The 122,744-nt window shown below is 49.2% G+C and overlaps 3 protein-coding genes across 4 annotated transcripts; all 3 read left to right on the top strand.

The window, feature by feature from the left end:
• Positions 1-4,016: 4,016 nt before the first annotated feature.
• LOC137311339 (E3 ubiquitin/ISG15 ligase TRIM25-like) lies at positions 4,017-77,867 on the top strand. 2 transcript variants are annotated; one of them, XM_067978620.1, is made up of 7 exons: positions 4,017-4,986; positions 12,402-12,494; positions 13,571-13,798; positions 14,892-14,914; positions 15,870-16,003; positions 73,669-73,803; positions 74,793-77,867. In XM_067978620.1, exons 1-7 carry the CDS (start codon positions 4,426-4,428, stop codon positions 75,311-75,313), a joined length of 1,695 nt encoding a protein of 564 aa, XP_067834721.1. In that variant the 5' UTR covers positions 4,017-4,425; the 3' UTR covers positions 75,314-77,867. The 2 variants fall into 2 exon arrangements, with proteins under 2 accessions (XP_067834721.1, XP_067834722.1); XM_067978621.1 differs by lacking the exons at positions 73,669-73,803; positions 74,793-77,867 and adding an exon at positions 25,616-26,704.
• Positions 53,189-73,464, top strand: LOC137311334 (E3 ubiquitin/ISG15 ligase TRIM25-like). Its single transcript, XM_067978614.1, has 5 exons — positions 53,189-53,257; positions 59,273-59,984; positions 60,802-60,897; positions 61,587-61,906; positions 72,978-73,464. The coding sequence occupies exons 2-5, from the start codon at positions 59,424-59,426 to the stop codon at positions 73,462-73,464; spliced, it is 1,464 nt and encodes a 487-aa protein (XP_067834715.1). The 5' UTR covers positions 53,189-53,257; positions 59,273-59,423.
• Positions 77,868-101,205: 23,338 nt separating the features above from the next.
• LOC137311340 (E3 ubiquitin-protein ligase TRIM39-like) lies at positions 101,206-113,354 on the top strand. Its single transcript, XM_067978622.1, has 3 exons — positions 101,206-101,343; positions 109,307-109,441; positions 110,278-113,354. The coding sequence occupies exons 1-3, from the start codon at positions 101,328-101,330 to the stop codon at positions 110,796-110,798; spliced, it is 672 nt and encodes a 223-aa protein (XP_067834723.1). The 5' UTR covers positions 101,206-101,327; the 3' UTR covers positions 110,799-113,354.
• The last annotated feature ends 9,390 nt before the right edge of the window (positions 113,355-122,744 follow it).

The following is a 122,744-nucleotide window of genomic DNA, read 5'->3' as shown; positions in this document are numbered from 1 at the left end:
TTACACTCTCTCTCTCTCTCTCTCTCCATTCCCTCCCCCTACACTCTCTCTCTCTCCATTCCCTCCCCCTACACTCTCTCTCACTCTCCATTCCCTCCCCCTACACTCTCTCTCTCCCCATTCCCTCCCCCTACACTCTCTCTCTCTCTCTCCATTCCCTCCCCCTACACTCTCTCTCTCTCCATTCCCTCCCCCTCACTCTCTCTCTCTCCATTCCCTCCCCCTACACTCTCTCTCTCCCATTCCCTCCCCCTACACTCTCTCTCTCTCTCCATTCCCTCCCCCTACTCTCTCTCTCTCTCCATTCCCTCCCCCTACACTCTCTCTCTCTCCATTCCCTCCCCCTACACTCTCTCTCTCTCCATTCCCTCCCCCTACACTCTCACTCTCTCCATTCCCTCCCCCTACACTCTCTCTCTCTCCATCCCTCCCCCACACTCTCTCTCTCCATTCCCTCCCCCTACACTCTCTCTCTCTCCATTCCCTCCCCTACACTCTCTCTCTCTCCATTCCCTCCCCCTACACTCTCTCTCTCTCCATCCCTCCCCCTACACTCTCTCTCTCTCCAATCCCTCCCCCTACACTCTCTCTCTCTCCATTCCCTCCCCTACACTCTCTCTCTCCATTCCTCCCCTACACTCTCTCTCTCTCCATTCCCTCCCCCTACACTCTCTCTCTCTCCATTCCCTCCCCCTACACTCTCTCTCTCTCCATTCCCTCCCCCTACACTCTCTCTCTCTCCATTCCCTCCCCCTACACTCTCTCTCTCTCCATTCCCTCCCCCTACACTCTCTCTCTCTCCATTCCCTCCCCCTACACTCTCTCTCTCTCCATTCCCTCCCCCTACACTCTCTCTCTCTCCATTCCCTCCCCCTACACTCTCTCTCTCTCCATTCCCTCCCCCTACACTCTCTCTCTCTCCATTCCCTCCCCCTACACTCTCTCTCTCTCCATTCCCTCCCCCTACACTCTCTCTCTCCATTCCCTCCCCTACACTCTCTCTCTCTCCATTCCCTCCCCCTACACTCTCTCTCTCTCCATTCCCTCCCCCTACACTCTCTCTCTCTCCATTCCCTCCCCCTACACTCTCTCTCTCTCCATTCCCTCCCCTACACTCTCTCTCTCCATTCCCTCCCCTACACTCTCTCTCTCTCCATTCCCTCCCCCTACACTCTCTCTCTCTCCATTCCCTCCCCCTACACTCTCTCTCTCTCTCCATTCCCTCCCCCTACACTCTCTCTCTCTCCATTCCCTCCCCCTACACTCTCTCTCTCTCCATTCCCTCCCCCTACACTCTCTCTCTCTCCATTCCTCCCCCTACACTCTCTCTCTCTCCATTCCCTCCCCCTACACTCTCTCTCTCTCCATTCCCTCCCCTACACTCTCTCTCTCTCTCCATTCCCTCCCCCTACACTCTCTCTCTCTCCATTCCCTCCCCCTACACTCTCTCTCTCTCCATTCCTCCCCTACACTCTCTCTCTCTCCATTCCCTCCCCCTATCTCTCTCTCTCTCCATTCCCTCCCCTACACTCTCTCTCTCTCCATTCCCTCCCCCTACACTCTCTCTCTCTCCATTCCCTCCCCCTACACTCTCTCTCTCTCCATTCCCTCCCCCTACACTCTCTCTCTCTCTCCATTCCCTCCCCTACACTCTCTCTCTCTCCATTCCTCCCCCTACACTCTCTCTCTCTCCATTCCCTCCCCCTACACTCTCTCTCTCTCCATTCCCTCCCCCTACACTCTCTCTCTCTCTCCATTCCCTCCCCCTACACTCTCTCTCTCTCCATTCCCTCCCCCTACACTCTCTCTCTCCATTCCCTCCCCCTACACTCTCTCTCTCTCTCTCCATTCCCTCCCCTACACTCTCTCTCTCTCCATTCCCTCCCCCTACACTCTCTCTCTCTCCATTCCCTCCCCTACACTCTCTCTCTCTCCATTCCCTCCCCCTACACTCTCTCTCTCTCCATTCCCTCCCCCTACACTCTCTCTCTCTCCATTCCCTCCCCCTACACTCTCTCTCTCTCTCCATTCCCTCTCCCTACACTCTCTCTCTCTCCATTCCCTCCCCCTACACTCTCTCTCTCTCCATTCCCTCCCCCTACACTCTCTCTCTCTCTCCATTCCCTCCCCCTACACTCTCTCTCTCTCCATTCCCTCCCCCTACACTCTCTCTCTCTCCATTCCTCCCCTACACTCTCTCTCTCTCCATTCCCTCCCTCCACTCTCTCTCTCTCTCCATTCCCTCCCCCTACACTCTCTCTCTCTCCATTCCTCCCCCTACACTCTCTCTCTCCATTCCCTCCCCCTACACTCTCTCTCTCTCCATTCCCTCCCCCTACACTCTCTCTCTCTCCATTCCCTCCCCCTACACTCTCTCTCTCTCTCCATTCCCTCCCCCTACACTCTCTCTCTCTCCATTCCCTCCCCCTACACTCTCTCTCTCTCTCCATTCGCTCCCCCGACACTCTCTCTCTCTCCATTCCCTCCCCCTACACTCTCTCTCTCTCCATTCCCTCCCCCTATCTCTCTCTCTCTCTCCATTCCCTCCCCCTACACTCTCTCTCTCTCCATTCCCTCCCCTACACTCTCTCTCTCCATTCCCTCCCCCTACACTCTCTCTCTCTCCATTCCCTCCCCCTACTCTCTCTCTCTCTCCATTCCCTCCCCCTACTCTCTCTCTCTCTCCATTCCCTCCCCCTACACTCTCTCTCTCTCCATTCCCTCCCCCTACACTCTCTCTCTCTCTCCATTCCCTCCCCCTACACTCTCTCTCTCTCCATTCCCTCCCCCTACTCTCTCTCTCTCTCCATTCCCTCCCCCTACACTCTCTCTCTCTCCATTCCCTCCCCTACACTCTCTCTCTCTCTCCATTCCCTCCCCCTACACTCTCTCTCTCTCCATTCCCTCCCCCTACACTCTCTCTCTCTCCATTCCCTCCCCCTACACTCTCTCTCTCTCCATTCCCTCCCCCTACACTCTCTCTCTCTCTCCATTCCCTCCCCCTACACACTCTCTCTCTCCATTCCCTCCCCCTACACTCTCTCTCTCTCCATTCCCTCCCCCTACACTCTCTCTCTCTCCATTCCCTCCCCCTACACTCTCTCTCTCTCTCCATTCCCTCCCCCTACACTCTCTCTCTCTCCATTCCCTCCCCCTACACTCTCTCTCTCTCTCCATTCCCTCCCCCTACACTCTCTCTCTCTCTCCATTCCCTCCCCCTACACTCTCTCTCTCTCTCTCCATTCCCTCCCCCTACACTCTCTCTCCATTCCCTCCCCTACACTCTCTCTCTCTCTCCATTCCCTCCCCCTACACTCTCTCTCTCTCTCTCCATTCCCTCCCCCTACACTCTCTCTCCATTCCCTCCCCCTACACTCTCTCTCTCCCATTCTCTCCCTACACTCTCTCTCTCTCCATTCCCTCCCCTACACTCTCTCTCTCTCCATTCCCTCCCCCTACACACTCTCTCTCTCCATTCCCTCCCCCTACACTCTCTCTCTCTCCATTCCCTCCCCCTACACTCTCTCTCTCTCTCCATTCCCTCCCCCTACACTCTCTCTCTCTCCATTCCCTCCCCCTACACTCTCTCTCTCTCTCCATTCCCTCCCCCTACACTCTCTCTCTCCATTCCCTCCCCCTACACTCTCTCTCCATTCCCTCCCCCTACACTCTCTCTCCATTCCCTCCCCCTACACTCTCTCTCTCTCTCCATTCCCTCCCCCTACACTCTCTCTCTCTCTCCATTCCCTCCCCCTACACTCTCTCTCTCTCCATTCCCTCCCCCTACACTCTCTCTCTCTCCATTCCCTCCCTGTTCTGGGCTCTAACCCACTCCCCACCATTTCCAGTGGAGATTATTGTGCCGAAAGCTGCTGTCCAATTCCACAGTCCCGCAGCTCCTGCTCTCATCAGCCCGCTCACAGGGAGATGACTCCCCGCTCAGCCCAAAGGCCGAGTCCGAGCAGCGCCGCTGTAGTTTGCGGCTCTGTGTGGAGAGGCCGCAGTGTCCGGTCCGGGCCTGTTGGTGCTGGAAGAGCCCCAGGTTCCCCCGGGGGGTGGAGCCGCCTCTCCAGGCTCCACATTGCCCGTCCCTCCCTCGCTCTGCTCCGGCCCGGGCCCAGTGCCCCCGGGGGGGGGGGGAGCCCCGCGCAGGCGCGTCAGGCAGAGAGGCGGTTCCCGGGTTTATTTTCCACCTTCCTCTCTGCAGGGTTTGGAAAGGGGATTTTTTCCTCTTTATCTCCGGTTTAATTTGTTTCTTGTCCCATTCTGGGTCTGTTCTGAGCTGATTATTTTCGGTTTGTGTTCACTGGGCCCAGTTTGCTGCCCCGTCACTCCCGGCACCGAGTGTTTATAAGAATTTCACTTCCTGCTCTGGTTCCTCGCTCTCTCTTGTTCTGTGTGAAAGCTGCTTCAGGAGCTGGAGGAATGGAGCCCGGAGCTTTCGAGGATGAATTAACCTGTGCTGTGTGTCTCCAGGTGTACCAGGACCCGGTGGTGTTGTCCTGTCAGCACAGTTTCTGTTTGAAATGTATTGAGGGACTTTGGGCCCAGACACCAGGCCCAGAAGGGTTTGAGTGTCCTCAGTGTCACCGGAAATTCAACCCCAGGCCCAGTCTGGAGAGAAACTTCACGCTGTGTAATATTGTGGAAAAATACAAGCGGCCACAGCCTGCTGCTGATTCAGCCCGTGTCGTCTGCGATTACTGTGTCGAGAATCCATCCCCAGCTGTGAAGACGTGTCTGAAATGTGAAATATCTCTTTGCTCCCATCATTTAAAACCACATCTGCTGAACAAGGCCTTCAGTGGACACACCCTCATCGAGCCTGTAGCTGACCTTGAAGACAGGCAGTGCGTTGACCATAAGAAGATCCTTGAATACTACTGTGAAGATGATGCAGAGTGTGTGTGTGTTTCTTGTGTAATAATAGGGAAACATAAATCCCACACACTGCTGAGCCTGGATCAGGCACAAGCTGTTATTCAGGTGAGTGACACAATTCCTGATATTAAATACAGTGAGGGAGAGTTTTCCTATTCATGACCAACATTAATTAGAACTGATTACAGACAGTGCTGATTTAGCCCAGTGTTTTCTTGCTGCCCCGGGTCTGGGTTTACAGCTGTTTGACAGTCAGATTTTCTCCCTCTCCTTTCTCTTACAGTCTGTCTGAGAGAACAGGGTGGGCTCTGGGAGGGTGTGAGAGTGGCCCAGGGTAACTGCCCCTCACCCACACTCAGCCCCTCCTGGTGAGGGCACTGTAGAGCTCAGTAATTCACTGTGTGGGCACCTGTGAGAACTGGCCCTCCATGGCATAGGGCTGTCGAGCAGAGCATGTTGTCGCCCTTTGTAACGCTGGGGTATTCTGCCATCTGACCAGCAGGGAGAGGACCATCACCGGTGGGGGGAGTGATTCAGGGGCTGGGGGGAGAAACTGTTTCTCACAACAAGAGGGAATTGGTGTTTGAGAAATGCTGGTGTGACTGAGTCTGTCTCCCTGACTGATTCCTGGAAATGGAGGAGCTGAGTCCGTGTGAAAATTTGTTTTTTATTTGTTCATGGGATGTGGGCGTCACTGGCGAGGCCAGCATTTATTGCCCATCCCTAATTGCCCTTGGGAAGGTGGTGGTGAGCTGCCTTCTTGAACCGTTGCAGTCCGTGTGGTGAAGGTTCTCACACAGTGCTGTCAGGTAGGGAGTTCCAGGATTTAGATCCAACGATGATGAAGGAACGGCGATATATTTCCAAGTCAGGATGGTGTGAGACTTGGAGGGGAACGTGCAGGTGGTGGTGTTCCCATGTGCCTGCTGCTCTTGTCCTTCCAGGTGATAGAGATTGGGGGTTTGGGAGGTGTCGAAGAAGCCTTGGCGAGTTGCTGCAGTGCATTCTGTGGATGGTACACACTGCAGCCATGGTGCGCCGGTGGTGAAGGGTGTATGGGGTGCCAATCAAGCGGGCTGCATTGTCCTGGATGGTGTCGAGCTTTTTGAGTGTTGTTGGAGCTGCACTCATCCAGGCAAGTGGAGAGTATTTCATCACACCCCTGACTTGTGTCTTGTCGATGATGGAAAGGCTTTGGGAGTCAGGAGGTGAGTCAATCGCTGCAGAATACCCAGCCTCTGACCTGCTCTTGTAGCCACAGTATTTATATGGCTGGTCCAGTTAAATTTCTGTTCAATGATGACCCCCAGGATGTTGATGGTGGGGGATTTGATGATGGTAATGCCATTGAATGTAAAGTGGAGGTGGTCATTGCCTGGCACTTATCTGGTGCGAATGTTACTTTCGAGTTATCAGCCCAAGCCTGGATGTTGTGCAGGTCTTGCTGCATGCAGGCACGGACTGTTTCATTATTTGAGGGGTTGCGAATGGAACTGAACACTGTGCAATCATCAGCAAACATCCCCATTTCTGACCTTATAATGGAGGGAAGGTCATTGATGAAGCAGCTAAGATGGTGGGCCTAGGACACTGCCCTGAGGAACTCCTGCAGCAATGTCCTGGGGCTGAGATGATTGGCCTCCAACAACCACTACCATCTTCCTTTGTGCAAGGTATGACTCCAGCCACTGGAGAGTTTTCCTCCTGATTCCCATTGACTTCAATTTTACTCGGGCTCTTGGTGCCACACTCGATGAAATGCTGCCTTGATGTCAAGGGCAGTCACTCTCACCTCACCTCTGGAATTCAGCTCTTTTGTCCATGTTTGGACCAAGGCTGTAACGAGGTCTGGAGCTGAGTGGTCCCGGCAGAACCCAAACTGAGCATTGGTGAGCAGGTTATTGGTGAGTAAGTGCCGCTTGATAGCACTGTCGACGACACCTTCCATCACTTTGGTGATGATAGAGAGTAGACTGATGGGGCGGTAATTGGCCGGATTGGATTTGTCCTCCTTTTTGTGGACAGGACATACCTGGGCAATTTTCCACATTGTCGGGTAGATGCCAGTGTTGTAGCTGTACTGGAACAGTTTGGCGAGAGGCGCGGCTAGTTCTGGAGCGCACGTCTTTCGCACTACAGCCGGGATGTTGTCGGGGCCCAAAGCCTTTGTTGTATCCAGTGCACTCAGCCATTTCTTGATATCACGTGGAGTGAATCGAATTGGCCGAAGACTGGCTTTTGTGATGGTGGGGATATCGGGAGGAGGCCGAGATGGATCATCCACTCGGCACTTGTGGCTGAAGATGTTTGCAACGCCTCAGCCTCTTCTTTTGCACTCACATGCTGGACTCTGCTATCATTGAGGATGGGGATGTTTACAGAGCCTCCCCCTCCCATTAGTTGTTTAATTTTCCACCACCATTCAGACTGGATGTGGCAGGACTGCAGAGCTTTGATCTGATCCATTGGTTGTGGAATTGCTTAGCTCTGTCTCTAGCATGTTGCTTCTGCTGTTTCGCATGCATGTAGTCCTGAGTTGTAGCTTCACCAGGTCGGCATCTCATTTTTAGGTACGCCTGGTGGTGCTCCTGACATGCTCTTCTACACTCCTCAGTGAACCAGGGTTGATCCCCTGGCTTGTTGGTAATGGTAGAGTGAGGAATTTGCCGGGCCATGAGGTTACAGATTGTGCTGGAATACAATTCTGCTGCTGCTGATGGCCCACAGCGCCTCATGGATGCCCAGTTTTGAGCTGCTCGATCTGTTCTGAATCTATCCCATTTAGCACGGTGATCGTGCCACACAACATGTTGGATGGTGTCCTCAGTGCGAAGACGGGACTTCGTCTCCACGAGGACTGTGCGGTGGTCACTCCTACCAATACTGTCATGGACAGATGCACCTGCGACAGGTAGATTGGTGAGAACGAGGTCAAGTAGGTTTTTCCCTCATGTTGGCCTGCTCACCACCTGCCACAGGCCCAGTCTGGCAGCACATGGTGAGTCAGTGTGAAAAGAAGCCGGTGTGTGTGGTTACTCAGTTTATACAGGGCAGGGAGCGCCTCTTTACTGAGAGCCACAGAAGGGAATATTTCTGCTCGGGGCCCAGACACTGAGTCCGTTATTTGAGGGGAGGGAGTACCTCAATGGAATTGGTTTACTCAGCGGGGGATTGTGAGATCACACCCGGGAGTGTGAGATTACGGGGGATGAAATGGCGGGGGGACAGAGACCACCAGGGGCTGTGAGATCAGCGGGGGTTTGGCCAATTGTTGGGAGGGAGGCAGATAGCGAAGTGTGTAGCCCGATCGTGGGGGTGGGGGAGAGATGGCGGCAGGATTGCTTGAAGGTCCGGGGGAGAGCTCGCTCCTGCTCCTCCTGGCCCACAAGCAGTGCTGGAAAAGCACTTACCTGCTGGATCCGGCAGCTCCCGCTTCCCTTCAGCTGCCAGGTTTCCCGAGTCCTGGAAATCCCGTCCCACAGCCATTAAATCCAGATGGCAGCTAAAATCTGAGGCTGGCAACCTGATTAAAATATTAGAATTCCTGATCCACCTCTCGAGAGACCATCCTTGGTCCTTTGGTCAACAAGGGGCCATAAATATCAGACTGTCACTAATAAATCCAAGAGGGAATTAAGGAGAAACTTCTTTACCAGAGAGTAGTTTGAATGTGGAACGTGTTACCACAAGGAGTAGTTGAGGCGAATATCATAGATACCATTTACAGGGAGGCTGATAAACACATGAGGGAGAAAGGAATAGAAGGATAAGTTGATGGTGTTAGATGAAGTAAAATGGGAGGAGGCTCGTGTGGAGCATAAACACTGGCATACACCTGTTGGGCCGAATGGCCTGTTCCTGTGCTGTCCATTCTATGTGATCCGTTCAGCTGCCTCCGCCTCTTCTGTCCCTTCCCCTAGCCCACCAAACCAAACTTCCCCCAAGATTCCCCCCGCCCGAGCCCTGAACTCACATCGCGCTCTCATTTATCTCCTATCTCTCCTCATGCCCTCTCCATGCTCACCTTGTTCATGAGACCCACCTCCTGCTCTCTCGACCCTATTCCCAGTAAATTACTGACCACCCAACTTCCCCAAATGGTGTGTTAGCCTTTATTGCAAGGGGGTTGGAGTATACGAGTAAGGAGGTCTTGCTGCAATGATATAAGGCTCTGGTGAGACCACACCTGGAGTGCTGTGTCCAGTTTCAATCTCCTTATCTAAGGAAGGATATACTTGCCTTTGAGGGGGTGCAAAGAAGATTCACTAGATTGGTTCCTGGGATGAGAGGGTTGTCCTCTGAGGAGAGATTGAGTAGAATGGGCCTGTATTCTCTCTGGTATTGAGTCGAATGAAAGATGATCGCATTGAAACATATCACGTTCTTAGAGGGCTTGACAGGGTAGATGCTGAGAGACTGTTTCCCCTGGCTGGAGAGTCTAGAACTCGGAGTCCTAGTCGGCCATTTCGGACCGAGATGAGGAAACATTTCTTCACTGAGTGTTGTGAATCTTTGGAATTCTCTATCCCAGAGAGCTATGGATGCTCAGTCATTGAGTATATTCAAGACTGAGATGGTTAGATTTTTGGACACGAAGGGAATCAAGGGATGTGGGGATAGGGCGGGCAAGTGGAGTTGAGGCCGAAGATCAGCCATGATGTTATTGAATGGCGGAGCAGGCTCGAGGGGCCGTATGGCCTACTCCTGCTCCTATTTCTTATGTTCTTATGTCCTTCCTGGCCCCGATGCTAGCTGATATTGTAAATAGTTCCCTCTCTTCAGGTACTGTCCCACTCCCTTTCAAATCTGCTGTCATCACCTCCCTCCTCAAAAAACTCACCCTTGACCCCTCTGTCCTTGCAGACTACCACCTCATCTCCAATCTCCCTTTCCTCTCAAGTCCTTGTACGTGTTGTCACCTCCCAAATCTGTGCCAATCTTTCCCGCAACTCCATGTTTGAACCTCTCCAATCAGGATTCCACCTCTGCCACTGTACTTAAACGGCCCGACTAAAAAGTCACAAATGAGATCCTTTGTGACTGTGGCCGTGGTGAACTATCCCTCCTCATCCTTCTCCACCTGTCTGCAGCCTTTGACATGGTTGACCACACCATCGTCCTCCAACGCCTGTGCTTTTGTCCAGCTGAGTGGGACTGCCCTCGCCCGGTTCCATTCCGATCTATCCAGTCGTAGCCAAAGAATCTCCGACAATGGCTTCTCTCCCCACCCCCCCGATACCTCTGGAGTCCCCCATGGATCTATCCTTGGCCTCCTCCTATTTCTCATCTGCATGCTGCCCCACGGCGGCATCATCTGAAAACACATTGTGAGGTTTTGATCTCCATACTTAAGAAAAGACATACTTGCTCTCGAGGCAGTACAAAGAAGGTTCACTCGGTTAATCCCGGGGATGAGGGGGCGGACATATGAGGAGAGGTTGAGTAGATTGGGACTCTGCTCATTGGAGTTCAGAAGAATGAGAGGCGATCTTATTGAAACATATAAGATTGTGAAGGGTCTTGATCGGGTGGATGCAGTAAGGATGTTCCCAAAGATGGGTGAAACTAGAACTAGGGGGCATAATCTTAGAATAAGGGGCTGCTCTTTCAAAACTGAGATGAGGAGAAACTTCTTCACTCAGAGGGTGGTAGGTCTGTGGAATTTGCTGCCCCAGGAAGCTGTGGAAGCTACATCATTAGATAAATTTAAAACAGAAATAGACAGTTTCCTCGAAGTAAAGGGAATTAGGGGTTATGGGGAGCGGGCAGGAAATTGGACATGAAGCTGAGTTCGGATCGGTCAATGCCCTGTGGGTGGCGGAGAGGGCCCAGGGGCTATGTGGCCGGGTCCTGCTCCGACTTCTTGTGTTCTTTAGATTTGTGGTTGGGATCAGATCAGCCATGATCTTATTGAATGGCGGAGCAGGCTCGAGGGGCCGATTGGCCTACTCCTGCTCCAATTTCTTATGTTCTTATGTTCCACACTTAGACTGATGACACCCAGCTCTACCTCAGCACTACCTCACTCGACCCCTCCACTGCCTCTGATTTCTCACACTGATGGTCCGACATCAAGTCCTGGATGAGTCGAAATTTCCTCCAATTAATTGGGAAGACTGAAGCCATTGTCTGAGACACCCCCCCCTGCCCCCGGCCACAAACTCCGTTCCCTAGCCACCTATTCCATCCCCCTCCCTTTCCACTGTCTCAGGCTAAACCAGACTTATCGCAATCTCAGCGTCCTATTTGACCCTGAGCTGAGCTTCCGACCCCATATCCTCTCCATCACTAAGACCACCTACTTCCACCTCCGGAATATCGACTGTGTCCACCCCTGCCTCAGCCCATCAGCCACTGAAACCCTCATGCATGCTTTTGTTATCTCCAGACTTGACTATTCCAATGCTTTCCTGGCCGACCTCCCTTCTTAAATATGAGCTCATCCAAAACTCTGCTGCCCATATCCTAACTTGTACCAAGTCCCGTTCACCCATCACCCATGTGCTCGCTGACCTGTATTGGCTCCCAGTCCGGCAACTCCTCAATTATAAAATTCAAATCCCTCCATGGCCTCACCCTTCCTATCTCTGTAACCTACTCCATCCTACAACCCTCCGAGAACTCTGCGTTCCTCCAACTCTGGCCTATTGTGCATGCCCAAATTCCTTTGCCCCACTATTGGCGGCCGTGCCTTCAGCAGTCTCGGCCTTAAGCTCTGGATTTCCCTCCCCAAACCTCTCCGTCTCTCCACCTCTCCCTCTCCTCCTCTAAGACTCTCCTTAAAACCTACCTCTTTAACCAAGCATTTTGTCACCTGTGCTAAAGTCTCCTTCTTTGGCTCGGTGTCAATTTTTGTGTGATGACTCTCCTGTGAAGAGCCTTGGGAGGTTTTACGACGTTAAAAGCGTGATATAAATGCAGGTTGTTGTTATAAGAACATAAGGAATAGGAGCATACGGCCCCTCGAGCCTGCTCCGCCATACAAAAGATCATGGCTGATCTTCGACCTCAACTCCACTTTCCCGCCAGATCCCCATACCCCTTCATTCAGTTAGAGTCTAAAAATCTATAGATCTCAGTCTCGAACATACTCAACGACTGAGCATCCACAGCCCTCTGGGGTAGAGAATTCCAACCCTCTGAGTGAAGAAAGTTCTCCTCATCTCAGTCCTAATTGGCCGACCTCTTATCCTGAGACTATGCCACCAAATTCTAGACTGTCCGGTCAGGGGAAACAACCTCTCAGCATCTACCCTGTCAAGCCCTCTCAGAATCTTACATGTTTCAATGAGATCACCGATCAATCTTCTAAACTCCAGAGAGTATTGGCCCATTGTACTCAATCTCTCCTCATAGGACAACCCTCTCATCCCAGGAATCAATCCAGTGAATCTTCGTGAAACTGCCTCGAAGGCAAGTATATCCTTCCTTAGGTAAGGAGACCAAAACTGTACACGGTACTCCAGGTGTAGTCTCACCAAAGCCCTGTTATTTTAAAGACTTCCTAATTGCCTTTACAGGAAGAATTGGAGAGAGAAATCGAGAAGCTTCGAGTCCAGCAGAAGGGTTCCAGCAAACAGCGAGACTTGGAGAGATCAGAAGCTGAAATAAAGGTGGGTAAAGTGGGACTGGATTTAGAAAGGGTTTCTCTCCCCGCTGAGTCAATGAGCACATCAGAAACAGGCCTTCCAAACCAGACTGGTTGTGTTGGGGCCGAGTCACTGATTACACTGAGTTCCCCGTGTGTTTGATGTGAGGGGGAGCTGCTTAACTCTCCCTGCACCTCCCAGGGAATATTATTACATCACTTGGGCACTGGATTTCCTGAAACAGACACAGTCAGAGGCTGGGAGTTGGAGACTTGCCCTGAAGCCTGTGTCAGATGAACATAGAAAGGAAGAGGAAGAAAAGACCATTAGCCCCAGCGAGCCTGCCCCATGCAGACAGGGTTCAATCACACACACCACTGATCCACCCCGAACCATGTACTCACCTGGGAAAGGCAAACAGAAGAGAGAAAAAACACCTGCAGACAATTCAGGACAAACTCTGGGAAATTCCTCCCCAGCTCCCTTTTAAAGAGTGGGAGTGACTCCATACCCCCGACATGTTGAGGGAGTCTGTTCCAGAGATCGAGGACTCTGGGGTCTAACCTAACTCTGTGCCTATGGATTTTATACACAGGCCCTCTAGTCCCACCATCCCGATCCATCTCAAGTACCTCACCCAACGAGTGAGTCCAATAATCCCTCGATCATTTTAAAAACCTCAATCATGTCCCTCTCGGCCTGCCTTTCTGTAAATCACCCTCCCTCTTGGAGCCGATCCTCAGAACTAAAATCCATCAGACTACGTGTCATTCTGGCCACCGTCCTCTCCAGAGTCTCAATCTCCTTCACCAGGTGTGGGCACCAAAACTGGACCCATCACTCCAGGTGTGGATGGACCAGGTGGCAGTGCCATACACAGTCTAAATACAGTGCTCTTTCTATTAAACTCAAGGCTCAAGGCAACACTCGTTAAACTCTGTTTTCTCTCCCAGTAGACCCTCCCCCCACTGCTTGTCCATCTTTAACGGGTGATCGAGTAGTGATCAAAACAAACTGTCCCGTCCCTGGAAAGTGCCGTGTGCTCAGGGTAAGAGCTGTGTGGAAGGGCCGTTTGTAATGAGAGTTGGTTTGGGTTTCAGACACGAATCAATGAGTTGAAAGGAAAGCTATCGAAGAGCTTCTCTGAATGGAGGAGAGAGCTGGAAGAAGATGAAGAATACGCACTGAAACTGATCGATGAGGAGGGGCTCCGAGCTCTCTCACAGATTAGAAGCTGTTCTGAAGCATTAAATGGGATGGAACAGATTCAATTAATGGATAGAGAAACCCAGAGTCTGGTACAGAGGGACCCTCTCTCCTTTATTCAGGTACATCTTCAATATAAACAGGGCCATGTCTGGGGAATGGGGCGTTTCTGTGAGGCTGGTGAGAGGGCTGAATTGTTTGAAGATTGTTGGTGGGTCCAGCATTGGCGCTGCCCCCTCAGCCCTGCCCTGGGAGTGTTGGCGCTGCCCCCTCAGCCCTGCCCTGGGAGTGTTGGCGCTGCCCCCTCAGCCCTGCCCTGGGAGTGTTGGCGCTGCCCCCTCAGCCCTGCCCTGGGAGTGTTGGCGCTGCCCCCTCAGCCCTGCCCTGGGAGTGTTGGCGCTGCCCCCTCAGCCCTGCCCTGGGAGTGTTGGCGCTGCCCCCTCAGCCCTGCCCTGGGAGTGTTGGCGCTGCCCCCTCAGCCCTGCCCTGGGAGTGTTGGCGCTGCCCCCTCAGCCCTGCCCTGGGAGTGTTGGCGCTGCCCCCTCAGCCCTGCCCTGGGAGTGTTGGCGCTGCCCCCTCAGCCCTGCCCTGGGAGTGTTGGCGCTGCCCCCTCAGCCCTGCCCTGGGAGTGTTGGCGCTGCCCCCTCAGCCCTGCCCTGGGAGTGTTGGCGCTGCCCCCTCAGCCCTGCCCTGGGAGTGTTGGCGCTGCCCCCTCAGCCCTGCCCTGGGAGTGTTGGCGCTGCCCCCTCAGCCCTGCCCTGGGAGTGTTGGCGCTGCCCCCTCAGCCCTGCCCTGGGAGTGTTGGCGCTGCCCCCTCAGCCCTGCCCTGGGAGTGTTGGCGCTGCCCCCTCAGCCCTGCCCTGGGAGTGTTGGCGCTGCCCCCTCAGCCCTGCCCTCCGAGTGTTGGCGCTGCCCCCTCAGCCCTGCCCTCCGAGTGTTGGCGCTGCACCCTCAGCCCTGCCCTGGGAGTGTTGGCGCTGCACCCTCAGCCCTGCCCTGGGAGTGTTGGCGCTGCCCCCTCAGCCCTGCCCTGGGAGTGTTGGCGCTGCCCCAGGATGGAGTGCAGTGAAATGTGGGATTATTGCCCATTCCTGTGACTGGCCCCACCTACTGTTATACACTGAACTCTTTACTCTCAATCCCAAATTCACTCTTTGGTTCCATTGGGTGTTGATTTGTTCGTTGACTGATTTGATCTCCTCTCTTTATTCACAGAACTCGAAGCAGCTCCTTTCCAGGTAAGTTCCTCTCAGTCATACAGTACCTGCTGCTGATAGGGAACCTTCCCCTGTATCTGGGAGAAGAGTGAAAGTAGAATCACCGCTTGGAAACCTTCCCAGATAAGGTGCTTTCAAATGGTGGGAATATTGAGTGATGTTTAACTGTGGTTTGAGGGGTTATTGGCTCAGGCAGCCTGTCGGAAATGGGAGTGACCTGTGCTGTTCCATCGGTGTGTCGAGCTTCTCAGGAACCTGTTAGACAGGAAGTGAGAGAGAGAGAAACCTGCAGTGACCTGTATCTAACCGAGGCTTCCGAAAGGCTCCATGTGTGTCAGTGACAGCTTTATTCCATTGGGTCAGGAAGTGCTGTGTGATTGGCTTGTTCCATCAACCAGCCCATGGAGAAATGAGGAGAGGGGCAGGTCCCAGTGTCAGAGTGACAGTAAAATGTGTTGTGATTGGCTCATTCTATCCACTAACAGAGAAATGAGTCAGTGCTGAGATTTCCCAGTAATGTCACTGTGATTGGACCCTCTGTGAGGGAATCCCACTGATCCCAGGTCCCTGGGAGGCTGTTCCTTCTCCTCTCCTCACTTCAAATGATTGTGGAGAGTGTGATCCTGCAGAGAGGGGGGAGCACAGACTGGAGACCCTCGGGATAATAATAATTATTAATAATGGAAAGATGAGGGCTCCAGTCCAGAAAAACTGGACTGAACACAGACGGCTTTGAAAATCACAAATTGAGCTGAAGTGGCAGCAAACCAGGATCCCACTGCACGTGTGGAGATCAGTGTGAATGCAGGGAGACTGCAAATCCCGGGATTCTGCCATTTTCAGGATGGGTTGCTGCGGGGTCTCAGTACGAGCGTTAGAAGGGGTGCAGGTTGTTGCACTGATCACTCGTTCCCCTTTGGGTTTCTGATCTGAAATGTCCCCACTGATAAAAACATTCTCTCCTCTTTCATTCCAGAGTGACTGAGACTCAGAGAGTCACAGACCCAGATGTTCCAGCGCTCACCCTGAACCTGTCCAATATATCTCAACTTATCCAGAAGAGGCTGAATGGATCGGAAAAGTATCACTCAGACATACTGGGAATCATTGGTAAGAACATGCAGCTTTTCTCCAATATAAGGGACTGAGAGCAGGTCGGGTTAGTTGTGTTCAGACAGTTGGGAATATCCCCGAACTTTAATATCAGGTCCCCGTGTGTGTGGATCAGGAGCCTGAGATTAATCCTCAGTCCCCAGTCACACCTGCTTTAAACATTCCTCACTGTAATGGGCCAGAGCTTCACCCCCCATGGGTCAGGGAGGGGCGGGTTAGACGAACGATGTTCTTACTGATCAGTTCCTGCTCAATATAATGGGGTCGACAGTATTACAGTGGGTTGACAACGGATCTGGCCCGGGTAAATTGGAATCAAAGATTTGCAGGCAAAACTGTAATTGATCAATGGGCGGCCTTTAAAGAGGAGATAGTTTGGGTACAGTCTGGGTACATTCCCATGAGGGGGAATGGCAGGGCAACTAAAGCCAGAGCTCCCTGAATGACGAAAGAGATGGAGAGTAAGATGACGCAGAAAAAGCAGGTGTGTGACAGATGTCAGGTTGATAATACAAGTGAGAACCAGTCTGAAAATAGAAAATACAGAGGGGAAGTGAAAAAGGAAATAAGAGGGGCAAAGAGAGAGTGTGAGAATAGACTGGCAGCTAAGAGAAAAGGGAATCCAAAAGTCTTCTGTAGGCATATAAACAGTAAACGGGGGGTAAGGGGAGGGGTGGGGCCAATTAAGGACGTAAAAGGAGACCTACGCATGGAGGCAGAGGGCATGGCCGAGGTACTAAATGAATACTTTGCATCTGTCTTTACCAAGGAAGAAGATGCTGCCAAAGTCACAATAAAAGGGGAGGTTGAGATAATGGATGGGGTGAAATTTGATAAAGAGGAGGTACTCGAAAGGTTGGCTATACTTAAAGTAGATAAGTCACACGGTCCGGATGGGATGCATCCTAGGTTGCTGAGGTAAATAAGGGTGGAAATTGCGGAGGTACTGGCCCTAATCTTCCAATCCTCATTAGATCAGGGGGTGGTGCCAGAGGACTGGAGAATTGCAAATTCAACTGCAAATTTTTGAACAAGGGTTTAAGGAAACATCCGGAAACTCCAGGCCAGTCAGTTTAACGTCGATGGTGGGGAATCTTTTAGAAACGATAATCCGGGACAAAATTACCAGTCGGTTCTCATAGAATCCTCGAAAGGTTCCAGCACGGAAGGAGGCCATTCGACGCATCGAGTCAGTGCCTGCTCTATGCAAGAGCAATCCAGCTAGTCCCACTCCCCCGCCCTTTCCCCGTAACCCTGCAAATTTTTTGCTTTCAAGTACTTATCCAGTTCCCTTTTGAAGGCCATGGTTGAATCTGCCTCCACCACCCCCTCGGGCAGTGCATTCCAAATCCTGACCACTTGTGTGAAAATGTTTTTCCTCATGTCACCTTTGGTTCTTTGGCCAATCACCTTAAATCTATGTCCTCTGGTTCTTGACCCTTCCCCCACTGGGACCAGTTTCTCCATATCTACTCCGTCTAGACCCTTCATGATTTTGAAAACCTCGATCAAATCTCCTCACAACTCTTCTCTGTTCCAAGGAGAACAACCACAGCTTTTCCAGTCTATCCACGTAACTGAAGTCCCTCATCCCTGGAATCATTCGAGTAAATCTCTTCTGCACCCTCGCTAAGGTCTTCACATCTTTCCTGAAGTGCAGGGCCAGAGCTGGACACAATACTCCAGTTGTGGCCGAACCAGTGTTTAATAAAGCTTCATCATGACTTCCGTACTTTTGTACTCTATGCCTCCATTTATAAAGCCAAGGATCCCGTATGCTTTATTAACCGTGTTCTCAACCTGCTCTGCAAATTTCAACGAATTGTGCACATATACCACCAGATCTCTCGTTCCTGTACCCTTTATGAGTTGTGCCATCTAGTTTATATTGCCTCTCGTTCTTCGTACTGAAATGTATCACTTTACATTTTTCTGCATTAAATTTCATCTGCCACATGTCCGCCCATGCCACCAGCCTGTCTATATCCTCTTGAAGTCTATCACTATCCTCCTCACTGTTCACTACCCTTCAAGTTTTGTGTCAACTGCAAATTTTGAAATTGTGCCCTGTACACCCAAGTCATTAATATATATCAACAAAAGCAGTGGTCCCAGCACCGACCCCTGGGGAACACCACTGTACACCTCCCTCCAGTCCGAAAAACAACCGTTCACCACTGCTGTTTGTTTCCTGTCACTTAGCCAATTCTGTATCCATGTTGCCACTGCCCCTTTTATTCCACGGGCCGCAATCTTGATGATAAGCCTACCATGTGGCACTTTATCAAATGCCTTTTGAAAGTCCATATACACCACATCCACTGCATTGCCCTCATCTACCCTCTCTGTTACCTCGTCAAAAATCTCTATCAGGTTAGTTAAACATGATTTGCCTTTAACAGATCCGTGCTGGCTTTCCCTAATCAATCCACACTCATCCAACTGATTGTTAATTCTGTCCTGGATTATAGTTTCTAAAAGTTTCCGCATCATTGAGATTAAACTGGCTGGTCTATAGTTGCTGGGTTTATCCTTACACCCTTTTTTGAACAAGGGTGTAACATTTGCAATTCTCCAGACCTCTGGCACCACCCCTGTATCTATGGTTGTTTGGAAGATTATGGCCAGTACCTCCACAATTTCCACCCTTACTTCCCTCAGCATCCAAGGATGCATCCCATTCAGAGTGGGTGACTTATCTACTTTAAGTCAGCGAGCTTTTCAAGTACCTCTTCTTTATCAATTTTTAGCCCATCCAGTGTCTCAACTTTATCTTCCTTTACTGAGACTCTGGCAGCATCTTCTTCCTTGGTAAAGATCGATGCAATGTACTCATTCAGTACCTTGGCCATGCCCTCATTTTTTCTCTTCGTTCATGGGATGTGGGCGTCGCTGGCAAGGCCAACATTTATTGCCCATCCCTAATTGCCCTTGAGAAGGTGGTGATGAGCCACCTTCTTGAACCGCTGCAGTCCGTGTGGTGAAGGTTCTCCAACAGTGCTGTTAGGTAGGGAGTTCCAGGATTTTGACCCAGTGACGATGAAGGAACGGTGATATATTTCCAAGTCGGGATGGTGTGTGACTTGGAGGGGAACGTGCAGGTGGTGTTGTTCCCATGTGCCTGCTGCTCTTGTCCTTCTAGGTGGTAGAGGTCGCAGGTTTGGGAGGTGCTGTCGAAGAAGCCTTGGCGAGTTGCTGCAGTGCACCCTGTGGATGGTACACACTGCAGCGACTGTGCGCTGGTGGTGAAGGGTGTGAATGTTTAGGGTGGTTGAAGGGGTGCCAATCAAGCGGGCTGCTTTGTCCTGGATGGTGTCGAGCTTTTTGAGTGTTTTTGGAGCTGCACTCATCCAGGTAAGTGGAGAGTATTCCATCACACTCCTGACTTGTGACTTGTAGATGGTGGAAAGACTTTGAGGAGTCAGGAGGTGAGTCACTCTCCACATTATACCCAGCCTCTGACCTGCTCTTGTAGCCATAGTATTTATATGGCTGGTCCAGTTAAGTTTCTAGTGAATGGTGACCCCCAGGATGTTGATGGTGGGGGATTCGGTGATGGTAATGCCGTTGAATGTCAAGGGGATGTGGTTAGACTCTCTCTTTTTGGAGACGGTAATTGCCTGGCACTTGTCTGGCGCGAATGTTACTTGCCACTTATGAGCCCAAGCCTGGATGTTATCCAGGTCTTGCTGCTTGCAGGCACGGACAGCTTCATTATCTGAGGGGTTGCGAATGGAACTGAACACTGTGCAATCACCAGCGAACATCCCCATTTCTGACCTTATGATGGAGGGAAGGTCATTGATGAAGCAGCTGAAGATGGTTGGGCCTTGGACACAGCCCTGAGGAACTCCTGCAGCAATGCCCTGGGGCTGAGATGATTGGCCTCCAACAACCACTACCATCTTCCTTTGTGCTCGGTATGACTCCAGCGACTGGAGAGTTTTCCCCCTGATTCCCATTGACTTCAATTTTACTCGGGCTCCTTGGTGCCACACTCAGTCAAATGCTGCCTTGATGTCAAGGGCAGTCACTCTCACCTCACCTCTGGAATTCAGCTCTTTTGTCCATGTTTGGACCAAGAGGCCTGGAGCCGAATGGTCTTGGGGGAACCCAAACTGAGCATCGGTGAGCAGGTTATTGGTGAGTAAGTGCCGCTTGATAGCACTGTTGACGACACCTTTCATCACTTTGCTGATGATTGAGAGTAGACTGATGGGGCGGTAATTGGCCGGATTGGATTTGTCCTCCTTTTTGTGGACAGGACATACCTGGGCAATTTTCCACATTGTCGGGTAGATGCCAGTGTTATAGCTGTGCTGGAACAGTTTGGATAGAGGCACGGCGAGTTCTGGAGCACAAGTTTTCAGCATTACAGCCGGGTTGTTGTCAGGGCCCGTAGCCTTTGCTGTATCCAGTGCACTCAACCGTTTCTTGATATCACGTGGAATGAATCGAATTGGTTGAAGACTGGCTTTTGTGATGGTGGGGATATCGGGCGGAGGCCAAGATGGATCATCCACTCGGCACTTCTGGCTGAAGATGGTTGCAAACGCTTCAGCCTTGTCTTTTGCACTCACGTGCTGGACTCTGCCATCATTGAGGATGGGGATGTTCAGAGAGCCTCTTCCTCCCATTAGTTGTTTAATTTTCCATCACCGTTCACGACTGGATGTGGCAGGACTGCAGAGCTTTGATCTGATCTATTGGTTGTGGAATCGCTTAGCTCTGTCTATAGCATGTTGCTTCCGCTGTTTAGCATGCATGTAGTCCTGTGTTGTAGCTTCACCAGGTTGGCACCTCATTTTTAGGTATGCCCGGTACTGCTCCTGGCAAGCTCTTCTGCACTCCTCATTGAAACAGGGTTGATCGCCTGGCTTGTTGGTAATGGTAGAGTGAGGAATATGCCGGGCCATGAGGTTACAGATTGTGCTGGAATACAATTCTGCTGCTGCTGATGGCCCACAGCGCCTCGTGGATGCCCAGTTTTGAGCTGCTAGTTCTGTTCTGAATCTATCCCATTTAGCACGGTGGTAGTGCACATAACACGATGCTTGGTGTCCTCAGTGTGAAGACGAGACTTCATCTCCACAAGGACTGTGCGGTGGTCACTCCCACCAATACTGTCATGGACAGGTAGATTGGTGAGGACGAGGTCAAGTAGGTTTTTCCCTCATGTTGGTTCGCTCACCGCCTGCCGCAGGCCCAGTCTAGCAGCTATGTCCTTCAGGACTCGGCCAGTTCAGTCAGTAGTGGTGCTACCGAGCCATTCTTGGTGATGGACATTGAAGTCCCCCACCCAGAATACATTCTGTGCCCTTGCTACTCTCAGTGCTTCCTCCAAATGGTGCTCAACATGGAGGAGGACTGATTCATCAGCTGAGGGAGGGCGGTAGGTGGTAATCAGCAGGAGGTTTCCTTGCCCATGTTTGACCTGATGCCATGAGATTTCATGGGGTCCAGAGTCAATGTTGAGGACTCCCAGGGCCACTCCCTCCTTGCTGTATATCACTGTACCGCCACCTCTGGTCGGTCTGTCCTGCCGGTGGGACAGGACATACCCAGGGATGGTGATGGAAGAGTTTGGGATGTTGGCTGAAGGGATTATTCTGAGTGTATGGCTTTGTCAGGTTGTTGCTTGACTCGTCCGTGGGACAGCTCTCCCAATTTTGGCACAAGTCCCCAGATGTTAGTGAGGAAGACTTTGCAAGGTCAACTGGGCTTGGTTTGCCTTTGTCGTGTCCGGTGCCTCGTGGTCCAATGCCGGGTGGTCTGTTCAGTTTTATGACTCCATTTTTTTTTGGCCGGTCTATTCTCATACTCTGGCTTTGCCCCTCTTATTTCCTTTTTCACTTGCCCTCTGAACTTTCTGTATTCTGCCTGGTTCTCACTTGACATCTGCCATACGCCCCTTTTTTCCATTTCAACTTACTCTCCATCTCTTTTGTCATCCAGGGTGCTCTGGCTTTAGTTGCCCTACCTTTCTCCCTCGTGGGAACGTACCTAGACTGTACCCGAACCATCTCCTCCTTAAAAGCTGCCCACTGTTCAATTACTGTTTTGCCTGCCAATCTTTGATTCCAGTTTACCTGGGCCAGATCTGTTCTCATCTGACTGAAATTGGCCCTCCTCCAATTGAGTATTTTTACTTTAGAGTGGTGCATGCCCTTTTCCATAGCTATTCTAAACCTTATGATATTATGATTGCTGTTCCCTAAATGCTCCCCCACTGACACTTGCTCCACTTGGCCCGCCTCATTCCCTAGAACCAAGTCCAGCAATGTCACCTTCCTCATTGAGCTGGATACGTACTGATCAAGAAAGTTCTCCTGAACACATTTCAAAAATTGCTCCCCCTCTTTGCCCCTTATATTATTATTATCCTGGACTATATTGGGATAGTTGAAGTCCCCCATTATCACTACTCTCTAGCTTTTGCACCGCTCTGTAATTTCCTTGCAAATTTGCTCCTCTATATTGTTCCCACTAGTTGGTGGCCTATAGAATACTCCCAGTAGTGTAATGGCACCTCTATTGTTTCTTAACTAACCAAATAGATTCTGTCCTTGCCCCCTCCAGGACATCCTCTCTCCAGCATTGCATTATTCACCTTAATCAATACTGCCTCCCCCCCCCCATTCCTTTCTTTCCTTCCCTCTCTTCCACTGATGACCTTGTAACCAGGAATATTTAGTATCCAATCCTGCCCTTTTTGAGCCAGGTCTCTGTTATCGCCATGACATCATATTCTAATTGTGACTATTTGTGCCTGCAGTTCACTGACCTTGTTTACCACACTTCATGTGATTACACACATACACTGCAAACCAGTCTTAGACTTTCTTCTACTCTCTCCTTGTCTGATCCCACCTAATACTGTACTATTTCTTGCTCTATTGCTGTCCGTCTCTCCCAATCCTTTGTGCCCCTTGTTTCTCTTTTCTAATGCTACATCCTGGTGCCCATCCCCCTGCCAAATTAATTTAAACCCACCGCCCCCCACAGCACTCGTGTACCTCCCCGCGAGGACATTGGTCCCAGCTCCATTGAGGTGCAACCCCTCTGGCCTGTACAGGTCCCACCTCCCCTAACACGAGTCCCAATGCCCCAGGTATCTAAAGCCCTCCCTCCTGCACCATCTCTCCAGCCACACATTCATCTGCTCTATTTTCCTATTTCTATACTCACTGGCGCATGACACTGGGAGTAATCCGGAGATTACTACCTTTGATGTCCTGCTTCTTAATCTCTTTCCTAACTCCTTAAAATCTGCCTGCAGGACCTCATCCCTCTTTCTACCTATGTCGTCGATACTGATATGGACTACGACTTCTGGAAGTTCACCCTCCCCCTCCAGAATGGTCTGCAGACGCTCAGTGACATCCTTGACCATGGTGCCATGGAGGCCACATACCATCCTGGACTCGCGTCCGTGGCTGCAGAAATGCCTGCCTGTTCCCATAACTGTAGAATCCCCTATCACTGTTGCTCTCCTGACCTTCTCCCCCCGCCCCCCCCCCCCCTGTACAGCCGAGTCACCCATGGCGCTATGGTCCTGGCTCTGGTCCCTCTCAGGTCTGCCGCCGCTCTGTTCTCGGGTCTTGGGTCGCCCCTCCTTTTATCCCCGCTCTCGGGTCTCTCACCTCGGGGTCCGCTCCGCTCTGGTCAGTGACTTAATAGTCACGTGGACAAGAGGAGATTGGATAGAAGTGTTTCAAATCATGACGGGTTTAGATAAAGTAAATAAAGAGACACTGTTCCCATTGGTGGAAGGGTCGAGAACCAGAGGACACAGATTTAAGGTGATTGGCAAAAGAACCAATGGCGACGAGAGGTTGGGATCTGGAATACACTGCCAGGGGGTGGTGGAGGCAGATTCAATCGTGGCCTTCAAAACGGAATTTGATCAATATTTGAAGAGAAAAAATTTGCAGGGCTACAGGGAGAGACCGGGGAATGGGACTAACTGGATTGTCCTGACAAAGAGCCAGCACAGGCTCGATGGGCCGATTGGCCTCCTCCTGTGCTGTAATGATTCTATGATACGGGTGGATACTCACAGGTTTATTAAGCATATGATAACTATTATTGACAATAATTAAACACACACAACAACAGCACTCAGGAGTTTTTAACCCGGAGAATCCACACGTTAACAGTGAAATGGTCGGCTGGTCAGGCCCCATCAGATTCTGAGCTCTCTCTTCCCACTATGACTGTTTATCGTTTTTCCCAATCCTGTTATGTTTTAGTATTACCTCTTGTTCCTTTCATGTCCCCTGTCAATGATTTCCACATCCTGATTGATCTGTCAATCAAATCCTTAGGATGAGGTCAGTTACAGAACCATCAAAGACATTCTAACCCTCCAGTGCACGTGTTGCTGTTCCTCACACTGGGCCGTATTCCTTTCGACAGGGGTCTCCTTCCAGGGGGGCCTTTACAGACAGCTGTTTATGTATCAATACAACCAGCTTCAACATTACAGACAACGAACCACCATTCCCACCTCTCTCATGTCCCTGTGAAGTTCAAAGACGAAGAGTTTACAAGATGCCGTTCCACTCGCACCGACACGCCTCCTAAGGTCTTGTTACAGGGTCTGTCCATATCAAAGGGAGAATCAAACTGCTGGTCAGATCAGTTCCAATTGAAAAGTTACTGAACACAGTTACATTAATATAAAGAGGAATCAATAACAGTCCCATTTGATTCACCCTTCGCTAACATCGGAGTTACACACAGCCAATCAGTGTGTCTCTTAAAGGGACACCGTCCCTCACAGGGCTGTCAGTATCTGTGCTCTGGGGAGGAGGCAGAATCAGCTCAACAGGGGCAGCCCCTGTCCCAGGGATCGTCATCGAGCAGGGGACTGGGATCAGGGGGAGAGCGGGAATATTCCAAGGTGTGTTTATAATCTTAAACGGGGATCATTAATTTCTATTTGACCCTTTATTTGATGATTTGACCCTTTATTTGTTGATTTGACCCTTTATTTGTTGATTTGACCCTTTATTTCCCGGTGCTGTTTCTTCAGTGCGAGGGATTCGAGGGTCGAGTTCCTGCTCCTGTTCCCTCCTCACAGCTCGGAATTGGTCCGAGTCTCAGACCCGGGTCCAGAGGGAGTGTTGGTGAATTCAGAGTGAACAGGGAGCAACAGTTTAATGTACAGAAGGGAGATCAGATTCCCCTCAATTCCCCACTGAATCCTCCCTCCTGTGAGCTGTGTGTTCCCAGTACAGCCGGTGCTGAGATTGTGGGGCTGGAACTGTGAGTCTGTGGGATGTGTTGTGTGCCGGTGAATCCCCTCCATTGTGTCTGGGAGAACGTGAGCACAGTGCCAGGGGCTTGTGTGATTAAACTGACTGCTACTGTGTGTCTCCACTGCAGTGTTTGCACTGAGTGTCCAGCACTGGGACCCACACACTGCTATTTAACAGGGATTCTGATTGAAGGCCATTGATTTAACATGGGATGAATCCAGTGTAAGAGGTAATATGGGGCTGACACTGTCTGGGAAATACTGACACTCCCACCCTGCAGCTGTCAATCATTGATCTGAGTGGAATAACCCTGTCTGACCAATCTCTTCTCTTCTCTCCTCTCCAGGGCAAAGGTCACCGATGAGCCTGGATCCAAAGACAGTAAACTGGAACTTGGTTCTGTCTGATGATCTGAGATCAGTAACATGGACTGAATGGGAACAGCCCAAACCACCTCACCCAGAGAGGTTTAAAGACTGTCCCCAAGTCCTCTGCTCCCAGAGTTTCTCCTCAGGATCCCATTCCTGGGATGTGGAGACTGATGGGAAAGACTGGGGAATAGGGATTGTGTGTGGGAGTGTAGAGAGGGAGGGGGACGAGTCTAATCTTCGGCTCAGCAGGAAATCCTGGTGTTTGGATTTTTATGATGATTCTCCTCTCAGAGCCTATCACAATTCCGAGTTCACTGTCCTCCCATTGAACTGGTCAATCAGCAGGATCCGAGTTCAGTTAGACTACGAGGCCGGGACTCTGTCATTTCACCGGGTCACTGACTCACTGAGACATTTACACACATTTCAAACCACATTCACTGAACCCGTGTTTCCAGCATTTTATTGTGGGAACAAATCCCTAAAACTGTTAAATTAATCTGAGATTCTGTTGACATCACTCCCGGGTCTGCCACTCGAAAGAAGTTATTTCTGGGTTGCTGGATGTGATTGTATCACTCCCGGGTCAGCCCTCGGATGATGTCACTCCCGGGTCAGCCCTCGGATGATGTCACTCCCGGGTCAGCCCTCGGATGATGTCAGGAGCTCAGAAGCTTTGCTGTTTTTAAGGATCCGTGGGGTCTTTGTGCTTTTCTTTGTGCGGGTCTGTCACTAACACTAAAAATAGTAACTTTAGGTGAGTTTGCTTGTAATTCGTGGTGTTACAATTGATTGTCCACTTCAGTTGTAGAATTTTACTACTTTAGTTCCATAATTGTCGTGGTATTAATCTCAGTAATGAATCATAGAAATGTCAGGTGTGACAGTGTTAATCTCAGTAGTGAGTGATAGTAGTGACAGGTGTGACTATTAATCTCAGTAGTGAATGATAGTAGTGACAGGTCACGTTCCCTTTAAAGAGCTGCTCTGAAAATCTGATGTGGAGATGCCGGTGATGGACTGGGGTGGACAAATGTAAGGAATCTTACAACACCAGGTTATAGTCCAACAGTTTTATTTGAAAATCACAAGCTTTCGGAGGCTTTCTCCTCCGTCAGGTGAGTGTGACGATCTCACCTGACGAAGGAGAAAGCCTCCGAAAGCTTGTGATTTTCAAATAAAACTGTTGGACTATAACCTGGTGTAGTAAGATTCCTGACATCTGAAAATCTGAGGCTGGGGTTGAAATTGTTCTTTGGCCGTAGCTCAAAACAGCGATGGTGAATCGACAGCCCGAGTTACACTGACTTCAGTGGAAAGGAAAATCGTGCGGGGTGTAAAATGGGCTGTCCATTCACTATCGCCCGTGTTGCACTAACACCAGAGACTAATTCCACCCCCGGGGTCTCCTGGGCATCGCTGAGAGCTTCTGGGACTGCCCAGGGGTGTAACACATCTGTCCTAAACTAAGTCAATGTATTGATAGATTGGACCAGACTGGGAACTTTTAATCTATGGTTTATGGGGTAATGATTTTTAGTTTATTGGACAGTAAGGTTCCTCCAGTGCTCCCGACCAACATGAAATGGTAATATTATGGGATGTTTAACTGAATTAGACACGAGGGAGTGACTGAGTGTGTGAGGTATAAACAGGAAAATTGCCCCACCAATTGGGGTCTACAATCAGTGTCCCAGGTGATCGTGGGTGATAATGGCCCCCAGGATCCCACAAAGGAGGGGGAGGGAGGGGCTGTTGAAGATTGAGACTGAGAAGTAAGAAGGGAAAGCACTTTCTTCGATTACTTCTGTAGTTTAAAACCCCTAATATTGATAGACTGACAGTGCACATGAAACAACGTAATGCTGAGATTGAAAAGGGGACCCTTGGGAATCATGAATGGTGGGAGGTCGTCTATAATGTGGGACAGCATCCTTGGGTGAAAATCATGTCTATACTTTTTGTTATTATACAGCTTGTTATGATTGGAACACTTTTCTTTCATTTGTTGTATTTGAAAGAACTTTTGTGTCGATGTCACGGTGATTAAACTTCTTGTAACAACAATTCTTAACCTTATCTGTGGTGAGTGCAATTCAGATTCATTGAATGATTTAAAGTCAGTTGTTCGATCGCTCACACTCACTGAAGGATTTTGGACTTTTCAATCCCAGTTATTAATTACCTGCTAAAGGAGCTGAGTTTGGTTAAAAGTATTAATTCAACAAAGGAACTGTTAAACTGACTGTTCAAGGCAGCATGCTGGGAAGGTTGGTCACATTGGAAAAGTCTTATTCAGCAGACTGTCTAGACGGTTAAAGATAAGACAGCGGTGAGGCCTTGAAAGTCTGTGAGAAGCTGTTGTAAACATCAGATGATGTCGTATCAACTTGTTTTAAACCATGGGAAAGAGAGAGAGTGGGAAAAGGAACAACAATGTGTTTTGAGCAGCAAGAAGGGTCTAAAACCAGCCATTTTAGTGAGATGGAAGGAGACAGTCCACGAGAGAGACCAGAGACAGACCAGAAGATCACAGCACAGGATGGTGATGGAGAATTAACCTCTCTGTCTCCCGAAGCAGAAGAATTGGCCATTCTGAGTTTCGAGTTGTGCTTCTAATTAAGCTTGTATCAATCTCTATCTGTAAAACTGGTATTTTAATGTTCATAAAACCAATTGGTTAGAAAAGTTTAAAGCCTTGTTTGATCTTACCTCTGATTACCCTAAAGAGTAAAGAGAGTAAATTAAAAACCCTACAGTCACTCTGTCCCTAATAACAGATTCTAGTAACTTCCCCACAACAGACGTTAGACTAATGGGCCTAATTCTCCTGCAAGAAATGAAGGTGTTTGGAGAATGTGGCTGTCATGGTGGAATAGCTGAGTGTGTGTGAGATGTGAGTTGTGGGTAAGTGAAGTTTGTGACAGTGCTGAGTGTGTGAGGATGGGGAGAAGGATGTTCAGTGAAGTGTGGTGCAGTGATTATATGGAATTACATCGAGTCCACAGCACAGAAACAGGCCATTCGGCCCAACTGGTCTGTGCTTGCATTTATTAATTAGGAATTAAAGGAAATTAGTATTCGTAAAAAAAGAAGTGCTGGAGAAATTAATGGTACTGAAAGTCGATAAATCCCCAGGGCCTGATAATCTGCATCCCAGAGTAATAAAAGAGGTAGCCATGGAAATAGTGGATGCATTAATTGTCATCTTCCAAAATTCTATAGATTATGGAACAGTTCCTGCAGATTGGAGGATGGCAAATGTAATCCCACTATTTTAAAAAAGGGAGAGAGAAAACAGGGACCGACAGACCCGGTTAGCCTAACATCAGTCGTAGGGAAAATGCTGGAGTCTATTATAAAGGAGGGTCATTCTTTATCCGCGGGTGGGAGTAGCGATAGGACAAGAGGCCCTCCAGACATATGCTCAAAAGGCAGTGGGAGGCAGCGGGGGACGAAGTCAATGCCAGGCTCACAGCACCATGAACATGGATGCAGTGCAGGAAGAAGTTCAATGCTTTGCCCTGAGTGGTCAAGATGAGTGAGGTCAATTGTCCTTGGCATCTCCGACCAACTGCTCCACCCACTACACCCCCATCACCCACATACCAACAAACTCTATCCATCAGTACTCATCTCTTACAATCAGATGCTTCCTCTCACCCTCACACATCACCACTGTTGCAAGCCGCACACCCACAACTCATAGGACACACACTGGTAGCTATTCAACCATGACAGGCACATCACCCAGACACACTTCTCGCTTCCTTGCAGGAAACGGTGGAGCATTACAGGAGGCAGCAAGTGGCCGTGGCATTTAGTCCCTCGAGCCTGTTCCACCATTCAATAAGATCATGGTCGACCTGTGACCTAACTCCATATACCCGCCTTAGCCCCACATCCCATAATACCCTTGGTTCACAGAAACCTATCAATCTCAGATTTAAAATTCACAATTGAGCGAGCATCAACTGCCATTTACAGAAGAGTGTTCCAAACCTCTCCCACCCTTTGCGTGGAGAAGAGTTTCTGAACTTCACTCCTGCACATCCTGGCTCTAAATGTTAGACTATGTCCCCTCATCCCAGTATTCAAATATAGGAGACCTCCAAAAACAGTTACAAATGCATCAGCAGCCAGAAGCAATAATCCAGCAACTAACCTGTAAATCCTGCACGGTCCCTTTAAATAGCACTGGTGGGGGGTCCTCCAGGCCGTCCAAGACGTGTTCAGCTGGTCGTGGTTAAGACAGTGCATTGAGTGGAGCGTTAAATGCCAAAATGGTGTCTGTCCCTCGAATTCAGCGTTGCACACTGATCAAATGCATATTCTCCCCACTTTACATGATGCCGGCACTCGTTATTTGCGCAGGCGCGAAACCCTTTACCAAGATGGCGTCCGGCGCACGTCACGCTGGAAGCATACGAGCACATCCCGGACACCATCTTGGACATTCGGAAAGCCACGTAGCGCCGAAACAACGGGTGCTGCACGGCCCAATTTAGCGCTCATCGAGTCCACAGCACAGAAACAGGCCATTCGGCCCAACTGGTCTATGCCGGTGTTTATGCTCCACACGAGCCTCCTCCCTCCCCACATCATCGAACCCGATCAGCATATCCTTCTATTCCTTTCTCCCTGGTTTGCTTATCGACTTCCCTTAAATGTATCTGTACTATTCACCTCATGACTTGCCAAAAAACAACACTGTGACTATCGCCAGGGATTGAGTGTTTCCTCTTCCAATGACGCCCATGTGCGGGACGTCAATCTGGCCGACCGTGCTCATTGTATGTCACCGACTGCCCTCGCTGCCGGTCAGTAAAAGCGCGGACTGGAGGACGAGCACCAAAAATGCAGCCGATGCAGGTCGTCATGAGGGGGGAGGGGAGCAGAATCAGCGGGGGAGGAGCAGAAACAGGGGGCAGGGAGGGAACCTCCCCATTAGACCTCGATCTCACTCTCCTCCTCCCCCCATTAGACCTCGATCTCACTCTCCTCCTCCCCCCATTAGACCTCGATCTCACTCTCCTCCCCCCATTAGACCTCGATCTCACTCTCCTCCTCCCCCCCATTAGACCTCGATCTCACTCTCCTCCCCCCCCATTAGACCTCGATGTCGCTCTTGACCATGAACGTCAGCGAGCCAATCCATGGCCCACACACGATGCCCCATCACTCTCCCCAGCTCTCTCCCACAGTGTTTAGTTTGACGGACTGATTAGTGACAGTCTGGGGATTTCCAGTATTTGATCGGCCAGTGACATCACTTCCAATGATGTCACCCTCACCCGTTCTCGGTGAATGAAATGCGCCCTCACTAAACCAACCTTGCAGCTCAGATTATGTCAAATAGTCAGTGCTGTAGATTTGTCAAATTCAGCCTCAGAGATACGGTTACAGCCCCCCCACCCCGTGATCTTGCAGTGCCCGTTCATGGGGCCGAATATTCGAAGGGGCCCACAGGTCAATTGCTGGGTTGGCCTGGAGTGGAGTGTTTTCAGAGTCAAAGTGAGGTGGGAGGCTGCTCAATGTGGAGGCCTCACACCCCCAGCAGACAGGGGAGTTTTACAGATCAGGCTGATACTGTGCCATGTGTGATGCCAGGTTCACAATGACTGGCATAAATTGGTGCCATGCAGCTCTCCATAGAGTGGGGTCTGGCTCGCCAGTGGAAATAATCTTTCACTATTTACCCACAGTAAGGTCCCCAGGTCTCACTCACCCCTTTACCAGCTGCTCCTCTCTCGCCATCGCTCCCACTCACCATGTTTTTGCTGCTGCTCCCGACTCTGCCCGACTTATCCCGCCCCGACCATCTCCCCCACCCCCATTCCCCAGTCTCCCTCTTATCAGGTCGCATCTAAGTCTACGCTGCTCTAAAGTAAATAGATCCAGCTCTTTAAGCCTATCTGAGTAACTAAGGTTCTTTAAGCTCGGAATTATTCTTGTAGCTCTTCTTTGAACCTTTTCCAAAGCCACTAAAACACTCACCGTGTGAGGGGACCAAAACTGGGTGCAGTACTCCAGATGTGGTCCATCCAGCGACCTGTATAATAACAGAAGGGGGTCCTTTAGCAACAGCTTCTCTACATATATTGGCCTTGGAGGGCGAGCAGCCCATATTCACCAGAATGATAGCGGGGTTTAATGGGTCAAATTATGAGGACAGGTTGCACCAACTAGGTTTGTATTCCCTCAAGTACAGAAGATTAAGGGGAGATCTAGTTGAGGTGTTTAAGATGAGTAAAGACTTTGATAGGGTCGATCAAGAGAAACTATTTCCTCTGGTGGGGGTGTCCAGAACAAGGGGGCAAAACCTTAAAATGAGAGCTGGGCCATTGAGGGGTGATGTTCAGCTCGAGGGGATCAATGGCCTCCTCCTGTTCCTATGTTCCTCAGTTTATCAATGGAATCAAAGACAGGTAAGTTTTTTTTTATTCGTTCATGGGATGTGGGCGTCGCTGGCGAGGCCGGCATTTATTGCCCATCCCTATTGCCCTTGAGAAGGTGGTGGTGAGCCGCCTTCTTGAACCGCTGCAGTCCGTGTGGTGAAGGTTCTCCCACAGTGCTGTTAGGTAGGGAGTTCCAGGATTTTGACCCAGAAACAATGAAGGAACGGCGATATATTTCCATGATGTGGAGATGCCGGTGATGGACTGGGAGCAGCCTCCCATCTCACTTTGACTCTTTTGTTCTGGCCATTTGTATATTCGGTGGTCCTGTATGTAATGTCTCTCTGTCTGAACACTTTGATTGCCTTGACAACGGGCAGTTGGAAAGATTATCTGTAATCACCAGGCATTGTTCTCTGACTATAAATGCAGTAACATTCAAGGAATCCCACACTTCACCTGACGAAGGAGAAAGCCTCCGAAAGCTTGTGATTTTCAAATAAAACTGTTGGACTATAACCTGGTGTTGTAAGATTCCTTACATATATTTCCAAGTTGGGATGGTGTGTGACTTGGAGGGGAACGTGCAGGTGGTGTTGTTCCCATGTGCCTGCTGCCCTTGTCCTTCTAGGTGGTAAAGGTCGCGGGTTTGGGAGGTGCTGTTGAAGAAGCCTTGGCGAGTTGCTGCAGTGCATCCTGTGGATGGGACACACTGCAGCCACAGTGCGCTGGTGGTGAAGGGAGTGAATGTTTAGGGTGGTGGATGGGGTGCCAATCAAGCGGGCTGCTTTGTCCTGGATGGTGTCGAGCTTCTTGATTGTTGTTGGAGCTGCACTCATCCAGGCAAGTGGAGAGTATTCCATCACACTCCTGACTTGAAGATGGTGGAAAGGCTTTGGGGAGTCAGGAGGTGAGTCACTCGCCACAGAATACCCAGCTTCTGACCTGCTCTTGTTAAGTTTCTGGTGAATGGTGACCCCCAGGATGTTGATGGTGGGGGATTCAGCAATGGTAATGCCCGTTGAATGTCAAGGGGTGGTGGTTAGATTCTCTCTTGTTGGAGATGGTCATTGCCTGGCACTTGTCTGGCGTGAACGTTACTTGCCACTTATCAGCCCAAGCCTGGATGTTGTCCAGGTGCTGCTGCATGCGGGCTCGGACAGCTTCACTATCTGAGGGGTTGCGAATGGAACTGAACACTGTGCAATCATCAGCGAACATCCCCATTTCTGACTTTATGATGGAGGGAAGGTCATTGATGAAGCAGCTGAAGATGGTTGGGCCTAGGACACTGCCCTGAGGAACTCCTGCAGCAATGTCCTGGGGCTGAGATGATTGGCCTCCAACAACCACTCCCATCTTCCTTTGTGCTCGGTATGACTCCAGTCACTGGAGAGTTTTCCCCCGATTCCCATTGACTTCAATTTTACTCGGGCTCCTTGGTGCCACACTCGGCCAAATGCTGCCTTAATGACAAGGGCAGTCACTCTCACCTCACCTCCGGAATTCAGCTCTTTTGTCCATGTTCGGACCAAGGCTGTAATGAGGTCTGGAGCCGAGTGGTCCTGGCGGAACTCAAACTGAGCATTGGTGATCAGGTTATTGGTAAGTAAGTGGAGTTATGATACAGATCAGCCATCATCCAATTGAATGGCGGAATAGCCTCGTGGGGCTGAATGGCCTCCTCCTGTTGCTGTAAATGTATACAGCTACTCAACATCATTGGGAGAAGGCAAACAATCCCATCAAGTCATTGTAACCTAAATGAAGACCAAGGGTTTTTGCCAAACACCATTTCATCAAAGGTGAGGCCCCTTTAACTGGACGGGTCACACCGTGAGGTCACAGAGCGAGCCTCACCCTCACACTGAGCACCACAGTGAGATCAGACATCACAAGAGGTTTGTAAACTGGGTCAATTTGAGGCAGGAGGCTGGACAACCAGTTTAAGTGAAGGAAAGGGAGCGGCACTGACAGTGACTAACTGGCTGATCTATCTCGGAGTGAATGGGGTCGGGTAGAGGATCTGAACAGGTTTACTTTGTGAAGAGAACACATGGAAACATCATCAATTAGACAGAAGGTTGTGGTCATTGAAAGGTTTGTCTCAACGTGTTTATCTTGTATCATTATTTGTGAAAGTCACAACGAGTAATATGGACAGTTTAACAGACCCAGTAATATTGATGCACAGTCGGGTGGAATAGTTCAATGTAATGTCATTAAAGGACCTTCCATGGCGTTGCTCATAGGTAGTCTGGGGCCTGGAGCCTGGTTACTGCTGGTGACTGAGCCCCACTCTCAGGTCCCTCCCTCCCTGTTGTCCCTCACTGACCGGCTGCTCCCAGTCCTTGAGTTTGGTGCTCACTCCCTGTTCTGTAAATGTAGACAACAACTTACCATTGGTAGATCTCCCATGGCATTGCTCATATGTAGTCTGGAAGGTGGGAACCAGTTACCAATGTTTACTGGGCCTCACTCCAGTTGCTGTAAATGTTTACAACTACTTAACATCATTGGTAGAAGGCAAACAATCCCATCGCTGCCCCACCGCTCCTGACACCGGCCCAAGGGAAGGGAATTGGATGTAAACTTGTAAAGGAGAGATTTGCAGGACTATGAGGAAAAAGCATTGCACTGGGACTAATTGGGGAGCTCTTTCCAAGAGCCAGCACAGACATGAGGGGCCGAATGGCCTCATTCTGTGCTGTACCATTCTATGATTCTAGGTACGGCAGTCTCAATCGATGATCCTGAGCGAAAAAACTCAAAATTAATTTTCCTCATTGTGATTAGAATAGACCGAACCAGCAGAGTGGGAGAGGATAGAAGTCTTGGAGAGGGAGAGAAGACATTGACAGAGGAAGAGTTGGAGACAGGGAGTGGATACAGAGAAAGAGAAAAGAGAGAAAGACACAGAGAATATGACGAGAGCTCAGAGAGTGAGGTGGGAAAACTTTCACAAGAGACTCTCAGAGGCAACTCTTGCAGCAAATAGGTACTGTACCAATTCCTTCCATTCTTTTGAGCTGTAGGTAATATCTGAAACACAAAAAATACTGCATTCTGGGGGTAACAGGGGGGAGATAGTGGCTGTTTTAAACAGAAAATGGAAATACTGCTCCTGAAATGTATTTGATGTGGAACAGTTTATTATTTAATTGAACTCAGTGCATTGACAGGCGGCAGAATGTTGTTCACCCTGAGTCTGAATGACCGTTGTCAGGGCCTGAATGGATTCATTTGTGAGCCGTGCTTGAAGCTCAACAAAGGCTCGCCTTCTGTCCATCGCAGACATTCCCACACTTACCTGCGACACTGTCTCAGAGATTCCCTCCTGTACCTGTGAGAGTATCTCAGAGATTCCCTCCTGTACCTGTGACAGTATCTCAGAGATTCCCTCCTGTACCTGTGACAGTATCTCAGAGATTCCCTCCTGTACCTGTGACAGTATCTCAGAGATTCCCTCCTGTACCTGTGACAGTATCTCAGAGATTCCCTCCTGTACCTGTGACAGTATCTCAGAGATTCCCTCCTGTACCTGTGCCACCATTCCACTAATGCAGGAGTTGGACTCCTCCATCCTCTCCGCTATTGTGGAGAGTGCTCATGACACCTGTTCTAGTTTCTCGGAAATGTGCTGCCATCCCTCGATCATTCTCCTTTTAAAAGATGGCCCCCAGGGCTCAGCATCTGCGTCCAGCTGAGCAGAGCCTGGAGAGGAGTGCTCCCACCGACACGGACTCTCCACAGCTGCCTCTGCCACCAGTGTCTGCTCGTGCTCACTTGTGTTTGGTGACTCACCAGGTGCCAACCCAACTAACTGAGGCCTGGGACCCATCGAGGTGTGAGTATCTGTGCTGGTGGATGGCTCACTAAGATGTGACGGTGCTCCCTCAGAGGCCGGGAGCTCCTCTGAGGAATCGCCCTCTGCCATCACTTCGGTCGCTGAAGGGCCTGTGAGAGAACAGAAGGCAATATTCAGCATCATCACAGATGTGTCATGTTGCGATGAGCATACTGAGGTGTTCAACATGCCAATCATTGTTAACATCAATTCATGTTGTGTGTGATGAATGTTAAAGTTGTGTCACCAGATGTTTGTGGGGGGCCAGTCTCGCCGTCCCCGATGGACAGGCACTCGAGGGTGCGTCTGATCTGCAGGGCCTCCTCCTCCACCTCTGTGAGGACCACTATTAGTTGTGGCCCCCCCTCCAGTCCTCACCCTCTCCCGTGTATTTTGAGCTCTCTTCTCCCACGAGGGGAGAAAGTACAGACGTGTGAGTGAGTGAGGGTGAAGTGGTCAGCCAATGAATGCATTGCTTTGGGTGAGACTGACCGTGAAAGAGGTGCATCAGAGGGTGAGTATCAGACAGAGACATCACATTGGATGAGGATTGGGGTGAGTGGTAGTGGTGGGGGGACTAATGGGGAGGTGAGGAAGTGCTGAGGAAGTGAAGGTAAGTTGAGGATGAGCTTTAAGTGGGAGTGAGGAGTGATGTGATGGAGTAGTGTTGACAGTGCAGAATGAGTTGGGGGTGGGGGCGGTGATGTGGAAGACGGAGTGTAGGAGAATCAGTGAGTGTACTCACTTTCGCTGACCCAGTTAGGTCATTGAAACGTTTCCTGCACTGGATCCAGGTGCGGGCGATGTTGTTCCTGCTGGTGACCTCCTCAGCCACCTCGAGCCAGGCCTTCTTGGTGGCAGAGACAGGGCACTTCCTCCCCTCTGGGGGGTAAAAGACTTCCCTCCTCCTCCTCACCCCGTCCAGTAGCTGCTGCAGTGAGACATCGCTGAATCTCGGAGCAGCCTCGCCCCTGTGCTGCTCCATATTGTGTGTTTTCTGGTCTTTCCTGCAGCAAAACCCATTGGAGGAATGTCCCTTGAAATAGAGCTCCTCCAGCTGACAGCCTGTGATGTGGGTGCGCAGTCCGCCCGCTGCGCAGCTCTCGGACGGCAAACCCGGGCGCCTCGTTAAGTGGCACCGATTCACTTGTGATCGGTGGGAAACGGAGATATTTTATTGGTCGGATTACCCACGCACCCATTCACCCCCGGCTGCCATCCCCCCTCCATTCTAAAATCAGGGCCCTGCACTCTAAACCTATCTTAGACCCCCCCCCCCGCAGAATGTTCTGCACCCTCTCTGTGATGTCCTTTACCCTGACACCAGGGAGGTGACACACCATGCAGAACTCAGGTCGGTGGTCACAGAAACACCTGTCTGTCCCCCTGACTATCGAATTCTCTATGACCACTGCATTTCTACACTTCACTGTGCCCCCCTGTGCAGTCCTTTGCCCCATGGTGCCATGCTCAGGACTGCACTCCTCGAGGTGTCGTCACCCTCTCTGGTATTCAATGCTGAATACCGGTTTGAGAGTGGCACACACCCAGAAGATTCCTGCACTGCCTGCCTCTACTCACCCTCTCGGATGGCCACCCACTTGCTATCCTGAATTGCAGGCACAGAAATGTCTTCACTGCTTTCCTCCCTCAGCCTCTGTACTCTGTGATTTCAACCTCCACCTCAACTCATCGTGCCCTCTCCCCTCTGAGTTCACTGCCCTCCTATCCTCCCTTGATCTCTCCCTCCATATAAACTCCCTGACCCATATTCACGGCCACCCCATCGACCTTACCATCTCACGTGGCCTCCCGACTCCCACCATCTCAATCATGGATCATGCCATTTCTGATCACTTCCTTGTATCCCTCTCCTCCCAAATCCCCTTTTCCCCTCCCAATCCTACTTCCTTCCGTGCCCACCCATGGAAAAAACTCTCCCCCAAGTCACAACGGCACTTTCTAATTCCCAACTGTCTATCCTTTGGCCCTCCATTCACCACCACATTTCTGCAGCTATTGATCTGCTGAATCACATCTTCACCTCCCCTTTGATGCCATTGTCCCCATTAAAACCATTACTCTCTCTCACCCTGCCTGGTTGTTCCTCTTGGGACGTCCCTCATCTCTACTCCCTTAAGTCCAAGGGACGTTTATGGTGGACAACTGGTTTAGCCATTCATCGCCAGATCTGGCTGGACCACATAAAGCACTATCGGGTCCTGCTCTCCTCTGCCAAAACTGCTCAATTTCCAGGATCATCCTGGAATGCAAAGATAACTACCGGCTTCTCTTCTCCACTACAAACCGTCTTCTTAAACCCCTCTCTCCACCTCCTCTACCCTCAACTCCAACAACAAGTGCGAGGAGCTCATGGACTTCTTCATCACTAAGACTGAGACCATCCGTTCAGCTGCCTCTGCTGCTTCCCTCCCTCCCCCCGACCCACCAAGCCAAACTTCCCCTTTGGTTCCCCGTGCCCTCGCCCTGAACTTACATCAAAAATTTCCTCCAACGAAATATTGGGAAGACTGAAGCCATTGTCTTCGGTCCCTGCCACAAACTCCATTCCCCAGTCACCGACTCCATCCCTCTCCCTGGCCACTGTCTGAGGCTGAACCAGACTGTTCACAACCTTGGCCTCCTATTGACCCTGAGATGAGCTTCTGACCACATATCCTGTAAGGGGTTTTGTTTCTGGGGCTTTTGTCGGTCAGCCAGTTATGTTTTCCTGAGCTGCCCTGCCCGCTGTGCGGTTTCGAATCGCTTTCCCCTTCCTGATTCTGAGCTCAGGACTTATCGAGTGGTAATAAGGACAGACGAACAGACCAGTGGATTGGTGCAAGGAAAACCAATGTTTATTAATAAGAAAAATAAAACTACAAGGTAAACAGTATTATACAGAAGATAAAAGGAATCGCTCTGGATGCAATACAGTCTTACACTTAATGGGGTGGAAGAAACGGACACATCGAGGGAAAATTCTAAAATCACAATTTTAGCAATACCCCTTTAACTCCCACCCTTACACCTAGCTAGGTTGTCTTGAGACAGCCAGAAAAAAATAATGCTCACCGTGAAATAGATGAAAAGGCCTGGCCCCTGTGTCCTGCTGCTGCCGCCGACATGTGATTGCGATGTTTACTGGACGGCCTTCCTTCTTGGTTGCTAGCAGGCAAGCAGGACGTCGGGCCGAGGCGAAGAGAGAGGTTCTGGGATGCCCCCAGTTATACCCAGTTATAATGGGTTAATTTCGCGCCTCATCAGTTTGCTCCATTGTCCGATTTGGGCTGAAAACGTAAGACAAAAGGGGTCCCGATCTTGGCCCATTTACATTAATGGCTGGTACCTGTACTGATCTGTTCCATAACTGCTTTCCATTGTTCCGAATGTTCCTTAATGGGTCACCTTAGTCCTGGGATCACTCCTGCTTGAATTTTGATGTGCCGGCCGGCAACGTTGATGGCTTGCCTCAGGGCGTGAATGTAACTGCATCGTTCAAAGAGCCCTGTCTGAAACACGGAGCCTGCCAAGCTGTCAGAGAATCCAATTTCAAATCTGCCGGCCTTTGGCCATGTGTCTGACCGCAGCCATTTTGAAAGACCCTGGATTTTTTAAAACACAGTCACACCAGGGTTTCTTAAATAACTCCAATAAATCTTCGGGGGGGTGGGGGGAGCGGGGGGACATATGAAATTTTGCGAATCCCTTCAATCCGGTCCATCACTGAGACCGCCTACTTCCACCTCCGTAACATCTCCCGTCTCCGCCCCTGCCTCAGCTCATCTGCTGCTCCTGAAACCCTCATCCATGCCTTTGTTACCTCGAGACTTGACTATTCCAATGCTCTCCTGGCTGGCCTCCCATCTTCAACCCTCAATATACTTGAGCTCACCCAAAACTCTGCTGCCCGTATCCTAACTCGCAGCAAGTCTTGTTCACCCATCGCCCCTGTGCTCACTGACCTACATTGGCTCCCAGTCCAGCAACACCTTGAATTTAAAATTCTCATCCTCATGTTGAAATCCCTCCACGGCCTCACCCCTTCCAATCGGAACTCGGGAGTGTCAGCGTTGTGCGTTCTCTGAACTCGGGAGTGTCAGCGCTGTTCGTTCTCTGAACTCGGGAGTGTCAGCGCTGTTCGTTCTCTGAACTCGGGAGTGTCAGCGCTGTGCGTTCTCTGAACTCGGGAGTGTCAGCGCTGTGCGTTCTCTGAACTCGGGAGTGTCAGCGCTGTGCGTTCTCTGAACTCGGGAGTGTCAGCGCTGTGCGTTCTCTGAGCTCGGGAGTGTCAGCGCTGTGCGTGCTCTGAACTCGGGAGTGTCAGCGCTGTGTGTTCTCTGAACTCGAGCGTGTCAGCGCTGTGCGTTCTCTGAGCTTGGGAGTGTCAGCGCTGTGCGTTCTCTGAACTCGGGAGTGTCAGCGCTGTGCGTTCTCTGAACTCGAGCGTGTCAGCGCTGTGCGTTCTCTGAGCTCGGGAGTGTCAGCGCTGTGCGTTCTCTGAACTCGGGAGTGTCAGCGCTGTGCGTTCTCTGAGCTCGGGAGTGTCAGCGCTGTGCGTTCTCTGAGCTCGGGAGTGTCAGCGCTGTGCGTTCTCTGAGCTCGGGAGTGTCAGCGCTGTGCATGCTCTGAACTCGGGAGTGTCAGCACTGTGCGTTCTCTGAGCTCGGGAGTGTCAGTGCTGTGCGATCCCTGAACTCGGGAGTGTCAGCGCTGTGCGTTCTCTGAACTCGGGAGTGTCAGCGCTGTGCGTTCTCTGAACTCGGGAGTGTCAGCGCTGTGCGTTCTCTGAGCTCGGGAGTGTCAGCGCTGTGCGTTCTCTGAGCTCGGGAGTGTCAGCGCTGTGCATGCTCTGAACTCGGGAGTGTCAGCGCTGTGTGTTCTCTGAACTCGAGCGTGTCAGCGCTGTGCGATCCCTGAACTCGGGAGTGTCAGCGCTGTGCGTTCTCTGAGCTCGGGAGTGTCAGCGCTGTGCGTTCTCTGAGCTCGGGAGTGTCAGCGCTGTGCGTTCTCTGAGCTCGGGAGTGTCAGCGCTGTGCGATCCCTGAACTCGGGAGTGTCAGCGCTGTGCGATCCCTGAACTCGGGAGTGTCAGCGCTGTGCGTTCTCTGAACTCGGGAGTGTCAGCGCTGTGCGATCCCTGAACTCGGGAGTGTCAGCGCTGTGCGATCCCTGAACTCGGGAGTGTCAGCGCTGTGTGTTCTCTGAACTCGGGAGTGTCAGCGCTGTGCGATCCCTGAACTCGGGAGTGTCAGCGCTGTGCGTTCTCTGAGCTCGGGAGTGTCAGCGCTGTGCGATCCCTGAACTCGGTTGTGTTAACACGGTCTGTTCTCTGAAATCAGTTGTGTTCGCACTGTACCTTGTCTGAACTCTGTCGCCTGCCTGACAATGCCTGGATCAAATTACACATTCCAGAGAACTTGGTTGAGAGTGTCCTCCCACACCCTGTCGGTGCCATTACAGGAATGTCCCACTGCCATTACCAGTGCCACTCGGTGGAAACACTATGGTCACTAACGGTGCCCCTAAACACAGCCAACATTTATCCCTCATCACTCTTGTGGGATCTTGCTGTGCGCAAATTGGCTGCCGCGTTTCCCCACATTATCAACAGTGACCACACTTCAAAAGCACCTCATGGGCTGTGAAAAGCTTTGGGACATCCTGAGGTGGTAAAAGGAGCTCCATAAATACAAACTCTTTCTTTCCCTCTTTCTCTGTAAAACTGGCCTGATTTCCAATCGACCAGTTTCCAGACCTGTGATCAGCTGCTTTACGGAGAATGGCATTTAAACCCACCCCACAAGGGATTCAGAAATACTGGATGTCAGGGACAAAGGTGGAAATGAAATCCATCTTATGATGGGTATCCCCATTTACATGGTCCAGTAATCCATTGCCCAGATGTCAGCGGGCATCTTCTGTGCCCACACCCACTTGAACCAGAATGTTTGACTGGTGTAAAAGGGTTGGGACTCGGTATAATGGACTCCTGCTCCAATTCTACACCCTCCTCCCCTGCTCCGTTACATCGGTTTCCTGGTATAAGTCGGCCTTTATACTGTCAGGTAACGGCGAGGGTATTGAACATCTGTCACCAATAAATCAGCAGGGTCAAACCTGCAGCAACTGATGATCCAGATTGTGGGACAAGACCTGCTTTTCCATTATAGCAATGTCGTCAACTCCCAACTCGTGGCTTGTGCTCAGTCAACAGCAACTCCCAAGAGTAAACCTAACTGGTGCAGGCAAATCTCGACACCGGTACAGACTGAGTTTTGACCGGGTCTCCTGATTTGCCGCTGGTTCTCGAAGCTGCCTGATTGTCCCAGTAGACGTGCTGAGCTCTGTCAGTGTCCTCACCTCCCGATACAGAGATACTGAGACACCGTATCAGCTCAGCACATGTCAGCGTGTTAACCAATGGTGCGAGCACCATGCTTCAGATCTTGCAGACCAGTGGTGAACGTGGGCCACAGTGGGTTTGTGTTTGGGAGGAGGCCGACATGGAAACCAGCTCCACTCGAGTAGGGAAACTCAGCAGAGGGGCACACCGAGGGCACCCTCCCGAAATCTGGAACCAAACTGAAGGTAAAAGAGCCTTAAAATGGGAGGAAATCTCACCGGTACTTTTAATACAACCAGCTTGCTTAAATAGTGAGTCTGGAAGCAGGTTGTTGGAGACAGAACTGCCTTTGAGGAGTTACTGAACGGGAAAGCACAAGAGAACTGGATTAATACTCATACAGATTCACACTAACACATTTTTGCCTCACTGAATGTTATCCGTGTTTATTTGGCTCCATCACAGATTGTGTCAGGTTCAGTAACCCCACCAAGACAGTTCCTCTAATCAGGTCATTGACACTCATTGTTCAAACCAAATTAAATCAACACCGTCAGAAATTGATTTGATGTTAAACACTGATTTCTGCATTTAAAAAGCTCCTGTGCAAAGTCCTGCCATTAATAGTTAACAGAGTTTAATTACAAGATTCTCTTTTCCAATTGAGCGGGCGTCTCTAAACTGCAGCCCCGAGCCCTGTATAATCCAACCCACAAAGCCCAAGCCGATTCCTTATTTGCTGCTTTGTCCAATTTGCCTGTTGTGGGCCTGGAGGTTTGCAGAGGGCTGTTCTCAGTGCAGTTGCCTCACTGGAGGATAATTCTTCATCAGAACAGCAACTTGAGATGGCTGGGTTAGGTTTCTGGGCTCTTTTATTGGAGACCCTTTTCCTTGTTTGTTTCAGACTGTTCCCGTGGGTGAGCCCGTGGGCCCCACATCCTCAACAATGCAAGTTCCGGAGCATGCTCGTGATTAATAAACGGAAACTCTTCACATTACTTCAGTCACTGCTTCAATCCTGTGTTTAACATGATCCTCCTCGTCTCTGAAAGGTGCCAATATATAATGCTACACTAAATCTTAACTGCCCAACAAATTTATTAAACAAATAGCCACACAAGTGAACAATACCATTAACATAACTCTTACAGTAATAACCCTTAGTTCATTCCTTCTTGTAACAGACAATAAACCAATGGTTCACAGCTTTCATGCTGAGCTAAATTTTAACAGGTCCTTGTTATCATCTGATCAATGATGGAACGATCTGACTGGTCAACATTCTTTGGAAGTTTCAGACGGAGTCACTTGAAAGTTTCCAGAAGCTTCTTTGAAAGTTCCAGATCGACGTCTTGATTTGAAAAGTGCAAGTTGATAAATTCCTTTGAAACGATTTCCGGAATCAAGCAGAGTTTAAATAACTGTCTTCCTGAATTGATAGACCTGCCGAACACATATCTGAACAAATCAAACAGCAGATTTGTTTTTAAAATTCAGGGGGCAGGTTCCTCCCACAAGTAACTATCTGGTGAACCAATCAAAAGATTGTCGCAACAATACATCGAGTTAAACTGGGCCATGACTTGTCCTGAGTGAAGCTGGTTTTTAAACTCTTGTCTTCCTCGACAGAAGCCAAAACAAAGGAAGCTTTCAGACCAAAATGCATCTTTTTTGTCATCGTATGTAAATTACTGGGAACAGTGATTTGAGCGGCCCCTGACGTTCCATGGTACGTAGCGATGGAGACCATGGAATACAAAGAGATTGGACACTCCTCATCACCATCCCCGGATATGTCACAGAATCACAGAATCGTTACAGCACAGGAGGCGGCCATTCGGCCCATCGAGCCTGTGCCAGCTCTTTGTAAGAGCAATCCAGTTAGTCCCATTCCCCCGCTCTTTCCCTGTAGCCCTGCAAATTTTTTCCCTTCAAATATTGATCCAATTCCTTTTTGAAAGCCACACTTGAATCTGCTTCCACCGCCCTTTCAGGTGATGCATTCCAGATCATGACCACTCGCTGAGGAAAAATGTTTTTCCTCACGTCGCCATTGGTTCTTTTGCCAATCACCTTAAATCTGTGTCCTCTGCTTCTCGACCCTTCCGCCAATGGGAACAGTCTCTCATTAATTACTTTATCCAAACCCATCATGATTTTGTCCTATCCCTCCAGCAGGACAGACCCACCAGAGATGGGGATACAGTGGGATAGAGTTGGGTGGGGGAGTCTCTGGGGGTCCTCGACATCGACTCCGGACCCCAAGTAGTCTCACAGTTTCAGGTCAAACAATGTGAAGTGAACCTCCTGCTGATCGCAACCTATTAACCCCGTCCCCCTCAACCGATCAATCAATATTCCTCCATGTTGAACATCACTTGAAGGAAACACTGAGGGAAACGAGGGCACAGAATGGACTCTGGGTGGAGAACTTCAGTGTCCCCAAAGTGTGTCTCGGTAATCCCAACACTAACTGAGCTGGCCCACCTCCAAAAGACACAGCTGCCAGATTGGGCCTGCGTCAGGTGGTGAGGGAACCAACGAGCGAGTAACCGACTTAATCTCATCCTCACCAACCTGTCCATTGGCAAAAAAATGACCACTCCCAGTCCTTGTGAAGAGACATCCATGAGGACATCCTCGATTGTGTAGTTTGGACCACCACTGTGCTAAATGGGACAGACTAAGGACAGAGCGAACACCCCAAAACTGGGCATCCATGAGGACATCCTCGATTGTGTAGTTTGGACCACCACTGTGCTAAATGGGACAGACTAAGGACAGAGCGAACACCCCAAAACTGGGCATCCATGAGGACATCCTCGATTGTGTAGTTTGGACCACCACTGTGCTAAATGGGACAGACTAAGGACAGAGCGAACACCCCAAAACTGGGCATCCATGAGGACATCCTTGTTGACCTCCTTCCTTCTCAGGTTCACCACAACACACTTCGAGTAAGTACGAGACCCTCGATAGTGGAGAACACGGAACAGACTTTATTGATATATATTTGCTAACAGCGATCACATTCCAGGACAACCACGATGTCTTGAACTAAATTAGTCTCAGATAACAAAACATCGTTCTCTGATCACAATTAAACAGCAAATACCAAGTAAATTACGGTAAATCTTTCAAATGACTGTAAAAACACCGAATATAACTGAAGGAAAAGTCAGCCTTCACAGTTAAACAAAATCTTTGTAACCTTCTTAGTCTTAAAAAAGGGGGCGGAGCCACAGCATCAAAACATTCACACTGGCTTTTTAAAGCGACAGTAACATTGACGTGGGCTTTTTAAAGAGACAGTAACATTCACACTGGCTTTTTAAAGAGACAATAACATTCACGCATGCTTTTTAATGAGATAGTAAACATAAACATAGAAACATAGAAAATAGGAGCAAGAGTAGGCCATTCGGCCCTTCGGGCCTGTTCCGCCATTCAAAATGATCATGGCTGATCGTCTAACTCAGTACCCTGTTCCCGCTTTTTCCCCATATCCCTTGATCCCTTTAGCAGGACTTTGCAGTCCACCATGCAAAGCCCTCCTCACTAACATCTGGGGTCTTGTGCCAAAATTGGGAGAGCTGTCCCACAGACTAGTCCAGCAACAGCCTGACATAGACATACTCTCAGAATCATACCTTTCAGCCAATGTCCCAGACTCTTCCATCACCATTCCCTGGGTATGTCCTGTCCCATCGACAGGACGGACCCACCAGAGGTGGCGGTACCTTGATATACAGTCAGGAGGGAGTGGCCCTTGGAGTCTTCAACATGGACTCCGGACCTCATGAAATCTAATGGCATCAGGTCAAACATGGGCAAGGAAACCTCCTGCTGATTACCACCTACCGCCCTCCCTCAGCTGATGAATCAGTCCTCCTCCATGTTGAGCACCACTTGGAGGAAGCACTGAGGGTAGCAAGGGCACAGAATGTACTCTGGGTGGGGGACTTCAATGTCCATCACCAAGAGTGGCTCGGTAGCACCACAACTGACCGAGCTGGCCAAGTCCTGAAGGACATAGCTGCAAGACTGGGCCTGCGGCAGGTGGTGAGCGAACCAACACAAGGGAAAAACTGACTTGACCTCGTCCTCACCGATCCACCTGTCGCAGATGCATCTGTCCATGACAGTATTGATGGGAGTGACCACCGCACAATCCTCGTGGAGACGACGTCCCATCTTCGCACTGAGGACAACATCCAACGTATTGTGTGGCACTACCACCGTGCCAAATGGGATAGATTCAGAACAGATCGAGCAGCTCAAAACTGGGCATTCATGAGGCGCTGTGGGCCATCAGCAGCAGCAGATTTGTATTCCAGCACAATCTATAACCTCATGGCCCGGCATATTCCTCACTCTACCATTACCAACAAGCCAGGGGATCAACCCTGGTTCAATGAGTGTAGAAGGGCTTGCCAGGAGCAGCACCAGGCATACCGAAAAATGAGGTGCCAACCTGGTGAAGCTACAACACAGGACTACGTGCATGCTAAACAGCGGAAGCAACATGCTATAGACAGAGCTAAGTGATTCCACAACCAACAGATCAGATCAAAGCTCTGCAGTCCTGCCACATCCAGTTGTGAATGGTGGTGGACAATTAACACCGGGAGGAGGAGGCTCTATAAACATTCCCATCCTCAATGATGGCAGAGTCCAGCACGAGTGCAAAAGACAAGGCTGAAGCGTTTGCAACCATCTTCAGCCAGAAGTGCCGAGTGGATGATCCATCTCGGCCTCCTCCCAATATCCCCACCATTACAGAAGCCAGTCTTCAGCCAATTCGATTCACTCCACGTGATATCAAGAAATGGCTGAGTGCACTGGATACAGCAAAGGCTATGGGCCCCGACAACATCCCGGCTGTCGTGTGTCTCGAAGGCCGCCTTGGAGAACGCTTACCCGTCGTCCAGTACTTCCCCGGAGCGGAGAAACTACGCCATGTTCTTCGCAGCCTTCAACATGTCATCGATGACGACGAACACCTCGCTAAGGCCATCCCCACGCCTCCACTACTCTCCTTCAAACAGCCACCTAACCTCAAACAGACCATCGTTCGCAGCAAATTACCCAGCTTTCAGGAGAATAGCGTCCACGACACCACACAACCCTGCCACGACAAACTCTGCAAGACATGCCAGATCATCGACACAGATACCACCATCACACGACAGGACACCACCCACCAGGTATATGGTTCATACTCCTGTGACTCGGCCAACGTTGTCTACCTCATACGTTGCAGGAAAGGATGCCCCGGAGCATGGTACATTGGCGAGACCATGCAGACACTGCGACAACGGATGAACGGACATCGCACAACAAATCGCCAGACAGGAGGGTTCCCTCCCAGTTGGCGAACACTTCAGCAGTCAAGGACATTCAGCCACCGATCTTCGGGAAGCGTTCTCCAAGGCGGCCTTCGAGACACACGACAATGCAAAATCGTCGAGCAGAAATTGATAGCCAAGTTCCGCACCCATGAGGACGGCCTCAACCGGGATCTTGGGTTCATGTCACGCTACATGTAACCCCACCATCGAAAAAAAGTTATCTGTTTTTAATACAACTGGACATTCTCTCTCTCTCTCTGCCTTTCGGGTCTCTTTCTCTCTCTGTCTTTGTAATCTGACCCATTGTGTATTCAGTATACTGGGATGTAATGTTTTCCGTGGCGAACCTGTCTTAACACCAACGACACCTTTGATTGCTGTGATCGTCTCCCAGCCGAGATGTGATAGGGGGCAGTTGGAAAGATTATCTGTAATCACCAGGCATTGTTCTCTGACTATATATGCTATGCGTTTTTAGAACCCTTCAATCACCTAACGAAGGAGGAAAGCTCCGAAAGCTTGTGATTTAAAATAAAACTGTTGGACTATAACATGGTGTTGTGCAAGTCCTTACATTTGTCCACCGCAGTCCATCACCGGCATCACCACATCATGGCTTTTTAAAGAGACAGTAATATTCACACAGGCTTTTTAAAGAGACAGTGATATTCACATGGGCTTTTTAAAGAGACTGTAATATTGACACGGGCTTTTTTAAGAGACTGTAATATTCACACGGGCTTTTTAAAGAGACTGTAATATTGACACGGGCTTTTTAAAGAGACATTAACATTTAAACTGGTTTTTTAAAGAGACAGTAATATTCACATAGGCTTTTTAAAGCGACAGTAATATTCACATGGTCTTTTTAAAGAGACAGTAAGATTCACACGGGCCTTTTAAACAGACAGTAATATTCGCACAGGCTTTTTAAGGAGACAGTAAGATTAACACAGGCTTTTTAAAGATAGAGAGTCATAGAGTCATAGAGAGAGTCATAGAGCACGGATAGAGGCCCTTCGGCCCATCGTGTCCGCGCCGGCCATCAGCCCTGTCAACTCTAATCCCATATTCCAGCATTTGGTCCGTAGCCTTGTATGCTATGGCATTTCAAGTGCTCATCCAAATGCTTCTTGAATGTTGTGAGGGTTCCTGCCTCCACAACCCTTTCAGGCAGTGAGTTCCAGACTCCAACCACCCTCTGGGTGAAAAAGTTCTTTCTCAAATCCCCTCTAAATCTCCCGCCTTTTACCTTGAATCTATGTCCCCTTGTTATAGAACCCTCAACGAAGGGAAAAAGCTCCTTAGTATAAGAACATAAGAACATAAGAAATTGGAGCAGGAGTAGGCCAATCGGCCCCTCGAGCCTGCTCCGCCATTCAATAAGATCATGGCTGATCTGATCCTAACCACAAATCTAAAGAACACAAGAAGTCGGAGCAGGACCCGGCCACATAGCCCCTGGGCCCTCTCCGCCACCCACAGGGCATTGACCGATCCGAACTCAGCTTCATGTCCAATTTCCTGCCCGCTCCCCATAACCCCTAATTCCCTTTACTTCTAGGAAACTGTCTATTTCTGTTTTAAATTTATCTAATGATGTAGCTTCCACAGCTTCCTGGGGCAGCAAATTCCACAGACCGACCACCCTCTGAGTGAAGAAGTTTCTCCTCATCTCAGTTTTGAAAGAGCAGCCCCTTATTCTAAGATTATGCCCCCTAGTTCTAGTTTCACCCATCTTTGGGAACATCCTTACTGCATCCACCCGATCAAGACCCTTCACAATCTTATATGTTTCAATAAGATCGCCTCTCATTCTTCTGAACTCCAATGAGTAGAGTCCCAATCTACTCAACCTCTCCTCATATGTCCGCCCCCTCATCCCCGGGATTAACCGAGTGAACCTTCTTTGTACTGCCTCGAGAGCAAGTATGTCTTTTCTTAAGTATGGAGACCAAAACTGTATGCAGTATTCCAGGTGCGGTCTCACCAATACCTTATATAACTGCAGCAATACCTCCTTGTTTTTATATTCTATCCCCCTAGCAATAAAAGCCAACATTCCGTTGGCTTTCTTGATCACCTGCTGCACCTGCATACCAACTTTTTGATTTTCTTGCACTAGGACCCCCAGATCCCTTTGTACTGCAGTACTTTCCAGTCTCTCGCCATTAAGAAAATAACTTGCTCTCTGATTTTTCCTGCCAAAGTGCATAACCTCACATTTTCCAATATTATATTGCATCTGCCAAATCTCCGCCCACTCACCCAGCCTGTCTATATCCCCTTGCAGGTTTTTTATGTCCTCCTCACTCTCTACTTTCCCTCCCATCTTTGTATCATCTGCAAATTTTGATATGTTGCACTCGGTCCCCTCCTCCAAATCGTTAATATAGATTGTAAAGAGTTGGGGACCCAGCACCGACCCCTGTGGAACACCACTGGTTACTGGTTGCCAGTCCGAAAATGAACCATTTATCCCAACTCTCTGCTTCCTGTTTGATAACCAATCCTCCACCCATGCCAGAATATTACCCCCAATCCCATGATTTTTTATCTTAAGTAATAATCTTTTATGTGGCACCTTGTCGAATGCCTTCTGGAAGTCTAAATACACTACGTCCACTGGTTCCCCTTTATCCACCCTATACGTTATATCCTCGAAGAACTCAAGCAAATTTGTCAGACATGACTTCCCCTTCATAAAGCCATGCTGACTTTGTCCTATTAAATTATGCTTATCTAAATGTTCCGTTACTGTCTCCTTAATAATAGACTCCAAAATTTTACCCACCACAGATGTTAAGCTAACTGGCCTATAATTTCCAGCCTTCTGCCTACTACCCTTTTTAAATAACGGTGTTACATTAGCAGTTTTCCAATCTGCCGGGACCTCTCCTGAGTCCAGGGAATTTTGGAAAACTATCACCAAAGCATCCACAATCCCTACTGCCACTTCCCTCAAGACCCTAGGATGGAAGCCATCAGGTCCAGGGGATTTATCCACCTTGAGTCCCATTATTTTACTGAGTACCATCTCCTGAGTGATTTTAATCGTATTTAGCTCCTCCCCCCCGAGAGTCCCCTGTTTGTCCAGTGTTGGGATATTCTTAGTGTCCTCTACTGTAAAGACTGAAACAAAATATTTGTTCAGCATTTTTGCCATCTCCATGTTTCCCACCATTAATTTCCCGGTCTCATCCTCTAAGGGACCTATGTTTGCCTTAGCCACCCTTTTTCTTTTTATATAACTATAGAAACTCTTGCTATCTGTTTTTATATTTTTTGCTAATTTCTTTTCATAATCTAACTTCCCTTTCTTAATCAATCCTTTAGTTACTTTTTGCTGTCTTTTGAAGAATTCCCAATCTTCTATCCTCCCACTAAGTTTGGCTACCTTATATGTCCTTGTTTTTAGTCGGATACTATCCTTGATTTCTTTACTTAGCCACGGATGGCTGTCATTTCTTTTACACCCTTTTTTCCTCAGTGGAATATATTTTTTTTGAAAGTTGTAAAATAACTCCCTAAATGAACACCACTGCTCATGTACCGTCCTATCTGTGCCCCTCATAATTTTGGACACCTCAATCATGTCCCCCCTCAGCCTCCTCTGCTCCAAGGAAAACAAACCCAATCTTCCCAGTCTCTCTTCATAGCTGAAGCGCTCCAGCCCTGGTAACATCCTGGTGAATCTCCTCTGCACCCTCTCCGAAGCGATCACATCCTTCCTGTAGTGTGGCGACCAGAACTGCACACAGTACTCCAGCTGTGGCCTAACCAGTGTTTTATACAGCTCCATCATAACCTCCTTGCTCTTATATTCTATGCCTCGGCTAATAAAGGCAAGTATCCCATATGTCTTCTTTACCACCTTATCTACCTGTTCCGCCGCCTTCAGGGATCTGTGAACTTGCACACCAAGATCCCTCTGACCCTCTGTCTTGCCTAGGGTCCTCCCATTCATTGTGTATTCCCTTGCCTTGTTAGTCCCTCCAAAGTGCATCACCTCGCACTTTTCCGGGTTAAATTCCATTTGCCACTGTTCCGCCCATCTGACCAACCCATCTATATCATCCTGCAGACTGAGGCTATCCTCCTCACTATTTACCACCCTACCAATCTTTGTATCATCAGCGAACTTACTGATCATACCTTTTACATTCATATCCAAGTCATTAATGTAGACCACGAACAGCAAGGGACCCAGCACCGATCCCTGTGGTACCCCACTGGCCACAGGCTTCCAGTCACAAAAACAACCTTCGACCATCACCCTCTGCCTTCTGCCACTAAGCCAGTTTTGTATCCAAAGTGCCAAGGCACCCTGGATTCCATGGGCTCGTACCTTCTTGACCAGTCTCCTGTGGGGGACTTTATCGAAGGCCTTACTGAAATCCATGTATACCACATCCACTGCGTTACCCTCATCCACACGCCGAGTCACCCCCTCAAAAAATTCAATCAAATTAGTCAGACATGATCTTCCCTTGACAAAGCCATGTTGACTATCCCTGATTAATCCTTGCTTCTCCAAGTGGAGACTAATTTTGTCCTTCAGAATTTTTTCCAATAATTTTCCTACCACTGATGTTAGGCTCACTGGCCTGTCGTTCCCCGGTTTTTCCCTACTCCCCTTCTTGAATAATGGTATTACATTAGCGGTTCTCCAGTCCTCTGGCACATCCCCTGTGGCCAGAGAGGTTCTGAATATATGTGTCAGAGCCCCCGCAATCTCCTCCTTTGCCTGGGATACATTTCGTCCGGGCCTGGGGATTTATCCATTTTTAGGCCTGCTAAAACCGCCAATACCTCCTCCCGCTCGATGTTAATATGTTCGAGTATATCACAGTCCCCCTGCCGTATTTCTATGTCTACATCGTCCTTCTCCATAGTGAAAACAGATGCAAAAAATTCATTTAGAACCCCTCCTACATCTGCTGGCTCCACACACAGATGATGTGGAGATGCCGGTGATGGACTGGGGTGGACAAATGTAAGGAATCTTACAACACCAGGTTATAGTCCAACAATTTTATTTTAAAATCACAAGCTTTCGGAGCTTTTGTCCTTCGTCAGGTGAGTAGTGAATGAGAGGTTCTCAAATCGCATATCTTATATTAGGATGGGACACCATCACACCAATCAAAGGTGTCGTTGGTGTTCAGACAGGTTAGCCACGGAAAACAGTGGGTCCCAGTATGCTGAATACATCAAATAAAGGGTTAAATCACCAAATAAAGGGTCAAATCAACAAATAAAGGGTTAAATCAACAAATAAAGGGTCAAATCAACAAATAAAGGGTCAAATCATCAAATAAAGGGTCAAATCATCAAATAAAGGGTCAAATCATCAAATAAAGGGTCAAATCAACAAATAAAGGGTCAAATCATCAAATAAAGGGTTAAATAGAAATTCCTGATCCCGGTTTAAGATTATAAACAAACCTGGGAATATTCCCGCTCTCCCCCTGATCACAGTCCGCTGCTCGATGGCGGCGCGCGGGGGGAGCGGGAGCGCGCGGGGGGGGGGGAGAGGTCGGGAGCGCGCGGAGAGCGGGAGCGCGCGGGGGGCGGGCGGGCGAGCGGGAGCGCGCGGGGGGGCGGGCGAGCGGGAGCGCGCGGGGGGCGGGCCCGCGCTGAAAGTTGTGCGCTGACGGTTAATGTCGTTAATTGTGAGTAAATAGTTTAATTTGTGATAAAGTGTGAAACTAAACGCTGTTTTTTGAACCTTTCCACTCGCTGAGTTCAGTTCCTCCATTTCTGGAACATCGCCGCTTTCACTCACTTTTGATTCTCACTTTGATTTGAATCTTTATAAATTTCGATCAAAACAAGCGGTGGATTTGCCGGAGGATCAAATGCTGAAATTATCCTCGATCTTCCCAGTCAGTGATGGGGAAACCTGGAGCCCGGCGGCTCTTCAGTCGCTCCGGGCCCAGTGTCGCCCTCGGTTACAGACTCAGACCCAGGATCACCTCACCTGAGCCAAGCTGGCCCCGCAGGACCGGCCCAGGGGAAAGGCTTCTTCTTCACTTCAGTCACAAGGGCCTTGATTTCTTTTAGTGTTTTCGGCCCTCCTTTTATAAGAAGGGGGCTTTAGGGGGTGTTTACGTGCAGAAAAAACAAAAAACCCTAAATAAGTATTAAATTATAATTTTATTATTCTGGTCCAGGATGCCCTCCGGTCCCTGCGGTGCCCACCGGTCGCGGAAAGCCTGGAGCGGACCGGCAGACACCGCGTGCTCCCTCTCCAGGGCCACCCGGGCACAGGGAATTCCGCGGGAGAGAGGCAGACAGTCGGAGCGACCGCCCCCACGGGCCGCGTCTAACCTGGACCCGTGGATAGCCACCTTGGACAGGCCCACGAGGACGTCCACCGACCTCCCCGCCCCCCTCACCGGGCGGGCAGAGATCAGTAGCGTGGGACTGAAGTGCAGCCAGAACTTGAGGAGCAGCCCCCTTAAATAGTGGAACAGGGGCTGCAGCCTCCCACACCCTGTGAACAAATGAAACACGGACTCGTCCAGGCCGCAGAAATTGCAGGCGGCCTGGGAGTCCATGAAATGGCTTAACCGCCTGTTGGTCGCGACTGCTCCGTGCAAGACTCTCCACCCCAGATCCCCAATGGTACACTGGAGGATCCCCGAGTAGAGAGCCCTCTACTGGGGACCCCCGCCTCCGCCGGACGGCAGGATGGTACGCCAGGGCGTGTCCGGGCGAGGGACGAGGGCGAGGATGTGGAGAGTGTGCAGGAGCAGCCTGTTCAGGAAATCCCTCCGCACAGAGTGAAATGGCACGGAGGCAATTTCCGAGAGACGGCTCAAGTTGTGAGGCACAGCCCCCCGAGGGAGGTTTCTGGGCCTGACGCCGATGAGGAATTCCGTCCGAACGGGGGTCAGATCGGACAGGATGGCTCCACACGCTTGAGCCTCCTCCACAACCCGAGTGGAGTCAGGGCCGAGTGCCGCTTTCAACGCCCGGATGGTGGCGGCCGCGTGCCGGACACACCGCAAGGACATCCGTGCGGCCAGTGTCCCCGGCGCCATCCAGCCCGCCCCTCCGCCATCCAGGACGTCCCTGACTCGGGTGACCGTACCGGCCAGGGCCCTTCACTCCGTCAGCCGCGAGCCGCCGAAGCCAACACCGCGGAGGAACGGATTCCTGAGCAGTGGCTCCTGCAGGACGGCCGCCACCCTAGGCGAGCAGTGACTTTGGCCTCCAGCTCTTGCCAGTTCGCCGGCCAGGCTTCCTCGGCAGGGCTAAGGTAGACTCCCAGGTACCGGAGGTACGTGGTGCTCCAGGCAAAAGGCCGTAGCTCCTCCGGCAGGGAGTCCACCTGCCACTGACCCACCAGGAGTCCGGAACATTTCTCCCAGTTGATCCTTGGGGAGGACGCGGCAGAGAACACCTTTTGGCACTCACGCATCCTCCGCAAGTCAACGGGATCCGTGACCACGAGGAGCACGTCGTCGGCGTAAGCTGAAAGGACGACCTCCACGCCCGGCTCGCGCAGAGCCAGTCCCGACAGCCTCTTCCGCAGGAGGCGCAGGAAAGGCTCCACGCAGACGGTGTATAATTGGCCGGACATGGGGCACCCCTGACACACTCCTCTCCCGAAACGAAGGGGCGCCGTCAAGGATCCGTTAACCTTAATCAGGCACTCTGCGGCGGCGTACAGAAGTCGGATCCGGGCGACGAAATGCGACCCGAACCCGAAAGCGCGCAGAGTCCCGAATAAGTACTCGTGATCAACCCTGTCGAACGCCTTCTCCTGATCCAGGGAAAGGAAGGTGACCGACAGACCAGCCCTCTGGGAATGGTGGATCAGGTCCTGGACCAGGTGGATGTTATCATGGATTCTCCGGCCCAGGACCGTGTAGGACTGGTCGGGGTGGATCATGTGGGCCAGCACGGTGCCAAGGCGAGCAGACATCGCCTTGGCAAAGACCTTATAATCCGTGCTGAGGAGGGAGACTGGGCGCCAGTTTTTAAGGTGACAGAGATCCCCCTTCGGCAGCAGGACAACGACCGCCCTGCACCACGATAGGGGCATCTCCCCGGTCGCCAGAATGTCCCAGAAGGCCCAGAGGAACTCCACGGTCAGCCCGTCCAGCCCTGGGGATTTCCCCCTCGAGAGCTGGTGGAGGGCGCCGGTCAGCTCCGCCAAACTGAGCGGAGCGTCCAGCCGGTCGGCGCCCTCCAGGCTGACCTTCGGCAGGTCCTCCCACATAACTCTGCGCGCCTCCTCGCTGGACAGATCCGGAGAGAACAGAGCCTCGTAGTAGGGCCGTGCCCGGGCACTGACCCCCTCCGGGTCCGAGATGAGGGACCCGTCGTCGGCCAGCAGCGTATGGAGCTGCTTACGGGCCCCCCGCCGTGAGTAGAAGAAGGGGGAGCCACGGTCCAGGTCCCGAAGGAGCTGGAGCCGCGACCTCACGTACGCTCCTCAGGATCCGACCAGTTGCAGGTCCTTCAGAGCGTCCTTCTTCTCTTCCTACGCCTGCCGCAGGGCCGGATCCTCGGCGGCCTGACCGAGACGGGACTCCAGGCCAAGCACCTCCTGCTCCAATCGCCTGACCTTGGACTCCCGCCTCTTGGTCGCCCCCCTCGCGTACTCTTGACAGAGGAGACAGACGTGAGCCTTGCCCACGTCCCACCATGGCCTCAAGGAGGAGAAGCCTCCCTGCTTCCTTCTCCAGTCGGTCCAGAATCGACAGAATGAGTCCCGGAACCGCGCGTCCTCCAGCAGCCGGTTGTTAAAGTGCCAGTACGCGGACCCCGCCCGAGCACGGAACAGAGCGAGCTCCATCCACACCAGGTGTGGTCTGAGCATGGCACCGGCCGGATGGAGGCTGACGGACGCAGGAGGCGTACGCCCGCGAAACGTACAGGCGGTCAATTCTGGAGCTCTGCCCTCCGGCCCTCACAAAGGTGAATTGGCTGGAGTCGGGATGGAGATTCCACCAGACGTCCACCAAGTCGAAGGACCCGACCAGGTCCCTCAACTTCTCCGCCGCTAACCGGCAGTGCAGGGGACCGTGGCGGTCCCTCGCCTCGAGGGTACGGTTGAAACCCCCCCCCCCCCCCCACAAGGACAATGCACTCGCCGGCATCGACGGAGTGCAGGTAAGTGGACACTTCTTCAAAGCAGCTCGCTTGCTCGGCTCCGGAATGGGGGGCGTACACGTCCACCAGGTGAAGCGGCACGTCCCCGCGGCGAAGGGCTACGTGGAGCAAGCGGCCTGGCACCGGCTCCTTGACCCCCAACATCTCCGGCTGAAAAGTCGGGGCCAACAAGATGGCCACCCCGCTCGAAGTGCTGGCGAGGTGACTCAAGTAGAACCCCCCCCTCCCCATTCCAGGATCCACGTGGCCTCGTCTCCCGGAACGGTGTGGGTTTCTTGCAGAAAGCACACCGCATACTTCCCGTCCCGGAGGACAGAGAACTTGTCAAATCTACGGCGGGCGTTTCTGCCACCGTTAATGTTGAGGCTGGCTATGGCTATCTCCATGACAAGAGCCTAGCACAACCTACTACCGACCCCTAGCGTGCGAGGGAGCGGGGCCGCTAGTCGACCGCCACTCCCTCAACAACCCAGCGAGGAGATACCTGAGCCAGCGCAGCCCGACCACGCCGCCATCTTTTCCCGCGGCCACGGTTGTGATGGCGGCCCGAACCGAACAGATCAGCAGCGCCGGCTCCGACCAACGGTCGAGGGCCAGCCGGACACCATCGTGACGACGGTGGCAACCGGCCACAAACTCCTGGAGTTCCTCGACGGGGAAGAGGGGAGACTCGGTAGAGGGCACGAGGGTGTCCACCATCTCGCTGGCGATGGACTCCAAATCGTCCCCAGTGCCCACCATCGAGTCCCCGTCCTCCTCTGGGTTGTCGTCGCCCGCGGCCGACCCTCCCCCCGCACAGGGTGCGGAGAACGGAACGGCCGCACCGGCCGGCCCCACCTCTGTCCCGATCCTACCCCCAGGATCGACGGCAGAGGAGTCCTCCCCGGGCTCCTCCGGGGGGTCCGGGTCAGAGGGTGGCAGTGGGCGGGGATCCCCCCAGTCTCCGAGCGGTGTAACTCTGGTAAGGGGAAACCGGGGAGTAAGTAAACTCCAGCTCCCCCAACTCACCCGGCACCGTGCCTTTAGACTGGGAGAAGGGGCTCCCCCCACCCACACCGCCACCAACCGACCCGGCAGGTGGGGCGTTTTTATTAAAATCACCCACCAGGTCGAGCAGGTCCTGGGAGATGTCGAGCCGCGGGCGGGCGAACTCAGCCTCATCGGCCTCGCCCACCCCGGCACCCAGGACGCCCGACCCGGTGAACGGTATACCTTCCTCCATGCCCGGATCCGCGACCCCTCCTATAGGCAGGGTCCCCCCATCCCCCCCGGGAGGCACGGGCTCAGTCTTCTCCCCCCCGAGAGGTGGACGACTCTCCTCGATGGTGTGAAATGGTTGGGGGGGCCGCAGGATCCGCGACAGGCGCCGACTCCCCTTCCACGGGGGGCCGTCCCTTTGCAGGGTTCCCCTCCGCTTCCAAGGAGCGGTGACTTTTTGTTCCGGAGGGTGGGGGAGCTCCATGTCTGCCGGGCCCCTTCCTCCACTCCCTCCGGATCAGTGATCTGCCCGGGCTCTGACACGGCTGTGGCCACGATCGCAGCCTCGGGCTCACTACATTGTCCAGTGTCCCGGGGAACGGCCTCCAGATGTTTGTGTTTCCTCCGTGCCTTTTTTTCGGGTGAGGGTGTCCCCCTTCCCCCCAGGTGGAGGCCTTGACAGCAACCTCCGCCCGCGCAGTTTCTTCTCCCGAGGCGGGGGCGGGGTTGTGGGGGAAGTGGTGGCAGCACCAGCCTCGGCCGCCTTAGCTGTTTTGACGGCCTGGGAGACGAGGCAGTTCTTTCTTCGGTGCCCCACCTCCTTACAGGCATGGCACTGCCCACCCTCTGCCATCCAAAAGACGTAGTAGGCGGTCGCCTCATACAGGGCATGAAAGCCCCCCTCCGTGACCTCCCACGCCGGCTTCGCGAAGGCCTGGCGCCAGAAGGAGTAAACGTGCCGGAGGCTGTTCTCCCTGAGGCCGAGCGGGAGCGGCGTTACCCCCGACCTCACCTCCCCCAGTTGACGTAGGTGGGGGAGGAGCGGCTCGTCCAACAGGAAGGGCAGTACATGGGACAAAATGAGTCGCTGCGCGGTGGCCTCCAGCGGGTCCACCGGCAGGAAGGTCCCGCCCACTGTGAGCCCCTTACTAAGGGCCAGGGACACTGCCCGCTCGGACCTCAGGAAGAACACTGCCTTCCGGTACATTTTTGAGGCCGCGACGATGGCCGAGGGGCCGCCAACCTCGGCCATGGCCTTAACGCAGGCCTCAATGGTCATGTTGGGGTGAGTGTAACTCTTCACCCCATGCCTCCTCGTGATGAGGCGGAAAGGTGCCGGCCCAGCAGGAGCAGAAGGAACAGCGGGAGCAGCTGCCGAGGCAACGCCTGCATACGTCGTGCTGGGTCCCAGCACCGGTGAAGATGGTATCGCCATTCTCCAGAGAGCTACACCCACCCCAAGTCTCAGGCCCGCCAATAGCAAAGGCCTCACAATAATAAGGAAAACCGTCTCTCCCAAAGATCTCACTGAAAAAAAATTGTAATCTTGTGTTTCTGATTTTGTTTCTGAACTGCTGCTGCAGGCCTGAAAGAGTTAATCTTCAGACAGAGTCAATCAGGAAATGAAACGAACATCGTCACTCCCTGCGCCGAGTGTTTACAAGAATTTCACTTCCTGCTCTGGTTCCTCGCTCTCTCTTGTGCTGTGTGAAAGCTGCTTCAGGTGCTGTAGGAATGGAGCCCGGAGCTTTAGAGGATGAATTAACCTGTGCTGTGTGTCTCCAGGTGTACCAGGACCCGGTGGTGTTGTCCTGTCAGCATAGTTTCTGTTTGAAATGTATTGAGGGAGTTTGGGCCCAGACACCAGGCCCAGAAGGGTTTGAGTGTCCTCAGTGTCGCCAGAAATTCAATCCCAGGCCCAACCTGAAGAGAAACTTCACGCTGTGTAATATTGTGGAAAAATACAACCAGTCACAGCCTCCTGCTGATTCAGCCCGTGTCTTGTGTGAGTACTGCATCGAGAATCCATCCCCAGCTGTCAAGACATGTCTGAAATGTAAAACATCTCTTTGCTCCCTTCACTTAAAACTACATCTTCTGAACAAGACCTTCAGTGGACACACCCTAATCGAACCTCTGGCTGATCTTACAGAGAGGCAGTGCCTTGATCATAAGAAGGTCCTTGAATTCTACTGTAAAGATGATGCAGAGTGTGTGTGTGTTTCCTGTACAATAACAGGGAAACATAATTCCCACACACTGCTGAGCCTGGATCAGGCACAAGCTGCAATTAAGGTGAGTGACACAATTCCTGATATTAAATACAGTGAGGGAGAGTTTTCCTGTTAATGACCAACATTAATTAGAACTGATTGCAGACAGTGCTGATTTAGCCCCGGGTCTGGGTTTACAGCTGTTTGTTTTTGGTCAGTCAGATTTGCTCCCTCCCCTTTCTCTTACAGTCTGTCTGAGAGAACAGGGTGGGCACTGGGAGGGTGTGAGAGTGGCCCAGGGTGACTGCCCCTCACCCACACTCAGCCCCTCCTGGTGAGGGCACTGTAGAGCTCAGTAATTCACTGTGTGGGCACCTGTGAGAACTGGCACTCCATGGCATAGGGCTGTAGAGCAGAGCATGTTGTAGCCCTGTGTAACGCTGGGGTATTCTGCCATCTGACCAGCAGGGAGAGGACCATCACCGGTGGGGGGAGTGAGGGACACCCACGGGGGGAGACTCAGGGGCTGGGGGGAGAAACTGTTTCTCACAACAAGAGGGAATTGGTGTTTGAGAAATGCTGGTGTGACTGAGTCTGTCTCCCTTTCCCCTCGGCTGATTCCTGGAAATGGAGGAGCTGAGTCCGTGTGAAAATGCAGCACACGGTGAGTCAGTGTGAAAAGAAGCCGGTGTGTGTGTGGTTCCTCAGTTTATACAGGGCAGGGAGCGCCTCTTTACTGAGAGCCACAGAAGGGAATATTTCTGCTCAGGGCCCAGACACTGAGAATCCCCCAAACCACTTTCTATCCACACCCAGTGGGGTCACTCCTGGAACGGAATCATTTCCCTTTTACATTCCAGTTTGAGTCCCTTTTGAACACTTTCCAATTGCCTTTACAGGAAGAATTGGAGAGAGAAATCGAGAGGCTTCGGAGAGTCCAGCAGAAATGTTCCAGCAAACAGCGAGACTTGGAGAGATCAGAAGCTGAAATAAAGGTGGGTAAAGTGGGACTGGACCTGGATTTACTCTGGAACCTGCAGACAATTCAGGAAAATCTCTGGGAAATTCCTTCCCAGCTCACTTTAAAGACTCCACACCCCCGACATGTTCAGGGAGTCTGTTCCAGAGATCGAGGACTCTGGGGTCTAACCTAACTCTGTGCCTATGGATTTTATACACAGGCCCTCTAGTCCCACCATCCCGATCCATCTCAAGTACCTCACCCAACGAGTGAGTCCAATAATCCCTCGATCATTTTAAAAACCTCAATCATGTCCCTCTCGGACTGCCTTTCTCTAAATCGCCCTCCCTCTTGGAGCCGATCTTCAGAACTAAAATCCATCAGACTACGTGTCATTCTGGCCACCGTCCCCTCCAGAGTCTCAATCTCCTTCACCAGGTGTGGGCACCAAAACTGGACCCATCACTCCAGGTGTGGATGGACCAGGTGGCAGTGCCATACACAGTCTAAATACAGTGCTCTTTCTATTAAACTCAAGGCTCAAGGCAACACTCGTTAAACTCTGTTTTCTCTCCCAGTAGACCCTCTCCCACTGCTTGTCTATCTTTAATGGTGATCGAGTAGTGATCGAAACAAACTGTCCCGTCCCTGGAAAGTGCCGTGTGCTCAGGGTAAGAGCTGTGTGGAAGGGCCGTTTGTAATGAGAGCTGGTTTGGGTTTCAGACACGAATCAATGAGTTGAAAGGAAAGCTATCGAAGAGCTTCTCTGAATGGAGGAGACAGCTGGAAGAAGATGAAGAATACGCACTGAAACTGATCGATGAGGAGGGGCTCCGAGCTCTCTCTCAGATTAGAAGCTGTTCTGAAGCATTAAACAAGAGGATGGAACAGATTACATTAATAGATGGAGAAATCCAGAATCTGGTACAGAGGGACCATCTCTCCTTTATTCAGGTACATCTTCAATATAAACAGGGCCATGTCTGGGGAATGGGGCGTTTCTGTGAGGCTGGTGAGAGGGCTGAATTGTTTGAAGATTGTTGGTGGGTCCCAGCATTGGCGCTGCCCCCTCGGCCCTGCCCTCGGAGTGTTGGCGCTGCCCCCTTGGCCCTGCCCTCGGAGTGTTGGCGCTGCCCCCTTGGCCCTGCCCTCGGAGTGTTGGCGCTGCCCCCTTGGCCCTGCCCTCGGAGTGTTGGCGCTGCCCCCTCGGCCCTGCCCTCGGAGTGTTGGCGCTGCCCCCTCAGCCCTGCCCTCGGAGTGTTGGTGCTGCCTCAGGATGGAGTGCAGTGAAATGTGGGATTATTGCCCATTCCTGTGACTGGCCCCACCTACTGTTGTACACTGAACTCTTTACTCTCAATCCCAAATTCACCCTTTGGTTCCATTGGGTGTTGATTTGTTCGTTGACTGATTTGATCTCCTCTCTTTATTCACAGAACTCGAAGCAGCTCCTTTCCAGGTAAGTTCCTCTCAGTCATACAGTACCTGCTGCTGATAGGGAACCTTCCCCTGTATCTGGGAGAAGAGTGAAAGTAGAATCACCGCTTGGAAACCTTCCCAGATAAGGTGCTTTCAAATGGTGGGAATATTGAGTGATGTTTCACTGTGGTTTGAGGGGTTATTGGCTCAGGCAGCCTGTGGGAAATGGGAGATTCCACATGTACACTGACGACCCCCAGCTCTACCTCACCACCACCTCTCTCGACCCCTCCACAGCATCTGATTTGTTACGCTGCTTGTCCGACATCCAGTATTGAATGAGCTGAAATTTCCTCCAATTAAATATTGGGAAGTTCGAAGCCATTGTCTTCGGTCCCCACCACAAACTCCGTTCCCTAGTCACCGACTCCATCCCCCTCCCTGGCCACTGTCTGAGTCTGAACCAGACTGTTCCCAACCTCGGCGTTCTATTTGACCCTGAGCTGAGCCTCCGACCCCATTTCCTCTCCATCACCAAGACCTCCTACTTCCACCCCATAATATCACCTGTCTCAGCATCTGCTGCTGAAACCCTCATCCATGCTATTGTTACCTCTGGACTCGACTTTTCCAATTCTCTCCTGGCCGGTCTCCCATCTTCCACCCGCCATGAACTTCAGCTGATTCAAAACTCTGCTGCCCGTATCCTAACTCGCACCAAGTCCCGTTCACCCATCACCCTCTGCTCACTGACCGACATTGACTCTTGGTCCAGCAACGCCTCGAATTTAAAATTATTATCCTTGTGTTCAAATTCTCCATGGCCTCGTCCCTCCCAATCCCTGTAACCTCCTCCAGCCCGACAACCCTGCAAGATCTCTGCATCCCCGATTTCCTGTGCCCCACCATTGGCGGCCATGCCTTCAGCTGACGAGGCCCTGAGCTCTTGAATTCCCTCCCCAAACCTTTCCGCCTCTCTACCTCTCTCTCCTTTAAGACGCTCTTTAAAACCTACCTCTTTGACCAAACTTTTGGTCACCTCTCCTAAAATATGCTTATGTGGCTCGGTGTCAGATTTTGTCTGAAAATGCTCCTGTGAAGCACTTTGGAATATTTTACTACTTTAAAGGCACTGTATAAAATGCAAGTTGTTGTTATTGAGTGACATGGGCTGTTCTTTTTCTTATTCGTTCATGGGATGTGGGCGTCGCTGGGAAGGCCGGCATTTATTGCCCATCCCTAATTGCCCCTTGAGAAGGTGGTGGTGAGCCGCCTTCTTGAACCGCTACAGTCCATGTGGTGAAGGTTCTCCCACAGTGCTGTTAGGGAGGGAGTTCCAGGATTTTGACCCAGCGACGATGAAGGAACGGCGATATATTTCCAAGTCGGAATGGTGTGTGACTTGGAGGGGAACGTGCAGGTGGTGTTGTTCCCATGTGCCTGCTGCCCTTGTCCTTCTAGGTGGTAGAGGTCGTGGGTTTGGGAGGTGCTTGGCGAGTTGCTGCAGTGCATCCTGTAGATGGTACACTCTGCAGCCATGGTGCGCTGGTGGTGAAGGGAGTGAACTTTTAGGGTGGTGGATGGGGTGCCAATCAAGCGGGCTGCTTTGTCCTGGATGGTGTCGAGATTCTTGAGTGTTGTTGGAGCTGCACTCATCCAGGCAAGTGGAGAGTATTCCATCACACTCCTGACTTGTGCTTTGTCGATGGTGGAAAGGCCTTGGGGAGTTAGGAGGTGAGTCACTCGCCGCAGAATACCCAGCCCCTGACCTGCTCTCGTAGCCACAGTATTTATGTGACTGGTCCAGTTAAGTTTCTGGTCAGTGGTGACCCCCAGGATGTTGATGGTGGGAGATTCGGCGATGGTAATTCCGTTGAATGTCAAGGGGAGGTGGTTAGACTCTCTCTTGTTGGAGATGATCATTCTCTGGCAATTGTTTAGCGCGAATGTTACTTGCCAGTTATCAGCCTAAGCCTGAATGTTGTCCAGGTCTTGCTGCATGCGGGCACGGACTGCTTCATTATCAGAGGGGTTGCGAGTGGAACTGAACACAGTACAATCATCAGCGAACATCCCCATTTCTGACCTTATGATGGAGGAAAGGTCATTGATGAAGCAGCTGAAGATTGTTGGGCCTAGGACACTGCCCTGAGGAACTCCTGCAGCAATGTCCTGGGGCTGAGATGATTGGCCTCCAACAACCACTGCCATCTTCCTTTGTGCTAAGTATGACTCCAACCACTGGAGATTTTCCCCGATTCCCATTGACTTCAATTTTACAAGGGCTCCTTGGTGCCACACTCGGTCAGATGCTGCCTTGATGTCAAGTGTGTCATGTTTCTGAGGAACCTGTTAGACAGGAAGTGAGAGAGAGAGAAACCTGCAGTGACCTGTATCTAACCGAGGCTTCCTAAAGGCTCCATGTGTGTCAGTGACAGCTTCATTCCATTGGGTCAGTAAGTGCTGTGTGATTGACTTCTTCTATCAACCAGACCATGGAGAAACGAGGAGAGGGGCAGGTCCCAGTGTGAGATTGACAGTAAAATGTGTTGTGATTGGCTCATTCTATCCACTAACAGAAAAATGAGTGAGTGCTGAAATGTCCCAGTAATGTCAGTGTGACTGGACCCTCTGTGAGGGAATCCCACTGATCCCAGGTCCCTGGGAGGCTGTTCCTTCTCCTCTCCTCACTTCACATGATTGTAGAGAGTGTGTTCCTGCAGAGAGGGGGGAGCACAGACTGGAGACCCTCGGGATAATAATTATTAATAATGGAAAGATGAGGGTTCCAGTACAGAGACACTGGATCGAACACAGACGGCTTTGAAAATCACAAACTGAGCTGAAGTGGCAGCAAACCAGGATCCCACTGCACGTGTGGAGATCAGTGTGAATGCAGGGAGACTGCAAATCCCGGGATTCTGCCATTTTCAGGATGGGTTGCTGCGGGGTCTCAGTACGAGCATTAGAAGGGGTGCAGGTTGTTGCACTGATCACTCGTTCCCCTTTGGGTTTCTGATCTGAAATGTCCCCACTGATAAAAACATTCTCTCCTCTTTCATTCCAGAGTGACTGAGACTCAGAGAGTCACAGACCCAGATGTTCCAGTGCTCACCCTGAACCTGTCCAATATATCTCAACTTATCCAGAAGAGGCTGAATGGATCGGAAAAGTATCACTCAGACATATTGGGAATCATTGGTAAGAACGTGCAGCTTTTCTCCAATATAAGGGACTGAGAGCAGGTCGGGTTAGTTGTGTTCAGACAGCTGGGAATATCCAAAATAATTCAGTAACTTACAAAGACACAGACACACACGCCCTGTCACAGAGACTCACACAGACGCACACGCCCTGTCACAGAGACTCACACAGACGCACACGCCCTGTCACAGAGACTCACACAGACGCACACGCCCTGTCACAGAGACTCACACAGACGCACACGCCCTGTCACAGAGACTCACACAGACGCACACGCCCTGTCACAGAGACTCACACAGACACACACGCCCTGTCACAGAGACTCACACAGACACACACGCCCTGTCACAGAGACTCACACAGACACACACGCCCTGTCACAGAGACTCACACAGACACACACGCCCTGTCACAGAGACTCACACAGACACACACGCCCTGTCACAGAGACTCACACAGACACACACGCCCTGTCACAGAGACTCACACAGACACACACGCCCTGTCACATGGACACAATCAATAAATACACAATCATAAACATAAACAGAGAGAGAGATTGAAATCAATGGAAGTCCTGATACTGACTGATTTAAGGAACATTGACTGTTCCCACAGTTGGCATCAAAAGGATTTATTTATTGAATTGTTCCCATCCCTGCCCTGTCTGTTTCACTCTCTGTATTACTGTGACTCTCTATTCCATTCCCTTTAATACCCGCCCTATCTGTTCCACTCTCTAATACTTGACTGATCTGTTTTTTCCTGTAGGTTTCACCGACTGTAATACCTGCCCCGTCACTTTCACTGTGTTAGGGTCTGTCACACCTGTGCTGTCTGGTCATAGAATCGTTACAGCACAGAAGGAGGCCATTCGGCCCATCGAGCCTGTGCCGGCTCTTTGTAAGAACAATCCTGTTCATCCCATCCCCCACTCTTTCCCTGTAGCCCTGCAAATTTTTTCCCTTCAAATACTGATCCAATTCTTTTTTGAAAGCCATGATTGAATCTGCCTCCACCACCCCCTCGGGCAGCGCATTCCAGATCATAACTACTCGCTGCATAATAAAGTTTTTCCTCATATCGCCTTTGGTTCTTTTGCCAATCGCCTTAAATCTGTGTCCTCTGGTTTTCGACCCTTCCACCAATGGGAACAGTTTCTCTTTATTTACTTTATCTAAACCCGTCATGATTTTGAACGCTCCTATCAAATCCCCTCTCAACCTTCTCTGCTCTAAGGAGAACAGCCCCAGCTTTTCCAGTCTATCCATGTAACTGACGTCCCTCATCCCTGGAACCATTCTAGTAAATCTTTTCCGCACCCTTTCCAAGGCCTTCCTAAGGTGCAGTGCCCAGAATTGGACACAATACTCCAATTGTGGCCAAACCAGTGTTTTATAAAAGTTCAACATAACTTCCTTGCTTTTGTACTATATGCCTCTATTTATAGAGCCCAGAATCCCAAATGCTTTTTTAACTGCTTTCTCAGCCTGTCCTGCCACCTTCAAAGATTTATGCACATATACCCCCAGGTCTCTCTGTTCCTGCACCCCTTTTAGAGTTGTACCATTTAGTTTATATTGCCTCTCCTCGTTCTCCCTCCCAAAATGTATCACTTCACACTTCTCTGCATTAAATTTCATCTAACATGTGTCCGCCCATTCCACCAGCCTGTCTATGTCCTCTTGAATCTATCACTATCCTCCTCACTGTTTACTATACTTCCAAGTTCTGTATCATCTGCAAATTTTGAAATTGTGCCCTGTTCATCCAAGTCTAAGTCATTATTATCTATCAAAAAAAGCAGTGGTCCTAGTATCGACTCCTGGAGAACACCACCGAGCATCTCCCTCCAGTCCGAAAAACAACCGTTCACCACTATTCTGCTTCAAATCACTTAGCCAATTTCCTATCCATGCTGCCACTGCCCCTTTTATTCCATGGGCTTCAATTTTGCTGATAAGCCTATTATGTGGCACTCCACACAATACGCATTTGGTCTGTTTTGTTCTCTGTGCAGTGAAAAGCAATAATTAGTATTTATCAAGAAGCAAAACTATACAGAAGCAAGAGCAAATCAGTGGATGAGATGACAAAACAGGACTTAGCTTGCTTCCACACAGTGACTGGCTTCCTGGGTCCAACAGAATAAGTGTTTTAGAATAGAAACTTCGAACCTAGGAACAAGAGTAGGTCATTCGGCCCTTCGGGCCTGCTTCGCCATTCAAAATAATCATGGCTGATCGTCTAACTCACTACCCTGTTCCAGCTTTTTTCCTGTATCCCTTGATCCCTTTAGCATTAAGGAATGTATCTCCTTCTTGAATACATCTAATGACTTGGCCTCCACTGCCTCCTGTGGTAGAGAATTCCACAGGTTCACCACCCTCTGAGTGAAGAAATTTCTCCTCATCTCGGTTCTAAATGGCATACCCCGTATTCTGAAACTATGACCCCTGGCTCTGGACTCCCCAGCCATCGGGAACATCCTCCCTGCATCTAGTCTGTCCAGTCCTGTTAGAATTTTATATGTTTCGATGAGATCACCTCTCATTCTTCTAACTCGAGTGAATATAGGCCTAGACAACCCAATCTCTCCTCATACGTCAGTCCTGCCATCCCAGGAATCAGTCTGGTAAACCTTCGTTGCACTCTCTCCATGGCAAGGACATCCTTCCTCAGACAAGGAGACCAAAACTGCACACAATACTCCAGATGTGGTCTCAACAAGGCCCTGTATAACGGCAATAAGACATCCCTGCTCCTGTACTCAAATCCTCTTGCAATAAAGGCCAACATACCATTCGCCTTCCTAACTGCTTGCTGCACCTGAATATTTGCTGCCCTTTTCTCCGAGTCCTTATAACTGGTGCTTCAGTCTCCACAGAGCTCAGTGCTGTAACGTGGGGTTAAACAGTACACAGGTGAATTAAAGCAAACAGCAGCAGCTGTCACACTTCCCCCCCAGCTGGGTCGTTACGAGAACTGTCAATCAGAATCAGCACAAACCACACAGTGGCAGCAACCATGTCAATCTGCAATGACACCCAGCACCTGCAATACCAGGAGATGATAATACTGACACATGGGGCATGATTTTAACGGCGGCGGGGGGGGGCGGAATTCCTGATAGGAAACCCGGGGTTCATCGGGGGGGGGCTCAATCAATATAGGGGATGAGGGGTTGGTCATTGGCGGGGGTCGGGGTCAGGCGTCACCACGGGGGTTGGAGATCATAGGGGGTTTGGAGATTGTTTGGGGGTGGGGGGCCACAGCAGGTAAGCTTGCTAGGGGAAGCACTCCTGCTCCTCCAGGCCCACAAGCTGTGCTATAAAGGCACTTACCTGTTGATCTGGACCTTCTCGCCTCCTCTCACATGGTGTGAAGTAGAAGACCCGGGAATCCTGGCCCCCAGGGGTTAAATACAAAAAATCTGTCAAAATGGAGGCCCGCAGCCTCCTTGAAAGCTTTTACTGACCGACCCGCCTCCTGAGAGGGGGTGGCTCACCCGCCCCTCGTCCCACCTCCATGAAAACCAGAAGTGGGCAGGTTTTAGATTTTTAAAATTGTTACTGCTGCCCTGCCCCAACCCACCCGTTTTTCCCATTTAAAATCATGCCCAGGGACACTGACCACTCTCACAAACTCACTATCCTCTGATCTGATTAATTACATAGAAATTACAGCACAGAAACAGGCCATTCAGACCAACAGGTCCAGGCCGGTGTTTATGCTCCACACGAGCCTCCTCCCTCCCCTCTTCATCTCACCTTATCAACATATCCTTCTATCCCTTTCTCCCTCATGTACTTATCTAGCTTCCCATAAATGCATCCATGCTATTTGCCTCAACTACTCCAAGTGGTAGCAAGTTCCACATTTTCAAAAGGCCTTCGATAAGGTGCTGCATTGTAGACTCAGGTCTAAGGTCAGAGCATGTGGAGTCAGGGGATAGGTAGCAGAATGGATAGCAAGCTGACTACAGAAGAGAAAACAGAGAATCGGGGTTAAGGGTCGCGACTCAGACTGGGTAAAGTTGGGAAGTGGTGTACCCCGGAGATCGGTGCTGGGACCACCGTTGTTGACTGTTTACTTTAACGATTTGGATTCAGAATCAGAAGTACAATTTCAAAATTTGTGGATGACACCAAATTGGAGGGTATGGATAATACTGAGGAAGAATGTGACAAAATGCAAGAGGGCATTAATAAAGTTGCAGAATGGGCATGTAATTGGCAAATGAATTTCAATGTAGATAAGTGTGAGGTGGTGCATTGAAGAATAAGGAGGCCACATACTGCTTGGATAATAAGAGTCTAAATGGGATAGAGGAGCAGAGGGATCTGGGGATACAGATACACAAATCACTAAAAGTAGCGACACAGGTTAATAAGATCATGAAAAAGGCAAGCCAAGCACTGGGGTTCATTTCTGGAGGGATAGAATTGAAAAGCAAAGAAGTTATGTTAAACTTGTACAGAACCCTGGTTAGGCTGTACTTTCCACTTTTTCCACTTTCCACAAGTGGAAACATTTTCCCGATGTCGACCCTTTCAAACCCTATCATTATTTTAAAGACCTCTATCAGGTCACCCCTCAGCCTTCTCTTTTCGAGAGAAAAGAGCTCCAGCCTGTTCAGCCTTTCCTGATAAGTATATCCTCTCAGTTCTGGTATCATCCTTCTGAATCTTTTTTATCACCACCTCCAGTGCCTCAATATACTTTTTGTAATATGGAGACCAGAACTATTCACAGTATTCCAAGTGTAGTCTAACCAAGGTTCGAGACAAGCTTAACTGCTTTTCAATTTTATTCCTCTAGAAATGAACCCCGGTGCTTGATTTGCATTTTTTACGGCCATACTAACTATACCCCCCAATTTGGTGTCATCCGCAAATTTAGAAATTGTACTTCCAATTCCCGAGTCCAGATCATGTAAATGGTGAACAACAGTGGTCCCAGAACCGATCCTTGTGGAACACCGCTTCCCACCTTTTGCCGGTCTGAGTAACTACCTTTAGCACTACTTTCTGTTTTGTAGATAGCTTGAACATACGAACATATGAATTAAGAGCAGGAGTAGGCCATTTGGCCCCTCGAGCCTGCTGTGCCATTTGATAAGATCATTTCCCGTCTACCTACTATAACCTTTGACTCCCTTGTTAATCAGGAATCTATCGAACTCAGCCTTAAAAATATTCACTGACCCTGCCTCCACCGCTCTCTGGGGAAGGGAGTTCCACAGACTCACGACCCTCTGAGAGAAAAAGTTTCTCCTCATCTTTGCCTTAAATGGGAGACCCCTTATTTTTAAACTGAAGCCCCTAGTTCTTGTCTCTCCCACAAACATCCTCTTTGCATCTACCCCTTCTAGTCCCCTCAGGATCTTATATGTTTCAATAAGATCACCTCTCATTCTTCTAAACTCCAGTGTATACAGGCCCAACTTGTCCAACCTTTCCTCATAAGATAACCCCCTCATCCCAGGAATCAGTCGAGTGAACCTTCTCTGAACTGCCTCCGAAGCAATTATATCCTTTCTTAAATAAGGAGACCAAAACTGCACACAGTATTCTAGATGTGGTCTCACCAATGCCCTTTACAACTTTAGCAAAACATCTCTACTTTTATATTCCATTCCCCTTGCAATAAATGACAACATTCCATTTGCCTTCCTAATCACTTGCTGTACCTGCATACTAACTTTTTGTGATTCATGTACTAGGACACCCAGATCCCTCTGTACCTCAGAGTTCTGAAATCTCTTTCCATTTAAATAATATACTGCTTTTCTATTCCTCCTGCCAAAGTGGACAAGTTTACATTTTCCCACATTATTCTCCATCTGCCAAATTTTTGCCCACTCACTTAACCTATCTATATTCCTTTGCAGACTCCTTATATCCTCTTCACAACTTACTTTCCTACCTACCTTTGTGTCATCAGCAAATTTAGCAACCATACATTCAGTCCCTTCATCCAAGTCATTGATATAGATTGTAAATAGTTGTGGCCCCAGCACTGATCCCTGTGGCACTCCACTCGTTACATCTTGCCAACCTGAAAATGACCCATTTATGCCTACTCTCTGTTTCCTGTTAGCTAACCAATCCTTTATCCATGCTAATATGTTACCCCCTACACCATGAGCTCTTATTTTGTGTAGTAGCATTTGATGTGGCACCTTGTCAAAAGCCTTCTGGAAATCCAAGTACACCACATCCACAGGATCCCCTTTATCCACGTTGCTTGTAACTTCCTCAAAGAACTCTAATAAATTAGTCAAACACGATTTCCCTTTCACAAAGCCGTGTTGACTCTGCCTGATTGCATTGAGATTTTCTAAGTGCCCTGCTATAACCTCTTTAATAATAGATTCTAGCATTTTCCCGATGACAGATGTTAAGCTAACTGGCCTGTCGTTTCCTGCTTTCTGTCTCCCTCCTTTCTTGAATAGAGGAGTTACATTTGCTATTTTCCAATCTGATGGGACCCTTCCAGAATCTAGGGAATTTTGGAAAATTAATACCAATGCTTCTACTATCTCTGCAGCCATTTCTTTTAAGACCCTGGGATGAAGTCCATCAGGACCTGGGGACTTGTCAGCTTTTAGTTCTAATAATTTTTTCAGAACCCTTTCCCTGGTGATTGTAAATGTTTTAAGTTCCTTCCTCCCTTTCACCTCTTGATTCACAGTTATTTCTGGCATGTTATTTGTATCCTCTACAGTGAAGACGGACGCAAAATATCTGTTCAATTCATCCGTTATTTCCTTATTCTCCATTATTAATTCCCCAGACTCTCTCTCTAGAGGACCAACGCTTACTTTAGTTACTCTTTTCCTTTTTAAATACGTGTAGAAACTCTTACTAACTTTTTATATTTCTAGGTAGCTTTCTCTCGTACTCTAATTTCTCCCTCCTTATTATTCTTTGTCATTCTTTGCTGTTTTTTATATTCTGTCCAGTCTTCTGACCTGCCACTAATCTTCACAGAATTGTATGCTTTTCTATCAATTTGATACCATCTTACTCTTCTCTCCCTCAAACTGAATGCGAAATTCAACCATATTGTGAGGCTCCTTTACAATGAGGTCAGTAATTAATCCTGTCTCATTACACATTACCAGATCTAGAGTAGCCTGCTCTCTGATTGTGCTGCTCGAAGAAACTGTCCCGAAAGCACTCTGAACTCATCTTCCAGGCTGCCTTTGCCAATCAGATTCTTCCAATCTATATGTAGATAAAAATCACCCAGGATTATCACTGTTCCTTTCTCACAAGCCCCCATTATTTCTTCCTGTATACCCTGTCCTACAGTGTGGTTATTGTTAGGGGGCCTATAACCTACTCCCACAAGTGACTTCTTGCCTTTACTATTTCTTATCTCGACCCAAACTGATTCCTTGCGATCCATTCTGCTGCTTGTCCCCAGACTCCACAAGCTCTGACCTTAATTACTGGCTCAAACAATCCGGTCTGCTTCGAACAGGCAGCAGGTGTCTAGAGAAACAACAGCTTCCAGTGTAACACCAGGCACTTCAGAAACCCACCCACCCATTCCAGAAATACCCAGATATGGGAATCAGTGGGTGGAGATCCCGGCCCTCCTGCTCCTGCTGGAGTTTGCGAGGTCAGCGAGGCTCCGAATTTACACGGGGCCAGTGGGTGCCCAGACCACTCCTGCCGTGCCCGCCCGCCCCTGGGCTGGGGTTGCTCAGGCCGTGGGCCTTTTCTTCAGGGGTACACGTTTGCCCCTCGGGAGACCGGTACACCTTGACTCACTCACTGAACCAGCCTCCGCTGATTGTCTGGGTCCTGGCAGGGCCAAACACAGTGGGATATCCTGGGGTACTGAGTCCCTGTCTCAGGCTCTGCACCCTCGCCATCAGTGGCCTTGTAAGGGGTGGGCAGAGGGAACCCCTGGAAATGGCAGTGACCCTGCGGAACCCCCGAGGAACTTTGACCCCGACGTATGAAAGGGTCAACGCCCGAAGCATGGTCTTGTTTGTTCTCTCCACAGATGCTGCCTGGCCCGCTGAGTGTGAGCAATGCCACGGGGGATCTGCTAATATTTAATGACAGAGAAATGTAAAGACTATATAACCCCACCATCCAGTAATATGAAGGAGGCTGGACCTCGCTGGGTCACAATTCCCAATCACCGTGTGCTTTGTTTACAGTGCCAGCTTCCACCGAATACAGTGGCCCATCGAATGTAACTCCTCCCCCACACAGCTCCTCTGGGGCAGCCCCTGTCCCAGGGAATGTCCTCCAGCTGTCGACTGGGATCACGGGAAGAGCGGGAATATCCCAAGGTCTGTTTATAATCTTACACAAGGATCACGGGGGCAGTGATTCATTTCTGTTCAACTCTTTGTTTTTCTCTGGTGTTTCTTCAGTCAGGGTTTAGCTCAGAGGATTCGAGGGTCGAGTTCCTGCACCTCTTTCCTCTCCACAACTCGGAATTGGTCCGAGTCTCAGACACAGGGCTGGAGGGGGGTCCTGGGGAACTCACAGTGAACAGGGACTAACCGAAGGGACATAAGATTCATCCGAATTCTCAGGTGAATCCGCGGTACTGTTTGTAAACTGATGGAGGCTCCAATCAAGCTGTGGGCAGGATGGGACAGTAACAGGAGGGAGAGAGCCCAGGGCACACTCCTGTATTCAGGATGGGACAGTAACTGGAGGGAGAGAGCCCAGGGCACACTCCTGTATTCAGGATGGGACAGTAACAGGAGGGAGAGAGCCCAGGGCACACTCCTGTATTCAGGATGGGACAGTAACTGGAGGGAGAGAGCCCAGGGCACACTCCTGTATTCAGGATGGGACAGTAACAGGAGGGAGAGAGCCCAGGGCACACTCCTGTATTCAGGATGGGACAGTAACAGGAGGGAGAGAGCCCAGGGCACACTCCTGTGAGCTGTGTGTTCCCAGTACAGCCGGTGCTGAGATTGTGGGGCTGTAACTGTGAGTCTGTGGGATGTGTTGTGTGCCGGTGAATCCCCTCCATTGTGTCTGGGAGAACGTGAGCACAGTGCCAGGGGCTTGTGTGATTAAACTGACTGCTACTGTGTGTCTCCACTGCAGTGTTTGCACTGAGTGTACAGCACTGGGACCCACACACTGCTATTTAACAGGGATTCTGATTGAAGGCCATTGATTTAACATGGGATGAATCCAGTCTAAGAGGTAATATGGGGCTGACACTGTCTGGGAAATACTGACTCTCCCACCCTGCAGCTGTCAATCATTGATCTGAGTGGAATAACCCAGTCTGACCAATCTCTTCTCCCCTCTCTAGGGCAAAGGTCACCGATAAGCCTGGCTCCAAGGACAGCAAACTGGAACTTGGTTCTGTCTGATGATCTGAGATCAGTAACATGGACTGAACGGAAACAGCCCTACCCACCTCACCCAGAAAGGTTTAAAGACTATCCCCAAGTCCTCTGCTCCCAGAGTTTCTCCTCAGGATCCCATTCCTGGGATGTGGAGACTAATGGGAATCTCTGGGGAATAGGGATTGTGTGTGGGAGTGTAGAGAGGAAGGGGGGAATCTCTTATCTTGGGAACAGCAGTAAATCCTGGTGTTTATATGTTCATTATGGTTCTCTCACAGCCGGTCACAATTCCCGGGACATTTGCCTCCCACCGATCCCGTCTAACATCAGGATCCGAGTTCAGTTAGACTACGAGGCCGGGACTCTGTCATTTCACGGGGTCACTGACTCACTGAGACATTTACACACATTTCAAACCACATTCACTGAACCCGTGTTTCCAGCATTTTATTGTAGGAACAAATCCCTAAAACTGTTAAATTAATCCTGATATCTGAGACTTGATGACATCACTTTCAGTTTCTGGATCCTGAGGTGATATCATTTCCTGGGGAGCAGGCTGTGATGGTGTCACTACCGGGCCTGCCCCCTCTGATGATGTCACTACCGGGCCTGCCCCCTCTGATGATGTCACTACCGGGCCTGCCCCCTCTGATGATGTCACTCCCAGGCTTGCCCCCTCTGATTTTGTCACTCCCGGGTCTGCCCCTCTGATGATGTCACTCCTGGGTCTGCCCCTCTGACGATGTCAGGAGCTCAGAGCTTTGCTGCTTTTAAGGATCCGTGGGGCCTTTGTGCTTTTCTTTGTGCGGGTCTGTCACTAACACTAAAAATAGTAACTTTACGTGAGTTTGCTTGTAATTCGTGGTGTTACAATTGATTGTCTACTTCAGTTGTAGAATTTTACTACTTTAGTTCCATAATTGTAGTGAATGATAGTAACGGCAGGTGTGACTGTATTAATCTCAGTAGTGAATTGTAGTAATGGCCAGTGTGACTGTATTAATCTCAGTAGTGAATGATAATAGTGACAGGTGTGACTGCATTAATCTCAGTAGTGAATGATAGTGGTGACAGGTGTGACTGTATTAATCTCAGTAGTGAATGATAGTAGTGACAGGTGTGACTGTATTAATCTCAGTAGTGAATGATAGTAGTGACAGATCACGGTCCCTTTAAAGAGCTGCTCTGAAAATCTGAGGCTGGGGTTGAAATTGTTCTTTGGCCGTAGCTCAAAACAGCGATGGTGAATCGACAGCCCGAGTTACACTGACTTCAGTGGAAAGGAAAATCGTGCGGGGTGTAAAATGGGCTGTCCATTCACTATCGCCCGTGTTGCACTAACACCAGAGACTAATTCCACCCCCGGGGTCTCCTGGGCATTGCTGAGAGCTTCTGGGACTGCCCAGGGGGGTAACACATCTGTCCGAAACTAAGTAAATGTATTGCTAGATTGGACCAGACTGGGAACTTTTAATCTATGGTTTATGGGGTAATGATTTTTAGTTTATTGGACAGTAAGGTTCCTCCAGGGCTCACGACCAACATGAAATGGTAATATTATGGGATGTTTAACTTCATTGGACACGAGGAAGTGACTGAGTGTGTGAGGTATAAACAGGAAAATTGCCCCACCAATTGGGGTCTACAATCAGTGTCCCAGGTGACCATGGGTGATAATGGGACATTTTGTGATGACCAAAACCAGCGGGTCGGGAAAAAGATGTGTGAGTGACCGGTGAGAAACAAAGATCACCTGGGAACAACCCCCAAAGGACATCAATCAGGGATCAATGCACAATCCAGTGAAAGTCAGGGAAGGGGAGTTAAGAATAGTTCATTGACAGCTTTCTCTTGGAGATGGTTGTGTCCTTGCTTATACTGAGCAGTGAGAAGAATATTTTATAACCTGGCCACTACCCGAGACATCGGGACCGTGCAGGGGGAGATAAGCAAAGACCTCCAGACACCCCCCGATCTGTTGATAAGACAGACTGAAAGTGCAGGAATAGTTTGTATTTGATGTCACGTTTGGGATGATTTTGGGAAACCGCTGTGTGTAAATGTGATATGTTGCGTGTGAGGCAACTCGTATGTGGAATGCATGATGAAGATGCACTGAAGAACGGGTCTCAGACACGCTCAGTCACGTTGACAACATCACTACATGAAATGGTTAATGTGCTCAGGAGAGTGAGGACATATACTGGGTCACTACTGATCTGAACTTTTTTTAATCAAAGCACTGACACAAACTCCATAAACCGACCAGTTAATGAAACAATCAGGATCGAGTTAAACACACTGGTACCTGTCAGAGGGATTGAAATTAAAGTAAAGAGGGACAGAGAATTTGGATTTCCAGAATTCAGGGTTGGGTTTCTTTGAGTTAACAATGAAATTGGGACAACTGAGGGCCGGGCAGAAATAATACTTAGCCTGAATTATCCACAAGATGGATAATGGGAAAAAGGGGAGCTGGAGGATCTTTGAAGTCCAAGATTTCTTGATAATATGGGAGTATTTGGGGGAGCTGAGTTTCTGTAGTTTTCTGTACAATGTATTATGATTTTCTTTGTCTCTATCATGATGTGTAATATTAACCAAATGAAACTTCGATTAGAAGAGCAAATGGCTGGAGATCGGTCTGTGATGCTAACAAGATGAGGACCTTGGATAAGGCCCCCAGGATCCCACAAAGGAGGGGGAGGGAGGGGCTGTTGAAGATTGAGACTGAGAAGTAAGAAGGGAAACCACTTTCTTAGATTACTTCTGTAGTTTAAAACCCCTAATATTGATAGACTGACAGTGCACATGAAACAACGTAATGCTGAGATTGAAAAGGGGACCTCTCCCCTTGGGAATCATGAATGGTGGGAGCTCGTCTATAATGTGGGACAGCATCCTTGGGTGAAAATCATGTCTATACTTTTTGTTATTATTCAGCTTGTTATGATTGGAACACTTTTCTTTCATTTGTCGTATTTGAATGAACTTTTGTGTCGATGTCACGGTGATTAAACTTCTTGTAACAACAATTCTTAACCTTATCTGTGGTGAGTGCAATTCAGATTCATTGAATGATTTAAAGTCAGTTGTTCGATCGGTCACACTCAGTTGAAGGGAGACTGAAGGATTTTGGGCTTTTCAATCCCAGTTATTAATTACCTGCTAAAGGAGCTGAGTTTGGTTAAAAGTATTAATTCAACAAAGGAACTGTTAAACTGACTGTTCAAGGCAGCATGCTGGGAAGGTTGGTCACATTGGAAAAGTCTTATTCAGCAGACTGTCTGGACGGTTAAAGATAAGACAGCTGTGAGGCCTTGAAAGTCTGTGAGAAGCTGTTGTAAACATCAGATGCTGTCGTATCAACTTGTTTAAACCATGGGAAAGAGAGAGAGTGGGAAAAGGAACAACAGTGTGTTTTGAGCTGATGTACTGAATAAGCCTAATGCCCTCCATGCTGACCGTGTTCCACTGGGTCCTGGTGCTCTGCCTTGCTGATGGTTTCAGATACCAAGTGGGAGGACATTAATCCAATGTCTTATCACCCTCTTAACCAGCTGGGTTGAGGTGAATGGAGAACATACGGTGAAGGGATGGTATCCCAAAATAAAAATGGCTTTTGTTCTGGTCGGATAATCATCTTGATCAAATGGGAAGTGGAAATTCCTACCCAAAACTTTCTTTAAAATCTTTGGACAATGTGTACAAACTTTTACTCGAATGGTTCCAGGGATGAGGGACTTCAGTTCCGTGGATAGAATGGAGAAGCTGGGGTTGTTCTCCTTCGAGCAGAGAAGGTTAAGAGGAGATTTGATAGAAATGTTCAAAATCATGAAGGGTTTAAATAATGTAAATAAAGAGAAACTGTTTTTGTTGGTGGAAGGGTTGAGAATTGAAGGCACAGATTTAAGGTCATTGGCAAAAGAATCAAAGGCGACATGAGGATAAACTTTTTTACGCAGCGAGTGGTTATGATCTGGAATGCGCTGCCTGAAAGGGTGGTGGGAGCAGATTCAATCATGGCTTTCAAAAAGGAATTGGATAAATGCTTGAAGGGAAAAGATTTGCAGGGTTAGAGGGAAAGAGCGGGGGAATGGGACGAACTGGATAGCTCTAACAAAGAGCCGGCACAGGCTCGATGGGCCGAATGGCCTCCTTCTGTGTTGCAAGATTCTATGAATTTGCAGAACTGCATGTGTTTGGCCTCTCTTCAGAACTCCTACTGTACTGTTTGAGCAGTGTTCACCAAATTGTACCAGTGTGACAATGTCCGTTCTCCCACACCAGCTCGTTGAGGGCAGAGGTGCCCAGGCAGTTGATGCTTGATGTCTTTCACACTCGAGGATTAATGACTGTAATCGAACCACTGCAAATTTATCACGTGATCATCTACGGTGATTACATGAAAATAAGTCTGTGTGTGTTTTTAACATCACATCCTGGGACTGTGAAAACTGAGACTCGAACCATCTCATTGGTTTCAGAAGTGGTTTTCAAAACCCGAGATAAGCCTCCCATCTTCAGGCAGCCTTGCTGATGTCCTTTGTTCTCCCTCTCCCGACCTCGCCCAGCTTTGTTACTCATAATCAGAGCCACTGCTTTACTGTGACTCAAAGTCAGATTCTGTTGTTATTTTGAGATTGTTGGGTTTTCACCTGGTGTTTTGGGGATGGCATTCAGCAGTTCTGTCTGTTTATAATTGGGGTCACTGGTTTACCTTGACTGGAAAAGTCTGTTCCCTGATTATTCCAAAGGGACCTGATGATTTGGGGATTGCACGATTCCATCCACATTTCAATGAATCCCTCAAACTCTTGCCCCTGGTCACAGGAGAAATTGATTTTAAGGCCCCGTTTTTCCAAAGGAAAAAATTAATGTTTGATTTCCCCGAACACATAAAAAAGACAAATTCTTGTCCAGTAAGTCCGTGTGAATTATTGTGACATTCAGGCTTTCAGTGTGCGGGAGTACAGCCAGTAGATATACCGAGATATCTTTATTCAAAGGAAAGTAATGAAATGAGTTTGGGAGTTTGCAGTGCAATTCCTGTTGGGTTCATTGCACAGAAGTCGACCGTTATTCAGCATCCAATTGGCAGCCTCACTGTGCACAAGTACAGTTGGTGTGAGAAATGTAAACTGTCACACAGGGCAGGGGATGGGGGGAGATTTCAGGCCCATTGTTGAAGCAGTGTAGCAGGAGCATTAGAACAGATTGAACCTGAGCTGTAGCCCTCATAGTGCAGGGTCTGTAGAAAAGTGCTGCACATGTTAACTCGGACCTTCACTTAACAGAAGGAAAATCTTGGTGGCCAAACGATGTATTAACCCAGTCCCACCACCAACACAGATTAACTGGCCCTCCATCTCATTACTGTTTGTGGGATCTTGCTGTGTGTAAAATGCCTGCTGGTCATGTAAAATGGTCTTTTCTGGTCCTGTCCATTGCTGTGTTACTAAGGACATTAAAGAGGGTGGGTGAGGAGGGCAGGTTATGTACATGTAGTGATGGGTCATTGGTGACTCCAGTCTCCTGCAGCTTGTCTCGTGGAGCGGGGGAGACATTTCTCAGACTTTTTCCCCAAATTGGCCGCAGTTGGTTATTTTTCTAATCCTTTTATCCATGAATGGGATACATAATTATTCAGACACAAACAATTCCAGCAATGATCCTGATTTTTCATCACCAGTTTCCTGCTGCAAATATTCTTATTTTTGAACCAAATTATTGTTTTGTAAAGTATTTTTATTCCCTGTCTGTATGAACAGAGAGAGTGGGCACGGGACCACCTTCCTGCCCATGGTCACTCTCCTGATCAGTTTACGACCCCCCCGACTTCTTCCAGATCAGAGTCTTGGAATAGAATTCCATCAACAGCAGTTAATGTGAACTCCTTTAAAAAGGACTGGACAAATATCTGGTTAAGAAGGTGACTAATATCCCCCCAGTGGTCTTGTGGGTAAATCCAGCGGATAAGTATATCAGAACATAAGAAATAGGAGCAGGAGTAGGCCATACAGCCCCTCGAGCCTGCTCCGCCATTCAATAAGATCATGGCTGATCTTCAACCTCAACTCCTCTTTCCCACCCGATCCCCATATCCCTTGATCCCCAGAGTCCAAAAATCTAACGATCTCAGCCTTGAATATATTCAACGACTCAGCATCCACAGCCCTCTGGGGTAGAGAATTCCAAAGAATGAAGAAATTCCTCCTCATCTCAGTCCTAAATGGCTGACCCGTTATCCTGAGATTGTGCCCCCTAGTTCTAGACTCTCCAGCCAGGGGAAACAACCTCTCAGCATTTACCTTGTCAAGTGCCCACAGAAACTTACATGTTTCAATGAGATCACCTCTCATTTTTCTAATCTCCAGAGAGTCCAAGACTATTCCACTCAACCTCTCCTCATAGGACAACCCTCTCATCCCAGGAATTATCCAGTGAACCTTTGTTGCACCGCCTCTAAGGCAAGTATATCCTTCCTTAGATAAGGAGACCAAAACTGTACACAGTACTCCAGGTGAGGTCTCACTAAAGCCCTGTACAATTGTAGTAACACTTCCTTACTCTTGTACTTCAACCCACTTGCAATAAAGGCCAACATGCCATTTGCTTTCCTAATTGCCTGCTGTACCTGCATGTTAACTTTTTGTGTTTCTTGTACCAGGACACCCAAGTCTCTCTGAACACCAACATTTAATAGTTTCTCACCGTTTAAAAAATATTCTGGTTTTCTATTCTTCCTACCCCAAAGTGAATAACCTCACATTTCCCCACATTATACTCCATCTGCCACCTTCTTGCCCACTCACTTAACCCGTCCATATCCCTTTGCAGACTCTCTGTGTCCTCCTCACAGCTTACTTTCCCACCCAGCTTTGTTTCATCAGCAAACTTGGATACATTACATTCGGTCCCTTCGTAAATAGCTGAGGCCCAAGCACTGATCCTTGCAGCACCCCACTAGTTACAACCTGCCGACTCGAAAATGACCCGTTTATCCCTACTCTCTGTTTTCTGTCCATTAACCAATCCTCTATCCACGTTAATATATTACCCCCAATCCCATGAGCCCTTATCTCGCGTAACAACCTTTACGTTGCACCTCATCGAATGCCTTTTGAAAATCTAAATACACCACATCCACTGGTTCCCCTTTATCTATCCTGCGAGTTGCATCCTCAAAAAACTCTAATAGATTTATCAAACGCGGTTTCCCTCTCATGAAGCCATGTTGACTCTGCCTTATCACGTTATGATGTTCGAAGTACCCTGTTACGACTTCCTTACCAATGGATTCCAGCATTTTCCTGACGACTGATGTCAGGCTAACTGGCCTGTCGTTCCCTGTTTTCTCTCCCCCTCCATTCTGGAATAGTGGGGTCACATTTGTTACCTTCCAATCTGCTGGGACTATTCTAGAATCGAGGGAATTTTGGAAGATCATAATCAATGCATCCACTATCTCTGCAGCCATCTCCATTAGTACCCTCGGAAGTTGGCCATCAGGTCCAGGGGATTTATCGGCTTTTAGTCCCATTAGTTTCTCAAGTACTTTTTCTCCACTGATAAAAATTACTTTAAGTTCCTCACTCTCATTAGCCCCTTCATTCCCCACTATTTCTGGTCTGCTTTTTATGTCTTCTACTGTGAAGACAGTTACAAAATATTTGTTTAACGCACCTGCCATTTCCTGATTCCCCATTATAATTTCTCCTGTCTCAGCCCCTAGGGGACCAATGTTTACTTTTGCTACTCTCTCCCTTTTTACATATTTGTAGAAGCTCTTACAATCCATTTTCATATTTCTTCCTAGTTTACTTCCATATTCTATTTTCTCCCTTTTTATCAATTTTTTGGTCGTCCTTTGCTGGTTTCTAAAACTCTCCCAATTCTCAGGCTTACTACTCTTCTTGGCAACATTATAGGCTTCTTCTTTTAATCTAATTCTATCCTTAACTTCTTTAGTTAGCCACAGGTGTGTCACTTTTCCCATGGAGATTTTATTTCTTAATGGAATGTATATTTGTTGAGAAGATTGAAATATTTCTATAAATGTTTGCCATTGCTTTTCAACCATCACACACTTTAAATTAATTTCCAAATCTACATTAGCCAACTCACCCCTCATACCAATGTAATTGGCTTTGTTTAAGTTTAAGACTCTAGTTTCTAAGTGCATCATTCCCAAACTCAATGTGAAATTCTATCATATTATGATCACTCTTCCCCAGAGGACCCTTTACAGTGAGATTACTAATTAACCCTGTCTCATTACACAATACAAAATCTAAAATAGCCTGTTCCCTGGTTGGTTCCATGACGTGTTGCTCTCGGAAACCATCTCGAGTGCATTCCATGAACTCATCCTCCAAACTACCTTTGCCAATTAGATTTGCCCAGTCTATATGAAGATTAAAGTCCCCCATGATTACCTTTGTTACAAGCACCTATTATTACATGGTTAATACTCTGTCTAACGGTATAGCTACTATCAGGGGGCCTATAAACTACTCCCACCAGTGTTTTCTGCCCCTTGTTATTTCTTATTTCCACCCACACTGATTCTACTTCCTGATCTGAGCTGAGATCCTTTCTCACCACTGTCCTTATGTCACACTTTATTATTCGGGCTACACCCCCTCCTTTTCCATTCTGTCTGTCTTTTCTAAGAGTCTCGTACCCTCGAATATTTACTTCCCAACCGTGGTCACTTTGCAACCACATCTCTGTAATGGCTGTTAGACCAAACCCACCTATCTCTATTTGTGCAACTAATTCATCGATCTTGATCCGAATGCTCCATGTGTTCAGATAAAGAGTCTTTAATCTTGACTTTTTACCATTTTTTCCTGCTTTGACCTTACTTGTTGATGTTCTATTATTGGTAAACTCTCTGTCCCTTCCTGCCACACTCTGCTTATCTTTACCCAAATCACTACACTGCTCTGTTCCCTTGACTTTTCTCATTAGATTTCTAAATTTCCCCTCCCCTGACCCCTCCGCCCCACTTTTAGTTTAAAGCCCTATCTACAGCCCGAGTTATTAAATTCACCAGGACGCTGGTCCCAGCCCGGTTTAAGTGGTAATGGTGGGACAATAAGCCATTTAGTCCAAGGAGGCCCTCGTTTGATCCGTGGGCCCGAGTTTCCCCATTCTCTGGTCACCAACCTGTGGTTTTCTGTCCATTAAAGCCAAGGGGCAGGAAGTCACACGCTGGCGACTGCTTATTTTAACCAGGTCAGAGGTCAGGATGCTGCAATTCACAGTAAAATCAGGCAGGGTCCCCACTTCTGATCACCATCCAGTGTCCCCTCCTGGAATGTGGGATGTGAAGAGAATCCCAGCTCGCCTCTGGTTCTCTTCACAATGGGACAGCCTGTCAGCCCACACTGCTGGAGCTCACACGTGAATGGTGGTGGGACACTCGCACCTGTTGAACTAACCCCAGCAAAGAGTCAGTGCCTTCAGAAGAAAAGAACAAAGCTCAGGGGGAAAGGATGGAAGGTTATAAGCAAGGTCAAACACAACCTGGGCCACTCTCCAGTCCACTGGAGTTTCTGTTTGGTTACTTCAGAGGTTGGAGAAATTTCACAGGGTTTCCTCTGGGGAATTTCCCTTGTGGCTGTTCAACCTCCCTCACAACAGTTTGGGAGATTCCACTGTAGTTCAAACAGCACATGGGTCTTTCAGAAGAAGCAGCTTTGATGGACCAAATGGTCTTTCCCTCCTGTACTCTGGAATCCAAATCTATTAGATTTGGCTCAGATAATGTTGTAACGTTAAAGTTGTTTTTAAAAGAATATTTGGGGATGAGGAGAAATCGAGATGATCGGACGCCATTTGTTTCGAGTTGTGGTTTCAAAGAGTAACTGAGTTCTTTGTTGCAGTTACTGTGCCCGTGCCAGGAACACCGTGTTCGTGTAATTATTGAGCTCGAAATTAGGAGTGCAATGCCTCCTCGCAATACCTCCTGTCTGTTCAGCCCCCCCATCTCACCCACCCTGTCCGTTACCTCACTCTCTCTACGGGTTTCTACTTTGATTGGAAATGGTCGTCAAAAAGTTTTGCAGAAACAAACCTTATCAACACAGTTTAGTTGCACGAAGTCTCACTGTTTCCCTGCCAGTCATTCCATAGATTTGTGTCAGTTCTCATCGTGAAGTTCAGACATTTTGTTGAGCAGCCAACTTGGCTTCAACTTTGAAATACAGTTTGAGGGAAAATTTTCTGGCAGCTTCGAAGCAAATCAATTCACTGCCCAACACAAAACGTGACGATGGATACGGGAATAGCAAACTTTCATTTCCATCACTTTGCATCATTGACGCATCTCAGAGCAAAACAAAGGCAATTCCGTGTCTCAGGTAAACTGACTGATCCATGGTGGAACTGAGACTGGAGCACAAATCTACACTGACATTCAGTGCAGTGCTGAGGGAGCGCTGTACTGTCGGAGGGTCAGTACTGAGGGAGCGCTGCACTGTCGGAGGTCGGTACTGAGAGAGAGCTGCACTGTCGGAGGGTCAGTACTGAGGGAGTGCTGCACTGTCGGAGGGTCAGTACTGAGGGAGCGCTGCACTGTCGGAGGGTCAGTACTGAGGGAGCGCTGCACTGTCGGAGGGTCAGTACTGAGGGAGTGCTGCACTGTCGGAGGGTCAGTACTGAGGGAGCGCTGCACTGTCGGAGGGTCAGTACTGAGGGAGCGCTGCACTGTCGGAGGGTCAATACTGAGGGAGTGCTGCACTGTCGGAGGGTCAGTGCTGAGGGAGTGCTGCACTGTTGGAGGGTCAGTACTGAGGGAGTGCTGCACTGTCAGAGGGTCAGTACTGGGGGAGCGCTGCACTGTCGGAGGGTCAGTACTGAGGGAGCGCTGCACTGTCGGAGGGTCAGTGCTGAGGGAGTGCTGCACTGTCGGAGGGTCAGTACTGAGGGAGCGCTGCACTGTCAGAGGGTCAGTACTGGGGGAGCGCTGCACTGTCGGAGGGTCAGTACTGAGGGAGCGCTGCACTGTCGGAGGGTCAGTACTGAGGGAGTGCTGCACTGTCGGAGGGTCAGTACTGAGGGAGTGCTGCACTGTCGGAGGGTCAGTACTGAGGGAGCTCTGCACTGTCGGAGGTACCATCTTTTGGATCAGACAGTAAATCGAATCCTTGTCTGCCCTCTCAGCTCGATGTAAAAGATCCCATGCTACTATTCGAAGAAGCAAAAGGGAGTTCTCCCCGGAGTCCTGGACAATATTTAGCCCTCCACCAACATCACTAAAACAGATGACCCGGTCATTTATCTCACTGCTGTTTGTGGGATCTTGCTGTGCATAATTTGGCTGCCGTGTTTCCTACATTACAACAGGGACCACATTTCAAAAGTATTTCATCGACTGTAAAGCGCTTTGGGACGTCCCGAGGATGTGAAAGGCGCTATAGAAATGCAAGTTCTTTCTTCTTTGCTGGTTGCAGATTCCAAACATGTGAGAGCACAAATAGTGGGAGTGTGTTTCCTGCCTCGGTTTCTCCCAATCCAGCATTTCGCAGCAACACACGTTTCTCTTAAGCCTGTTCGAAAGCCTTTACTGAATTGGCTTCACTCCTGGGACATGCCTGACTGAGCCTGTGGATGACGTTCTCCCTCCCGGTACTCGGAGAACCACGGGAGAGGCTGAGGAGAAGATTTAAAGAGCAACAGCAGCACAACCGTCAGAATCGGCAGAGCGCGGAGAACCAGGGGAGAGAGCGGAGAATCACGGGAGAGGGGAGAACCACGGGAGAGCGCGGAGAATCACGGGAGAGGGGAGAACCACGGGAGAGGGGAGAACCACGGGAGAGGGGAGAACCAGGGGAGAGGGGAGAACCACGGGAGAGGGCGGAGACCCACGGGAGAGGGCGGAGAACCAGGGGAGAGAGCGGAGAATCACGGGAGAGGGGAGAACCACGGGAGAGAGCGGAGACCCACGGGAGAGGGGAGACCCACGGGAGAGGGCGGAGACCCACGGGAGAGGGGAGACCCACGGGAGAGGGCGGAGACCCATGGGAGAGGGCGGAGAACCAGGGGAGAGAGCGGAGAATCACGGGAGAGGGGAGAACCACGGGAGAGGGCGGAGAAACACGGGAGAGAGGGGAGAACTATGGGAGAGGGTGGAGACCCACGGGGGAGAGCGGAGAACCGCGGGAGAGGGCGGAGACCCACGGGGGGTGCGTAGACCCACGAGGGAGAGGGCGGAGACCGACGGGAGAGGGCAGTGAACGACGAGGGAGAGGGCGGTGAACCCCAGGAGAGCGCGGTGAACCACGGGATTATTCGGTGAACCCCGGGATTATTCGGTGAACCACGGGATTATTCGGTGACCCACGGGATTATTTAGTGAACCACAGGATTATTCGGTGAACCCCGGGATTTTTCGGTGAACCGCGGGATTATTCAGTGAACCACGGGATTAATCGGTGAACCGCGGGATTATTCGGTGAACCGCGGGATTATTCGGTGACCCGCGGGAATATTCGGTGACCCACGGGATTATTCGGTGACCCACGGGATTATTCGGTGACACGCGGGATTATTCGGTGAACCGCGGGATTATTCGGTGACCCGCGGGAATATTCGGTGACCCACGGGATTATTCGGTGACCCGCGGGATTATTCGGTGACCCACGGGATTATTCGGTGACCCGCGGGATTATTCGGTGAACCGCGGGATTATTCGTTGAACCGCGGGATTATTCGATGAACCGCGGGATTATTCGGTGAACCCCGGTATTATTCGGTGAACCGCGGGATTATTCGGTGAACCGCGGGATTATTCGGTGAACCGCGGGATTATTCGGTGACCCGTGGGATTATTCGGTGAACCGCGGGATTATTCGGTGAACCGCGGGATTATTCGGTGAACCGAGTGATTATTCGGTGACCCACGGGATTATTCGGTGAACCGCGGGATTATTCGGTGACCCGCGGGATTATTCGGTGAACCGCGGGATTATTCGGTGACCCGCGGGATTATTCGGTGAACCGCGGGATTATTCGGTGACCCGCGGGATTATTCGGTGACCCGGGGGATTATTCGGTGAACCGCGGGATTATTCGGTGACCCGCGGGATAATTCGGTGAACCGCGGGATTATTCGGTGACCCGCGGGATTATTTGGTGAACCACGAGATTATTCGGTGACCCACGGGATTATTCGGTGAACCACGAGATTATTCGTTGACCCACGGGATTATTCGGTGACCCGCGGGATTATTCGGTGAACCCCGAGATTATTCGGTGACCCACGGGATTATTCGCTGAACCACTGGATTATTCGGTGACCCACGGGAATATTCGGTGACCCACGGGATTATTCAGTGAACCCCGGGATTATTCGGTGAACCCCGGGATTATTCTGTGACCCACGGGATTATTCGGTGAACCGCGGTATTATTCGGTGAACCGCGGGATTATTCGGTGACCCGCGGGATTATTCGGTGAACCCCGGGATTATTCGGTGACCCACGGGATTAATCGGTGACCCACGAGATTATTCAGTGAACCCCGGGATTATTCGGTGAACCCCGGGATTATTCGGTGCCCCACGGGATTATTCGGTGAACCCCGGGATTATTCGGTGAACCCCGGGATTATTCGGTGACCCGCGGGATTATTCGGTGAACCCCGGGATTATTCGGTGAACCCCGGGATTATTCGGTGAACCCCGGGATTATTTGGTGAACCACGGGATTATTCGGTGAACCACGGGATTATTCGGTGAACCCCGGGATTATTCGGTGAACCCCGGGATTATTCGGTGACCCACGGGATTATTCGGTGAACCCCGGGATTATTCGGTGAACCCCGGGATTATTCGGTGAACCCCGGGATTATTCGGTGAACCCCGGGATTATTCGGTGACCCACGGGATTATTCGGTGAACCCCGGGATTATTCGGTGAACCCCGGGATTATTCGGTGAACCCCGGGATTATTCGGTGAACCCCGGGATTATTCGGTGAAATCAAAAACAAAAAGCAAACAAAACTAATCAAGGAGTGACGTCACAGAGCAGCAGGCAGGTCATTGGTTGGTGAGTTTTACTGTTTTTTGCTCTCTAAACTCGGTCATTGGTTTAAACTAAGAGTTGGGAAACTCTAACTATTACTTTATTAAACTAATAACTTAAACTAGATCAACTAATTCATTATTAAAGCTAAGAATACTGAGCGAATTAAAAGTTTAACTAATTGAATATATAAAACAAGGTGAGATGGGGTGTCCGGGCAGGTGGTGTGTCGTAGCTGCAGCATGTGGGAGTTGGTGGAGACCAGTGAGATCCCGAGCAATCACATCCGCAGGAAGTGTCTGCAACTCGAGGAACTTCGGCTCAGAGTTGTTGAGCTGGAGTCCGAGTGCAGACATTGTGATGAGACTCTTCAAAAAACAGACAAAATGGAAAAGGAGGGTGTGGGGGAGACACTGATGATAAAGGATGAGATAGGGACAGTGGTGAGAAAGGATCTTGGCTCAGAAGATCAGGAAGTAGAATTGGTCTGGGTGGAGATAAGAAACAACAAGGGGCAGAAAACACTGGTGGGAGTAGTTTATAGGCCCCCTAATAGTAGTTATACTGTTGGACAGAGTATAAATCAAGAAATAAGAGGAGCTTGTAATAAAGGTAATGCAATAATCATGGGGGACTTTAAGCTTCATATAGACCGGGCAAATCAAATTGGCTAAAGTAGTTTGGAGAACGAGTTCAGGGAATGCATTTGAGACAGTTTCTTAGAACAATACATCATGGAACCAACCAGCGAACAAGCCATTTTAGATCTTGCCTTGTGTAATGAGACAGGGTTAATTAGTAATCTCATAGTCAGGGATCCTGTGGGGAAGAGTGATCATAATATGATAGAATTTCACATTGCATTCGAGAGTGATGTACTTAAGTCCAAAACTAGAGTCATAAACTTAAACAAAGCCAATTGCATAGGTATGAGGGGTGAGTTGGCTAAGGTTGATTGGGAAATTAGATTAAAAGGTATGATGGCAGATAAGCAATGGCGAACATTTAAAGAAATATTTCATAACTCTCAATGACTATACATTCCATTGAGGAATAAAAGCCCCACAGGAAAAGTGATCCATCTGTGACTAACTAAAAAAGTTAAGGATTGTATTAGAATAAAAGTAGAGGCTTGCAATATTGCCAAGAAGAGTAGCAAGCCTGAGGATTGGGAAAGGTTTAAGAAACCAGCAAAGGATGACCAAAAAAATGATACAGAGGGAGAAAGTAGAATATGAGAGTAAATTAACAAGAAATATGAAAACAGATTGTAAGACAAGTATGTAAAAAGGAAGAGAGTACCAAAAGTAATGTGGGTCCCTTAGAGGCTGAACTTAACTGGACCAGCCACATAAATACTGTGGCTACAAGAGCAGGTCAGAGGCTGGGTATTCTGCGGCGAGTGACTCACCTCCTGACTCCCCAAAGCCTTTCCACCATCTACAAGGCACAAGTCAGGAGTGTGATGGAATACTCTCCACTTGCCTGGATCAGTGCAGCTCCAACAACACTCAAGAAGCTTGACACCATCCAGGACAAAGCAGCCCGCTTGATTGGCACCCCATCCACCACCCTAAACATTCACTCCCTTCACCACTGGTGCACGGTGGCTGCAGTGTGTACCATCCACAGGATGCACTGCAACAACTCGCCAAGGCTTCTTCGACAGCACCTCCCAAACCTACGACCTCGACCATCGAGAAGGACAAGAGCAGCAGGCACATGGGAACAACACCACCTGCACGTTCCCCTCCAAGTCACACACCATCCCGATTTGGAAATATATTGCCGTTCCTTCATCGTCGCTGGGTCAAAATCCTGGAACTCCCTACCTAACTGTTGGAGAACCTTCACCATACGGACTGCAGCGGTTCAAGAAGACGGCTCACCACCACCTTCTTAAGGGCAATTAAGGATGGGCAATAAATGCTGGTCCACGTCCCATGAACGAATAAAAAAAAAGGCTGAGACAGGAGAAATGATAATGGGGAATAAGGAAATGGCAGAGACGTTAAACAAGAATATTGTATCTGTCTTCACAGTAGAAGACACAAAAAGCATCCCAGAAATAGTGGGGGACCAAGGGTCTAATGAGAGTGAGGAACTTAAAGTAATTAGTACTGGTTAAAAAAAAGTACTGGAGAAATTAACGGGAGTAAAAACCAACAAATCCCTTGGACCTGCTGGCATACATCCTAGGGATCTAAAAGAGGTGGCTGCAGAGATAATGGATGCATTGGTTGTGATCTTCCAAAATTCCATCGATTCTGAAATGGTCCCTGTGGATTGGAAGGTTGCAAATGTAACCCCGCTATTCAAGATAGGAGGGAGAGAGAAGACAGGGAACTACAGGCCAGTTAGCCTGACATCAGCAGTTGGGAAAATGCTGGAATCTATTATTAAGGACGTGGTAATGGGGCACTTAGAAAATCATAATATGGTTCGGCAGAGTCAACATGGTTTTACGAAAGGGAAATTGTGTTTGACAAATCTACTGGAGTTTTTTGAGGATGTAACTATCAAGGTAGATAAAGGGGAACCAGTGGATGTAATTTATTTGGATTTTCAAAAGGCATTCAATAAGGTGCCACATAAAAGGTTGTTACACAAGATAAGGGCTCGTGGGGTTGGGGATAATATATTAGCATGGAGAGAGGATTGGTGAATGGACAGAAAACAGAGAGTAGGGATAAACGGGTCATTTTCAGGTTGGCAGGTTGTAACTAGTGGGGTGCCGCAAGGATCAGTGCTTGGGCCTCAGCTATTTACAATCTATATTAATGACTTAGAAGAAGGGACCGAGTGTAATGTACCCAAGTTTGCTGACAATACAAAGCTGGATGGGAAAGTGAGCTTTGAGGAGGACACAGAGATTTTGACAGGTTAAGTGAGTGGGCAAGAAGGTGGCAGATGGAATATAATGTGGGGAAATGTGAGGTTATTCAATTTGGAAGGAAGAATAGAAAAAGGGAATATTTTTTAAATGGTGAGAAACTATTAAATGTTGGTGTTCAGAGGGATTTGGGTGTCCTAGTATACGAAACACAGAAAGTTAACCTGCAGGTACAGCAAGCAATTCAGAAGGCAAATGGTATGTTGGCTTTTATTGCAAGGGGGTTGGAGGACAATAGTAAGGAAGTCTTCCTTCAATTGTGCCGGGCTTTGGTGAGACCTCACCTGGAGTACTTTGTACAGTTTTAGTCTCCTTACCCTCCTTAGAGGCGGTGCAACAAAGGTTCACTCGATTGATTCCTGGGATGAGAGTGTTGTTCTAAGAGGAGAGATTGAGTAGAATGGGCCTATACTCTCTGGAGTTTAGAAGAATGAGAGGTGATCTCATTGAAACACACAAGATTTTGAGGGGGCTTGACAGGGTGGATGCTGAGAGACTGTTTCCCTGGCTGGAGAGTGTAGAACGTGGGAGCATAGTCTTAGGATAAGGGGTCGGCCATTTAGGACCGAGATGAGGAGGAATTTCTTCACTCAGAGGGTTGTGAATCTTTGGAATTCTCTGCCCCAGAGGGCTGTTGATGCTCAGTCGTTGAGAATATTCAAGGCTGAGATCGACAGATTTTTGGACTCTCGGGGAATCAAGGGATATGGGGATCGGGCAGGAAGGGGGTGGTTGAGGTCGAAGATCAGCCGTGACCTGATTGAATGGCGGAGCAGGCTCGAGGGGCCATGTGGCCTACTCCTGCTCCTATTTCTTATGTTCTTATCTTCTTATGTTGTCACATTTCTTACCTTTCTCCCCCTCTTTTCCCTTTACACTGTTACTGTCCCAGTCTATATTGTGATAATTGAAAACCCCCATTATCACTATTTTATAGTTTTTGCATCTTTCTGTAATTTGCCAGAAAATTTGCCCCTCTATCTGCTTCCCACTATTTGGTGCCCTATAGTGTACACCCATTGGTGTAATAGATCCTCTATTGTTCCTTAATTCGAAACAAATAGATTCTCTCTTTGACCCTCAGATACATCATCCATTTCCAGTGCTAGAACGGTTTCCTCGATCAATACTGCCACCACCCACCCGCCTCCCGCCAACTCCTTTCATTCCTTCCCTATCTTTCCTGAATACCTTGTAGCCAGGATATTAAGTCCCCAATCCTCCCCTTCTTTGAGCCTGGTCTCTGTTATTGCCTCTATATCATAGTCCCATGTGGTGACTCGAGCCTGCAGCTCACCAACCTTATTGATCACGATACCTGCATTTACTCACACGCACTCTAAACTCATCTTCGACTGCCTCGCATTTACTCCTCTATCTGCTCCCTCCTATTTCTGAACTATTCTTTAGTCTCCCTCCCAGTCCTCTGTGCACCTTGTTTCTCCTCTCTAATGTTTCCTACTGGTGCCCATCCCCCTGCCAAATTTGTTTAAACCCTCCCCCCACAGCACTATTTAACCTCCCCGGGGGGACATTGGTCCCAGCTCTGTTGAGGTGCAACCCGTTCATTTTGAACAGATCCCTCCTGCCCCAGAACTGGTCCCAATGCCCCAGGAATCTGATGCTCTGACTCCTGCACCATTTCTCCAGCAACGCATTAACCTGTCTTATCCGACTATTCCAATACTCACTCGTGCGTGGCACTGGGAGTAATCCAGAGATTACTATATTTGAGTTCCTGCTTTTTAACCAGATAGAGAGAAACTATTTCCTCTGGTGCGGTAATCCAGAAGAAGGGGCATAACCTTCAAATTAGTTAATTAGTCAAGGGACAGAACCTTAAAATTAGAGCTCGGTCATTCAGGGGTGATGTCAGGAAGCAGTTCGTCACACAATGGGGAGTGGAAATCTGGAACTCACTCCCCCAAAAAGCTGTTGAGGCTGGGGGTCAATTGAAAATTTCAAACCTTAAATTGGTAGAATTTGTTAGACAAGGTTATTAAGGGTTACGGAACCAAGATGGGTAAATGAAGTTAAGATACAGATTAGCCACGACCAAATTTCATTGTGGAACAGTCTCGAGGGGCTGGGTAGGCTATTCCGTCCCTATGTTCCTGTGACCAGATCTGGACACAGTGGGTCTGACCAGAACTGGACACAGTACTCGAGGTGGGTCTGACCAGAACTGGACACAGTACTCGAGGTGGGTCTGACCAGAACTGGACACAGTACTCGAGGTGGGTCTGACCAGAACTGGACACAGTACTTGAGGTGGGTCTGACCAGAACTGGACACAGTACTCGAGGTGGGTCTGACCAGAATTGGACACAGTACTCGAGGTGGGTCTGACCAGAACTGGACACAGTACTCGAGGTGGGTCTGACCAGAACTGGACACAGTACTCGAGGTGGGTCTGACCAGAACTGGACACAGTACTCGAGGTGGGTCTGACCAGAACTGGACACAGTACTCGAGGTGGGTCTGACCAGAGCTGAACACAGTACTCGAGGTGAGTCTGACCAGACCCTGTACAGTCTGATCATGACTTCCTCTGACTGTATTCTCCTGTTTTGGATATGTTCTCCAACATTGTTTTATCTTTGTTGGTCACAGCTCTGTGTTGTTTGGATATGTTTTGTGTTGAGTTTACTGAGACTTGTAGCCTCTGCTGGTTTGCTTTGTTTGAACTCTCTTTGCCCCTCTGATGAACCTTTTAACTTTTTCTGTATATTTTTCTATTCCTCCCAGAGATCTCCTTCACCTTCCTCTCTGCAGGATTTGTAACGTTTATTTTTCCCTCTTTATATCAGTTTTAATTTGTTTCTTAAACCATTTTGGGTCTGGTCTGAGCTGATTAGTTTTCGGCTTGTGTTTACTGAGCCCAGTTTGCTGTATTCTGGCTCCAGATTGTAAAATTGTAATCATGTGTTTCTGATTTTGGTTCTGACCTGCTACTGCAAGCCTGAAAGGGTTAATCTTCAGACAGAGTGAATCATGAAAGTGAAACTAACATCGTCACTCCCTACACCGAGTGTTTATAAGAATTTCACTTCCTGCTCTGGTTCCTCGCTCTCTCTTGTGCTGTGTGAAAGCTGCTTCAGGTGCTGTAGGGATGGAGCCCGGAGCTGATCCAGCCCATGTCGTGTGTGATTACTGTGTCGAGAATCCATCCCCAGCTGTGAAGACGTGTCTGAAATGTGAAACATCATTTTGCTCCAGTCATTTAAAACCACATCTGCTGAACAAGGCCTTCAGTGGACACACCCTCATCGAACCTGTGGCTGATCTTACAGACAGGCAGTGCGTTGACCATAAGAAGATCCTTGAATACTACTGTGAAGATGATGCAGAGTATGTGTGTGTTTCCTGTACGATAATAGGGAAACATAAATCCCACACACTGCTGAGCCTGGATGAGGCACAAGCTGCAATTAAGGTGAGTGACACAATTCCTGATATTAAATACAGTGAGGGAGAGTTTTCCTGTAGAGCTCAGTCATTCACTGTGTGGGCACCAGTGAGAACTGGCACTCCATGGCATAGGGCTGTAGAGCAGAGCATGTTGTAGCCCTGTGTAACACTGGGGTATTCTGCCATCTGACCAGCAGGGAGAGGAGCATCACCGGTGGGGGGAGTGAGGGACACCCACGGGGGGAGACTCAGGGGCTGGGGGGAGAAACTGTTTCTCACAACAAGAGGGAATTGGTGTTTGAGAAATGCTGGTGTGACTGAGTCTGTCTCCCTTTCCCCTCGGCTGATTCCTGGAAATGGAGGAGCTGAGTCCGTGTGAAAATGCAGCACACGGTGAGTCAGTGTGAAAAGAAGCCGGTGTGTGTGTGGTTCCTCAGTTTATACAGGGCAGGGAGCGTCTCTTTACTGAGAGTCACAGAAGGGAATATTTCTGCTCAGGGCCCAGACACTGAGAATCCCCAAAACTACTTTCTATCCACTCCCAGTGGGGTCACTCCTGGAACGGAATCATTTCCCTTTTACATTCCAGTTTGAATCCCTTTTAAACACTTTCCAATTGCCTTTACAGGAAGAATTGGAGAGAGAAATTGAGAGTCTTCGGGGAGTCCAGCAGAATTGTTCCAGCAAACAGCGAGACTTGGAGAGATCAGAAGCTGAAATAAAGGTGGGTAAAGTGGGACTGGATTTAGAAAGGGTTTATCATAGAATCATAGAATCATAGAAGTTACAACATGGAAACAGGCCCTTCGGCCCAACATGTCCATGTCGCCCAGTTTATACCACTAAGCTAGTCCCAATTGCCTGCACTTGGCCCATATCCCTCTATACCCATCTTACCCATGTAACTGTCCAAATGCTTTTGAAAAGACAAAATTGTACCCGCCTCTACTACTGCCTCTGGCAGCTCGTTCCAGACACTCACCACCCTTTGAGTGAAAAAATTGCCCCACTGGACCCTTTTGTATCTCTCCCCTCTCACCTTAAATCTATGCCCCCTCGTTATAGACTCCCCTACCTTTGGGAAAAGATTTTGACTATCGACCTTATCTATGCCCCTCATTATTTTATAGACTTCTATAAGATCACCCCTTAACCTCCTACTCTCCAGGTAAAAAAGTCCCAGTCTGTCTAACCTCTCCCTGTAAGTCAAACCATCAAGTCCCGGTAGCATCCTAGTAAATCTTTTCTACACTCTTTCTAGTTTAATAATATCCTTTCTATAATAGGGTGACCAGAACTGTACACAGTATTCCAAGTGTGGCCTTACTAATGTATTGTACAACTTCATCAAGACATCCCAACTCCTGTATTCAATGTTCTGACCAATGAAACCAAGCATGCCGAATGCCTTCTTCACCACCCTATCCACCTGTGACTCCACTTTCAAGGAGCTATGAATCTGTACTCCTGGATCTCTTTGTTCTATAACTCTCCCCAACGCCCTACCATTAACGGAGTAGGTCCTGGCCCGATTCGATCTACCAAAATGCATCACCTCACATTTATCTAAATTAAACTCCATCTGCCATTCATCGGCCCACTGGCCCAATTGATCAAGATCCCGTTGCAATCCCAGATAACCTTCTTCACTGTCCACAATGCCACCAATCTTGGTGTCATCTGCAAACTTACTAACCATGCCTCCTAAATTCTCATCCAAATCATTAATATAAATAACAAATAACAGCGGACCCAGCACCGATCCCTGAGGCACACCGCTGGTTACAGGCCTCCAGTTTGAAAAACAACCCTCTACAACCACCCTCTGTCTTCTGTCGTCAAGCCAATTTTGTATCCAATTGGCGACCTCACCTTGGATCCCATGAGATTTAACCTTATGTAACAACCTACCATGCGGTACCTTGTCAAATGCTTTGCTGAAGTCCATGTAGACCACGTCTACTGCACAGCCCTCATCTATCTTCTTGGTTACCCCTTCAAAAAACTCAATCAAATTCGTGAGACATGATTTTCCTCTCACAAAACCATGCTGACTGTTCCTAATCAGTCCCTGCCTCTCCACTGAGTCAATGAGCACATCAGAAACAGGCCTTCCAAACCAGGCTGGTTGTGTTGGGGCCGAGTCACTGATTACACTGAGTTCCCCGTGTGTTTGATGTGAGGGGGAGCTGCTTAACTCTCCCTGCACCTCCCAGGGAATATTATTACATCACTTGGGCACTGGATTGACTGAAACAGACACAGTCAGAGGCTGGGAGTTGGAGACTTACCCTGAAGCCTGTATCAGATGAACATCGAAAGGAAGAGGAAGAAAAGACCATTAGTCCCAGCGAGCCTGCCCCATGCAGACAGGGTTCAATCACACACACCACTGATCCACCCCGAACCATGTACTCACCTGGGAAAGGCAAACAGAAGAGAGAAAAAACACCTGCAGACAATTCAGGACAAACTCTGGGAAATTCCTCCCCAGCTCCCTTTTAAAGAGTGGGAGTGACTCCATACCCCCCACGTGTTCAGGGAGACTGTTCCAGAGATCGAGGACTCTGGGGTCTAACCTAACTCTGTGCCTATGGATTTTATACACAGGCCCTCTAGTCCTACCATCCTGATCCATCTCAAGTACCTCACCCAACGAGTGAGTCCAATAATCCCTCGATCATTTTAAAAACCTCAATCATGTCCCTCTTGGCCTGCCTTTCTCTAAATCGCCTTCCCTCTTGGAGCCGATCCTCAGAACTAAAATCCATCAGACTACGTGTCATTCTGGCCACCGTCCTCTCCAGAGTCTCAATCTCCTTCCCCAGGTGTGGGCACCAAAACTGGACCCATCACTCCAGGTGTGGATGGACCAGGTGGCAGTGCCATACACAGTCTAAATACAGTGCTCTTTCTGTTAAACTCAAGGCTCAAGGCAACACTCGTGAAACTCTGTTTTCTCTCCCAGTAGACCCTCCCCCACTGCTTGTCTATCTTTAACGGGTAATCGAGTAGTGATCGAAACAAACTGTCCCGTCCCTGGAAAGTGCCGTGTGCTCAGGGTAAGAGCTGTGTGGAAGGGCCGTTTGTAATGAGAGTTGGTTTGGGTTTCAGACACGAATCAATGAGCTGAAAGGAAAGCTATCGAAGAGCTTCTCTGAATGGAGGAGACAGCTGGAAGAAGATGAAGAATACGCACTGAAACTGATCGATGAGGAGGGGCTCCGAGCTCTCTCTCAGATTAGAAGCTGTTCTGAAGCATTAAACAAGAGGATGGAACAGATTACATTAATAGATGGAGAAACCCAGAGTCTGGTACAGAGGGACCATCTCTCCTTTATTCAGGTACATCTTCAACAGAAACAGGGCCATGTCTGGGGAATGGGGCGTTTCTGTGAGGCTGGTGAGAGGGCTGAATTGTTTGAAGATTGTTGTTTGGGCCCAGCATTGGTGCTGCCCCCTCGGCCCTGCCCTCGGAGTGTTGGCGCTGCCCCCTCAGCCCTGCCCTGGGAGTGTTGGCGCTGCCCCCTCAGCCCTGCCCTGGGAGTGTTGGCGCTGCCCCCTGAGCCCTGCCCTCGGAGTGTTGGCGCTGCCCCCTCAGCCCTGCGAGTGTTGGCGCTGCCCCCTCATCCCTGCCCTCGGAGTGTTGGCGCTGCCCCCTCAGCCCTGCCCTCGGAGTGTTGGCGCTGCCCACTCAGCCCTGCCCTCGGAGTGTTGGCGCTGCCCCCTCAGCCCTACCCTGGGAGTGTTGGCGCTGCCCCCTCAGCCCTGCCCTCGGAGTGTTGGTGCTGCCCCCTCAGCCCTGCCCTCGGAGTGTTGGCGCTGCCCCCTCAGCCCTACCCTGGGAGTGTTGGCGCTGCCCCCTCAGCCCTACCCTGGGAGAGTTGGTGCTGCCCCCTCAGCCCTACCCTGGGAGTGTTGGCGCTGCCCCCTCAGCCCTGCCCTCGGAATGTTGGTGCTGCCCCCTCAGCCCTGCCCTCGGAGTGTTGGCGCTGCCCCCTCAGCCCTGCCCTCGGAGTGTTGGTGCTGCCCCCTCAGCCCTGCCCTCGGAGTGTTGGCGCTGCCCCCTCAGCCCTGCCCTCAGAGTGTTGGCGCTGCCCCCTCAGCCCTGCCCTCGGAGTGTTGGTGCTGCCCCAGGATGGAGTGCAGTGAAATGTGGGATTATTGCCCATTCCTGTGACTGGCCCCACCTACTGTTATACACTGAACTCTTTACTCTCAATCCCAAATTCACTCTTTGGTTCCACTGGGTGTTGATTTGTTCGTTGACTGATTTGATCTCCTCTCTTTATTCACAGAACTCGAAGCAGCTCCTTTCCAGGTAAGTTCCTCTCAGTCATACAGTACCTGCTGCTGATAGGGAACCTTCCCCTGTATCTGGGAGAAGAGTGAAAGTAGAATCACCGCTTGGAAACCTTCCCAGATAAGGTGCTTTCAAATGCTGGGAATATTGAGTGATGTTTAACTGTGGTTTGAGGGGTTATTGGCTCAGGCAGCCTGTGGGAAATGGGAGATTCCACATGTACACTGACGACCCCCAGCTCTACCTCACCACCACCTCTCTCGACCCCTCCACAGCATCTGATTTGTTACGCTGCTTGTCCGACATCCAGGATTGGATGAGGTGAAATTTCCTCCAATTAAATATTGGGAAGTTCGAAGCCATTGTCTTCGGTCCCCACCACAAACTCCGTTCCCTAGTCACCGACTCCATCCCCCTCCCTGGCCACTGTCTGAGTCTGAACCAGACTGTTCACAACCTCGGCGTTCTATTTGACCCTGAGCTGAGCCTCCGACCCCATTTCCTCTCCATCACCAAGACCTCCTACTTCCACCCCATAATATCACCTGTCTCAGCATCTGCTGCTGAAACCCTCATCCGTGCTATTGTTACCTCTCGACTCGACTTTTCCAATTCTCTCCTGTCCGGCCTCCCATCTTCCACCCGCCATGACCTTCAGCTGATCCAAAACTCTGCTGCCCGTATCCTAACTCGCACCAAGTCCCGTTCACCCATCACCCTCTGCTCACTGACCGACATTGACTCCCGGTCCAGCAACAACTGGAATTTAAAATTCTCATCCTTGTTTTAAATCCCTCCATGGCCTCGTCACTCCCTATCTCTGTAACCTCCTCCAGCCCTACAACTCTCCGAGAACTCTGCGTTCCTCTAATTCTGGCCTTTTGTGCATCCCCGATTTGCTTCACCCCACCATCGGCAGCCATGTTTTCAGCTTTCTAGGCCCTAAGCTCTGGAATTCTCCCCCTAAACATCTCCTTCTCTCTACCTCTACCTCTCCACCTCTCTACGTCTACCTCTCCTCCTCTCCATGTCTACCTCTCCACCTCTCTACGTCTACCTCTCCTCCTCTCTACGTCTACCTCTCCTCCTCTGTATGTCTACCTCTCCTCCTCTCCATGTCTACCTCTCCACCTCTCTACGTCTACCTCTCCACCTCTCTATGTCTACCTCTCCACCTCTCTACGTCTACCTCTCCTCCTCTCCATGTCTACCTCTCCACCTCTCTACGTCTACCTCTCCACCTCTCTATGTCTACCTCTCCACCTCTATACGTCTACCTCTCCTCCTCTCCATGTCCACCTCTCCTCCTCTCTACGTCTACCTCTACCTGGGAGGCTGTTCCTTCTCCTCTTCTCACTTCACATGATTGTAGAGAGTGTGATCCTGCAGAGAGGGGGGAGCACAGACTGGAGACCCTCGGGATAATAATAATTATTAATAATGGAAAGATGAGGGCTCCAGTACAGAGAAACTGGACTGAACACAGATGGCTTTGAAAATCACAAACTGAGCTGAAGTGGCAGCAAACCAGGATCCCACTGCACGTGTGGAGATCAGTGTGAATGCAGGGAGACTGCAATTCCCGGGATTCTGCCATTTTCAGGATGGGTTGCTGCGGGGTCTCAGTACGAGCATTAGAAGGGGTGCAGGTTGTTGCACTGATCACTCGTTCCCCTCTGGGTTTCTGATCTGAAATGTCCCCACTGATAAAAACATTCTCTCCTCTTTCATTCCAGAGTGACTGAGACTCAGAGAGTCACAGACCCAGATGTTCCAGCGCTCACCCTGAACCTGTCCAAAATATCTCAACTTATCCAGAAGAGGCTGAATGGATCGGGAAAGTATCACTCAGACATGTTGGGAATCATTGGTAAGAACGTGCAGCTTTTCTCCAATATAAGGGACTGAGAGCAGGTCGGGTTAGTTGTGTTCAGACAGCTGTGAATATCCAAAATAATTCAGGAACTTACAAAGACACAGACACACACGCCCTGTCACAGAGACTCACACAGACACACACGCCCTGTCACAGAGACTCCCACAGACACACACGCCCTGTCACAGAGACTCACACAGACACACACGCCCCGTCACAGAGACTCACACAGACGCACACGCCCCGTCACAGAGACTCTCACAGACACACACGCCCTGTCACACAGACACACAGACACACACGCCCTGTCACAGAGACTCACACAGACGCACACGCCCCGTCACAGAAACTCTCACAGACACACACGCCCTGTCACAGAGACTCACACAGACACACACGCCCCGTCACAGAGACTCACACAGACACACACGCCCCGTCACAGAGACTCACACAGACACACACGCCCTGTCACAGAGACTCACACAGACACACACGCCCCGTCACAGAGACTCACACAGACACACACGCCCTGTCACAGAGACTCTCACAGACACACACGCCCTGTCACACAGACACACAGACACACACGCCCCGTCACAGAGACTCACACAGACACACACGCCCTGTCACAGGGACTCACACAGACACACACACCCCGTCACAGAGACTCACACAGACACACACGCCCTGTCACAGGGACTCACACAGACACACACGCCCTGTCACAGAGACTCACAGACACACACGCCCTGTCACAGAGACTCACACAGACACACATGCCCTGTCACAGAGACTCACACAAACACACACGCCCTGTCACAGAGACTCACACAGACACACACGCCCTGTCACAGAGACTCACAGACACACACGCCCTGTCACAGAGACTCACACAGACACACACGCCCTGTCACAGAGACTCACACAGACACACACGCCCTCTCACAGAGACTCACACAGACACAAACACCCTGTCACAGAGACACACACAGACACACACACCCTGTCACAGAGACTCACACAGACACATACGCCCTGTCACAGAGACTCACACAGACACACACGCCCTGTCACAGAGACTCACACAGACACACACGCCCTGTCACAGAGACTCACACAGACACACACGCCCTCTCACAGAGACTCACACAGACACACACACCCTGTCACAGAGACACACACAGACACACACGCCCTGTCACAGAGACTCACACAGACACACACGCCCTGTCACAGAGACTCACACAGACACACACGCCCTGTCACAGAGACTCACACAGACACACACGCCCTGTCACAGAGACTCACACAGACACACACGCCCTGTCACAGAGACACACATAGACTCGGATAGATATAGACACAATCAATAAATACACAAATATAAACAGATAGAGAGAGAGAGAGAGATTGAAATCAATGGAAGTCCATACTGACTGATTTAAGGAACATTGACTGTTCCCACAGTTGGCATCAAAAGGATTTATTTATTGAATTGTTCCCATCCCTGCCCTGTCTGTTTCACTCTCTGTATTACTGTGACTCTCTATTCCATTCCCTTTAATACCCGCCCTATCTGTTCCACTCTCTAATACTTGACTGATCTGTTTCACTCTGTAATTCACACCCCATTTTCCTGTCGATTTCACCGACTGTAATACCTGCCCCGTCAGTTTCACTGTGTTAGGGTCTGTCACACCCGTGCTGTCTGGTTCACCACACAATACACAGTCGGTCTGTTTTGTTTTCTGTACGGGTGAAAAACAGTAATTAGTATTTATCATGAAGCAAAACTATACAGAAGCAAGAGCCAATCAGTGGATGAGTTCACAAAACAGGACTTAACTTGTTCCCACACATCGATTGGCTTCCTGGGTCCAACAGAACAAGTGTTTTTGAGTATTTGCTGCCCTTTTCTCCGAGTCTTTATAACTCTGGTGCTCAGTCTCCACAGAGCTCAGTGTGTAACGTGGGGTTAAACAGTACACAGGTGAATTAAAGCAAACAGCAGCAGCTGTCACACTTCCCCCCCAGCTGGGTCGTTACTAGAACTGTCAATCAGAATCAGCACAAACCACACAGTGGCAGCAACCATGTCAATCTGCAATGACACCCAGCACCTGCAATACCAGGAGATGATAATACTGACACATGGACACTGGCCACTCACACAGACTCACTGTCGTCTTATCTCATTAATTACAGAGAGGAGTGGGCCATTCAGCCCCTCGAGCCTGTTCCACCATTCAATGTGATCATGGCTGATCTGTATCCTATCTCCATCCACCCACATTGGCTCCTTATCCCTTAATACCCTTGGCGAGCAAAAATCTATCGATCTCAGATTTAAAATGATGAGTTGCTAACTTCTCTCCTGATTGGCCTGGCTCTGATTTTACGGTCATGTCCCCTTTTCCTAGACTCCCCCACCAGTGGAAAAAATTTCCCTCTAACGACCCGATCAATTCCTTTCAAAATCCTAAAATCCTCAATCAAATCACCCCTTAACCTCCAGGGAATACAAGCCTCGTTTATATAATCTCTCCTCATAATCTAACCCTTGGAGCCCTGGTAATATTCTGGTGAATCTACACTGCACTCCTTCCAAGGCCAATATATCCTTTCTCAGTGCGGTGCCCAGAACTGTACCCAGTACTCCAGATGTGGTCTAACCAGGGATTTGTCCAGCTGTAGGAAAACTCCCTCCCCTCTATATTCCAGTCCTCCACTTATAAAGGCTCACATTCCATTCGCCTTTTTGATTATGTTTTGGACCTGACGACTACATTTCAGTGATCTGTTCACACGGACCCCGTCATCTCTTTGGACCTCCACTGCTCCAGCTTTTCACCGTTTAAATATACTCACATCGATCCTGTTTTGGACCAAAATGGATGACCTTATACTCATGAGCATTGAAATCCATCTGCCACAGTTTTGCCCACTCACTTAATCTATCAATGTCTCTTTATAATTTTATGATCCTGTCTCCACTATTTAATATGCCTCCAATCTTTGTGTCATTGGAAAATTTGGATATAAGGCCCTTTATTGTGTTATCAAAGTCATTAATAAAAATAGGGAACATTTATTTTTTATTCGTTCATGAGATGTGGGCGTTGCTGGCGAGGCCGGCATTTATTGCCCATCCCTAATTGCCCTTGAGAAGGTGGTGGTGAGCCGCCTTCTTGAACCGCTGCAGTCCGTGTGGTGAAGGTTCTCCCACAGTGCTGTTAGGGAGGGAGTGCCAGGATTTTGACCCAGCGACGATGAAGGAACGGCGATATATTTCCAAGTCGGGATGGTGTGTGACTTGGAGGGGAACGTGCAGGTGGTGTTGTTCCCATGTGCCTGCTGCTCTTGTCCTTCTAGGTGGTAGAGGTCGTGGGTTTGGGAGGTGCTGTCGAAGAAGCCTTGGCGAGTTGCTGCAGTGCATCCTGTGGATGGTACACACTGCAGCCACTGTGCGCCGGTGGTGAAGGGAGTGAATATTTAGGGTGGTGAAGACTGACACAAAGTAATTATTCAACAAGTCTGCCATTTCCTTATTTTCATTTGCAATATTACCTGCATCTATTTTTAAAGGGCCCACATTCCCCTTGTCTACCCTTTCTCTAATATAATTGTAAAATCTTTTTGTGTTAATCTTGATATCCTTCGTATGTTTGTTTTCATTCTCTCTTTTTGCAGCTCTCACTATCTTTTTTGTCTTCCTTTGCTGTTCTTCAAATCTCTCCCAGTCCCCTGGATCTACACTTTACTCTTCCCTTTAGTTTTATCTTATCTCTCACCTCTTTTGTTGACCGTGACTGTTTTATTTGGTAAGTTGAGCTCTTGCTCCTTCGGGGTTTATACAGATCCTGTATTAAGCTAAAATCTTTTTCTGAACACCTCCCACTGATCATCTGTCGTTTTACCAGATAACAGTTTTGACCAGTGTGCTGTCGTCAGTCTCTCTCATCCCATTAAAGTCAGCCTGATCAAAATCTAGAATCTTAGTAACTGGGTTAAGTTTCTCCTTTTCAAACCTAACATTTATATTATGTAATGTCAACTATCATATTATGATCACTGTTTGATTAATGTTCCCTTACTGTTAGATCATAAACTAGGTCTGGCTCATTACTCATTGCTGAATCTAGCATGGCCTGTCCTCTTGATGGTTCTAGAATATATTGTTCCAGAAAACTATCTTGAATGCGCTCAAGAAATTCACCACCTTTCTGAGTTGAGCCACTCTGCTCTTCCCAAGCTGCATTTGAGCCTCTAATTCACTCAATTTAATTCTTGTACTCCGTGCATTAGTAAATAAAACCCTTACTTGGGCAAAAGACCCGAACCTGACCTTCTGCCCTGTTGCTGCCTTTCTCACTTTGTGTAATTTAACACGTTTCTTATTTCTCACTCCTGCTGTAACGACTTTAGTTATTTCAGTGTTCCCTTCACCTGGAGTGTCTCTATCACTATTTATAACCTGAACTCTGCTCTTATTCCTTTTATCAATCATTAACCTATCATTTTACTATTGTTTCTGACTGAGACCTCCCCCCAGTATATTAATTTAAAGCCCTTTTTAAATAAATAAAGGCAGCAGATGCTGTGGTTGAACATTACTTGGCTGTGGCAGGTTTAAGGTCAGCTCTCAAGTCTTCACAATCACTCTTCTTCCGGAGACCTGTAAAAATCATGTTTGTTCCTGGGATATATTTCTTCAGATTCTCCAGGTGCTCTCTGAGTATGTCCTCACCCCAGGTAATACCTTTGTTTTTATTTGCTTCTGTGTAAGAAAATCCTTCAGCCTGGCCAGTCTTGTGTCCAAATAAGTCCGACAGGATTGGCCCAGTCTTGTGTTTGCCTCCAGTTTCAACAGTGTGACATTGTGCACACTTCTGAACAAAGACATCTTCGCACCCTGTTTATCCTTTCCACTCGGACCTTGGTCCCAGCCCGGTTCAGGTGGAGTCCATCCCAATGGTCCAGCTCCCTCCTGTCCCAGTGGTCCAGCTCCCGCCTGTCCCAGTGGTCCAGCTCCCTCCTGTCCCAGTGGTCCAGCTCCCTCCTGTCCCAGTGGTCCAGCTCCCTCCTGTCCCAGTGGTCCAGCTCCCTCCTGTCCCAGTGGTCCAGCTCCCTCCTGTCCCAGTGGTCCAGCTCCCTCCTGTCCCAGTGGTACAGCTCCCTCCTGTCCCAGTGGTACAGCTCCCTCCTGTCCCAGTGGTACAGCTCCCTCCTGTCCCAGTGGTCCAGCTCCCTCCTGTCCCAATGGTCCAGCTCCCTCCTGTCCCAGTGGTCCAGCTCCCTCCTGTCCCAGTGGTCCAGCTCCCTCCTGTCCCAGTGGTCCAGCTCCCTCCTGTCCCAGTGGTCCAGCTCCCTCCTGTCCCAGTGGTCCAGCTCCCTCCTGTCCCAGTGGTCCAGCTCCCTCCTGTCCCAGTGGTCCAGCTCCCTCCTGTCCCAGTGGTCCAGCTCCCTCCTGTCCCAGTGGTACAGCTCCCTCCTGTCCCAGTGGTCCAGCTCCCTCCTGTCCCAGTGGTCCAGCTCCCTCCTGTCCCAGTGGTCCAGCTCCCTCCTGTCCCAGTGGTCCAGCTCCCTCCTGTCCCAGTGGTCCAGCTCCCTCCTGTCCCAGTGGTCCAGCTCCCTCCTGTCCCAGTGGTCCAGCTCCCTCCTGTCCCAGTGGTACAGCTCCCTCCTGTCCCAGTACTGGTCCCAGTGTCCCATGAAATGGAACCCCTCCTTCCCACACCACTCCTTCAGCCACATGTTCACCTTCCTGATCCGTTTGTCCCGATGCCAATTAGCACGTGGCTCGGCTAATAATCCTGAGGTTACCATTCGAATTACATAGAATTACATAAAACTTACAAATACATAAAACTTACAGCACAGAAACAGGCCATTCGGCCCAACTAGTCTGTGCTGGTGTTTATGCTCCACACGAGCCTCCTCTCACCCTGCTTCGTCTCACCCTATCAGCATATCCTCTATTCCGTTCTCCCTCATGGACTTATTTAGCTTCCCTTTAAAGGCCTCTGTCCTTTTGACCTCAACTACTCCAAGTGGTAGCAAGTTCCACATTCTAATTTTAAGGTGATCGGCAAAAGAATCAAAGGCAACGTGAGGAAAAGCTTTTTTACGCAGCGAGTAGTTCTGATCTGGAATGTGCTGCCTGAAAGGGCGGTGGAAGCAGATTCAATCGTGACTTTCAAAAAGGAATTGGATCAATATTTGAAGGGAAAAAATTTGCAGAGCTACCAGGAAAGAGCGGGGGAATGGGACTAACTAGATTGCTCTTACAAAGAGCTGGCACAGGCTCGATGGGCTGAATGGCCTCTTTCTGTGCTGTAATGATTCTATGATTCTAATTACTCTCTGGGTAAAAACGTTTGTCCTGAATTCTGTGTTGGATTCATTAGTGACTATATTATATTTAGTGGCCCTCGTTTTGGACGACCCCACAAGTGGAAACATCTTCTCCACATCCACCCTATCAAATCACTTCATAATTTTAAAGACCTCAAAAAGGTCACCCTTCAGCCTTCTCTCTTCTAGAGAAAAGAGCCCCAGCCTGTTCAGCCTTTCCTGATAGTGAAAACATCTCGGTTCTGGTGTCATCCTGGTAAATCTTTGTTGCACCTTCTCCAGTGCCTCTCTATCCATTTTGTAATCTGGAGGCCCGAACTGTACTGAGTGGTCTAAACAAGGTTCGATACAAGTTTAACATAACTTCCCTGCTTTTCAATTCTATTCCTCTAGAAATGAACCATGGTGCTTTGTTTGCGATTTTTATGGCCTTGTTAACTTGCATCGTCACTTTGAATGATTTGTGAATTTGTGCACCTGAGTCCCTCTGCTCCTCGACCCCATTCAGACTCTTATTTTCCAAGGAGAATGTGGCCTCCTCATTCCTCCCACCAAAACGCACCACCTCACACTTATCGATATTGAAATTCATTGGCCATTTACACACCCATTCTGCAAGTTTATTAACATCTTCCTGTCCTTAGTCGCAGTCCTCCTCAGTATTAACGATACCCCTGAATTTATTGTCATCCACAAGTTTAGAGATTGTATTTCCAATGAACATCAGTGGTCCCAGCACCGATCCCTGTGGAACACCACTGTCCACTTCCTCCAGTCTGAGTAACTACCTTTATCACTGCTCTCTGTTTTCTGTTCTGTATCCAGCTTGCGATCCATTCTGCTGCTTGTCCCCAGACTCCACAAGCTCTGACCTTAATTACTGGCTCAAACAATCCGGTCTGCTTCGAACAGGCAGCAGGTGTCTAGAGAAACAACAGCTTCCAGTGTAACACCAGGCACTTCAGAAACCCACCCACCCATTCCAGAAATACCCAGATATGGGAATCAGTGGGTGGAGATCCCGGCCCTCCTGCTCCTGCTGGAGTTTGCGAGGTCAGCGAGGCTCCGAATTTACACGGGGCCAGTGGGTGCCCAGACCACTCCTGCCGTGCCCGCCCGCCCCTGGGCTGGGGTTGCTCAGGCCGTGGGCCTTTTCTTCAGGGGTACACGTTTGCCCCTCGGGAGACCGGTACACCTCGACTCACTCACTGAACCGGCCTCCGCTGATTGTCTGGGTCCTGGCAGGGCCAAACACAGTGGGATATCCTGGGGTACTGAGTCCCTGTCTCAGGCTCTGCACCCTCGCCATCAGTGGCCTTGTAAGGGGTGGGCAGAGGGAACCCCTGGAAATGGCAGTGACCCTGCGGAACCCCCGAGGAACTTTGACCCCGACGTATGAAAGGGTCAACGCCCGAAGCATGGACTTGTTTGTTCTCTCCACAGATGCTGCCTGGCCCGCTGAGTGTGAGCAATGCCACGGGGGATCTGCTAATATTTAATGACAGAGAAATGTAAAGACTATATAACCCCACCATCCAGTAATATGAAGGAGGCTGGACCTCGCTGGGTCACAATTCCCAATCACCGTGTGCTTTGTTTACAGTGCCAGCTTCCACCGAATACAGTGGCCCATCGAATGTAACTCCTCCCCCACACAGCTCCTCTGGGGCAGCCCCTGTCCCAGGGAATGTCCTCCAGCTGTCGACTGGGATCACGGGAAGAGCGGGAATATCCCAAGGTCTGTTTATAATCTTACACAAGGATCACGGGGGCAGTGATTCATTTCTGTTCAACTCTTTGTTTTTCTCTGGTGTTTCTTCAGTCAGGGTTTAGCTCAGAGGATTCGAGGGTCGAGTTCCTGCACCTCTTTCCTCTCCACAACTCGGAATTGGTCCGAGTCTCAGACACAGGGCTGGAGGGGGGTCCTGGGGAACTCACAGTGAACAGGGACTAACCGAAGGGACATAAGATTCATCCGAATTCTCAGGTGAATCCGCGGTACTGTTTGTAAACTGATGGAGGCTCCAATCAAGCTGTGGGCAGGATGGGACAGTAACAGGAGGGAGAGAGCCCAGGGCACACTCCTGTATTCAGGATGGGACAGTAACAGGAGGGAGAGAGCCCAGGGCACACTCCTGTATTCAGGATGGGACAGTAACAGGAGGGAGAGAGCCCAGGGCACACTCCTGTGAGCTGTGTGTTCCCAGTACAGCCGGTGCTGAGATTGTGGGGCTGTAACTGTGAGTCTGTGGGATGTGTTGTGTGCCGGTGAATCCCCTCCATTGTGTCTGGGAGAACGTGAGCACAGTGCCAGGGGCTTGTGTGATTAAACTGACTGCTACTGTGTGTCTCCACTGCAGTGTTTGCACTGAGTGTACAGCACTGGGACCCACACACTGCTATTTAACAGGGATTCTGATTGAAGGCCATTGATTTAACATGGGATGAATCCAGTCTAAGAGGTAATATGGGGCTGACACTGTCTGGGAAATACTGACACTCCCACCCTGCAGCTGTCAATCATTGATCTGAGTGGAATAACCCTGTCTGACCAATCTCTTCTCCCCTCTCTAGGGCAAAGGTCACCGATAAGCCTGGCTCCAAGGACAGCAAACTGGAACTTGGTTCTGTCTGATGATCTGAGATCAGTAACATGGACTGAACGGAAACAGCCCTACCCACCTCACCCAGAAAGGTTTAAAGACTATCCCCAAGTCCTCTGCTCCCAGAGTTTCTCCTCAGGATCCCATTCCTGGGATGTGGAGACTAATGGGAATCTCTGGGGAATAGGGATTGTGTGTGGGAGTGTAGAGAGGAAGGGGGGAATCTCTTATCTTGGGAACAGCAGTAAATCCTGGTGTTTATATGTTCATTATGGTTCTCTCACAGCCGGTCACAATTCCCGGGACATTTGCCTCCCACCGATCCCGTCTAACATCAGGATCCGAGTTCAGTTAGACTACGAGGCCGGGACTCTGTCATTTCACGGGGTCACTGACTCACTGAGACATTTACACACATTTCAAACCACATTCACTGAACCCGTGTTTCCAGCATTTTATTGTAGGAACAAATCCCTAAAACTGTTAAATTAATCCTGATATCTGAGACTTGATGACATCACTTTCAGTTTCTGGATCCTGAGGTGATATCATTTCCTGGGTAGCAGGCTGTGATGGTGTCACTACCGGGCCTGCCCCCTCTGATGATGTCACTACCGGGCCTGCCCCCTCTGATGATGTCACTACCGGGCCTGCCCCCTCTGATGATGTCACTCCCAGGCTTGCCCCCTCTGATTTTCTCACTCCCGGGTCTGCCCCTCTGATGATGTCACTCCTGGGTCTGCCCCTCTGACGATGTCAGGAGCTCAGAGCTTTGCTGCTTTTAAGGATCCGTGGGGCCTTTGTGCTTTTCTTTGTGCGGGTCTGTCACTAACACTAAAAATAGTAACTTTACGTGAGTTTGCTTGTAATTCGTGGTGTTACAATTGATTGTCTACTTCAGTTGTAGAATTTTACTACTTTAGTTCCATAATTGTAGTGAATGATAGTAACGGCAGGTGTGACTGTATTAATCTCAGTAGTGAATTGTAGTAATGGCCAGTGTGACTGTATTAATCTCAGTCGTGAATGATAATAGTGACAGGTGTGACTGCATTAATCTCAGTAGTGAATGATAGTGGTGACAGGTGTGACTGTATTAATCTCAGCAGTGAATGATAGTAGTGACAGGTGTGACTGTATTAATCTCAGTAGTGAATGATAGTAGTGACAGATCACGGTCCCTTTAAAGAGCTGCTCTGAAAATCTGAGGCTGGGGTTGAAATTGTTCTTTGGCCGTAGCTCAAAACAGCGATGGTGAATCGACAGCCCGAGTTACACTGACTTCAGTGGAAAGGAAAATCGTGCGGGGTGTAAAATGGGCTGTCCATTCACTATCGCCCGTGTTGCACTAACACCAGAGACTAATTCCAACCCCGGGGTCTCCTGGGCATTGCTGAGAGCTTCTGGGACTGCCCAGGGGGGTAACACATCTGTCCTAAACTAAGTCAATGTATTGATAGATTGGACCAGACTGGGAACTTTTAATCTATGGTTTATGGGGTAATGATTTTTAGTTTATTGGACAGTAAGGTTCCTCCAGGGCTCACGACCAACATGAAATGGTAATATTATGGGATGTTTAACTTCATTAGACACGAGGAAGTGACTGAGTGTGTGAGGTATAAACAGGAAAATTGCCCCACCAATTGGGGTCTACAATCAGTGTCCCAGGTGACCATGGGTGATAATGGGACATTTTGTGATGACCAAAACCAGCGGGTCGGGAAAAAGATGTGTGAGTGACCGGTGAGAAACAAAGATCACCTGGGAACAACCCCCAAAGGACATCAATCAGGGATCAGTGCACAATCCAGTGAAAGTCAGGGAAGGGGAGTTAAGAATAGTTCATTGACAGCTTTCTCTTGGAGATGGTTGTGTCCTTGCTTATACTGAACAGTGAGAAGAATATTTTATAACCTGGCCACTACCCGAGACATCGGGACCGTGCAGGGGGAGATAAGCAAAGACCTCCAGACACCCCCCGATCTGCTGATAAGACAGACTGAAAGTGCAGGAATGGTTTGTATTTGATGTCACGTTTGGGATGATTTTGGGAAACCGCTGTGTGTAAATGTGATATGTTGCGTGTGAGGCAACTCGTATGTGGAATGCATGATGAAGATGCCCTGAAGAACGGGTCTCAGACACGCTCAGTCACGTTGACAACATCACTGCATGAAATGGTTAATGTGCTCAGGAGAGTGAGGACATCTACTGGGTCACTACTGATCTGAACTTTTTTTAATCAAAGCACTGACACAAACTCCATAAACCGAGCAGTTAATGAAACAATCAGGATCGAGTTAAACACACTGGTACCTGTCAGAGGGATTGAAATTAAAGTAAAGAGGGACAGAGAATTTGGATTTCCAGAATTCAGGGTTGGGTTTCTTTGAGTTAACAATGAAATTGGGACAACTGAGGGCCGGGCAGAAATAATACTTAGCCTGAATTATCCACAAGATGGATAATGGGAAAAAGGGGAGCTGGAGGATCTTTGAAGTCCAAGATTTCTTGATAATATGGGAGTATTTGGGGGAGCCGAGTTTCTGCAGTTTTCTGTACAATGTATTATGATTTTCTTTGTCTCTATCATGATGTGTAATATTAACCAAATGAAACTTCGATTAGAAGAGCAAATGGCTGGAGATCGGTCTGTGATGCTAACAAGATGAGGACCTTGGATAAGGCCCCCAGGATCCCACAAAGGAGGGGGAGGGAGGGGCTGTTGAAGATTGAGACTGAGAAGTAAGAAGGGAAACCACTTTCTTAGATTACTTCTGTAGTTTAAAACCCCTAATATTGATAGACTGACAGTGCACATGAAACAACGTAATGCTGAGATTGAAAAGGGGACCTCTCCCCTTGGGAATCATGAATGGTGGGAGCTCGTCTCTAATGTGGGACAGCATCCTTGGTTGAAAATCATGTCTATACTTTTTGTTATTATTCAGCTTGTTATGATTGGAACACTTTTCTTTCATTTGTCGTATTTGAAAGAACTTTTGTGTCGATGTCACGGTGATTAAACTTCTTGTAACAACAATTCTTAACCTTATGTGTGGTGAGTGCAATTCAGATTCATTGAATGATTTAAAGTCAGTTGTTCGATCGCTCACACTCAGTTGAAGGGAGACTGAAGGATTTTGGGCTTTTCAATCCCAGTTATTAATTACCTGCTAAAGGAGCTGAGTTTGGTTCAAAGTATTAATTCAACAAAGGAACTGTTAAACTGACTGTTCAAGGCAGCATGCTGGGAAGGTTGGTCACATTGGAAAAGTCTTATTCAGCAGACTGTCTAGACGGTTAAAGATAAGACAGCTGTGAGGCCTTGAAAGTCTGTGAGAAGCTGTTGTAAACATCAGATGCTGTCGTATCAACTTGTTTTAAACCACGGGAAAGAGAGAGAGTGGGAAAAGGAACAACAGTGTGTTTTGAGCTGATGTACTGAATAAGCCTAATGCCCTCCATGCTGACCGTGTTACACTGGGTCCTGGTGCTCTGCCTTGCTGATGGTTTCAGATACCAAGTGGGAGGACATTAATCCAATGTCTTATCACCCTCTTAACCAGCTGGGTTTAGGTGAATGGAGAACATACGGTGAAGGGATGGTATCCCAAAATAAAAATGGCTTTTGTTCTGGTCGGATAATCATCTTGATCAAATGGGAAGTGGAAATTCCTACCCAAAACTTTCTTTAAAATCTTTGGAAAATGTGTACAAACTTTTACTCGAATGGTTCCAGGGATGAGGGACTTCAGTTCCGTGGATAGAATGGAGAAGCTGGGGTTGTTCTCCTTCGAGCAGAGAAGGTTAAGAGGAGATTTGATAGAAATGTTCAAAATCATGAAGGGTTTAAATAATGTAAATAAAGAGAAACTGTTTTTGTTGGTGGAAGGGTTGAGAATTGAAGGCACAGATTTAAGGTGATTGGCAAAAGAATCAAAGGCGACATGAGGATAAACTTTTTTACGCAGCGAGTGGTTATGATCTGGAATGCGCTGCCTGAAAGGGTGGTGGGAGCAGATTCAATCATGGCTTTCAAAAAGGAATTGGATAAATGCTTGAAGGGAAAAGATTTGCAGGGTTAGAGGGAAAGAGCGGGGGAATGGGACGAACTGGATAGCTCTAACAAAGAGCCGGCACAGGCTCGATGGGCCGAATGGCCTCCTTCTGTGTTGCAAGATTCTATGAATTTGCAGAACTGCATGTGTTTGGCCTCTCTTCAGAACTCCTACTGTACTGTTTGAGCAGTGTTCACCAAATTGTACCAGTGTGATAATGTCCGTTCTCCCACACCAGCTCGTTGAGGGCAGAGGTGCCCAGGCAGTTGATGCTTGATGTCTTTCACACTCGAGGATTAATGACTGTAATCGAACCACTGCAAATTTATCACGTGATCATCTACGGTGATTACATGAAAATAAGTCTGTGTGTGTTTTTAACATCACATCCTGGGACTGTGAAAACTGAGACTCGAACCATCTCATTGGTTTCAGAAGTGGTTTTCAAAACCCGAGATAAGACTCCCATCTTCAGGCAGCCTTGCTGATGTCCTTTGTTCTCCCTCTCCTGACTTCGCCCAGCTTTGTTACTCATAATCAGAGCCACTGCTTTACTGTGACTCAAAGTCAGATTCTGTTGTTATTTTGAGATTGTTGGGTTTTCACCTGGTGTTTTGGGGATGGCATTCAGCAGTTCTGTCTGTTTATAATTGGGGTCACTGGTTTACCTTGACTGGAAAAGTCTGTTCCCTGATTATTCCAAGGGGACCTGATGATTTGGGGATTGCACGATTCCATCCACATTTCAATGAATCCCTCAAACTCTTGCCCCTGGTCACAGGAGTAATTGATTTTAAGGTCCCGTTTTTCCAAAGGAAAAAATTAATGTTTGATTTCCCCGAACACATAAAAAAGACAAATTCTTGTCCAGTAAGTCCGTGTGAATTATTGTGACATTCAGGCTTTCAGTGTGCGGGAGTACAGCCAGTAGATATACCGAGATATCTTTGTTCAAAGGAAAGTAATGAAATGAGTTTGGGAGTTTGCAGTGCAATTCCTGTTGGGTTCATTGCACAGAAGCCGACCGTTATTCAGCATCCAATTGGCAGCCTCACTGTGCACAAGTACAGTTGGTGTGGGAAATGTAAACTGTCACACAGGGCAGGGGATGGGGGGAGATTTCAGGCCCATTGTTGAAGCAGTGTAGCAGGAGCATTAGAACAGATTGAACCTGAGCTGTAGCCCTCATAGTGCAGGGTCTGTAGAAAAGTGCTGCACATGTTAACTCGGACCTTCACTTAACAGAAGGAAAATCTTGGTGGCCAAACGATGTATTAACCCAGTCCCACCATCAACACAGATTAACTGGCCCTCCATCTCATTACTGTTTGTGGGATCTTGCTGTGTGTAAAATGCCTGCTGGTCATGTAAAATGGTCTTTTCTGGTCCTGTCCATTGCTGTGTTACTAAGGACATTAAAGAGGGTGGGTGAGGAGGGCAGGTTATGTACATGTAGTGATGGGTCATTGGTGACTCCAGTCTCCTGCAGCTTGTCTCGTGGAGCGGGGGAGACATTTCTCAGACTTTTTCCCCAAATTGGCCGCAGTTGGTTATTTTTCTAATCCTTTTATCCATGAATGGGATACATAATTATTCAGACACAAACAATTCCAGCAATGATCCTGATTTTTCATCACCAGTTTCCTGCTGCAAATATTCTTATTTTTGAACCAAATTATTGTTTTGTAAAGTATTTTTATTCCCTGTCTGTATGAACAGAGAGAGTGGGCACGGGACCACCTTCCTGCCCATGGTCACTCTCCTGATCAGTTTACGACCCCCCCAACTTCTTCCAGATCAGAGTCTTGGAATAGAATTCCATCAACAGCAGTTAATGTGAACTCCTTTAAAAAGGACTGGACAAATATCTGGTTAAGAAGGTGACTAATATCCCCCCAGTGGTCTTGTGGGTAAAGCCAGCGGATAAGTATATCAGAACATAAGAAATAGGAGCAGGAGTAGGCCATACAGCCCCTCGAGCCTGCTCCGCCATTCAATAAGATCATGGCTGATCTTCAACCTCAACTCCTCTTTCCCACCCGATCCCCATATCCCTTGATCCCCAGAGTCCAAAAATCTAACGATCTCAGCCTTGAATATATTCAACGACTCAGCATCCACAGCCCTCTGGGGTAGAGAATTCCAAAGAATGAAGAAATTCCTCCTCATCTCAGTCCTAAATGGCTGACCCGTTATCCTGAGATTGTGCCCCCTAGTTCTAGACTCTCCAGCCAGGGGAAACAACCTCTCAGCATTTACCTTGTCAAGTGCCCACAGAAACTTACATGTTTCAATGAGATCACCTCTCATTTTTCTAATCTCCAGAGAGTCCAAGACTATTCCACTCAACCTCTCCTCATAGGACAACCCTCTCATCCCAGGAATTATCTAGTGAACCTTTGTTGCACCGCCTCTAAGGCAAGTATATCCTTCCTTAGATAAGGAGACCAAAACTGTACACAGTACTCCAGGTGAGGTCTCACTAAAGCCCTGTACAATTGTAGTAACACTTCCTTACTCTTGTACTTCAACCCACTTGCAATAAAGGCCAACATGCCATTTGCTTTCCTAATTGCCTGCTGTACCTGCATGTTAACTTTTTGTGTTTCTTGTACCAGAACACCCAAGTCTCTCTGAACACCAACATTTAATAGTTTCTCACCGTTTAAAAAATATTCTGGTTTTCTATTCTTCCTACCCCAAAGTGAATAACCTCACATTTCCCCACATTATACTCCATCTGCCACCTTCTTGCCCACTCACTTAACCCGTCCATATCCCTTTGCAGACTCTCTGTGTCCTCCTCACAGCTTACTTTCCCACCCAGCTTTGTTTCATCAGCAAACTTGGATACATTACATTCGGTCCCTTCGTAAATAGCTGAGGCCCAAGCACTGATCCTTGCAGCACCCCACTAGTTACAACCTGCCGACTCGAAAATGATTCGTTTATCCCTATTCTCTGTTTTCTGTCCATTAACCAATCCTCTATCCACGTTAATATATTACCCCCAATCCCATGAGCCCTTATCTCGCGTAACAACCTTTACGTTGCACCTCATCGAATGCCTTTTGAAAATCTAAATACACCACATCCACTGGTTCCCCTTTATCTATCCTGCGAGTTGCATCCTCAAAAAACTCCAATAGATTTGTCAAACGCGGTTTCCCTCTCATTAAGCCATGTTGACTCTGCCTTATCACGTTATGATGTTCGAAGTACCCTGTTACGACTTCCTTACCAATGGATTCCAGCATTTTCCTGACGACTGATGTCAGGCTAACTGGCCTGTCGTTCCCTGTTTTCTCTCCCCCTCCATTCTGGAATAGTGGGGTCACATTTGTTACCTTCCAATCTGCTGGGACTATTCTAGAATCGAGGGAATTTTGGAAGATCATAATCAATGCATCCACTATCTCTGCAGCCACCTCCATTAGTACCCTCGGAAGTTGGCCATCAGGTCCAGGGGATTTATCGGCTTTTAGTCCCATTAGTTTCTCAAGTACTTTTTCTCCACTGATAAAAATTACTTTAAGTTCCTCACTCTCATTAGCCCCTTTATTCCCCACTATTTCTGGTCTGCTTTTTATGTCTTCTACTGTGAAGACAGTTACAAAATATTTGTTTAACGCACCTGCCATTTCCTGATTCCCCATTATAATTTCTCCTGTCTCAGCCCCTAGGGGACCAATGTTTACTTTTGCTACTCTCTCCCTTTTTACATATTTGTAGAAGCTCTTACAATCCATTTTCATATTTCTTCCTAGTTTACTTCCATATTCTATTTTCTCCCTTTTTATCAATTTTTTGGTCGTCCTTTGCTGGTTTCTAAAACTCTCCCAATTCTCAGGCTTACTACTCTTCTTGGCAACATTATAGGCCTCTCCTTTTAATCTAATTCTATCCTTAACTTCTTTAGTTAGCCACAGGTGTGTCACTTTTCCCATGGAGATTTTATTTCTTAATGGAATGTATATTTGTTGAGAAGATTGAAATATTTCTATAAATGTTTGCCATTGCTTTTCAACCATCACACACTTTAAATTAATTTCCAAATCTACATTAGCCAACTCACCCCTCATACCAATGTAATTGGCTTTGTTTAAGTTTAAGACTCTAGTTTCTAAGTGCATCATTCCCAAACTCAATGTGAAATTCTATCATATTATGATCACTCTTCCCCAGAGGATCCTTTACAGTGAGATTACTAATTAACCCTGTCTCATTACACAATGCAAAATCTAAAATAGCCTGTTCCCTGGTTGGTTCCATGACGTGTTGCTCTCGGAAACCATCTCGAGTGCATTCCATGAACTCATCCTCCAAACTACCTTTGCCAATTAGATTTGCCCAGTCGATATGAAGATTAAAGTCCCCCACGATTACCTTTGTTACAAGCACCTATTATTACATGGTTAATACTCTGTCCAACGGTATAGCTACTATGAGGGGGCCTATAAACTACTCCCACCAGTGTTTTCTGCCCCTTGTTATTTCTTATTTCCACCCACACTGATTCTACTTCCTGATCTGAGCTGAGATCCTTTCTCACCACTGTCCTTATGTCACACTTTATTATTAGGGCTACACCCCCTCCTTTTCCATTCTGTCTGTCTTTTCTAAGAGTCTCGTACCCTCGAATATTTACTTCCCAACCGTGGTCACTTTGCAACCACATCTCTGTAATGGCTGTTAGACCAAACCCACCTATCTCTATTTGTGCAACTAATTCATCGATCTTGATCCGAATGCTCCATGTGTTCAGATAAAGAGTCTTTAATCTTGACTTTTTACCATTTTTTCCTGCTTTGACCTTATTTGTTGATGTTCTATTATTGGTAAACTCTCTGTCCCTTCCTGCCACACTCTGCTTATCTTTACCCAAATCACTACACTGCTCTGTTCCCTTGACTTTTCTCATTAGATTTCTAAATTTCCCCTCCCCTGACCCCTCCGCCCCACTTTTAGTTTAAAGCCCTATCTACAGCCCTAGTTATTAAATTCACCAGGACGCTGGTCCCAGCCCGGTTTAAGTGGTAATGGTGGGACAATAAGCCATTTAGTCCAAGGAGGCCCTCGTTTGATCCGTGGGCCCGAGTTTCCCCATTCTCTGGTCACCAACCTGTGGTTTTCTGTCCATTAAAGCCAAGGGGCAGGAAGTCACACGCTGGCGATTGCTTATTTTAACCAGGTCAGAGGTCAGGATGCTGCAATTCACAGTAAAATCAGGCAGGGTCCCCACTTCTGATCACCATCCAGTGTCCCCTCCTGGAATGTGGGATGTGAAGAGAATCCCAGCTCGCCTCTGGTTCTCTTCACAATGGGACAGCCTGTCAGCCCACACTGCTGGAGCTCACACGTGAATGGTGGTGGGACACTCGCACCTGTTGAACTAACCCCAGCAAAGAGTCAGTGCCTTCAGAAGAAAAGAACAAAGCTCAGGGGGAAAGGATGGAAGGTTATAAGCAAGGTCAAACACAACCTGGGCCACTCTCCAGTCCACTGGAGTTTCTGTTTGGTTACTTCAGAGGTTGGAGAAATTTCACAGGGTTTCCTCTGGGGAATTTCCCTTGTGGCTGTTCAACCTCCCTCACAACAGTTTGGGAGATTCCACTGTAGTTCAAACAGCACATGGGTCTTTCAGAAGAAGCAGCTTTGATGGACCAAATGGTCTTTCCCTCCTGTACTCTGGAATCCAAATCTATTAGATTTGGCTCAGATAATGTTGTAACGTTAAAGTTGTTTTTAAAAGAATATTTGGGGATGAGGAGAAATCGAGATGATCGGACGCCATTTGTTTCGAGTTGTGGTTTCAAAGAGTAACTGAGTTCTTTGTTGCAGTTACTGTGCCCGTGCCAGGAACACCGTGTTCGTGTAATTATTGAGCTCGAAATTAGGAGTGCAATGCCTCCTCGCAATACCTCCTGTCTGTTCAGCCCCCCCATCTCACCCACCCTGTCCGTTACCTCACTCTCTCTACGGGTTTCTATTTTGATTGGAAATGGTCGTCAAAAAGTTTTGCAGAAACAAACCTTATCAACACAGTTTAGTTGCACTAAGTCTCACTGTTTCCCTGCCAGTCATTCCATAGATTTGTGTCAGTTCTCATCGTGAAGTTCAGACATTTTGTTGAGCAGCCAACTTGGCTTCAACTTTGAAATACAGTTTGAGGGAAAATTTTCTGGCAGCTTCCAAGCAAATCAATTCACTGCCCAACACAAAACGTGACGATGGATACGGGAATAGTAAACTTTCATTTCCATCACTTTGCATCATTGACGCGTTTCAGAGCAAAACAAAGGCAAATCCGTGCCTCAGGTAACCTGACTGATCCATGGTGGAACTGAGACTGGAGCACAAATCTACACTGACACTCAGTGCAGTGCTGAGGGAGCGCTGTACTGTCGGAGGGTCAGTACTGAGGGAGCGCTGCACTGTCGGAGGGTCAGTACTGAGGGAGTGCTGCACTGTCGGAGGGTCAGTACTGAGGGAGCGCTGCACTGTCAGAGGGTCAGTGCTGAGGGAGCGCTGTACTGTCGGAGGGTCAGTACTGAGGGAGCGCTGCACTGTCGGAGGGTCAGTACTGAGGGAGCGCTGCACTGTCAGAGGGTCAGTGCTGAGGGAGTGCTGCACTGTCGGAGGATCAGTGCTGAGGGAGCGCTGCACTGTCGGAGGGTCAGCACTGAGGGAGTGCTGCACTGTCAGAGGGTCAGTGCTGAGGGAGCGCTGCAGTGTCGGAGGGTCAGTACTGAGGGAGCGCTGCACTGTGAGAGGGTCAGTACTGAGGGAGTGCTGCACTGTCGGAGGATCAGTGCTGAGGGAGCGCTGCACTGTCGGAGGGTCAACACTGAGGGAGCGCTGCACTGTTGGAGGGTCAGTACTGAGGGAGTGCTGCACTGTCGGAGGCTCAGCGCTGAGGGAGCGCCGCACTGTCGGAGGCTCAGCGCTGAGAGAGCGCCGCACTGTCGGAGGCTCAGCGCTGAGGGAGCGCTGCACTGTCGGAGGGTCAGCGCTGGGGGAGCGCTGCACTGTCAGAGGGTCAGTACTGAGGGAGCGCTGCACTGTCAGAGGGTCAGTACTGAGGGAGTGCTGCACTGTCAGAGGGTCAGTACTGAGGGAGCGCTGCACTGTCGGAGGGTCAGTACTGAGGGAGTGCTGCACTGTCGGAGGGTCAGTACTGAGGGAGTGCTGCACTGTCGGAGGGTCAATACCGAGGGAGCGCTGCACTGTCGGAGGGTCAGTACTGAGGGAGCGCTGCACTGTCAGAGGGTCAGTACTGAGGGAGCGCTGCACTGTCGGAGGGTCAGTACTGAGGGAGCGCTGCACTGTCAGAGTGTCAGTACTGAGGGAGCGCTGCACTGTCGGAGGGTCAGCACTGAGGGAGCGCTGCACTGTCGGAGGGTCAGTACTGAGGGAGTGCTGCACTGTCAGAGTGTCAGTACTGAGGGAGCGCTGCACTGTCAGAGTGTCAGTACTGAGGGAGCGCTGCACTGTCGGAGGGTCAGTACTGAGGGAGCGCTGCACTGTCGGAGGTACCATCTTTTGGATCAGACAGTAAATCGAATCCTTGTCTGCCCTCTCAGCTCGATGTAAAAGATCCCATGCTGCTATTCGAAGAAGCAAAAGGGAGTTCTCCCCGGAGTCCTGGACAATATTTAGCCCTCCACCAACATCACTAAAACAGATGACCCGGTCATTTATCTCACTGCTGTTTGTGGGATCTTGCTGTGCATTATTTGGCTGCCGTGTTTCCTACATTACAACAGGGACTACATTTCAAAAGTATTTCATCGACTGTAAAGCGCTTTGGGACGTCCCGAGGATGTGAAATGCGCTATAGAAATGCAAGTTCTTTCTTTCTTCCTTGCTGGTTGCAGATTCCAAACATGTGAGAGCACAAATAGTGGGAGTGTGTTTCCTGCCTCGGTTTCTCCCAATCCAGCATTTCGCAGCAACACACGTTTCTCTTAAGCCTGTTCGAAAGCCTTTACTGAATTGGCTTCACTCCTGGGACATGCCTGACTGAGCCTGTGGATGACGTTCTCCCTCCCGGTACTCGGAGAACCACGGGAGAGGCTGAGGAGAAGAATTAAAGAGCGGCAGCAGCACAACCGTCAGAATCGGCAGAGCGCGGAGAACCAGGTGAGAGAGCGGAGAATCACGGGAGAACGGGGAGACCCACGGGAGAGAGGGGAGAACCACGGGAGAGGGCGGAGAACCACGGGAGAGAGGGGAGAACCACGGGAGAGGGCGGAGAACCACGGGAGAGAGGGGAGAACCACGGGAGAGAGGGGAGAACCACGGGAGAACGGGGAGAACCACGGGAGAGGGCGGAGAACCACGGGAGAGAGGGGAGAACCACGGGAGAGGGCGG

The sequence above is a fragment of the Heptranchias perlo genome, unplaced genomic scaffold (genome assembly GCF_035084215.1).
Source record: "Heptranchias perlo isolate sHepPer1 unplaced genomic scaffold, sHepPer1.hap1 HAP1_SCAFFOLD_330, whole genome shotgun sequence".
Lineage (NCBI taxonomy): Eukaryota > Metazoa > Chordata > Chondrichthyes > Hexanchiformes > Hexanchidae > Heptranchias > Heptranchias perlo.
The sequence above is the reverse complement of the archived record's forward strand: the minus strand, read 5'-3'. Positions and strand labels throughout refer to the sequence as shown.

Coding starts and splice junctions, on each gene's coding strand:
- LOC137311339 (XM_067978620.1), top strand. CDS start 4,426: ATGGAGCCCGGAGCTTTCGAGGATGAATTAACCTGTGCTGTGTGTCTC. Junction 4,987..12,401: donor AGGCACAAGCTGTTATTCAG/GTGAGTGACACA, acceptor TTGCCTTTACAG/GAAGAATTGGAGAGAGAAAT. Junction 73,804..74,792: donor AAGAGCGGGAATATCCCAAG/GTCTGTTTATAA, acceptor TCCCCTCTCTAG/GGCAAAGGTCACCGATAAGC.
- LOC137311334 (XM_067978614.1), top strand. CDS start 59,424: ATGGAGCCCGGAGCTTTAGAGGATGAATTAACCTGTGCTGTGTGTCTC. Junction 59,985..60,801: donor AGGCACAAGCTGCAATTAAG/GTGAGTGACACA, acceptor TTGCCTTTACAG/GAAGAATTGGAGAGAGAAAT. Junction 60,898..61,586: donor GATCAGAAGCTGAAATAAAG/GTGGGTAAAGTG, acceptor TTTGGGTTTCAG/ACACGAATCAATGAGTTGAA.
- LOC137311340 (XM_067978622.1), top strand. Junction 109,442..110,277: donor AAGAGCGGGAATATCCCAAG/GTCTGTTTATAA, acceptor TCCCCTCTCTAG/GGCAAAGGTCACCGATAAGC.